Source organism: Cnephaeus nilssonii, assembly GCF_951640355.1.
Source record: "Cnephaeus nilssonii genome assembly, chromosome: 7".
NCBI classification, from domain to species: Eukaryota; Metazoa; Chordata; class Mammalia; order Chiroptera; family Vespertilionidae; genus Cnephaeus; species Cnephaeus nilssonii.
In genome coordinates, this window is record NC_137078.1 from 87,541,975 (window position 1) to 87,680,859 (window position 138,885).

The 138,885-nt window shown below is 49.4% G+C and overlaps 10 protein-coding genes and 1 pseudogene across 14 annotated transcripts in view; 4 read left to right on the top strand and 7 right to left on the bottom strand.

Moving 5' to 3' along the window:
- Positions 1-2,885: 2,885 nt before the first annotated feature.
- CATSPER4 (cation channel sperm associated 4) lies at positions 2,886-16,811 on the bottom strand (the record flags this gene model as incomplete). The annotated part of the gene is made up of 11 exons (XM_079777869.1): positions 2,886-3,057; positions 3,610-3,775; positions 4,073-4,284; positions 5,187-5,364; positions 6,729-6,862; positions 7,056-7,176; positions 7,346-7,443; positions 11,650-11,751; positions 15,965-16,108; positions 16,559-16,636; positions 16,761-16,811. 11 exons carry the CDS (start codon positions 16,809-16,811, stop codon positions 3,007-3,009), a joined length of 1,335 nt encoding a protein of 444 aa, XP_079633995.1. The 3' UTR covers positions 2,886-3,006.
- Positions 16,812-17,569: 758 nt separating this feature from the next.
- CNKSR1 (connector enhancer of kinase suppressor of Ras 1) lies at positions 17,570-27,795 on the bottom strand. Its single transcript, XM_079776883.1, has 21 exons — positions 27,664-27,795; positions 25,031-25,188; positions 24,747-24,928; positions 24,174-24,258; positions 23,723-23,764; positions 23,527-23,631; positions 22,676-22,735; positions 22,492-22,560; positions 22,043-22,144; positions 21,892-21,962; positions 21,719-21,792; positions 21,473-21,573; positions 21,368-21,398; positions 20,806-20,978; positions 19,875-19,948; positions 19,638-19,709; positions 19,104-19,177; positions 18,887-18,948; positions 18,705-18,804; positions 18,438-18,619; positions 17,570-18,199 (listed from the first exon to the last, which is right to left on the bottom strand). Exons 1-21 carry the CDS (start codon positions 27,713-27,715, stop codon positions 17,945-17,947), a joined length of 2,124 nt encoding a protein of 707 aa, XP_079633009.1. The 5' UTR covers positions 27,716-27,795; the 3' UTR covers positions 17,570-17,944.
- A 3,250-nt stretch (positions 27,796-31,045) lies between these two features.
- On the top strand, positions 31,046-31,652 carry ZNF593OS (ZNF593 opposite strand). The gene has a single exon (XM_079778402.1). It carries the CDS (start codon positions 31,326-31,328, stop codon positions 31,470-31,472), a length of 147 nt encoding a protein of 48 aa, XP_079634528.1. The 5' UTR covers positions 31,046-31,325; the 3' UTR covers positions 31,473-31,652.
- Positions 31,653-31,770: 118 nt separating this feature from the next.
- On the bottom strand, positions 31,771-32,796 carry ZNF593 (zinc finger protein 593). The gene is made up of 3 exons (XM_079778401.1): positions 32,430-32,796; positions 32,158-32,220; positions 31,771-32,066 (listed from the first exon to the last, which is right to left on the bottom strand). Exons 1-3 carry the CDS (start codon positions 32,627-32,629, stop codon positions 31,925-31,927), a joined length of 405 nt encoding a protein of 134 aa, XP_079634527.1. The 5' UTR covers positions 32,630-32,796; the 3' UTR covers positions 31,771-31,924.
- A 265-nt stretch (positions 32,797-33,061) lies between these two features.
- LOC307103859 (uncharacterized protein C1orf232) lies at positions 33,062-37,478 on the top strand (the record flags this gene model as incomplete). Its single annotated transcript, XM_079778400.1, has 4 exons — positions 33,062-34,206; positions 35,501-35,584; positions 35,672-35,769; positions 37,175-37,478. Exons 1-4 carry the CDS (start codon positions 34,123-34,125, stop codon positions 37,476-37,478), a joined length of 570 nt encoding a protein of 189 aa, XP_079634526.1. The 5' UTR covers positions 33,062-34,122.
- Positions 37,479-38,811: 1,333 nt separating this feature from the next.
- FAM110D (family with sequence similarity 110 member D) lies at positions 38,812-41,908 on the bottom strand. The gene is made up of 2 exons (XM_079778445.1): positions 41,810-41,908; positions 38,812-39,987 (listed from the first exon to the last, which is right to left on the bottom strand). Exon 2 carries the CDS (start codon positions 39,891-39,893, stop codon positions 39,075-39,077), a length of 819 nt encoding a protein of 272 aa, XP_079634571.1. The 5' UTR covers positions 39,894-39,987; positions 41,810-41,908; the 3' UTR covers positions 38,812-39,074.
- A 19,786-nt stretch (positions 41,909-61,694) lies between these two features.
- PDIK1L (PDLIM1 interacting kinase 1 like) lies at positions 61,695-73,563 on the bottom strand. Of its 3 annotated transcripts, none has more exons than XM_079777641.1 (3): positions 73,293-73,563; positions 70,335-70,636; positions 61,695-65,365 (listed from the first exon to the last, which is right to left on the bottom strand). In XM_079777641.1, exons 2-3 carry the CDS (start codon positions 70,617-70,619, stop codon positions 64,625-64,627), a joined length of 1,026 nt encoding a protein of 341 aa, XP_079633767.1. In that variant the 5' UTR covers positions 70,620-70,636; positions 73,293-73,563; the 3' UTR covers positions 61,695-64,624. The 3 variants fall into 3 exon arrangements, with proteins under 3 accessions (XP_079633767.1, XP_079633765.1, XP_079633766.1); XM_079777639.1 differs by lacking the exon at positions 73,293-73,563 and adding an exon at positions 72,836-73,276; XM_079777640.1 differs by lacking the exon at positions 73,293-73,563 and adding an exon at positions 72,096-73,276.
- A 15,554-nt stretch (positions 73,564-89,117) lies between these two features.
- Positions 89,118-89,830, bottom strand: LOC307103523 (cleavage and polyadenylation specificity factor subunit 5-like; annotated as a pseudogene). Its single transcript has one exon. The product of its transcript is annotated as a cleavage and polyadenylation specificity factor subunit 5-like (transcript).
- A 13,131-nt stretch (positions 89,831-102,961) lies between these two features.
- On the top strand, positions 102,962-117,318 carry TRIM63 (tripartite motif containing 63). Of its 2 annotated transcripts, XM_079776103.1 has the most exons (10): positions 103,497-103,581; positions 104,353-104,395; positions 104,485-104,657; positions 107,623-107,791; positions 108,591-108,686; positions 110,399-110,632; positions 111,383-111,405; positions 111,728-111,852; positions 114,553-114,621; positions 117,227-117,318. In XM_079776103.1, the coding sequence occupies exons 2-10, from the start codon at positions 104,387-104,389 to the stop codon at positions 117,235-117,237; spliced, it is 909 nt and encodes a 302-aa protein (XP_079632229.1). In that variant the 5' UTR covers positions 103,497-103,581; positions 104,353-104,386; the 3' UTR covers positions 117,238-117,318. The 2 variants fall into 2 exon arrangements, with proteins under 2 accessions (XP_079632228.1, XP_079632229.1); XM_079776102.1 differs by lacking the exon at positions 104,353-104,395 and having other exon boundaries at positions 102,962-103,581.
- A 4,609-nt stretch (positions 117,319-121,927) lies between these two features.
- SLC30A2 (solute carrier family 30 member 2) lies at positions 121,928-130,522 on the top strand. Its single transcript, XM_079777808.1, has 8 exons — positions 121,928-122,163; positions 122,821-123,041; positions 124,070-124,216; positions 124,742-124,895; positions 126,739-126,943; positions 127,815-127,920; positions 128,974-129,108; positions 129,566-130,522. Exons 1-8 carry the CDS (start codon positions 122,114-122,116, stop codon positions 129,709-129,711), a joined length of 1,164 nt encoding a protein of 387 aa, XP_079633934.1. The 5' UTR covers positions 121,928-122,113; the 3' UTR covers positions 129,712-130,522.
- Positions 130,523-133,679: 3,157 nt separating this feature from the next.
- EXTL1 (exostosin like glycosyltransferase 1) overlaps positions 133,680-138,885 on the bottom strand; it is a 12,792-nt gene continuing 7,586 nt past the window's right edge. Inside the window, exons 4-11 of the mRNA XM_079777807.1 lie at positions 138,685-138,804; positions 138,067-138,199; positions 137,766-137,872; positions 136,657-136,746; positions 135,927-136,013; positions 135,440-135,600; positions 134,113-134,284; positions 133,680-133,958 (exon numbers count right to left, since the gene is read on the bottom strand). Coding sequence (XP_079633933.1) covers positions 133,803-133,958; positions 134,113-134,284; positions 135,440-135,600; positions 135,927-136,013; positions 136,657-136,746; positions 137,766-137,872; positions 138,067-138,199; positions 138,685-138,804 — 1,026 coding nt within the window. The 3' untranslated portion in view covers positions 133,680-133,802. The remainder of the gene's footprint in view (positions 133,959-134,112; positions 134,285-135,439; positions 135,601-135,926; positions 136,014-136,656; positions 136,747-137,765; positions 137,873-138,066; positions 138,200-138,684; positions 138,805-138,885) is intronic.

Genomic DNA, 138,885 nt, shown 5'->3' on the forward strand with positions numbered 1-138,885 from the left:
TCCTTCCCCTGGCTGCCGGCACCGCCTTTGCTCCCGCTGGAGCCGCCTGTCCGCCTTCCCACCTTCCCACGCTGCCCAGAGGCCCAGACCGGCTGGGGTCCAGCTGAAGGCCTGCATCAATGCCATGGCAACCACTCAAGCCTCTCCCCCTGCCTATGCAAATTAGCCCGCCATCTTTGTTGGGTTAATTTGCATACTCACTCCTGATTGGTGGGCATCATGAAGGTATGGTCAATTGGCATCTTCCTCTTTTATTAGTGTAGGTTTTTTTTAATTGGTTTCAGAGAGAAGGGAGAGGGAGAGATAGAAACATCAATGATGGGAGAGAATCATTGATCGGCTGCCTCCTGTATGCCTCCTACTGGAGGTCAAGTCACTACTGGGCCTCCTGGGCCTACTGGTCCTGATCAGGAATTGAACCTTGACCTCCTGATTGATGAGCTGATGCTCAACCACCAAGCTACATTGGCCAGGCAACATTGTTCAATTTTTACCTTGTCTGATTAAGGTGCTGCTCCAATGAGCATTGGTTCATTGAATCTTCACAACTAATCTGAGTAAAGACTATTATTTCTATTAATCAAATGGAGAAACCAAGGCTTAGATAGGTGAAGACATCTATCCAAGGTCACACAGCCAGGAAGTGGTCCATCAGACCCCCGAGCCCAGTGTCTTCTCTACCATGCTGCACTATCTCACAAAAATGCAGCTTCATTCTCATATCTGAGCCAGCCACTCTGGAGAGAGAAGGGCCCAGCTCAACACAGAAGCCTTCCTCTTTTCCCTGGGCAATGGGCAGAAATAGGCCCATCACCTGATACCCTATCATTGCTATCTGCTTCCTGGATACTCCTGTTCCTGGAAAATGTCATGGGAGTGATGAGACATGCAATTTCCTGTCACCTCCCAATATCTTCCCCCATACTGACCTAGGAGCTCAGGATCCAGGGCTGCCCGCCATCCTCAGCCTCAGCAGAGCTCGTTGCTGGAGTAGGGCAAGAGAGGGCAGCAGGTGTCCGAGCTCCTCGGCCCTCTGTTCTAGGCCAGCGTGGGAGAAAACTAGCCTGCTGAAACCCCAAGCTATTGGTCCAGCCCAGATGGGAAGGACAGACAAAAAGGGGGAGATGGCTGAGATGACAAAATGGAGGAAGTAGATAGATGAAGCTAGCATCCTAGAAGATGGATGACCAAAGCCAGAAGCCCCTTGGAGGTCATCCCATCATGCTTCTGCCTCCAAACTCATTGGTGCCCAAGCCTCTTAGCCAATTAAAGGGTGGGGTGGAGGATGGCTGCGCTCACATTATAGGATCTTCCTGAGGATACTACCTGATCTTCTTCCCCGCCCTGGCCAGCCAGACAAGGAGATGTGAGAGTCCCCAGAGAAGGATAGATGGGAAGGGTGTATGTAGCTACTCACCAGGCAGATTGAGGGCTCAATCTCCAGTAAACAGCAGCAGCAGGAGCAGCAAAAGCCACTGGCTGCCCATAGCTCTGCTGGTTGATGATCCTGGAGGGCACTGGAAAGCAGTCCTGGCCCAAACATCAGCTCCAAGATAGTGAGGCACTGCTGTCACTGGGGCCACCTCTCACCTGCCTGCTGAGTATACCACCCTGTCCCGGGTGTCCAGACTTTTATTCCCTAGGAGATCCCAGAGGGCTTCTCTGGAGTGAAACCAATGCTGATGGGAGGGGGATGGAGGGTAGAGTTTCCCCATCAGCTGCAATCAGTGGGTCTCTGGGGATGTCCATTCAAGTTGATGAATATCCCCAAGGTCCCTAATTGTCAGTCTTTGCTAAATAGCTGGGCAGAACTCCGGGCCTTCCAGCCTTCCCCTCTACCCAACACCAGGGAACCTGAGTCTCAGTGATGTGGCTGATTTCATCGGCCTCCCCACTCCTGGGCTGAGAGCGGGCCATCTGCTCTTGGAGCTGGAAACCAATCTCATCCTCTCCCCATTGCACGGATGTGGAAAGCAGAAAACAAGGCCCAGTGACTTGCCTAAGGACCAGAATCCTGTCCTCCAACATATCTCTTCCTGTTGCCCATGACTGCCACCGCTTTCTTAGACTCTCTGCGTTGCCTAAGTCTGGAACCTGATATGGCTGTAAGTGGTGCTTGGTTTGGAAGTCCCAAGAGGCCTCGCAGGTCACGGGTTCCCCACCAGACTTCATTAACCTGACCCACAAACTCTTCCTGCTGTCTTCCAGTAAGCTTCAGTGCTCCACTCCTCTAGCAAGCCTGCCAGGACCCACAGTGGGCCCAGTCATTCTCCGTTGCCCCAAGATGGAGCTTCCTGTACCTGCATGACTTGGTCAACCATGACCCCATTAGACTAGAATTCCCCACTATGAGGACCAGTCTCTTCTGCCTTCAGACAGAGTGGGTAGGACTGTCTCCTGCATCAGGCAGGGGCTCCCAATCGCCAAATTTTAGGTCTCTAAGCACATGAATTACATCTTTACCATTCAGTCACAGCTATGTAGGGTGCAGATTCTCTCTCCCATTAGACTGGAAGCTCTGGAGGGCAGTCAGTGACTTTCCCATCAGACCTGGGGCAAGGTTGCTCCAAGGTGTTGGAGATCCACAAATAAGACACATTGATCCCAACATAAAACTTTATTGTCAATACACAGATGCCTGGCCTTACTGGCCTCAGCTTTCTCCTCTTAGTTCTTGGACCCATGGAGGCCCCATCTAGTTCTGGCCTAGAGCAGGGGGCCAGGGATGCCCCTACTTAGGCCAAATCCCTGGCTGCCTTGGCCAGCACCTTCTTGCTGTAGGGCTCCCACGCTCATCCAGCGTCCTTCTCCATCCTGGCTCCTCTGGATCTGGAGCTCACAGGCACAGGCCCTAGAGAGGCCACCACCTCCATAGCTCCAGGCATCACCCCAGGTGTAAGGGAGAGGATGGGCTCAGGCCAGGCTTAGCCAAGTCATGCTTGGGATGCAGGAAGATGCAGCAGCTGGGCGTGTGTGCACAGGCCCCTTGGCTCCCCTCCTGCCCTCTCAGCGGCTGCTCCTCTTCTTTTTCATTAAATTTGTGGTCGATTCCTGAACCTGCAAACCAAGAGGTCTTGTCAATACCCTACCCTGCCATGGCAGATGCTCCTTACCCCCCTTCTCCAGCTTCAAGGGTGCCCCATCGAGGCCTCCCAGGGAAGTCCTTCATGTGTCTAGCCTGCCTAGTATCCTCTCTGAGCTTGGGAGCCCAGGCTGTGGAGCTTTACAGTCACAGTCAGATGGTGTGGGGAGCAGAAACTAATGTGGGTGGGTGCCTTTTTCTCCCCAGAGGCTTTCTCCTAAACAGGACCCAGGGGTCCTTTGCCATCAGTGGGCATAAGTATCTGCCACTAAGCAGGAACTGAGCTGGCTCAAGCCTCTCTAAGAAAGGGTAGGTTTGAGGGCACTAGAATCAGAAGTGGGTCAATGAGAGGAATCTGACGGGATTCCCGGGCCTCTTAAAGAAGGAAAGGTGGAACCTAACCAGATTGGCCGACTGGGGGGCGGGCCTTGGAATAGACGAACTTGGACTAGTTCCTCAGAGACTGGGCTGGGCTGGGCTGGGCTGGGTAGGGTGGACACAGATCGGGTAGGAGAGGGAAACGGCACCTTTTCCCTGTGGACGAGCGCAGTGATCAAGTCTTGCTGGCTAGTCATCTCATGGAGGTCCATGGAGGACTTGCTCTCCATCGACTGGGTCTTTGACGAGTGTCTGTGCAATAGCTCCTCCTCCTGCTCCTGGTTGAAGCGGATGGAGCGTACTTCCTCCACTATCCTGGGGGCGGAGGGGTGAGCACGTTCAGGGTAGGGGGAAAAGGGGCAGTCCTCCCACCTGTCCCCTGGTGTCCGCCCCCTTCACCCTCCCTTTTCACGCTGATAGAGATCCAGGCCAAGCCGGGAAGTCTGGACTCCAGCTCCTCCAAGAGGCTGGAGAACGCTGGGCAAGTCACTTAATCTCTCCGGGCCTCAAGGACCACGTTATAAAATGGTGAGGACATAAAGCCAGAAGAATCTGAGGCTCTGCTCAGCCCTAACTCACGGGACTCGGGGGTACCCCCAGTACCCGCCCTACGTGTTGAGCTCATCTCGGATCTCTTTGTACTGCATCAAGTTCTCCTGTATTGCCTCGAGCACCAAACAAAAGTTGTCACAAGCGCTTTCCGAGAGGTTGGACAGGGGGCCCCCCACAAGCGGCTCTTGGGGAAGGCCAGACATCTCCAAACGGGCCACCTCGCAGTGCACCAGCGGCAGGTCCTTATTCGCGTACTCCTCCACATCTTCTCTCTGGGGAAGGGGAAATGGAGAGGGGACAGACAGCTCAGCCAGCACCCCCTCCTCCAGCCTCTTCCCGCTTGGCTTCAGAGAGGATGAGTCTCTTAGGACACCAGGATTCTAATGCCCCTCATTTCAGCTTCCACCAATCTTAGCCTTCTCGCTTCTGCTAAATCCTACCCAGCAAACTTCTAAAGCCCATCTACTCTCAAGTCACAGCCCAGTGACTTCAACACTGTGGGAAGTACTACACCATTCACCTCCCCAACCCTTTGGAGGTTCTAACCCTGACTAAATAATACTGTAGCTAACATTGAGTGAGTTCTTAGTATGTGTCAAGTACTGTTCATTTGTCCATGCCATTCTCATCATAGTACTTTGAGGTAAGTACTATCATTATTCCCATTTTACAGAAGAAGAAATCGAGGCTTAGATTGGTTAAATGCCCTAAGGCAGTGGTCGGCAAACTCATTAGTCAACAGAGCCAAATATCAACAGTACAACGATTGAAATTTCTTTTGAGAGCCAAATTTTTTAAACTTAAACTTCTTCTAACGCCACTTCTTCCAAATAGTCTCGCCCAGGCCGTGGTATTTTGTGGAAGAGCCACACACACTCAAGGGGCCAAAGAGCTGTATCTGGCTCGCAAGCTGCAGTTTGCCGACCACGGGACTAAGGTCACCCAGGCTACTCAGATTGAGTTGCCATAGAAATAAAACATCTAGGAAATCCACAGCCCTCAGAAGCCCCAGTTGGTGAATCGGCACTCAAGGTAGGAAATGCTGCCTCTGGGTCTCAGGCTTGGCTTTCTCCGGGCACTTGAATGTGTGAGCACACACACACATACCCCTATGCTCAAGTCAGCACTCATACATACACTCCCTCTCCTCCCTCTGCCCTCCCATCTCACTCACCTCACTGAAGTTTATTATTCTATCCCGTTTTCCCTGCTCTCCTGCCTTCATCATTAGCTCCAGGTTGGTGGTCACCACGACGACCAACAGGTTGATGCCAATAAGGGCACCAATAGTGATGAAGGTGATAAAGTAGAAGGCACCCGCAACCTCCATTGCGTAGTCCCTGGTCTTCGCCCTGGAGATGGCAGGTAGGGGCCTTGTCACTGCCCTGGCCCTTTAAGCTGTTTCCTCATCTATGAAATGGGGAAATTATCTCAAGGCCTACTAGGACTTCTGCTGCCTCACTACTATTGTTAGATCCAATGCCTACTTCTAATTGTCATAGCAGCTGCTCTTTACTGAGCACCTGCTGTACTGCCAGACAGCAGGGTCCTCAACTCACCCCTGCAAGGTGGGGATTTGTACATCAGCATTATCAAGTTTAACCTATTGGCTATACTCTTTCTTATTATAAAAGATAATTCAAGCTCATTATAGAAAGAGCAGAAGGAAAATATACAGGAAAAATCCCACCCACTGTTAATACCTATTGTAAATATCCCATAAAATATCTCCTCTCTCTCTCTCTTTCTCTCTCTCTCTCTCTTTCTCTCTCTCTCTCTCTCTCTCTCTCTCTCTCTCTCTCTCTCAACCCCCCTTGTGTATGTGTGTGTGTGTGTGTGTGTGTGTGTGTGTGTGTGTGTGTGTGTGTGTGTACTATGCCAGGTTCTATGTTAAGAGATTTATATTGATCCTCACAGCAATCCATGACATAGCTAATATTGTATTGTAATCCTCAATTGACAGATAAGAAAACTGAGGCTCAGAAAAGTAATTTGCCCAAGGTCATATGGCTAGTGTGGTAAAGACTCAAAAGCCCAGTCCACCTTTATTGCACACTCTGTGGTTTCTCTACCACCTAAATCATAATGGATAATGACAGTAGAATCCCTTTACCAATCCCTTCTACTCTCACATGAAGGGGATAAAAAGATATCATCAGTGGGCTCAAATCCCTGGAGTGGACTGGAAACAAATACGGTTTAGTCTTAATGGGAAAGGGGGAAAGGACAGAACCCAGGTAGCCACCTGTGGCCAAACGTGACCTTGGGCAGTGAGTCTAAGAATAAATGAAATGAGACCCTCAGTTCCCAGGAGTCCAGGCAGTTTGGTAGGCTCCCATGTGGGCTGGGAGGCTGCCCTAAAGCTCTAGTGCAACCACAGGCAGCTCCCGTGCCCAAGGCCTGCCAACCCGGCTGTTTAGCATGATGGGAGAAATATCCATGAATAGGCCTGTGGTGGGACTTTGATTGTGTGAAGTTTCAAGGAGACAAGGCTTCAAGTAGTCCACCAACCCAGAGGCCCCAAACTCAGGGATCTCTTTCCCTCCTTTAAAGCCCCGACACCCCTTTCCTGCTGGGCCATCCTCATCCCCAGCCCTGGGGCTCCACACCCACCTGGAGCCCTTTCCCCTCTCCAGCCAGTATTTGGTTTGATGAGAGCCCAGCCCCTGCCTTGCCTGGATGGGCTGAGGGATCGGAAGCCTCACAAGGGACTCACTGAAAGTCATTGTAGATATCCACCCAGCCATCTTGGGTGATGCAGATGAAGAGGGTGTACAGGGCCACCTGCATGTTCTGGAAATGCATGGGCACGAATGCACCAAAGAGAGTGACCCCAAACACGGAGAACACCTGCCAGAGAGACCGAAGACCCGTCTGACTTCACACAAGAGCCTTGGAGACAGCACATACAAATGAACGCTGCCAAGGGAATCACAGGGATTTGGGCCCATAAGCCTCTCCTCTTGTCCAGACACCCCTGTATCCCCAATGACCCATGACGTGTTCAGGGAAGGGGAGTGGCTGGGGTGGGGGAGGGACTGACCAGCATGAAGAAGAGGATGAGGGCCAAGATATTGGCCATGTCAGGCACCGACTGCAGGATGACACGAATGATCCGGGCCAGGGGCTCCACAGCCATGCACACATGCACGAGACGAAGGACCCTGTAGCAGAGCCTCTCAGGGATGCCCCTCAGCCCTTCCCAGACCCCTCCTCCTCACTGCCACCCTACCTGCCCAGACAGGCAGAACTATCCCCAGTTGGTAAAGCCCCCCATCTCTTTCCCAGGGTCCAGGGCAGGTCCCCCTCTTTTCTCCAGAGTTCCCAGCTCACCTGAGGGTGTAGGTGATAGAGATGACATTGAGTTCACTAATGAAGAACCCCAGGACCAAGATAAAGATGATGAGGAAGTTGAGGATGTTCCAGCCGTCCTGGGGGGTGGGGTGGGCCAGCCCCAGCGGGGTCTGTCAGGCCCAGCCCATGGAGACATCCTGGGTCTGCCTTCCCCACCCCCCAAGGATGAGGGGATCAATGTTCTTCTCACAGCAGGGCCAGTCATCTGCCATTCACTGTTGTTACTCATTCTGTTGCCCACAAAACATGCCACCCAATAGGCATGCACTTGCTGTCTCATACATGTGTCAACAGTCAAGAGCAGTCTCAGAGACACACAGTGTATAGTTGCACATACATACAAGCTCGTTCCTAAGCTGAGCACCCCCCTTGGTTAGTGCACTGCTGAAAATGGCCTTGCCCTACAGTTAAGTGACAAGAGAGTGTTTGGATGCTCCAGCCTTTGTGTGACACACACTCCAATTAATAATAAAAGAAAAATAAATACTAATAAAAACCTTAAAGACCACTGCTTCAGTAGCCAGTTCAGAGGTGAAGTAGCTCTCACTGTATAGGAGAGACAGGAAATTTTTACAAGCCCTTTGTCCAATAAGGCACAAACTCATCTAGGAGTGGGGATGGGGAAGGAAGCTCACAGAGATGAAAATTCAAGCACAGCTACTAAAGAGGGGAATTTGCTCTACCTAACAAACAATATGTGCATTGACCTTTTGACCAGTGATCCCGCTTCTAGACACCTGACCCACAGAAACTCTAGTTCAAGTACAAAATGACATTTGTATAAGGTTGAAAACAACCAAAGTGTCCAGCAATTGGGCCCTAGTTGAATAAACTATTACACATTAATTCATTGGAGTAGTACCGTTTAGCCATAAAAAAAAGAAAAAAAAGAAAAGTAAAGTAAAAGATCTTCATGTACTGACATAGAAAGTTTTACAGAATCCATTAAGTGACAAAAGCAACGTGCAGCTGATAGAGAAGGGTCCCTGGCTGGTTTGGCTCAGTGGATAGAGCATTGGCCTTCAGACTGAAGGGTCCCTGGCTGGATTCCAATCAAGGGCACATGCCTGGGTTGCGGGCTCAATCCCCATTAGAGGGCAGGCAGGAGGCAGCCGATCAATGATTCTCTCTCATCATTGATGTTTCTATCTCTCTCTCCCTCTCCCTTCCTCTCTGAAATCAATAAAAATATATTTAAAAAATAAAAAAAAGCAAAGTGCAGTACAGTGACAATAGTATGCTACTGTTAGGAAAGGGAGAACTAAAAACATATACTTGTTTGCTTATGATTGCAAAATAAACAGAGGAAGGATAAGCAAGAGACTATAAATATACAAAGATTACCTAGAGAGAGTGGGGGTGGAAAGAAAGGGATGAAAGGGAAGAAATAAAAGCAAGAATTCTGTGTACTTTTCAATAGAGTTTTGACCAATATGTATCTGCACTAAATATTTTTAAACTGTTTTTTAATGAAAAAAATGTTCTTACATTTCTTGGGTAGTCCAATAAACACAAGCTTGCCCAGTGTCCCAAGTTCAGAATGTCTGTGGCTACACATCCATAAGGAGACACAAGTCTGCCTGTCTACAGATTCATTCCTCTACCCATCCAGTATTAAACTCACACTATATGCTAGACCCTGAACCAGATTCTGAAGACACAGGATTTTTGCACTGCTGGGCTCACAGCTTATTTTGTTTTGAGGGAGTTGGGCAGGCAGTAAACATTAACTCTAAGTGAGAAAGATAAGCACATAATAGTAGAGAGACACAGAGCAACAACTAATCTAGCCTGGGAGAGACAGGAAGGCTTCCTGGAAGAGAGAACATTTGAGCGAATCTTAAGCTGTAAGTAGAAGTAAAGCAAGTGAATAAGTGGCATAGACAGGGGTCAGCATGGACAAGACATGGAGGTGAGAAGCAGCAGTGTGTGTGTGTGTGTGTGTGTGTGTGTGTGTGTGTGTGTGTTGGGGAATGCAACTACAAGCAGTTTGGTGCAGCTGGAACACCAGGGTGAGGCCAGGAGTGATGAGGCTGCAAAAATAAGCAAGGATACTTTGGCTTGTGCCTTAGGAAGATCACTTTGATGGCAGCTGGGGACACAGGAAGCCATAGCAACATCCTGGTGAGGGAAAACAAAGCAAGAGCTAAAACAGGGATAGCAGAAATTTGACGAGATCGGGGCGTTCAGGGTGGTATGGCCATAGACAGGGATAGCAGAAATTTGAGGAAGATTTAGGTGGTGAAATAGTGATTAATAGGCTGTGGAGGTAAGGGGAAGGAAGGAGTTACACACGGATGATAAAAAAAAAAGGGAGGGGAGAGCTGGGGACAAAATTGGGGATCCCTATGTGACTGGGTAATATTTGAGATGTTAATTTCCTCCCTTCCCTGTTATTTATCCCTTCCTGTCTTCTCGACACCCCTTCCACCACACCCTTGCAACAGGGATCAGATTTTGTGTATTAGGAACCAGGGGAAGGGGTGGGAGTGGGGAAGGAGGCAAAACCAGCTTCTAACAAGCCCTGGCTTTTGGCACTGGTAGCTTGGTCCCAGAGGAAAGGTTAGGTTTTGGAACATTATCTCAGCCAGGGGTGATTTTGCCCTCCAGGGGACATTTGGCAATGTCTGGGGACATTCTTGGTTATCACAACTAGGATGGTGCTAATGGTATCTAGTGGGTAGATGCCAGGAATGCTGCTAAACATCCTACAATGCATGGGACAGTCCCCACAACAAAAAAGTATCCAGGCCTAAACGTCATTATTGTAGTGCTGCGGTTGAGAAACCCTGGTTTATGGGACAAGCAGAATGGCTTGGAGGAACACAAGATCCTCATGCTTGCTTCAAGTCTCCCGTGCTAAGAAACTCTGGGACAAATTCCTAAGTGTTGCTGAAAGAAACCTCAGGAAGATGAAAGAGGAATGTTCCCTCCTAGTCAATAGATGTCTACCTACATCTAGAGCTAGTTCTGAAAAAGCAAGGCAGGGAAATGTTCACAAAACCAAGGTATTTGAGATATGTCAATATGAACCATCCTATTCTTTTTAAAAAAATTGATTTCAGAGAGGAAAGGAGAAGGAGAGAGAGATAGAAACATCAATGATGAGAGAGAATCATTAATTGGCTGCCTCCTCCATGCCCCACCATGGGGATGGAGCCCACAACCCGGGCATCTATGCCCTGACCAGTAATCAAATCATGACCTCCTGGTTCATAGGTAGATGTTCAACCACTGAGCCATGCTGGCCAGGCTCTTTTTTCTATTAATAAGCATCCTTGCAAGTGTTGTTTGCCCAAAGCAGTTTTTAAGACATTCAGACTTCACAATTTTTGTTCTAGATTCTACATTCTGTGTTCTATGAAGTAAAACCTCTAACCCATTGAAAACTTATAATTCGAATTGGTTGTTCTAGTAACTATATTTAAATGATACTTCCTTTTTATGAGAGGGTTCTTTTTTTGGTAGTTTTTTTTTTTTATAAGCCTCTTCTCGAACATGCCCAAAGGCAAATAAATCCCTTGGCTCCTGAAGTCCTATTCAAACAGAAAGTTTGATTTAATGTAGCTTTCAAACCTATTCTCACAGAGACAGCTTCTCAATATTCTCCAGAACAGGGGTCAGCCAACTCTAGGCCGGGGCAAATCTGGCCAGCAGCTCTTTTTTTGTAAAACCCTCAGGCTAAGAATGGTTGTTGTTGTTGTTTTTAATGGTGGTGGTGGGGAAATCAAAAGAATAATATGTGGTGACACACGCAAATTATATGAAGTTCAAATCTCAGTGTCCTTAAATGAGATTATTGGAGCACAGCCATGTTCATTCACCTATGTGCTGTCTACGGCTTCTCTGTGCTCCCACAACCGAGATGAATGTTTGCAACAGAGACGAGGGCCCACAAAGCTTAAAATCTTTATCTGGCTCTTGATAGAAAAAGTTTGTTGACTCCTACTCTTGAACCCTATAAATTAAGGTAAATGCTCTCAATCTCATTTCCTATATAAGGACATCAAGGTTTTCCCAGGATTATAGAATGGGGGAAGGCTGGAGCAGAGACTGGAACCCAGGGAAGCTGCCCTTCTAAGAATAAGTTACTATATTGTACATCTCAGAAGTAGTCTCTCTCTCTAACACACACACAGACACACACACACACACACACACACACACACACACACACACACACTTCTCAATCTTCAGGGCCAGGAGCACAGGGATGGGGACTGGATGGGGTACACTTCCTAAGGTGGGGTAGGGGTGATGGCAGGGAGGGCCCAGGATCTCACCTTCCAGAAAATCCAGAAGCCATTTAACCAGCCCAGGAGAACCTCACAGATAAGGATGGTCAGCACAATGTCATCTATGGTAGAGAACAACTCATAGTGTCTCTACATGGAAGACAGAGAAAAAGAGAGGGACAGAGAGGTCAGTGGCGTGCAGGACTGGGCAGGGCCAGGGAGAGAGGACGTCCTGGGGGGAGGGAAGGCCCATATTCCTGCCGCTCTTCATCCTCAGCATCTTTGTAGCTCCTTTATTTTATATTTTTAAAAATATATTTTTGTTTATTTCAGAGAGGAAGGGAGAGGGAGGGAGAGAGAGAAAGAAACATCAATGATGAGAGAGAATCATTGATCAGTTGCCTGCACGCCCCCCTATTGGGGATGGAGCCTGCAACCCAGGCATATGCCCTTGACAGGAATCGAACCCCAGGACGCTTCAGTCCATAGGCTGACGCTTTATCCACTGAGCCAAACTGGCTAGGGATGTAGCTCCTTTAGAGCACACTTTGCATGTACATGCCAGGCATCTTGCTAAGACTACACATGCATAATTTTGCTTTCCTGTCACCATCATCCTAAAAAGTAGGCTGTATTCTCATCTTACAGATGAGAAATGAGTGGTGCCCAAGGTCAGACAGCAGTAAAGATTGTTGTCTAGCCCTAGCAGGTGTGACTCGGTTGGATGTTGTCCAGCGCACCAAAAGGTTGCCAGTTCAATTCCCAGTCGGGGCACAATTCTGGGTTATAGGCTCAATCCCCGATAGGGAGCATGCAGGAGGCAGCCGATCAATAGTTCGCTCTCACATCAATGTTTCTCTCTCTCTCTCTCCCTCTCCCTTCCTCTCTCTCTAAAAATCATTTTTTTTTAAAAAAGATTGTTGTCTGACTACAAACCTTTGCTCCCCTAGAGTAAGGATACTTGGAAAAGGGAGACTGGGGGCGGCAGAACTGGTTCCAGAATTGGGAGGAAAAGGCCTACCCCTGAGATAGAAGACACCGAGTTCTATCCTTTCTTCTCTGATTGTCCCAACCACTCTCGCTGCCCCAGCTCCCAAATCCCCCAGGCCAGCCTGACCAAGCTCCTGAGTATCTACTCCGGGACATGTTCTCTGGGTGAATGGAACATGGCCGGATGACTTGATGACTGAATTCTGTTTAAACCCCAACTCATTTTCACCCAAACTAGATACTTCCCCCCTAGTTTCCACTAAGCTGTGACACCACTATAGTCTGTGACCCTATTAATAGCTTCCAGCCCCCTGACTCTACCCTGGCAGTTACCAAAGTCACCTGGACTCCTCCCTTTCTTCACTTCCATGGCCAATAGACTCTGCCCCCAGGCTCGCTGCCACACATGAAAGCCTCTTGCTACCACACCTTGCCACCACCCCCATCCACCAGCTGGGCAGAGCTTCTTAAACCCAGATGAGAGGTTAAGTTTATGGGTTCCAAATTCCCAAAAAGCATCTTGGGCCAGGGATGTCTGCCCATTACAAGGAAGAGCTTTCTGTCCCCTCATCTGTCACCTCAGTTCCACCCCACTGGCCACTGAAGGCAATAGGCTCCCCTATTTATAGAAAGAATTACCTAAATAGTCCTCCTGCCTTCTCCAAGTCATGGGCATCTATTGCCTTCTCTACCACTAGACTTCCATGGTTCCCCATGACCTGTAGGGTAAGGTTCAAACTAGTCTGGCATTCACAGGCCTCTAGGATTCGACCTCCATGACACATATCCTATACCAGTGCTTTTAACATTTTTTACTAGGACCCATAATAGGAAATCTATTTTACATCTTACATTTCTCTCTCTCTCTCTCTCTCTCTCTCTCTCTCTCTCTCTCTCTCTCTCTCTCTCCCTCTTACACACACACACAGACAATTTCTATTTAATTCTTTTTCATCTTACTATTTCATCCTATATCACAATGTTAGTATCTGCAATCTGGATTGATTTCATGATCCATCAATGTGTGTGATCTACCTCCCCATCTACTCATTCTCCAAATCTAGCAATAGGGTTTCTGTTAATACCATATCAAGGTCATGAAAGCTAAATCCAGGGGATACGTCAGAGTCCTTACTGCCTTGTCTCTTAGCCACATCTGCCATTGTGCCCGCTCCCCTGAGCGTACACTGTCCTGGGTTTCCTCCCACTCCTCTGGCACACCTTCTCCTCAGTCTCCCTTGCACCTCCTCTTCCACTTTCTACCCTTTAATTGCAGGTACTCCTCTAGAGCTCTGCATTGGCCTGTTCTCACTCAATTCTCTCTCCAGGCAACCTCATCAATTCCTTTAGCTTCGGCAACTATCCATCCAGATGCTGGCAACTCTCATGTCACCACCTCCATCCCAGTGCTCTCTGAGGCATTTCAGAGTTGACCTCTAACCCCTCACTATCTTTGTGTGGATATTGCATGGGCATCGCAGACACTACACAACTCGAACTGAACTCAGCATCCTCCCCAAACCTGCTCATCCTATGTCCTCATGTCCCAACAAAAAGCACCAGAAACATAACTTCTTGCTCTCCCTTTCTCTGTGTACGTGAGATGGTGACAGATGTTAAACGAGGTAGCACTTGTCAGTGCTCACTAAGTGTTTGCTATAAAGTAAATCAATCTAGAAGGCCCATGGATCTGACTCCTAGGGAACTTCAGATACATGTGATCTCTTTTTACCTACTGCCATTAGCCTGGTCCAAGCCCCATCAGCTTTTACCTGAACATCTCCCACACCATCTTGCCTGCTTCACTGTTTCCCATTCTTGATACTCTCCCTTCCGTAGCCCTCACTGTGGCAGGCAGGGTAAGTTTTATAACATGCCTGGTCATGTCACTTCCATGCTTTAAACTCTTCCCTGGCTTTCCAATGACATAGGATAAACGCCACCCTCCTTGACATAACTTAAAGGCCCTGCCCCAGACCACCTTTCTGAACCCATCAGTCACCACATTGGACACTTAAAAAAATGTTGATTTTTAAATAGCACAATCCATGTATGTTGTATATCCCTTGTAAGAAAAAAGCATGAGACCAGTGTCACACTGGCCTTCAAGTTGGACACATAGAACACACATGCTATTTCTCCTGCCCCCAAACACTCTTCCTCACGTCTCTCTGCCTGGCCAACTCATTCTACCCATTCTTTAGTCTCTGCTTAATGTCCCTTTCTCCAGGAAGCCTTCCTCAACCCATCGGGTTCGATGCCTTCTCCATGTGCTCTGACACGCAGGCATTTATAATGACACTAGCATTCCCGTTGCAGGAAAAATCCTGCAATAGGGTTTCCTGCTACACTCTACCCCACCCCGCCTGCTCTCCTCCCTTCTCCCCCGCCCCGGCCTTCTCCACCAGCCCGCCTGCTTTTCTCCCTTCTCCCCCGGCCCCGCCTGGGATCCTCCCTTCTCCCCCGCCCCGCCTTCTCTGCCAGCCCGCCTGCTCTCCTTCCTTCTCCCCTGGCCCCGCCTCCGCTCCTCCCTTCTCCTCCCCCTGGCTTGCTTGCTTCTCTGCAGCTTTGCTCCCTTCTGCAACTCTTGGCTTTTTTCTATGCTGTCTTGATATGCAAATTAGCTGCCATCTTGGTTGAGTTAATTTGCATACTCATCCTGATTGGCTGGTGGGCGTGGCCTGGGCATAGCAAAGGTGTGGTCAATTTGCATATTTGTCTATTATTAGGTAGGATTATTAGGTAGGATGTTTGTGTCTGAGACAGAACTGCATCTGTTGTGTTCATACCTGGAACCCTAGCACTGAGTACAGTGCATGGCACAGAGCGATTCTCTCTCAGTGACTAGTGATTACCTTTGCCCTAGCCATTGTGGCTAAGTTGGTTGGGCATCCTCCCATGCACTAGGGAGATTGCTAATTCCATTCCCAGTCAAGGATACATGTCCAGGTTGCAGGCTCCATCCCCAGTGCAGGAGGCAGCTGATCAATATTGCACTCTCACATCGATGTTTCGCTTGTTCTCTCCTTCTCCCTTCCCCTCTCTCTAAAAATCCATTTTTAAAAATCTTATAAATAAATAAATAAATAAATAAGAGATACCCTTCCCTACAAGGCATCTGTTTGCCTGCCTCTACTCACACCATTTTTCCCCTGCCCTTCCTATACAAATGCAATGTGTTCCTCAAAGCTGGGCCCCCTCCACCACAATGTCTTCCTTTATCTCTAGACCACTGGAAGGTCAGTGCTGGCAGGCCTTGAAGAGCAGCCAATCCAATCATCGCGGACAGGAAGGAGCCTGAGGCCCAGAGAGGGAAGTGCCTTACGCAGGCCCCATTAGGTCAGTGAGTGCAGAGGTCAGGCTAGAGTCCCACCTGGCCAAGGATGTAGTTGGTGCGGAGCGCGATGGTGATGGCGTTGACCACCAGCAGCGTGGCCAGCAGCAGCTGAAACGCCCAGTGTTGGAGCAGCTGCTTGACATACATTCGAGTGAAGAACTCCTGCATTTCCCAGGCATCCTGGGAGAGGGCGAAGGACCTTCCTTCAGGCAGGTATCACCGTAGGAGGCCTCTGCCTGCATGTTTGCTCTCAGTGAATGGGGTTCTCTGAGGAAGGCCACTCTGGGGGGAAGGGGCCTAAGCGGGAATCATGGTATGGGGTATCAGTGTAGAGGTCACTACCTAAATGGCCCACTGCTGGGGGATCTTTGTCGGAGTCATCACAAGGGAGACTCTTTTAGGATCTCTGTTGGTAGGAGACTGTCATTATAGAGGGGTTCCTATGGGGGGCACTGACAGGCAGTTCTAACATATCATGGGGGGGGGTGCCTGCAGGCATTACTGCTGGGGAGTGTCCTCTGGAAGGACATTTAGAAGGCAAAAGGGACAGAGTGATTATGAGGCTTGTTGCCACATGGGCACAGCTGCAAAAGGGTCACTGTGGGTGAGGTTGGACCACCTTGTCCTTACCTTTCTGTTAATGATGTCTCCGCGGTCGATGAGCACTTGCTCCTCTGGCCAGAAGTAGGGATCACGAGGGGACCTCTGCTAGGGTGAGGAGAGGGCCCATCAGCGCAGCCCCTACCCCTCTGGACCCAGCACAGTCCTCCTGTGCCCCACCCGATCCTGGGGTGCCCAGATTAAATGGTAGAGCCCGGCAGGGGTCATCTACCATGACACTCAAAGACTTGATAGTCCTTCGCTGCCATCTGCTATCCGTCATAGTGGCTCAGTCTCCTCCTACTCTTCAAAGAAACTTTATTCCATGCCGTCTTGCTCCCCCTCGTGGTGATATCATAGAGGCCTCTGTGACTCCGGCCATTTGCATTCCACCAAGGAATTCCAGTCTCGAGAGAAGTTCCTCCCACTGAATTCCCTTGATATCCCACCGAGAAAGCCAGGCACACTAAGGACCTTGGCTGGGGTCAGAGGTCAGAGGCTGACAGAGCAGGTCAGGTCTCCTCTACAACCTGGATGGAGAGGATTGTGTCCCTACTCCAAATCCAGGAGCTGGAGGTGACACTGGGCTAAGGAGAGGAAAAGAATGTTCACCTCAGGGCCTTCCTCCCAGCTGACGACAACCGGCACCTCTCCCCTCTGGCTATGCCATCTCACCACCCTGGTCTCCAGGAGCCCACCCTGCCCTTCATGCAAGGTATGTGCCCCATCTAGGGAAAGGCCGGTCTCTGTTTTTCACTTTGTCTCCCCTGAGATGGGACAGGAAAGCAAACCTTTGGTCTCTAAAGGACTGGGACAGATGAGCACGAGTAGAAGCCCTCGTGAGGCACGGATTAGCAATCCTCATCCTGGTGGACAGGAGCTTCACGCACAGCCCCGGCCAGTGGGCTAGTGACCAAGAGCGCTCACCCCTGTCTGACAGTTTTTCATCCCAGTCCCCCTGCGGAGCCCATTCCTGACGCTAATATGGAAGTCAAGCACGGATGTGGATTCATTTTAGAGAAATTGACTTTATTTGGTTGAAGTGTCTCTTGTGTAAAGGGAGCAAGGCCTGTACAGACCGGTTTGGGGAGGGAGAAATGCCAAAGGACTGAGGGAGGCCCCCACGGGTCAGAGGACGGACCGGAGAGAGTTTCCTTCAGCCTTGCCTCCCACTCTTTTGTTGCCAAGGCGGGAGAGGGTGGCACTGAGATCTCATTACATTACCCCACTCCAGGGGAGAAGGGAGCAGAAATAGTGGCCGCTCAGGCAGAAGGGGGTCAGCTGGGGTAAAGCCACGGACCACTTCTACTTCCAACCTTGCACAGAACACAAGGACGCTCTGTCCTAGACATGCCTGAGGCCAGAGGTGGAGGTGGTCCTCAGGGCCAGAGGTCAGGAACTAGGTGCTGGTCAGGGTCAGAGGTTGCTCTCTGGGGTCAGGTGGCAAAGATGGGAGTGTTCCTCAGGGTCAGAGGACAGGGGGCGGGCAGAATGTTCTCCGGAGCCAGAGGTCTGGACTTGGGAGCTGCTCTCAGCCTGCACCACGCCCCAGGCCCCCAGGCCCTCTGAGTAGAGCTCCTGGTTCTGCTCTTTCCACCGTCGGAACTTCTCTCCCGTCAGCTCAGGGTCGCCCAGCACTTCTTCCAGGGCCTGCAGCTCCTGCAGCTTTGCCTGTAAGGAGCGTCCCTTAGGGGCCATGATCGCCCAGGGAGGGCGGCAGAGCCTGAGCCCAGGGCTAATTTTGGAGTCTAGTGCCTAGAACATAGCATGGGCCCAGTCTAGCCCTGGTTCTCAAACCAGGAACCTAGAACTTGGCCAACTCCACAACTGAGCCCAGGGCTGTGGGCCAGCAACCAGAGCCCAAAGCGTAGAGCCCAGCCCCCTGCCATGCGCGGTGTCCCCAGCTGACCTTGAGTGTGCTCTGTAGCGCCCGCACACGGTGCACTCGCTCATTGAGCTGGGGGTCTCGGTTGCGCCGCATGAAAGAGCTCCGCCATTGCTCTTGAGTGAGGGGCTGTGGCTGGCCCAGGAGGGACACGCCGCCCTGCCTCAGCCCCCGCACCATTCCTTCCAGTGTCCCCTCACTGCTGTCTGTGGGGCGGGGGGGAAAGCAGGATGAGGATGTGCCTGTCCCAGGCCCAGCTCTCCACCTCAGCGCCCACCCCCAGCACAGCACCTGTTGGAAGGCCAAAGGAGGTCCGTGGGCTGCCCTGCATGGGGGTGGCTGCAGGGGATGTGTCTCCACGGGGGGGACTCCCAGCTTGGCCCAGGCTGGGCTGTGGGCAGCGTGGAAGGAGAGAAAGGTGTCAGTCTGCGCTCTGTGCCCTGCTGCTCACCCCCCACCAGTCCCCTACTCACCGAGGCTGAGCGGGACCCAGCCTCATCGTCAAGGTCTTCTACTTCTGTTTCACTGTAGCAGTCTGGGGTGAACAGGAGCAGTTGGGGAACACACTAAGCTTCACACGGTTTTGGGGGGCCAGGAAGGGGGTGAGGGCATTTGAGTTCCCAGCCTCCATCCCAGGAAAGGCAGAAGCTCAGGTGAGACACAGTGAGACCCACCCCTGTGAGCACCCACCTTCCTCTCGGGGTAGGGCGGCCTGGCCTGGAGACTGGTACTTGGAAATGCAGGTGATGAGATGGCGCACCCACCTGTGGAGGGGCAAATGGGTCTGAGGGAATTTCCAGGTACTGTATGCCAAGGGCCTTTCCCCTATATGATCGTCTAATCCCCTGTTCGGCAAACTGTGGCTCTCGAGCCACATGCGGCTCTTTGGCCCCTTGAGTGTGGCTCTTCCACAAAATACCACGGCCTGGGCGAGTCTATTTTGAAGAAGCGGCAGTTAGAAGAAGTTAAAGTTTAAAAAATTTGGCTCTCCAAAGAAACTTCAATCGTTGTACTGTTGATATTTGGCTCTGCTGACCACTGGTCTAATCTAATCTTCAGAGCAACTCTGAGAGGTAGGAACTCTTATTAGTCCATTTTATAGCTAATGAAACTGAGGCTTAGGAAAGTGAGTGCCTTGATCAACCACTATCAGAGAGCGGAGATTTGAACCCAGGCTCCCAAGCACTCACGTGGAAGCCTGGGAGTGGAGAGGGGCGCACTCACATGCTCAGATCCGTCAGGGTATCGGCAGCGAAGATGAAGGGTTTGTACACGTCATGGGTGAGCTGGAACACACTGCCAGGGAGCAGAGGGCCTTCCCTCAGCCTGGGTGTGCCCATCTAGAACCCGGAGAGGCCGCACCGCAATCCCAGCTCCCTGCCGCCTCCACCCCACCCCTACCGTCACCCCGTATCTCCTTTTCTCTTCCCACCACCCAGCCCGTCACACCCAGGACTTAACTATTTTTTCTTCTGATCATGCCCACTTTCCAGACTGTAGTTGGAGACATTGATGAGGCCCTCAGCCTTCTCATCCTGGGGGGATCACAGTGAGGTCAGCATGAAGCCCCCACACTCTCGAGGTCATCAGGTTCCTGAGGCCACATCCCACGGGGGCATCTGCTGGGCTCTCTAACCACAAACCTCTTGGTGTTAGGAGCTCAGGGCAGAAATTTAGGGGGGTGGTGTGGGTGTGACCAAGGAGGGCCTTTGAGCCAGGAAAGGGGAGCCAAGGAGATCCAGAGAAACAGCCTAGAAGAGGAGGCTGCGCCCACATTTGCTCCGTCAATAGGCACAGAGGAAGCCGCCTCGTACCACCGAGCCCTGCAGAGGCTGCTCTCCCTCTGGCCTGCTTGCTCCTTTCCGCCTGACTGGCCCTCAGGTGCTGATTTCCCAGGGAGCCTGCGCCGCGCCTCAGGCGGGACTGGCCACCTCTGTGGGCTCCCCACCCCGCCCCCCATCCCCTGGACTTTTCCTTTGTCACAGCGTGTGTTCCCAGCACTATCCTTGAGCGTGTATTCACCCTCCCCCACCCACCCCCCAGCCTGGAGTAGCAAGAACTCCCCAGTGTCCAAGTCTCCCCAGTGTCCTCGGTGCCCAGCCCAGAGCTGAGTAACAGCGGGCACCTGCATGTTTGCTGAGGAATAAACAATCGAATGAATGGCCTATCACTAGGATGGACAGAACAACAGATGAGGAAGGAAAGGTGCTTTTACACACATAGCAGCTCATTCCTCTTTGAAGAGTGTCCCCATTTTAGAGACAGGAACACTGGGGCTCAGGAGGGTTTGTGGCCCACCTGTGACCACAGTGGGAGTAGATGGTGGGGAGTAGGGACAAGAACTGTGGCCCTGAGGTGACTCATCTGCTTACGCAGGTGTGTCGGGTCTCACCTGGGGCTGGCGGTACCAGTAGAGCTTGTGTCTCTTGAGCACAAACCAGCAGCGGCGCCAGCGAGGGCTCATGAAGCCCCCGGGCACCTTGCGCAGCAGGAGCCAGCCGTCGCAGTCTGGCTGGCCCAGCTCCCGGCAGGACACCCGCCGGCGGCTCAGCCGCGTCGCCACGCCTGCAGCAGCACAGCACGGGCATCAGTGAGGGGCTGGCAAGGCACCATGGACCCCCAAATCTGCTCCCTTGTCTACCAGGAGAGCACCCCCTGATATTTCTGAACCCATACTCTGTGCTTGGAATGAATCACCTGTCAGCTCTGAGTAATGACTCTCCGCATTGTGGAGGTGAGGAAATTAAAGAACGGAGGACAGGCTGTTAGCTCAGACTCAGAGCGCACGAGAGGCCCAGGCTGGGAGCACGGGTCTGTCTGATCCAGGAGACAGAGCTCTTTCCCGAAGGGCTGAGTGTAAAGTGTGTGTGTGTGGGGGGTCCTGCCCAGCACTATAAAGACTTCTTAGAGCTGCTCGTGTCAGGGGACCCCCACATGTTGGGTGCATCTCCTACCTTTTGATTTCTTCCGATCGAGGACAGGACTCTGGAAGGACCACAGGGGGTTAGAGAAGGTCTGGATTTGAACCACACCCCTCCTTGCTGAGCCCCTCAGCTTACCTTGTCTTCTAGGGGTTCACGAGTCTCTGCTCCCCCTGTTGGGAGTGTGGCTGGGGGTGCAGGGGTAATGGGCAGGGGCTCAGGGTCAAGAGAGGCAGAGTCTGTCAGGGAAGGAGAAGAGAGGGGAGTCCATGAGCCCAGTCCAGGCCGGGCAGTAGGGTGGGGGCATCAGGGTCCAGGGGTCAGAGCCAGGCACCCCACATGTCTTTCCTAGGGCATCACCACATTGTGGGACTTTGAAACTACCTGTTGAGGCAGGGCTGGACCCAGGACTTGGGTGTGAAGTCAAGTTGAAGGGAAAGATGTCTTCAGATGTGGCCCTGGGGGGAGGAGAGCAAGGGGAGATGAGAGGAGAGCAAGGGGAGATGGGATGAGCCCATGGCTCCCCCACTAGACGCACCCAGGGCAGAGCCTGTTACCTGGGAGACAGTGGGCCCAGAGCCAGCGATGGGACCCTCGGCTGTGGGGAGCCCAGGGCCTGCGGAGGGGACTGGGGAACAACCAGAAGCAGGTGATTCAGCTGGCAACAGGAATCTGAAAGCGGCTGAGGGCAGGTCAGGGGACAGGTACCTGTGGAGGTGTCTCCGGCACCGGAACCTTCTTCAGCACTAAGCTGACCTTGGCTGGTTCCCGAAACAGCTCCCTCACCACGTTCTTATGGGGCCAGCCCACCTGGGGGACGGGACAGGGACACGGGGCTGGGTCAGCTGGGCAGGAGGCTCTAAAACAACCCAACAGCCCCCTCCCTTGGAGCACTCTCTCAGCCTCCTGGTTCTCCTCCTTCTCCTGATCCTCCTCCTCCTCCTTCTCCTTCTCCTCCCCCTCCTCCTCTAGGAAGCCTCCATGAGCCCCTTCAGCTTGGCTCTGCGGAGGCCGCTCTGGCTTGTGTGAGCTGACTCACCTGATGTAAGGCAATTCCCACAACCCTGGTCTCGGCAAGAGTCCCTGCCTGACCCACAGCCCTGGGTTCTACCCGGTCACCCCTTCGCTCCCACTACGTCGCTCTTGTTCTCACTCACCACCACCTGCTCGTTGACCTGGACAATCTCATCTCCAGGCAGGATCTGCAGCCGCAAGTTGGGAGGGACCTGGTGTGGGAGGTGAGGCTCAGAGGGTGCACCCTTCCGGGGCCTGAAGCTGGCGTGGCTGGCTGGTAAAAGGGTCTTAGGGGGCAGGCGGCTGAAAAGGCTGTGGGGTTCTCACCTGGGTGCCCACTTGGGACACGAAGTGCAGGCAGTTGCTGGTGGTGTGGATTTCCAGACCCTGTGAAAGCAGAGGCTGGAGTCACCGAGGGTGTGGGCGCAGCGGGGCCAGCGGGCGGGACCCCCGCTAGGCAACAAAATCCTTGGGTGGGCAGAACTGGGGAAAGAGCTGGCCCCAGCTGGCACTGCCCAACTTGCTGTGTGACTTCGGGCTTGTCACTCCTCTGTGGGTCTCTGCCTCTGCCTTTAATGAGGATCAGAGGGAAGTGGGGCGGCTGACTCCTCAGGTGTGACATTCTCAGCCGCTCTCCTAAGGGGTAAGCAGGGATGGGCAGGGCAGGGGCAGCGCTGGGGCTCTGGCTTTCCCAGCGGGAGAGGTTAAAGCAGCAAAGTTCATGTCCTCTCCCCAACCTTCCAGGTCTGCACCTCAGGGCTAGAATGTGGCACCTGAGGATTGGGAAGGTGCTGAACACTGTGGGACCCCAGGAAAGTCCTCTAGGCATTTTTCTTTTTTCTTTTTTTGGTCCTCTGGGCCTTGAACGTCTGCACAAAAAAGGCCTTCTAGCCATAACAGCACAGGAATCCGTGGGATCCTGGAACCATGTTTCAGGGCCCAGGCCAGGCTGCCAAGAGGTGAGAGGGGAGCCCTGGCCGGGAGCCCAGTTGGTTGGAGCGCTGTCCCGATATGCCAAGGTTGTGGGTTCAATCCCCGGTCAGGGCACACACAGAAAGCAAACAATAAATGCGTACATAAGTAGAACAACAAATCAGTGTGTCTCTCTCTCACTTAAAAAACACACCGATAAATGAAATTGAAAAAGAAAAGGCGAGAGGTCAGAGGTCAGAGGTCACCAGAGGATCATCCAGCTGCACGTGTTCCAGCACGGCCCTCTGCTCCAGAAGCTCCTGGGGGCTGCAGCTCAGAATGCTGTGGCAGATCCCGGTCACGTGGCTGCACTGGGATGGGGAGCACAATGCCCAGACTGAGCCCCACCCACCGCACCCTATCCCCATTACCCCGCACCCCCTCAAACACACACACACTTACGATCTGCAGGACTTGGCTCTCCCTGTCCGCTGCTGGGCAGTCCTGGAAGCAGTGGGAGCAGGAGCCTTCCCTGAGCAGGGGCACTGCCTTCTCCGAGGGCAGGGTGGGTTCCCAGCAGTCCCTCCCTGCCTCCACTCCCCGGCCCCCTTTCCAGAACTACACGGCCGCAGAGCTCCGTCCCCAAGGTCTCCCCCTGACACCAGGCCCCCAGAAGTCTCCACCTATGCCCTCTCCTCTCCCCCCTCCTGAGGGTCAAACTCCTGGGGGTGCCCTGGCCAGCTAGGAGACCCCCTGCCCCCATTGCCGCCTACCCAGTGGCTGGGCACCTCTCTTCCTGCTCTTGCCTCCTCCTGCCCTTACACCCGATCTTGTGCTGATTCACAGGTTATAAAAAGCTCTTGCCTGACCTGTCTCTACAGCCTGGGCCAAACCTGGCCCCTGGTTCTCCTACCTCCTGCAAGGCCAGGCCCAGCTTCCGGCACAACTCCCCGATCTCCTGGCAGGCCGAGAAGTCATTCAAGTGGGTGAAGAGGTACCTGGCAGGGGGAAGGATGGAACAGTGGTTAGCAAACTGTGCTTAACAGTCAAGTCACAGAACCACTCAGAGCCGACTGTTTAGGCACTGGGGAGTCAGAAGTTAAATACATAATTCCATCAATAATGATTTAACTGCAACTGCTGTGAAGTGCAGGGAGCTCTGAGAATATATACCAGGGAAGGCTTCCCTGAGGAGGTGACACTTATGCTGGGATCTGTGGGACAAGCAGTAACCAGTGGAGGGGAGGAGCTCTCTATGCAGAGTTGTTGATGACCGCTGTCATTACAAGCTGGCGGGGTGGGGTGGGTAGAAACCCAGGCGACCCAGTGCCCCCAAGCAGACCAACTAACCTCCTTGCCCTGCACCACCATATCTGGGCAAGAGCCAAGCTCTGTTTTTCTTTCCTGGGCCCTGAGGAGGCCAAGGATGAGAAGGGTCCCCCCATCAGTCACCCCAACCCCGTACGTTAGGAGGAGCCTGAGGTACCTGTTGAGCCAGAAGAGGAGGGTACGGGCCTCACGCACCAGCTCCACAGCCGCACTGAGGACATCAGCCGGGGGCTCGGCACAGCCCCCCAGGCGGCCTTGGACTAAGCTCTGGAAGACATGGGTCCCCTCCAGCAGCCTCTCTGTCAGGCTCTGCAGGTTCTCTGTCTGTAGCCCAGAACTCTGTGCCAGAGAGGGAGCTGGTCACCGCCCTGGCAGTGACCAGCCCATCAGACACCCCCAGGCGGGTGGAAGCTGCAGCCAGTGTGGCCACCATTCACTCACCAGGGCCCGGAGCTGTTCCACCCCTTCCAGGATGAGCTCCTGGTGGCCCAGGGGGCGCACGGTCAGAGCCTCAAGGCTACGGGGACAGAGCTGCAGCAGGTACTTGCCAGGCAGCTCCCAGTCCTCAAAGCAGTAATCCTGCAGGGAGTCATCGAGGCCTGGAGGGACAGCAGGGGTCAGCATGGGGGAGCCAGGGGGTGGCATGGCCTTTCTGGCCACTTCTTCACTCCCATAAAGCCCCTTTCCCTCCCATCTGTTCCTAATAACAACCCTGAGACCTAGGCTGTGTTCTGCCCATTTCACAGATGAGGCTACTGAGTTGAGAAGTAGGATAGTTTCCCCAGACCAGCAGCAGCCTCACTGGAGAGCTAGTTAGAAATGCAAATTTTTGGCTCTATCCTGCACCTGCTAAGTAACTCAGGGGTAGGGCCCCGCAGTTCTGGTTTTAACAAATCCTCCAGTTGTTCTGATGCTTGCTTGTCTACTAAATGGGGAGTAAGAACATGGATGGAGCTTTGGAATCAGGAAGGCCTGAATGTCAGCGCTTGAGCAAGTAACTTAATTGCTCTGTGCCTCAGTTCCCTCACCTGTAAATGGTGACAATAAAAGCATCTACCTTCTAATCATGTGTAAATGACATGATACATGTCAAACACTTGGCCCATTTCCTGGCTTGTGGGAGACCATCAGTAACAGCACTTACCGCCAGAGTTTTTACCACGGTCTACAAGGCCCGGGGTGATCGGCTGCCCCGTGCCTCTCCAGTCTCATCACTTGACACAGCCCCTCAAACCCAGCACTTCAGATGCAGACACTAACTCCCTGGACTGTGCTTCCGTCCCAGGGTCCTTGCAGGTGCTACTACTCCTGCCTGGACTGCACTTCCAGCTCCTTCCTCCCTTTTTCAGGTAACTCCCTGCAGGAAGTGCTCCACAACGCTCCAGGTTGGGGCGGGGCCTCTTCTGCTCCCACTGCTTCCTGTGCCTCCAGAAACACCTGCAACTGAGCATCAGCCTCTCCCACTTGATCGAGAGCTCTTCAAGCACGGGGCCTGAAATAACCGCGCATCTCTAATTCCAGCCCTTGCCTGGCACAAATAAGAAGACTATCTATTGAATGCTTACTATGAGCTGGGCAAAATCTTAAGGGCTGTAAACACATTCAGGACGTGAAGGCGATCTGGCTGCGACATCTGTCACCCCACTGATCCCCAGGGTTGGCTCAGCTGATCTGGCTGACTAGCAGGTGTCCCCTCCCTCCCAAAGCTGCATGCTCAGTTGAAGAGGACGACCTTCCCCAATAGAAGAGAGGCCCATTCTTCGATCAAGGGTTAAAATTAATTAATTAATTAATTGACGAATTAATTAATTAAAAATAAACATATTCAGAATTTGATCCTCACCGAATCTAGAATGCAGAGACTACTGTTATTCCCATTTTGCAGGTGGGAAAACGGATACAAACAGAGGTTAACAGTTTGCTCACCCTTTGAAGGAATTCCTCCCATTCAAGCAAGCCAGGTTCCTTCCCTGGAGAACCTGTGTGGTCAGCAGCTCTCCCTCGTTCCCTGTGTGACATTAAGAGCACTGGACAGGAGTTCATGGGAGCTCCTGGGAAGGAACCTGGCTTGCTTGAATGGGAGGAATTCCTTCAAAGAGTGAGCAAACTGTTACTCCATAGCTATGGGCCCTTGAGCAAATTCCCATGTACAATGAATGTGCTGTGCTGCCTCCCACACTGAGCTACATACACATCCCAGGCACTTGTCATGATAGTCTCATTCTGTGCGCTTCATGACACGTGAGTTGCCATTCTCATTTTTATGGAGAGGGAAACGGAGACCTATGGTCACAGAACTGGTGAGTGGAGGGGCTGGGCCTGAAACCCAGTCTGGGAGTCTGAATTCAACCCTGAATCCTGCTGTGATAGGGTTAGTCACCCTGAGCCTGACCCCAGGGTACTCATGGTGCCCCTCTCGGAGAAACTCACCTGCCCTGACTCACCTGCCCCTCCCACCTGCATGGCAGAGGTCTCCACTTCTCTGAGTCTGTGGGCCGTCTGGGACTTTCCCATCCATTTGGGCTCCCTGAGCCTGTGCGGTATCTCCCTTAGAGACCCCTGGGCACAAGCGGGGTGGGGGGGAGTGGGGGCTGTGCCAAACTTTCATCAGGTTGGGGCTCTGCTTCACACACTGGGAGCCTCAGGGTGGAGAGAAGGGAAACAGGGCCGGCTCTATTCCAAAGCCAGAGCAAATCACTTCCTGGCTCAGCGCGTCGGTTTCCGCTTCAGAAAAATGGGTTTAAAAACAGCCCTCTAGCCCTGGGGCCGAGGGAAGATTAAGGAGATACAGTGGGTGTGGGCCGCGCTGGGGCCACCCCCTCTGTTTTCATTACCCACCGCCTCTCCATCGCCACCCTGGCAGCCTCTTGGGATGACGGGGCAACGGGAGACCCCTTCTGGCTCCTCGGGCCTCCGGGGCTCATCTCTGCCTCGCACAGTTGCAGATACCAGGCAGACGCTAACCAACACTCTGACAGACGAACCACCTGCCAGCCTCAGCAGGCCCTTTTCCTTTATTTACCTCTCCCGGTCCCAGTGCCCCTCAAGCCCAACTCTGCCCCGGCCCCACCCACCTCTCAGCCAGGCTGCCACCTTCCCGGGGGTCCAGGTCTCTACTGGCTCCATGGTGGAGTCCAATCCGCCCGAAGGGATCAAGGGATCGCGCCCGTTCCGTCCTGCGGGCGCAGGAATTTCCGCTCCCAGAGCCCAGGGGTGGGGAGGGGCTGGGCTGGGCTGGGCCCGGGGCGGAGCCACCAGCATACCTGGGCCCACGTGGTTGGCCAGGTGAGGAGCTGAGACGGCCATTGGTCCACCGCCCGTCTGCCCCCTGCCCGCCCTTCAGGCCTGCGAGGGCGGCTGGGCGGCTTAATGGGGGCGGGGGGAGGGGGGAGGGGGAGGGGAGAGGGCGGCGGTGCCACTGGTGTGTAACCCCTGTGACCTCAGAGTCGGCCTGGGGTCCAGCCCCAAACTGGCTTCAGGAGGGACTGTGACCTTTAGGCTCCTCAAAAAGGGGCTGAAGCCGGGCCGATGTGGCTCAGTGGTGCCCAATCTATGGCAGCTATGTTGCAGGAGTCACTGAAACAGTGTGATTTAACGGCGGGTTAATAACTATCATGATTTAAAATATATTTTTTTATTGATTTTTTAGAAAGAGAGGGAGAAACATCGATGTGAGAATGAAACATTCCAGCCATGTGCCCTGACCAGGAATCAAATTGGCAACCTTTCAGTGTGCATGGAATGACGCCCAACCGAGCCACACCAGCAAAGGCAACTATCACGATTTTGAAATAGTTTTGAGCATAAATATTTTGAGATACTTGCAATAACTACAATTCATTATAAAAATATATATGATTTCTATTGGTGACAAAGCCACAGATACTGCTAACACTTTAATCCATATGGAAGGAAATGCCAAATTTTGATTAGATGTTAGTGAAAATAAATATTTTTTTCTCTCTCCAAGTTTCTGGGATCCCTGGATTCTGAAGCCCAGGTTAAGAGCCTTCCTCTTAGAACATCTGAAATGTACTAAATGTTTGCAGTTATTATCAGCACAGCCAGCCAGCAGACTCCCAGGACTTTGGAATCAGAACCAGTTGCACTTGCTGTGTGACTGAGCCCAAACTCTACCCATCTCTGAACTTATTTCTTCTTCTCTAAAAGGGGGACACCTAGACCTTAGTGCTGCGAGGGGTCCTTTAAGTATTTTGAAATCTGTAACATGAAGTAGAGCTTTAATTTTACGAGGAGGCCTTCCTAGATCCTACCCCTTTGATTGTGCCACCTAATTTGAAATCTCTACCAGTGCCCCACAACCCAGCCTTCAAAGCCCATTACTATTTTGCCTGTTAACAAGACCTAAAGTCTGAATTTGGTCCATGTCATCTGTGTGTGTTCGTTGCCATCATTTAATAATTTTTTTAAAAAATATTTTTATTGATTTCAGAGAAGAAGGAAGAGGGAGAGATAGAAACAGCAATGATGACCCCTACTGGGGATTGAGCCTGCAACCCAGGCATGTGCCCTTGACTGGAATCGAACCTGGGACCCTTCAGTCCAGAGGCTGACACTCTATCCACTGAGCCAAACCAGCTAGGGCCATTTAATAATTTCACATACAAATTGAGTTCTCTGGAACTTGGCCAGCTCTGCTGATCTCATCCCATCTTGACATGTGGCATCAAACACAAGTAAAGACCATCAGTTGCTTCCTTCAAAGGGGACTCCCTGGCTCAGTTTCCGCTTCTGAAAATGGGTTCAATAACAGCCCTCTACATCCATCTCATGAGGTCCCGGCAGGTCTAGCTCCCTCATTTGTGAACCAGTAGGCTTCCGATTTGCAACACGGCCCTCACCCCTCTGACTTTGTCCTTCAACTCACGTTCTCACACCCTGCACTATGTGTCCCCTCCAACCCTCCTCCAGGCTGAGTCCTACTTTAATGTTTTGGTTTTTCCCCTCTTCCTTCCTACAATAGTCTCCCTATGGCAGTCTGGGAAAGCCCAATAAACAGACCCATCTCCACCATCCTAATGTCATCAAACACCTCCCCTGAGATAGCGAAAGACATAGAAAGTGAGAAGCCAGCCAGCCTCTGCTCTCCCTGAACTCACAATCCTGTAGGGGAGAAACAGACAAGAACTCACCACTTGTATCCATGTATTCTCCTAGAAGGACTGGGGGCCTAATAACCACAATAGTGTCTATACTCTGTGCCCCTAGCACCTGGCATGAGTAGGCAGCAAGGGGCATAATAAAAGGCAGCTTCATATATATATATATATTTAATTGATTTCAGAGAGGAAGGGAGAGGGAGAGAGAGATAGAAACATCAATGATGAGAATCATTGATCAGCTGCCTCCTGGGGATCAAGCCCGAAACCTGGGCATGTGCCCTTGACCACAATCGAACCTGGGACCCTTCAGTCTGCAGGCCGACGCTCTATCCACTGAGCCAAACCGGCTAGAGCAGCAACTTCTATTTTGAAGTGAGTTTGAGTTTGACAAAAGTTCTTTGTACACATTTGCTGTAAAAATTTCAAAGGTCATTACATAACAAGAGTTCATTAAGTAAAAGGAGAACCTTTTCCCCAGCATATCCTTAGCCCATTAACACAGTGGGGGGCCACTGTTACATTTGCTGGGTGTTCTTCCATTATCTATATATGTAGGTAATCAATCTATACACTATTCTGTAAATAAGCCTTTTCATTTTATGAGATAATCAATGCCAAATAATATATGTAAGCTTAGAATACTGCTTTCTATAACGTGCTAAAAAATAATAGCTTTTTAAACCGGTATATACAAGTCTCTTATTGTTTTCAAGCTGAGGGTAGGGAAGTCCTTGCAGGAACTCCATCTTGGGGAAAGGGGTGATGTGTGCCCTCGCCCAAGGGGTGGTTGATCTAACCCAAACCAAGTGAAAGTGTCACTGTTGTGGTGGGGGGTAAGGCACCCTTCCCCACCTTTGCTGAGGGCTGATTGGCGACATCCAATCATCTGCGGTCGGGAAGGGCCAGGACCAGGGCTGCAGAGACCCTCCCAGGACCTGGTTTAGGCCTAAGAAGCCTGAGTGCTGTCAGGCAAGGCCTCTCCCGCCTACCCAGCCTGCATACCCGGTGGGTGGGGGAGGTGCTGCTCAGGCCTGATGCTGATCTCTCCTGACAGCTGCTCCTAAGGCTGGCAGGGCAGGCAGGCGGGGGAAGGGACCAGATTTAAAGGTCCAGCTGCCCCACCCCTTGACAGACCTGGGAGGGCAGACTCTGGTGAGCATCCTCTGAGGGCATGGCTAGGAGAGGTCAGGAACCTCTCCGCCCTCACATTTCCTCTTCTTCATACCGAGAGTACCCCTGGGCCTCATTTCTGCCCACACCCCACAGGCTGCCAGGGAGACCAGTGGCACCCACCATGCGACTGCGACGCCTGACTCCTGGCTACTTCCGGGTGCTACAGGTAAGTACCTCTAACTCAGGGTTTCTGGTACCGACCCCTTCCTCCCCATATAGTGACTGGGTTGTGGGCCCCAACAGCCAGGGAATGTTGTCACGTTCCCTGCCGCCTGAGCAGCCAGGACCCAGATGGGCACTGAAGCGAGAGGGAATGGGGTGGAATCTCCCTGGGGCAGCAATGGCGGCCGTATCTCCTTCACCCAGCTGTGCCTTCTCAGCCCCTTCCCTTCCTAGAAGTCTCAACTGACCCTTCAGGTGGACCCTCTGTACATCCCCAGATGCAGGTAGCCGGGGAGCTGAAGGCAGAGCCCCGGAGTCCACTGGTTGGGGTTGTGGCTACACTGCTGGCTGTCCTTGGACTGGGCGGCTCCTGCTATGCTGTCTGGAAGATGGTGGGACAACGGCCACCGCCACGGGCCCCGTGACGAAGTGGGCAGCCTGTCACCTGGGCCCTGGGGGTAGGTAACTCGGCAGGGACTGCAATCTTGGGGTCCCACTTCATTTCTGCCCTCATTGGAAGCAGAGCCGTATAAACCTGATTCTACTCCCCACCCTCCCCACCGTACCTGGCTCTGCCTGGTGGCTCCAGGCAAGGATGCAGGTTCCACAGCTGGACCAAGTAGGGAACAGACACCCTGGGTCCTGCACACAGAGTGGTAGAGAAATCCTTACAGGGCACGGGTTTGGGGGAGGCCTGGAGGCTAGGGAGTCAGAGGCAAGCACTCTTTATCCAGTTCCTTTATTTGAGGGCGAGGGCACCCAGAAGAGGCCATCCACTTGCAAATTCAGGGCCAAAAAAGGATGGCACAGTCTCTCCCAGCCTAGCCCTGCGTCACTGTCCATGGGCGGCGGCTCTGCCCTGCATCTTCAGGCCATGTCAGGTAGCCGTGTCCATCTCAGGGACCTCAGTGGATACTTCTGTGGGCACTGCCAGCCGCTGGGGGGGCACATAGGAGCCCATGCCTGCTGCCCTCTCAGCCTCTTCCTGAGTGTAGGGCTCCACGCTCAGCTGCTTTAGCCTGGGAGAGAAGAAAAGGAGATGGGCGCTGCCCAGATGTGAGCCCTGTAAACCAGACACCCATCCTCAATCCTCTCCTTGCTCCTTCATACCTTTTCTTGTGGTCTTTGGATCGGAAGTGGGTCTTCAGGTTGGCGGAATCGATGAAGTACCTCCTACAGGGAGGAGGGGTAACAGGAGAGGGAGCAGGTAATTGATGTCTCCCAGGGACGTCTATCTCCCTGACCACAGCTCGTTCTTGGACGCAAACTTTGAGTCTGAAGGGCTAGGAGGCCCGCAGACCCCCGCGCCCGGCGGACCGGACCCCACATCCCCGCCCAGACCACGGACCCTACTCCTCCCGGGGCGGCCCGGCGGGACTTACGAGCAGGCCAGGCAGCGATGCAGGCCGCCCCCTGGCAGGTCCGGGTCTGGCTGGGCACCCGCGTCCGGCCGGGGCCGTGAGAGCACCTGGGGCCGCAGCTCGCGGTGGATCTCATCCAGGTCCGGCCGCCGCCGCTTCGCCTTCATCTGGCGGGCCAGCGAGTGCGCCCGGTGCGCGCCCGTCCGGCGGGAGCGACCCATGGCCGCTGGCAGCGGAGCCCGAGGGCCGGCGCCGAGGAGGAAGCTCACGTGTGCGCCTTCCGGGCTCTAAGTGACGTCATGTGACGCCGGGGGCGGGCAGGCTCCACCGGGCTGCCGCTGATGACGTCACTTGCGCGGACCGCGCCTTGAGCGACCCCAGGCGGCCAAGTGTGTCAGTGACGGTGCCCGGGGCAGAGCCCAACGGAGTGTCCCAGCCTGAGGGCGCCGGGCGGCCTCGCGGAGCCGCTGGAGAGGGTGGGGCTGCATGTCCTTGGGGGATTCCCGGGCGCCCCGCTGCCCTGCCTACCCCGCCCTGCACCACCTTCAGCGTTATCCTCTGGCCCCATCTCTCCTCCCCGGGTCCCACGTCTTCGACTCCGCGGTGGAGGAGGGGCATGTTTTAAATATCTCCGGGAGGCACTGAGAAATATCAGTGAAGTGAATAAATTGATAAATGAACGAGAGTGAATAAGTTAGGGATTCCGGTCCCCATAAGGCTTCCCGAGATACCTCCATTCCCCGGCAAATCCTTGCCCCTTCTCACTGCTCCTCAGTTCTTCCCTCGGGTGTCCACTCCTTATCCACCCCCCAGACAAATCCGTGAGGGAGATGGGAAGGGGTGTTCCTCCCCAGAGATCACGGTGCTCAGGCAGTGTCAGACTGAAGGGGGACCAGCTCCTCCCACAAGAAGAGGTGCTCACAGGAGCGCCTCCCATCTTTGCCCCCTTTCTCTGAGCCGTGGGCTGGCAACAAAGGCAGAGAGAGATGCAGCCTCGGTGTTGTGTGCTCAAGAGCAGGGAGAGGGCCAGAGAAGCCTTTTCCCACTCCCCTGGGCCTGGTGCCTTCCAGGCTGACCAGAGGAGCTCAGCAATAATTCAGGGGCTCCAGCCCTTTGGAACCTGTTGCCAGGAAACAGGGAGACGGGCACGTGCATCCCTGGGGAGAGGAATCAGTTTCCAGCCCAGACAAAGCAGTGAAATGTAAGCCCAGGGCACTGACTGGGGGACTTGGGACCGTCCCACTCCAATTCACAGAGGCTAAGTGGGGACATAGGGCAGGGCCCTGCTGAGGGCACAGCAGGTATGGCTATAGTCACAGGGGCGCCAAGGTGGGTCCGGGGTACGAGGACTTTGGAAATGGACTTTGTGAAAGGAAGAGGACTTTTCTGGAGCCATTCCAAGAGATCAAATTCAAGGACTCCTGGGAAGGAGGCCTCTTGGGGAGATGTCGCTATTATTCGTGGCCAATATGGGTCACTGCAAGGGGCTGAGCTGGCAGAAGCCCGCTCTGTCCCACCCCCACCCTAGACTCCTTTGGATCCGTTCACTTGCTGGGCACTGTGCCAGCTGGGGAGGCTGGTGCATCTTTAATGAAGTCACCAGATCCCTGGGACAGGCTCTCGGTCTCACCAAGTTCCTAAGCCAGACCCACTGGATCCCCACTGAGCCACTGCCTTCCTGTACCTGGGTGCCAGGCCCGTTTCCCCTGCAGCTATGAACCAGGCCTTCTGGAAAACCTACAAATCCAAAGTGCTACAGACCCTGGGTGGGGAATCTGAGGAGGATCTGGCAGAGGAGGTGAGTACCATCCATGCTTGCTGGGTGGGGCAGGGGCAGAGGGGAAGCAGGAGTGAGAGGTACAAAGAAGGGCAAGGGGCAGGCTCAGAGAGAAAGAGAGGGTGGGATACATTTATGCAGAAGTAATCAGCCCACTCAAGGATGACAAATGGCACGGTATAGTGTCAGAAAGCCAGGACGTTCAAGAAGAAAAGACTTGGGGGACATTGGGGGAGCGGTCACTATATCCAGAGATCTCCAGGATTGCCAGAGGGAGAAGATCCTTCTAGGTCCAGTGGGCAGTGGCCACACAGGTACACTCAGCTTACTTACGACTGGGCAGAGCTGAACAGAAGTGGGATGGCTTGCCTTGAGGAGAAGTGGAGCCTCCTGGTACCGGAGGTAGGAACAGTTGACTCTTTTATTTTGAGGGTCACTGACAGCATCAGATCAGAGCCACACTTGGACCATGTTTATCCTGACGTTGAAAAAAACTGAAAAGGCTCTGAAACAGTCTTACATCTAGAGGCTGTGCTAAGTAGCAATTGCACAAATAGATGTGGCAGGGGCAGGAACACGTTCTGTGGGGTGTGTGTATGTCAATTAGTGTATGTCTAGACAGGGCTGGGCATGTGTAGAAGTATTTGTGGGTCAGCGTTAGGATTGGTGTCTGTGTGGTGTCCCCGGTGAAGGTGTATGTGCAGGTGTGAACTAGATATAGGTATTTTCAGGTGTGTGCATCTGGGCAGAAGTCTATGCCTGCATGGCTCTGTACAGGTTTGGCAGGCGTTCTGTTTGTTCGTTGTGTTTGTGTGTACATCTATATCTCGGTGTCTGTGGATGGGTGGGAAGGTTTGCGTGCTGTGGGAGGGCCTCTATGCAGCTGTCTGCAGTTGTATAGGTGCACAAATGTGCATGGTATGATTGTGTGTGTGTCCTGGTATGAGTGCCTCACAGTGCACATAGCCACATAGAGGTGAAGACTATAACCATGTGGAGGCATGCTCATGCACAGGTGTGTCTACATCAGTGTGCATGCCCATGTCCACATGTTTTTGGGTATATATGGACGGGTCTGTAGGTGGGCACATATGTGTTTCTGGAGGAATTTTTCTATACAGGTAATGTATGTGACTGGTAGCTTTGTTTAGAGGAATACTTTTATGCATCTGTGAAGGGCGTGAGAAGACTAGGTGTATGTCTAGTTCTGTGGAATTTGGGGTGCCTGGTCTATGTGTACCAGGCTAGCAGTGGGGGAGGGAGTTCCTATGCCTTTGGGACCTCTCTCATGCTGGTGGGGGGTCTTGTGTCCCAGAGGGAGAACCCAGCTTTAGTGGAGTCTGAGACAGCAGAACCGACCTCAGAGCCCTTCAATCCCATGTCACAGCTGGCCCGCCGGGTGAGTTCTCCCTTCTTCCAACCCAGCCCTGGAGTCCTGGGAGGGGGTGCTGTAGCCCCTCAATGACTCCCAGGCCCTCCCTCCCAGGTTCAGGGGGTCGGAGTGAAAGGTTGGCTGACAATGTCATCTCTATTTAACAAAGAAGATGAGGATAAGCTGCTGCCACCGGAGCCCTGTGCTGACCAGTATGTGTGTGTGTGAGGGGGAGGGGAAGGTTCTGGGGTGGGCCTGGGGTCATCTTCTCCATGGCCTTTCCATATGGTCAGTTTGTCTTTCTGACCACGGAGGGTTGGGAGGGGGCAGCCCCCCTCTCTCTGTTTCTCTTAGCAGGAAAGAGGCCAAATCAGCATCCCTGGGAGATCAGGTTAGCTTACAGGAGGAATTTACCAAACGTTGGGATTGAGGTGCTAGAAGGTATTATGGGCGCTCTCTCTCCATCCACGTGGGAGGGGTCATCTCCCTAGATTCAGGGAACTGAGCAGAGAACCTTTGGGTGTTTGGAACAGAGGGTGATCCAGATCAGTGATTCCCAAATACTGGTCTAAACTCATCCTCCTAGGGTACTTGTGACAAACACAAATTCCCAGACTCTTCGAAGATTCTGATTCAGCAGGTGTGGGCTGAGGCCTGGGATCTAGATTTCAGCAAGCTGAAAGGATCTGAGGCACACTAGTTTACCAACCCGTCTTGTAGGTCTTGGATGCTGGAGGGCTCGGGGGCAGGACCCAGGGCCTCAGTCTTCCTCCTAGCTCCATCTCTGGCTCACCCTGCATCTCTGCCCCTTCCTCCAGCCCAGTCACACTCCCCCCTCTCTTCGACACTCCCATATTCCTTTCTCCCCTACGTCCCCTGACCTCCCATCTCTTGTCCCCACACCTATCTCCTCTACTTCCCAGCTCTTGTAGGGGCTCCCCTCAGACCTGAGATCCCACCTCAAGCCGCATCCCCGCTCCTTGATTGCTCTCCCCCCACATTTCCCGGCTACCTCCAAAGTCCCCCCTCCCCTGAGCCTCTGATTTAGACCTTTCTCCTTCCCTTGGGGTCTCTCCACCCGTCCTTCTCCCCTGTTCCCTCATTTTTCTGGTCCCCCTTTACTCCCAGCCCAGAGCCTGACCCCAGTCCCCACCCCGCCCCGTTCCCCAGGGCCCACCTTGGCTTTCCTGACCACCGCTTCCTGAACCCGTTCCTTTCCGGGATCTCGCCCTTCCCGGTCCCCCAAGCCACTCGCTCGAATCGTTGGCCCTGCCCCTTTCTCAGGGCACCATCCCCATCTTCCCAGACCAGGCGCCTCTCTCTGGCTTTCCTACTCTGGCCTCGCCCCAAGTCACTTTCCTAATCCCTAGACCCTGTCCTACCCAGCCCCGCTTCGCGGTACGTCTGAGCCTCCCCTTGCCTCCAACATCCTGACCTGCCCCGTCTTCCGGGCCCCTCCAGTCCCCAGAACCGCCTCCCTCCCCCCCACCCCCCGGGCTCCCCGGGCTCCCCGGGCTCCCCGGGCTCCGTTACTGGCCCCTGACCCCGCCTCTTCTTCGTCCGCGGCCGGACCTCTAGCCCCGCCTCTGACCCTCTGATCCTGCCGGTCTCCTGCAGCCCGCTGGCGGCGCAGCCCTCCTCGCAGGCGGAGGCGGCGGCGGCGGAGGCGGAGCCGCGGGGGCTCGGGTTCTGGGACGCCTTCGCCAGCAGGTGGCAGCAGCAGCAGGCGGCGGCGGCGTCCATGCTGCGCGGCGCCGAGCCCACCCCGGAGCGGGACCCCGAAGCCGGGGAAGAGGCCACGGAGGAGGCCGCCGAGCAACCCGAACCGCGGGAGACCGACGCGGCGGCCGACTTCAAGTGGAGCTTCCTTACCCACAAACTGGCCGAGATGAGGGTGAAGGCTGCGCCCAAAGGTGACTAGCCGGACGGCTGAACTGGGCGCCCACCCCTCCTTTCCAACATAAAAACCCTGGTCCCACAGCCCGTTTGACCGCGTGCTTTTTTGTGTGGACAGCCGGGAAAGCTGCAGTTTGGTGGGCAACCTCAGGGTGGGGGTCCAGCTGGGGGAATCCTTCCTTAGCCCACAAACATTCAGGGAGAAAATGACCAGGGACAGCCAGGGTGTCAGGATGGATTGTGTAAGATTTAGGGCACAACTTTCCAAGAAGCTGGGGAACCCCTGAGGACAGACTCCATCGCTCTGCCCAGCCTCTTTATTGATTTCAGAGAGGAAGGGAGAGGGAGAGAGAGAAACATCAATGATAAGAATCACTGATTGGCTGCCTCCTGCACGCCCCCTACTGGGGATCGAGCCCGCAACACGGCATGTGCCCTTGGCCGGAATGCCCAGCCTCTTTTAATTTGGCAAACATTGTCCTGTGGCCCTACTATGTGCTTTGTCCCTGTACTAGGCGGCCACAGACTAACAAGAGAACTCAGACTATCAGCGGGCCCCACACAAGGTGACAAATGGAGGCTCAAAATATAGGGCTGTACTTGGGAGCTCAGAGATGCCGACTGGAGAATTCAGGAATTCCTGAGGGAGGACGAACATATGTAATCTTAGAAGGATCAGTGGAGAGAAAGGGAAGGGTAACCCAGGCACAGGGAGGACCGTGAACCAAGACGTAAAGATGCAAAAGTGTGAGGAAGACAGGTGACCTTGTGGTCTTTGAGGGAGAGGGCAGGATGTGAGGCTGCGGGTTGGCAGAATCCTTGTTTGGAGGGTCCTTGCCTTTATTATCCTCAGTTCTGGTCCAGCCCTTCATACCGTGCAACCAAAAGCAGACAGTAAAACTCTAGGAATGGGGACCTTTTAGTCACAGGTGGCCCCCAGATTTCTAGAGCAGGCCCTCCCCAGAACCCCCTGAACACTCTATTCCCTCTCCCTGGCTGTAGTGTGGACCGACCTGGGCGTCGGTGGAGGAAATGATGGTAATAGTGTGAGTGGGTACTAATTCGGCAGTGGTTACAGCAGCTTTCCTTCATCGAGCACTGCTATGTGCGGGGAACATTGCCATGAGCTTTCCCACTATTTCAAACATGTATGATCGCCGAGGAGGGCGTCGGCTGCCCGGAGAGGTCAAGTGCTCGCCCAGGGAGTCACACAGCCTTGAACCCTTACTCCAAAACACACGCAAACACACTCGCAAACCCGCCCCGCCCCCTTCCTCAACATCAGCCTCACGACTCGCTTCAACGTTTTGCCTTTATTCAGCAGGTTCTCTGAATTCTCAGCCCAGCCTTCACTCCCCAGACCCGGCCTCCACAGGGGCCACGAGGAGGCCTCCTCCGCCTCCGCTGTCCGCACCGGGAAGGGCCTTGGGAGCAATCTTGGCCCAGGCCCCCGCGGTTACTTGGGGAAGCCCAGATCCAGAGGGGGAGGAGGGGCTTGCCAAAAGGCCACCTGCGCGCCAGAGGCAGGGCGTCCCTGCGGGTGCCCGGGTCCAGCCCAGCGCTCACCCCGACCTTCCCCAGATACCAGACTCCTCGGGAGCCCGCTCCCGAGCGGCCGCGGTCACACCTCAGACTCGCGCGGCGGGCTGCGGGCGCGCTGGCAGCCGTACAGCCACTGGATGACGCGCGCGTTGCGCTCCACCACCGACACCGGGGGGCGCCCGTCCCGCGCCGATCCCGCTGCCTCCGAGCCGCCGCCGCCGCCGCCTGAGTGATCTGAGCGATCCGCGCCGCCTTCGCTGGACGTCCAGTCGCTGGTGTCCCCGGAGCCAGGCGGCGGCGACGTTCCAGGCGGGGGGCTGGCGTCCGCGCCCCAGCTCTGCGGAGAGAAGCGCTCGGCGCCCAGCACCTCCACCAGCGCGCGTTCCAGGCCGCAGTAGTTGAAGAAGCGCTCCTTTTCCGACAGGGGCAGCGAGCACGTGGGGCACAGCGCCCGCTTGCCCGCCGCTTCCGGGGCATCTTGGGGTGCGGCCCAACCTCCTGTAGCCGCAGGTCGCTCCGTTGGGCCCGGGCTGCTCGAGGAGGCGTCTCGGGGGGCGCCCAGGAAGAGGCGTCGCACCAGCCCCTGGCCCTTGGCGTTCTCTTTGTTCACCAAAGCCTTGCAGTCCCGCTTCTGGCGGTAGAAGATGAGGGAGTCCGGCCTTGGCAGCCGCCGGCCGCTACCCCGGCGGGCCGTCCTGGGCGTCCTGGGAGACGCAGAGCCCCCCAGCTCATTGCAGGGGTGCGGCATGAGCGGCCCAGGACCCCCACGCAGGGCTGGCTCCTGGCGTCGCGCTATCACCTGATGCGTCTTGACATACTTAGCTTTGTCGGCCTCCAGCCTCTCCACCGCGCTGGGGGTCCGTCCCCTGGATGGGGTGGAGGGAGAGGCTAGGAGCATCTTAGCAGAACTGGGCGGGACAGTGCCCCATAAGCCGCCGGAGTTAGGCAGCTAGTTGAGTTGCTGAGAGCAATTGGCTGGGGCTCCCTGGGTCCTGCGGGGAAAGAGGAATGGTCAGAGGGAGAGCAGGTATCCCTGCAGGCATTCCCGGGAATAGGATCAGCCAGCCACTCCTCCCCCATCCAAGGCCGTCCGTGCCCTGTCTAGGGGCAGAGGCTCTGGCTGTCCCTTACCTCCATTCCTCAAAGACATTGGGCAGGGGCTTCCTGTGCACATTGAGGGTTGCCCCAATCTGGCCACAGGACCATGCCAAGCAGGCATCGGCAAGCAGGACACTTGGGAGAGGAAATGGGGCTGGTCCCGGCCCAATTCCCGAAAGTGGCCTGGACCGGAAAAAATACCTCTTCCCAAACCAGCAACTTGGAGTCCAAGACAAGGACGCTTCCCAGCCACAGGCTGGCTCCAGCAGGGCCCACCCTTCCCACCGGGCACCGAGGGCAGGGATGTAACCACAGTGTAGGAGTCTCCAGTCACTGCGGCCAACTGCCCTGCCCAGGCCCAGGGGGGCCATTGAGAAGGAGAGGGCGGTGATCACCAGGTCATGTCAGCCAGCTGCCTGCTACCCACCCACTCTGTGCCCCTGCCAAGGGAACTCCAGAATGCCCGCCAGGAAACATCACCTTACCCACCTCTGCCTTTCCATGCCACAGAGTGTGCCCCTGGCCCAGAGAGGAGGGGGCTTGCTCAGGGCTTACTGAGAATTAGGGCCTGGGACTGGATCTAGGTATCTTGCCTTGCATCCCCAGAACTGGTTCAGATCGGATCTCTCACTTGCCTGTCAGAACATCCCTTTTTTTCTTTCTTGTATTCCCGCTGACATACAACCAAGCAATTTCCGTTAGAGAGGGGCCCCTTGCCTCATTTAAAATGTTCCTGCCATCGATTCTTCCCAAAACCTGCACTCCTAGAAATCTGCCCTCAGGGTCCCTGCCTCCTTCTCATCCTGAGACCCCATGACCCTTCTCCGCCACCTCCCTCTGCAGGGGAAAGGGGCCCGGAGGGGTTGTAAATCAAGAGTTGACAGTTTCCTTGGCAGTCACAGAATGGGCCACCCACACAGCTCAGCACACCCCACCCCACCCCTGCCCCCTTGCTGCCTCCATCCTCCATTCAGCTGAGAGGGACACATCAGTTCTGGGGCTTAGAGGACCTCAGGTCTGGAGGCAACAAAGCAATAGAACTTGTCAGGGATGGGGGGAGGGGAGCCCTGGTGATGAGCCGTGAGGCAGAGACCCTGCGAACCCCACTCACCCCAGTGCAACTTGTTCAGCTTTACACACACACACACACACACACACACTCTCTCTCTCTCTCTCTCTCTCTCTCTCTCTCTCTCTCACACACACACACTCATACACTCCGCTAGTGTCTAGTAAATCAGCCCCTAGGTGACTGGGAACCCAGGAAGCGAGGAGAGTCTGACAGTGCCTTCCTTCCTGGCCCCTAAGGACTATGCCAGGCAATGGGTCAGATTCCAAGGTCTCAGGAGGGCATTGTACTCATCTGACCTCATGGATACCCTCACATCTCCTCAGCCCCTCCTCCTCTTCCCAGCCCCAGTGCAGAGGCTATAAAAAGTCCCTAAACACAGGCACCAAAATAGCCTGCCGTCCTCTGCCTCGTCCCTGCCTTCGGGGCAGGCCTTGCCCAACCACAGACGTCCCACCCTAGATGCCTGGCAGACATCCCTGCGCCCACTTTCTCCCAGTCCCGGGGTCAGTGGTCCGACTGTGTCCAAGGCTTCTGCTCCAGATGAGGGCTGGGGAACTGTGCTCATTAGCTTGGAGCCAGGCTCCCCGCCTTTGGGTCCCTGGGTGCCCCCCCCCACCTCAGCACCGGGCTGGGGATGCACTCACCTCTGTGTGGGGAGGCTGAATGCAGGGGTCCGAGGGCAGGTCCAGACTGAGGGCAGGAGGGACAGCAGGGACTAGAAGTAACTTTGGTGGCAGCCAAACCTCACTCTCCACAGGAAAAGCTGAGAGAGCCTCCACCCCCCGCCCCCCCCCCGCCCCCCAGATTAACCCTTGCCTTCCTGACCCAGAGCCTGGCCTCCATTAACTCCTTCCTGATCACAGTCTGTGTTGGAGAGGGCTAGGGAGCCGGTCCAGCGCCTTTCTTTTACAGGTGGTCACACAGGCCCTGATAGGTTAGGTGATTTGCCTGGAGGCACAGTGAGCTTGGGGCACAGCCAGGACCCCAAACAAGTTCTCCTGATTCCTTCAGAGGCTTGGGGTGGGACGTGCTATTCACGTGGGGTCGGCCCCCTCTGGGCCTTGGCAAATCCTCTGGGTTGGAATAGGAAGACAGAGCAGGGTTCTAATAACTGTGCCTCTCCCGCTCTGTGCAGGCTTAGACCCGTCCTGGTCCGGGTGTGTGGGCATCCAGCCTGCTCTCCACGGGTGAGGCCAGCAACCTGCAGCCTAAGGGTGGGGACAGTGGTGCTGCCGATGTTCAGGGTGAGCCTGTCCCAGCAAGTCTTGGCGTGAAGGTCACCTGGGAGCCACTGGAGGTGCCTCTGCCCCAAGTCCTCTGATGGCAAAGGGGTTGACTGGGACGAGGAAGATGAAGGGATGATTTTGGTGTCAAGTCTAGGTCCTCTGACCTCCTTTCTTCCCGGTCCCAACTTGGGGGCTGCTAGAGCTGGCACGGTTCCTTGTCTGGCACCTCACGTCTCAAGAGGAGCCCTGTCCCCACGGTGCTGGTGCCAGGAGGGCTCCGCCCCTCTCCCCGCCGTAAACTCTGTTGTGCCCAGAATTCAAAGACCAATTTCCCTGCCAAGGGGCCTTGCCCTCCTCTGCCTGGCCTCTCTCCCTCCTTTCTAGCACTTCTTAACGTTTGCAAAGCACATTCACACCTGTGCTCTCCAATCTCCTTTGTCCCTCCCAAGGCCCCTAGACAGGGCGGCCAGCCCGTAAGGAAACTGGACCAGAGAGGGGAGAGACTTGCCCAAGCCCAACCCCAAATCACTCCTTCCACTGCACCCTCTGCCTGTCAAGTCAGGAATGGGTCTGAAAACCAGAAGGCCCGTCTCGTGGTAAGAGATTTTTATTACCTAGCGAGGATTATTATTATTTCGTCCATGACAGTTTCATAGGGTGTTGTTACTTTACAAAATGCTTTCATGCACTTTGTCACAATTCATCCCCAGGACAATCCTAGGCAGGTAGTTTTTATTATTCTTCCCCTTTGACAGCGGAAGAGACCGAGCCTCAGAGAGGGGAAATGACTGATCCAAGCTCACACAGTTAGGAATAATAGTTGACTTTTGTTGCGGGATCAATAAATACTAGGCACTGTTCTGAGTATTTCAGACAAACGATGAACCCATTTAATCCTCAAAACAACCAGAAGGAATGGGTACTTTCATTCTCCTAATTTTATAGATGAAGTAATCCTGAGATCTGGCCATGAAGGGGTTAAGCCTGGAGGCTGGGCAGGGCCCAGCTGGGATGCTGTCAATGGCAGGAAACCTGGCCTGTGAAGGAGGGGGAGGATGGGGCTGCTGTGTCTGACTCCCGATACAACCCCCATCCTTTTGGTCTTAAAGGAGCATCCGGGTTGGGTGGAAGGGCAGGGGCCCCTTTCTCTTCTCTCTTTTAGGGACCAAAGGCAGATGCTGGGCTACAGAAAGGGGAACCAGGTGCTGCCCTGGGGCAGCCCCGAGTCTGATGAGGTGACTAGAAGTGACCCGTCTCCCTTCTGTCAGGGGTCGGGGGGAGACACCGACTCCACCCCGAGGGAGAGCTGCTCCTGAGAGCAGGAGCCTGAGGAGGAGGCTGGTCAGGGAGTCTTTCAGGGGTTCTCTGTCTGAGGGCCACAGTCCTCTGTCTGGGATGCAGGGGGCAGACCCTCTATCATGGGTCCTGGTGGAAAGGTCAAATCGGATTGGCTTCCTGGGTGAGAGAGGCTTGAAAGAGTGAGCGGGAGAGGGGGGTAATGAGGTGGAGCTGCAGCGGCCTGCCCCCCCTGTCTCTTGGCCACACTTGCTGTGACCGGATCATCTATCTTTCTGGTCATGGGTCCCCAGGGAGATCCTTAAAGTGGCTCTTTCCGGCCCTAGAGCCAGGGCCTGGGAGGGGGGGGGAGGAGGGGGGAGGCCAAATCTGAGAGATGTTTCCTTCCTGTTTTGGAGCTCATTCCCGAATCACCCTGAGGATCGATGGGAATAGGCCTGAGTCAGAACTGGCTCCTTCTAGGAGAGGTTGGTGGGTCAGGGAGGCCCTTCAGATGCAGCCTCAGGTCCCAGACCCACATTGTCACAGAGGAGAAATGGGTTAACCCCCTCACCAGTCAGCACCCTCGCCATAGCCATCCACACCTCTGCCCACCTTTGCTTCTAATGCTAGTCTACCACTCACTGGCTGTGTGGCCTTGAGCAAGAACTTAACCGCTCTGAACTTCCTTTCGTGTAGAATGGCAGAGAAGAGAACGCACCTGGTGCTTCAGGGGCTCCCAAGGTTAGATGAGCCCGGCCAGCATGGCTCAGTGGTTAAGCGTCAACCTATGAACTAGGAAGTCACGGTTCAATTCCCCGTCAGGGCGAGTGCTCAGCTTGTGGGCTCAATCCCCAGTGTGGGGCGTGCAGGAGGCAGCTGATCAATGAATCTCTCTCATCATTGATGTTTCTGTCTCTCCCTCTCCCTTCCTCTCTGGAGTAAATTAAAAAAAATTTTTTTAAAAAATAAAATATAAATGCTAAAAACAGCCCTAACCGGTTTGGCTCAGTGGATAGAGTGTCGGCCTGCGGACTGAAGGGTCCCAGGTTCCATTCTGGTCAAGGGCATGTACCTTGGTTGCGGGCACATACCCAGTAGGGAGTGTGCAGGAGGCAGCTGATCGATGTTTCTCTCTCATCGATGTTTCTAACTCTCTATCCCGCTCCCTTACTCTCTTTAAAAAATCAATAAAATATATTTTTAAAGATGCTAAAAACAATGTTAGATGTATCTGACTCTTAGCTCTTGCCCTCCACCAGCACCTTCCTGACAACTCTGGCCTAAATCTTTTAAAACATTTATTTATTTTTTATTCCCACAGTGTCACTCTCAGCTGCTGTCAACAAATCATTTTGAACACTGCTCTGTGGCCTGGGGTCAGCAGATGGGTTTTGCTCCCAGGGAGCTCAGCCGGTTTGGGGGTGGAGGTGGGGGTGGGGCAGGGGTGTGAAGGACTGATCACAAGTTAAGTGAGAGCAGTGCTGCTGAGACAGAGATGAAGAAAGCAGGGGGCTGGGGAGGGGGTGTTTATTCTGTCGGGGTGAGGTGGGAAGCTTTCAAAGAGTAAGGGGAATTGTGGGAGGGATAGTGAGAGCAATAGGTCTAGAGGACAGCAGGAGCCAGGCTGTCCGTGAGGGCAAGAGGCTCAGGAAGGGGCTGCTGGGGTGGGGGCTCAGGAGGGCTCTGAGAGAAGATGGGGTACAGAGAAGGGAGGGGTTTTGTGAGATCCGTTCAGTGAGGTGATGGGGACCCTGAGAAAAGGCTCCGAATGAGAGAAGGGGGCTCAAGGCCGGCGGTGGTTCCGAGAGAGGGAGGGGCTCGCGCCTGGCTTCCTGCTGCCCCGGGGCCACAGGAGGAGCCCCTGGCTGGCCATGTGTGCGTCCCCAGAGAGATTAGAACAGCCATCCTCTCAGCCAGGGCTTTCCGTTTCGGAAAGAATTTCAGCTGCAACAATAGCCTGGCTCCACTCTCCCTCTGAGGGGCAACCTGGGGCACAGCCAGGTGCCCAGCACCCACTGCCCAGTAGCCACTGCCGGAGGGTGTGGGGGCGGGAGAGACAGGGGTGGCCAGAGAGAGAGGAGGGGGCGGTGGGGTGGTGAAGAGGCAGATGTCATTAACCATTTCCCCCCCTGAGCACCTAGTATGAATAAAATAGATAGGGTTGCCCAGCCGGTGTGGCTCAGTGGTTGAGCGTTGACCCATGAACCAAGAAGTCGCTGGTTCTATTCCCAGGTCAGGCCACATCCCCGGGTCGTGGGCTCAGTCCCCAGTGGTGGGCATGCAGGAGGCAGCCGATAGATGATGCTTCTCTCTGATGGATATTTCTATCTCTCTGTTCCTCTCCCTTCCTCTCTCTAAAAAATCATTGAAACATATTTAAAAAATAGGATTTCTAGTGTTTCAATAACAAAACCAACTACTTCTGTTGTTTACTATGTGCTAGGCACTTTGCTAAGTGCTTTCTGCTCAGTACCTCACTCACTTCTGACAAAATTCTATGTGAGGTGGGTGAGGAAACAGGCAGAGAAGGGTGAAGTGACTCACCGAGGGTCACACAGATTGTAGATAGGGAGCTGGGACGCCAGAGCTTGGCTCTTAGCCAATGAATCACCTGCCACCTCAACTGTACCCCAGATCTGGCTGGAGCAAGTCCCCTCTCACTGCCCGCTGGCCTTCCTGCCTTGCTTGCTCTGTTGGCTCCCCGTGCTGGATGGAAGCAAGGATTGGAACAAGAGTGACCTCAATGCAGTCCTTGCTCCAGTCCCTGTCACCTACACCTCCGTCACCACATCTCCATCATCTCCACTTTCCACCACTGTCTTCATCAACACGCCTTTAGATTGAGTACAAGGAACAAAAAACATCCAATCTAGTCTTAGTAAAACACCTGGAGAAGAAACTAGGCTTTGTCATGGAATGCAGGGGCAAGGAATCTGCCTCCTGTCTTGACAGAGACACTTTCATACTGAGGTGCTGAAAAATGTTTAGATGTTTTAGATTCTTTACACAGAGAAAGTCGTCAAAATACCAAAGATGACTCAATCTACTTATCATTAAGCACACATGGGTGTTTTATTAAAGGACCAGCAATGTTGAATGAGTAAGAAAATAAAGATGTGAATAATTCATAAATTATTACACCATTATCCCATCAAATCTATTTTTCTTCCTTGATTTCAGCAAAATTGCTAACTGTCAGGGGGAGAGGTGGAGCCAGGCTATTGTTGTGGCTGAAATTCTTTCCTATAATTAAGGTTTCACATAATGTGTATTCTACTGATAGAAATGCCTAATTAAATAACCTCTCTTCAGTCTGTGTTTTCTTTTCTTTTCAGTTATTTTATTTAATTAATTTATTTTTTAAAATATATTTTTATTGATTTCAGAGAGGATGGAAGAGGGAGAGAGAGATAGAAACATCCATGATGAGAGAGAATCATGGATTGGCTGCCTCCTGCAAGTCCCCCACTGGTGATCGAGCCTGCACCCTGGGCATGTGCCCTTGACCGGAATCGAACCTGGCTGACGCTCTATCCACTGAGCCAAACTGGCTAGGGCTTATTTTTAGTTTTTTAAAATTTCAATGTGGTGAAACTTTACTCTGCTGAGGTGGTAGCAACTAGAATTGAAAAGAAAATTCTTAAAGCAATATTTACATTAGAGATGAACTATGAATGTTACATAACATGTTCAAACATTTAAATGGGGTGTATATGATGTTATCATTAACAACAGAAAATACTACTATATATATATTTTAAAATATATTTTATTGATTTTTTTACAGAGAGAGGAAGGGGGAGGGATAGAGAGTTAGAAACATCGATGAGAGAGGAACATCGATCAGCTGCCTCCTGCACACCCCCTACTGGGGATGTGCCCGCAACCACGGTACATGCCCTTGACCGGAATCGAACCTGGGACCCTTGAGTCCGCAGGCCGACACTCTATCCACTGAGCCAAACTGGTTTTGGCTACAATATATTTTAATGGCATCATGTAAGTCCCTACTTCTTATCTCACCATTTTCACCATCTCCTAAAGCAATTGGCACCATGCTTCTTGCATATTGCACCTAAATTTACAAATTTAAAAATAAAATATATTGTTTAATAATGCAGCATGATCTCTCTCTCTCTCCCAATTTTTTTGGGGGGGAGGCAACCAAAATTTTTGGTGGCCTTGGAAAAAAAATAATGCAGCATGACCCTCAGCCATCATATGCTACTATTGCAAATACAATGCTGCACATTGGAACATGAAATGAAGCAAGAAAATGGACACTCGGCGCTTGCTGGGGAACAATAGTGCCTTGTGCAGGAATCTCCGGCATTCCTGCTCTCTGAGAAGAAGGACTGGACAAGTTAATTAATTTGCCGTTTCTCTTACCTAAGCGCTTTCACCACTGAGTCTTCCCCGCACTCCACACAGTGGCTGTCGGCAGCAGCGCAAACATTCATGACATCTGTATGCAGTCGTCTTACTTCGAGGATACAGGGCAAGAGATGGGGAGACGTGTTTGTTTGGCTGGGGCTGAACAGTGTTAGGTCTGAGAGCAGGTGTTGAGGGTACGGCTTATACAGTGCAGCTTTGAGCACTGGGGCCTGAGTCACAGGTGCCCAGGTGGTATTCAATAAATGACTCCTGGGGTGTTTTTTTTATATTAGGGGCCATTTAAAGGGCAGCAGTCCTTTTAGCAAGTTCTTAGGGTGGCACTGAGCGATGGCCATAGAGGTGTTGTATCACATTGACGCTACCTGACTGTGGGGACCTACACTTTTATATGTGAGGAGGGCAATTCCCACAGAAGGTGGAGGTTAAGGGCTGGGCAATGGTGGTTATTATAAGCACCATTCCTGACATCATCAGAGAATTATAACTAGCACTTTGATCCTACCCCTGGATTAGAACTGTCACCTTCTTCACAGTCATTGTCAGCTTCCCCATCGTTCCACACTGCACACCTGCAGGTCTGCCATTCAGCAATGACTCATCTTTCTTCTGGCATCTTACCCTGACCGTGGCCACCTTGTGCTCCCAGAGTGGGGTAAGTTGACTCAGAGTGGGGCGCTTGATCTAGGCCTGGGTCAAAAGCCTATCACAATTCTCTGGCCCCACGACTTCATTTGTTTTATTTATATTTTAAATATATATATTTTTAAATTATTGATTTCAGAGAGAAAGGAGAAGAAAGATAGAAACATTAATGATGAGAGAAAATCATTGATCAGCTGCCTCCTGCACACCCCACACTGAGGCTTGAGCCCACAACCTGGGCATATGTCCCGACCGGGAATTGAACCGTGACCTCCTGGTTCCTAGGTCAACGCTCAACTACTGAGCCACGCCAGCCGGGCCCCACTACTTCATTTAAAGATGAACGTGCAACCCAAATGATGGCCCCTGAGACTTGCTGGGACCTCTGAAAAAAAGCTTCTCTCTCGTCCTTGCTGTGCAAGAACCTGGGAAGAAAGAGCGTTGAGAGGACAGCCTGCCGCAGGACTGAGTCTACAGAGTGCAGAGAGTGAAAACCAGCCTTGATGAGTGGAGTCTCTGCGTCGAGTCATGCCTGAAGCAAAACTATACATGCTCCTCACAGATGGATAAATATAGTTCCTTTTGGCTTAACCCTGATGGGTTGATGTTTCAGTCACTTACACCAAAATACACCAGGAGGAAACACACCATTCTCTCCCAAACTAGGGTCACCTTCACCACAGTGCCTGCAGCACCAGGCACGTGCAGCCTAGATTTGCTCACCATTCAAACCCATCTCCACACTGATCTCTCAGGTATTCTGACCAGATACCTTTAGGTTTGTTGTCAAGCTGACCTGGAAGAGCAGTAGATGTTCCCATAAGGAGTCAGGAGACCAAGGTTCTGGTCCTGAACTTGCTAGGAGCTCATTCTTGGACTGGAGCAAGTCACTGATTAGACCGGTGGTTCCCAAATGCCATTCCAGGTAGCCTAGACATAAAATTTACCTGCGGGCTTTTTAACAAGACAGATGGCAGGACTCCACTTCGGAGAACCTTATTTAGCAAATCTTGGGTGGAATCAAGGAGGAAAGAAGATAACACTGGATCATACTGATTTCATTCATATAAGGGCCCTTACTAGAGATTCTAGAGTTAATGTGTCACCTCTTGCAGCCAAAGTAACTCTACTAGTTTGCTCCTTCGGTTGACTAAAACTAGTATTCAATGTGATCTGTATATTGTCAATGAGGTTGACATGCCAGCATTCCTTGGTTAGTCTGTCTAATGCCTAAGAATATGGGAATGTTGGAGAAGATTTATCACATGAAATTGCCTATACTCCCTAATCCCACCAAGTACATTCCCCAAGAGGGCTCAGAGGGTAGTTCTTCACCTGGGTGTTGAGATACACATTAGTGAAAGCAGCATCAGTATCTTTGAACGTTTTTCTGGTGGATGTCCTCCATAGCAGGGGGATAGTGGGAGAGGCATCTCTGAGATGGGCTATCTGTATCACTGGAGATGATGGAGTCTTTTAGAAACATCGATGAGAGAGAAACATTGATCAGCTGCCTCCTGCACACCCCCTAGTGGGGATGTGCCCGCAACCAACGTACATGCCCTTGACCGGAATCAAACCTGGGACCTTTCAGTCCGCAGGCCGACGCTCTATCCACTGAGCCAAACCGGTTTCAGCGATGATGGAGTCTTAGAGGAGTAGAGGCCAAGTGGCAAAGCTGAACTGCCAGAGTCAAGGCGGGGGAATGAAGTGACAATCAGAGTGTTTTGACTTCCAGGGATCTTTGATCAGAGTGTCTCTAAGAATGAAACAGATTAGCAACTATTTTATTGAGACATATCACCAGAAAACCTCCATGTCCTATGGTCAGACGCCTATCTTGAATTATGGTCACAGGGGAGCATCTCAGGCTTTTGGGCTAATTTCCAGATCTAAGCCAGTTCACAGACCTGAAGTCTGGATGGAACAGGAGGCCAGATCCCTTAGGGGAGAACCTTGCAGCACTGCCATAACCATATACAGTAAATCTTCCTCCAAGGAGGGGAGAAGGGAAAGTCCGGACATTTTAGGAATGACTAGACATTGAGTTGGAATTGAGGCTAATATCTGGGAACCAAAGATTCAACAAGTCCAAAACTAAACTAATGATCTATCTCCCGTCCCTCCAAAACTCCTGGACCATTGCTTTCCTCATTTCAGTTGATCCTTCATCTCAGCATCCTTCCAATTGCTCAGGTCAAAACCTTGGAGTAATCTTGGATGCATCTCCTTCTTTCACATTCCACATCTAATCCATTAGCAACATCTTTTGGCTCTAGCTTCAGAATACATAAGATTTAGATGACTTCTACTCACTCCACGCCTACCACCCTGGTCCCAACCATCATCATCTCTTGCCTGGATTGCATCCCCAGCCCCCGGGAACAATTCAGCCTCCCAGTAACTTTTCTTCTGAGATCCCATTCAGATATCCCAAGGTCTTCTGAAGTGGGGTAGGGGCATCTGAGCAGCTCCTTCAACACATCTCTTCCTACTTTATTTGAAATTTATTTATTTTTATTTCTTGAAAACTGTATTCCCTTGTTCTCATTATGTAGAGAGTATTATCAGCAATCATAATGATAATAATAATACTAGCTAATGTGTCACATGCTATGTTCAACATTTTACATAGACTCTCTGCTTTATTCCTATAGGGTAGGTACTATTCTTGCTCCTACTTTACAAGTGGGGAAGTTGAGGCCCGAAGAAGGTAAGCAACATGCCTGAGTTCTCACACGCTTGTAAATGGTGAAGCTGGGATTCAAACCCAGGCAACTGAACCCCTTGTGCTCTTCACCTCACGCCCTGAGCAGGGCTTTCAGGATTCTTCGCAATGCCCTGTTCATCAACATGCGGAATTCCCTCCACATGGATCTCTGTCCTTGCCAACCTCTAAACATTTCATGACTTGCTGTGTTTCTTTTTCTTTCCCCATACTGTTTCTTTTCCCTGGAGTTCTCTTCCTTCCTCCTCAATTTCCTGCGTGTTCCATGGGCTTTATTCATGTTTTCATATATCACTCTTATTGCTTTTTTACTCTATTTGAAACTTAGACACCCTTTTTTACTTCCCTCCATCAAAATTTATTCTACAAACAAGTACTAAGCACCCACTTAATACTTCGTAATCTTTAAGTGCCTTCAGGAGAGAAATGAGAATACATCTTTGTGCCATAGAGGGCCACGACCCCGAGTTGTCTGTTCCCCTTGGCCTCATGAGGTTCCAGCTTTAGTCAAAGGGGTCACCCTTGCTAGCCCTCCTGATCTCAAAGAGATTGGTCATCAGGAGATTCGAGCCTAGGACAAATCTTGTTTAGTGATACTGTGAGATCTGAGGTCAACCACGTACTCTTTAGAGACTGCCCTAACAAGACTGTGGGATTAGGTGAACTCGGCACTTGGAGGCACAGGCCACAGTGATAATTTTGTTCCCCAAATTACCTCACCCCCTCCCTATCATGACCACAGGGAGCAAGTCTGTGGAACTGAGGGGAGGTAGAGACTCCGTTTGGGAAGTGCCTTACCCAAGGGCCATGCCAGTCGGATTGTGTTTGGGCAAGGTGTTCCAGGTCCATCCACCAGAGGGCAGGCTTTATCCTTCCAGAAGCCTTCCTGATCGCTTTTCTCTGCGGGCTCTTTCCTCAGCGCTAGTAGCCCAGGGTCCACAACTTAGCTCTGTGGTTCCACCTGGTGACCACTCCGATGGTTCTTTACTTTGACCCTTGGTGCTTGGTAAGAGCAGTCCATCCTTTCATTTATTTGGCGGGGCTGACCAGCAGCCCCTGGGCGACGGATGAACAGATTGTTTTAACATACATTTTTGTGAAAGAGAGGGCTCAGGCATTACTTGGCTATTGTTGCCAAGTAGTTTTGTTTGTCTGCCTTCTTTGGCTTTTATTGTCATAACAGCTTGAACTAAAATTAACCTTTAGAAACAATCAGCAGGGTAAGCATTCTTGAGAAAGTATATGATTTTACAAAGTCGGGTCTAAAAGACGAAACATAGAGCTTCTAGCAAAACACCCTGGGGGGCTCGGACTTGATTGGAAAAGTCAAGGTAGGGGCTGCCGCCTTCGGCAAGGTCCCCTCGGAGGCCCCGGCCTTTCGGAGAATCCCCCTTACAGACATTCCAACCAAGTCCCGCGCTTCCCCACAAATTTATATATTTTTTCTTGTTAGTTTACAAAATATCTTCCCATACACTATTTCTCACTTGGTTTGCAAAGCAACTTGGAAAGATAATTATGGCCACTTTTTAGAAGAGGTAACTGAGGCTCACAGAGGTGAAGTGGCTCCACCAAAATCCCACGGTAAGTTCCGCTGCTGCTGCTATCACTGACATCTGTTAAGTCTTGCCATGGGCCAAGGGTGATGTTAAGGGTTAATTTATTTAATTTCACAGTAATTAAGACAGTGACATATTTATATAGGGAAAGACATCGGTGACTGGAACATATAGAGCATATTCATTGCAAGGTTCAAATCTCCCACGTCCTCACTGAAGTTTTGTTTGCTTATTTGATCTATCAGTTACTAGGAGAGGGGTGTTAAAATATCCCACGATGGCATGGCAGATTTGTCCATTTCTCTCTGGCATTTTGAGGCTGTGTTTTTAGATGCGTACCAATTTGACATGTTCTCTCTCTGGTGAATTGACCTTATCATTGTATAGTGACCCTCTTTATCTCTAATGATGTTTTTTGCTTTAACACAGCTATTTCATCCTCCACCCCTCGCAGTGGCTCTTTTTCCAAACTTTGTCCACCTGTGTTCTTATGTTTTAGATTGGTCTTTGTGAACAAAACAGCACTGGATTTTATTCAATCTGAGAACCTTTAGTTTTGAACTGGAGAACTTAGCTCATTCATTGAGATCAATACATTTTTATTTATTTCTGTCATCTTACAATGTGCTTTATGTTTGCTGTACTTTCCTGCCCCCGCCCCCCTTTAAAAACATTTAAAAATATTTTTTATTGATTTCAGAGAAGAAGGGGAGAGGGAGAGATAAAAACATCAATGAAGATCGATTGGTTGTCTCTTGCACGCCCCCTACTGGGGTCTGAGCCTGAAATCGAAATCCAGGCATGTGCCCTGACTGGGAATGGAGTTGTGGCCTCCTGGTTCACAGGTCAATACTCAACCACTGAACCACACAGGCCTGGCATTTTAAACATTTTAAAAATTTATTTCTCTCCTCAACCCCTTATTCATGTGGAAGTTATAAGCTCTGTCTTCTAATGGTTACCTCAGCAATTCTAACCTAATGATTAGTTTGTCTACTGAGTTTTCAATTTCAATTAGCATATCTTTTCATTTTCAGAAATTGTATTTGGTTCCTTTTTCAAACTTACTAGTTCCCACGTAGTATCACGCTTCTCTTCATTTCTTTAAACATATTAAACAAGGTTATTTTATATTGTACGTCTGGTAATTTCTGTATCTTTGGAGGTCTGCTCGATTCTTCTTGTTCTCCCTCACGGTGCCTTATTACGTTATCTGTTCGGGTATTTTTAACATGTTAAGCACCAAGCCTGTTTTGTCTTCCTTTTCGTTTAGCCCGCGATATCTGATGTCACCGATATGCTGGCTGCACCAGTGACTGACCGATCCGGACGGGAAGTATAGTGTCAGTCACTGGTGACTGACATGACGCTTAACGTGTTAAAAATATGTTTTTATTGATTTGAGAGAGAGAGAGAGAGAGAGTAAGAGAGAGAGAGAGAGAGAGAGAGAGAGAAACATCATTGATCAGCTGTCTCCTACATGCCTCCCACTGGGGACTGAGCCCAAAACCCAGGCATGGGCCATGACTGGGAATTGAACCATGACCTCCTGGTTCATAGGTTAACACTCAACCACTGAGCCATACTGGACAGGCAGAATCGTTGAATTTTAGAGGTGGAAGGATTCTTGGAAATTATACTTAGTGCTGACAGTAATTAATTATACGAAAATCAAAGACATCAGTCTATTGAACCCTCTTCTTCCTATGTCCTTGAAAGAAATCCTGAAGTCAGAAGTTTCTCCTCTAAGGACTGGGTCTAAGATAAAAGATAGGCGCACATAAACATGTAATTTAACCCCAGAGAATTGTTTTTCTCCGCAGCCCTTTGTAGCCCACAGGTACTGACATTCCTTTGGGAAGAACCAGAAGGGGCTCTGGTTTCGAGCCACAAGCGACCGACACCCCCACTTCTTCTAACGCCACTTCTTCAAAATAGACGCGCCCAGGCCGAAAACCGACTTCTGCGCATGGGCCACGAAGTTTCAATCGCACTGTACGTGCGCGCCCGCATGTGGTATTTTGTGGAAGAGCCACGCTCAAGGGGCCAAAGAGCCGCATGTGGCTCGCGAGCCGCGGTTTGCCGACCACTGGACTAGAAGAACCAAGTGTTTCCCCCATCCACCGGTACTAACGTGAATAGGGGGCTTGAGGGCCCACCAGATCTCGTACAGCTTTGGGAAGCCCTGTCTGCTAGACTGGAAGCCACAGGGCCGAGTCAAACCTCTGGAGCAGCCTGGTCAGTTCGTGAGCCAGCTGGAGAAGGCCCAGAGCCGCTGCAAACACACGTAGCTGTGTTCTGACATGTAGACCTAGACAAGAATGGGCACTTTCCAGTAGACAGCCAGTCAACTCCAGCTTTCCTTGGGCTAATCTGTGATTTAGCTTCTGAATCCCTTTGGTGTTCATTCTTTACTTTTCAACATCTGCTCCATTTATCCTGCACCCAAAGTTTTCATGCAATGGTTCCTTATCTATACTAGTAAAAGGGTAATATGCTAATTAGACCGGATAGATCAAACATCTTCTGGTCATCCAGTCCTCCTTCAGGACAAAGCCACGGTGGCGGGAGCCGAGGCAGAGGCGGTCAGGGACTGTCAGGCCGGCAGGGGAGGGCAGGTAGGGGACATCAGGCAGCCAGGCAGAGGGATTGGGGCGATCAGGCAGGCAGGCAGGTGAGCGGTTAGGAACCAGCAGTCCCGGATTGTGAGAGGGATGTCCAACTGCCGGTTTAGGCCCGATCCTGGGATTGGGCCTAAATCAGCAGTGGGACATCCCCCGAGGGGTCCCGGGTTGGAGAGGGTGCAGGCTGGCCTGAGGGACGCTGCCCCTGCACAATTTTGTGCACTGGGCCTCTAGTGCAACTATAATAGTGGGTCTTAAAATGGTGGAAATAGTGGTTCAAAGGTCTTTTGAACCTTTTCAAGACTCTGAGAAAAGCCCTAGCCGGTTTGGCTCAGTGGATAGAAGGTCTATCTGCATACTGAGGGTCCCAGGTTTGATTCCAACCAAGGGCATATGCCCGGGTTGCAGGCTCAAGCCCCAGTAGGGGGTGTGCAGGAGGCAGCCAATTAATGATTCTCTCTCATCATTGATGTTTCTCTCCCTCTCCTTCCCTCTCTGAAATCAATAAAAATATATTTAAAAAAAAAGAATCTGAGAAAAGTTGTGAACTGTCTCCATGGAAAAATGCATAGGCATGTAAAATGTTGCTTATAATAATTCTAGTCTGTCCACTAATAATCCTGAATTACTTTGTTGAATTCTGGCTTAAGGAGCCTTGCCCCGGAGTAAAATACCTGGTAGTGATATAACACATTGCCTCTTATTTCTGTTTCTCAGAGACACAGCTGAGTTCTAACATGAGGTAGGAGTCTGAGGGTGAAGATAGGTCTTTGAGTTTGGGGTGGGGTGCTGGTTGGTAGAAGGTAAGCAAATCTAAAAGACACTACACTATGACCTTTTCTACCTATTCCACAGTCTGACCAACGCTGTTTTGATTCCCGTTTTCACCTTAGAATCACTAATACTGAAAAATATTAATGTGAGGGCCCTACCTACTGAAATTCTCATTTAATTATTATGAGATGGGCCCAGGGCATCTTAAATTTAAATGCCTTTATTGAAGCATAATCAATGTAAAGTAAAATGCATAAATTTAAGTGTATAGTTTGGTGAATTCTGACATAGTATGAAACCCACAAACATACTTATCATCCCCCAAAGTTTCCTCATGCTCCACATTAGTCCATCCTCCTACCTCCTACCCCCCTCCATTCCTAGGCAACCACTGATTTGGTTACTGTCATATTAATTACAGAATTTTATGTTAATGTAACCAAACAGTATGTACTTTTGGGGGAGGGGGGCTGGTTTCTTTTACAGTATTATTAAAGGTGCATTTATTAATAGTTTGCACCTTTTTATTGCCAAATAGTTATAAGGGAGTTTATGCAAACGTCACAGACTGGGGAACACTCCCCATAAGACTGACCTTATTCTAGACATCAGAGGCCACTTCCTAGATTCCCAGGGTCTCCCTCTCTTGGGAGGAGCTAGCTACCCATTCAGGAGTTCCCATGACATGACCACTCTCAGGTTCAATAATTTGCTTCAACAACACATTGAACACAGGGAAGTGCTACAACGAAGGTCCTTGAATGTCATTTCATTATAACATTGATGGGCGGGGCGGGGGCGGGAGCCACAATACATGACTGGGGACCACTGTCTGCATGGAGTTTGCATAATCTCCCCACGTCTGAGTTTTTCCTGGGGATTCCAAAGCTTTGCCTGTGAGGTGCGTGGGCGTGTCTACATCGTCCCTGTCTGAGTGAGTGTGTGTGAGTGCACGCTGTGATGGAAGGACATCCAGTCCAGGGTGGGTCCCACCTTGTGCCCTGAGCTGCCTGGAGAGGCTCTGGTCACCTGTGACCTTAAACTGGAATAAGTGGGTTGGAAAAGAATGACCTTACTTGTTTTATCCATCTTTCATATATATATATATATATATATATATAAAATTTATTTCAATGTTTAATATTTGAAGTGTTTTGGGTCATTAACCAGAAATGTGCCACAGGAACTTAACTCTTGTTTATACCAATTAGCCTGCGATAAAATTGGTTTTGTTACACATAGTTTCCCTTATAGTCACAATATCCAAGAACCTTCAACAATACTGTTTTTACGATTACAGTTTTATTATAGCAAAAGAATACAAATGAGAACCAGATCTTCTAGAATTGTAAGCAGAGGGAGAGACACATAGGACATAGTCTGGGAGAGTTCCAACTGAAAAGCTTCTGTCATCCTCAAAGACCAATGAACCCTTCTGAGTTGAGGTGTGAACCAGGGACATCTTGGTCCATGGGATGATGCTCAACCACTGAGCCACACCAGCTGGGTTCATCTTCTTCTTCTTTTCTTTCCTTTTAAACAACAATTTTCTGTTCTACTCATTTATGCATTCACCGGTTGCCTATTATATGTGCCCTGACCAGGGATCGAACCCACAACCTTGGCACATTGGGACAACATTCCAACCAACTGAGCTACTCGGCCAGGGTTCATCTTCATTTTTTTTCTGGGTGTAAAATTCTAGATTAATTATTTTTTCTCTAAGTATTTAAAAGATGTTGTTCCTGGCAAGAGAACTAAGATGGCAGTATAAGTAAACACCTGTACTCACTGCCTCCCACAACCACATCAAAATTACAACTAAAATACAGAACAAACATCATTCAGAACCACTTGAAATCTGGCTGAATGGAAGACATTCTGAATTATTATCAATCATGTTTTCAGAAAATAGGAAAAGAAAAGAAAACTGGGCTAAAAAGATGGTTAGTTAAGACCTATAACTGTGTAGGGCTACAGGGCAGAGAGCCAGGCAGGACATTATAATAATAGAGGCCCGGTGCACGACACTCGTGCATTGGGGAGTGGGGTCCCTCAGCCCTGCCTGTGCCCTTTCACAGTCCCAGAGCCAGCCCTCAGGGGATGTCGCGGGGAGCGGGCCTAAGCTGCAGCAGTCGGACATCCTTAGCACTGCCACGGAGGCAGGCCGCTGGGCTCGCTATCCGTCAGCCCAGCTTGTGGCTGAGCGGTGCTCCTTCTGTGGGAGCACACTGACCACCAGGGGGCAGCTCCTGCGTTGAGCCTCTGCCCCATGGTGGTCAATGTGCGTCACAGCGACCTGCTGTTCGGTCGATTTGCATATTACCCTTTTATTATATAGGAAAGATATTTTTCAAATAATTGTGGAAAAATAGAAGCTAATTTAACTGAAAAACAAGCAGACCTACTACCTAGCAGGAGTGTAAATTACCAGTAAAGGCAGCTCAGAGTCATTCCCTGAGTCTTCCAAAGAGAATGAGAAGCAATCATTAAAGTGCATTGTCTTATTTCATCTTCACAGTGCTGAGTCAGATATTATCGCTCTTTTAAAATATATTTTCTATTGATTTCAGAGAGGAAGGGAGAGGGAAAGAGATAAAAACATCAATGATGAGAGAGAATCAGTGACTGGCTGCCTCCTGCATACCCCTACCGGGGATCAAGCCTGCAACCTGTGCACGTGCCCTGGCTGGAATCAAATCCAGGACCTCTTGGTCCATAGAACAACACTCAATCCACTGAACCACCACAACCAGGCCTTATTTCTCTTTTATACATGTGGGAACTATGAATTTGAGAGGTTAGGAAACTCATGAAAGTCACACAGCTAATAGCAGAAAGGTAGTATCTGATTTCAAAGTCTGTGTCCTTTCCCTCTGCCTCTGAAACAACTGTCTAGGTAGTCTTCAGCTCCAATGTACATACATGTGTGTTTTTTTAAATAAAATTTTACTGAAGTATACATACCTACAGGAAAATATATAAATTGTAAGTGCAGCTTGATGAATTTTTACAATATAATTATACCTGTCTAACCAGCCCCCAGATCAAGAAACAAAACAAGCCTGGCAGGTGTGGCTCAGTGGTAGAGTGTTGACCTATGAACCACAAGGTCATGGTTCAATTCCCAGTCAGGTCACATGCCTGGTTTGCGGGCTGGATCCCCAGTGTGGGGCGTGCAGGAGGCAGCCGGTCAATAATTCCCTCTTTCATCATTAATGTTTCTCTCTCTCTCTCTCTCTCTCTCTCTCTCTCTCTCTCTCTCTCTCTCTCTCTCTCTCTCTCTCCTTCTCCCTTCCTCTCTGAAATCAATCAATATATATACATATACTAAAAAAAGAAGCTGCAAAACATACTCTCTGGTGTATTTAAGATCTTGCTCCTCAGCATATGTCCAGTTTGGCTCAAATAAACTCATAAAAATTTTCTACAGGTTTGACATTTCTCACATTGACATATATATTATCTCTGACTCTTACAAAAGCCCTAAAATGTAAATATCTCCACACAGATAGGGGAACTAAGGCTCAGAATCAAGTGACTTGTCCAATACCACACATGAATTATGTAGGTGTCTGCAAAAGCTAGTATTCAATATGAGATTTGCTACACCAAAACATGTGCTTTTGCTACTAAGCATGATGCCTTTGGCAATAGCAAGTTGCCTAACTTCTGTTCAGGACAAGCAAAGCTTGAAATACTAGGGCTGAACAGGAAATGAAATTGTGAAGTCAAACAAAAGCCCAGGCATCTTTTAAAACCCCCCCACACGCGAGAAAAAAAACAACACACACCCTTCTAACCAATGAAAAATCATTGCAAAAGGGAAAGTACTACCTTTAAAAGACGCACTTTGCCCTCGAGGTGTGGCCAGTAGGCTTCCTTGAGTAGGAGCTATTATCTAACCACAAACCAACTGTCTATCATTACACTGCACTTTAGCAGACACCTATGATTGGCCAACGGAGAGCAGCATTTGAATTTAAAGAAAAGATCCAAGTAACTACAGGTTATTACTCCAGTGAGAAAGATAAAGCTTTGTTGTTAGAGGAAACTCCAACTGGGGTCAGAGATTAGGCACTCAAGCCCTGTAGTAGGGTAAAAAAAAAACCTATTACCTCGCTAACTGGTGTTATTACTAAAAAATTCTTCATCAAACCAGCCCTTATTTTAAGTAAAACCTATTGAAGAGATATGTAAAACCTTATGAATTCATTTTGTAAACTGCAAAGGATTACAAAAAGGTTAGTAATACAAATATTTATAGTTTAAGAGTCAATTTAACACATTAATCTTTAAATAGAAAGTAAAATTTGCTTGTCTATACCAGGAAAGAGTGGCAGTCAGCAGCAGCCACAATTCCTGATGCCTTCTTTCCTAGTCATCACTAATCACATGTAAAGTTAATGTTCCTGTCTCCCATTTCCCTCTGCTGTTCCACTGGACCACCAAGTGCACTGTGTATCCTAAATACTTTGCTTATTCTGGAGAAGATATACATAACAAAACCTATAAAGGAAAGAAAAAAGTGGACCAGATGACTTTATGGAAAAGAAACCATGGTCTCAAGTTATAGACAGAAAAACTGCATTTTCTTTCCTTCATTCTGAGTCTGGAATGCATCATCAGCTTAATAAAATAGAAAGATAAATGAAAATTTTTTCAGCCCCACCAAGTGGATCAGCTGGTATCTGAGCATCAGGTTTCATCCCCAGTCAGGAAGTATACAGAAGGCAACCGATTGATCTCTCTTTCTCCCTTTCTCTCTCTAAGCATGTCCTTGGGTGAAGATTAAAAAATATATAGCCCTAGCTGGTTTGGCTCAGTGATAGAGCGTCGGCCTGAGGACTGAAGGGTCCTGGGTTCAATTCCGGTCAAGGGCACATGCCCGGGTTGCAGGCTTGATCTTCAGTAGGGGGCATGCAGGAGGCAACCAATCAATGATTCTCTCTCATCATTGATGTTTCTATCTCTTTCTCCCTTTCCCTTTTTCTCTGAAATCAATAAAAATATTAAAAAATATATATATACATATATATATACAAGTTCCTCTGACAAATTCCGCAAAATAGGAAGCACTAAAATTTTAGATAAGTTAAAATGCTGAAAAGAACTTTATAATTCAATCATATTTCCCTCAGCAATAGCTTCTATTATAGAAAGTTTAATCAATAGATAAGGCTGAAAATGACATCATTTTAAATTTTATACCCTGTATTACATTCATTAAATAAAGTACTATGGAACTACTCAGAGAGCCACTAAACCAGTAATGTAGAATATTCAGGGTTGTTTTTTGTTGAAACTCACTTTATTAAAAAAAAAAGTCATGAACAATAAATTACAATCATTTCCCCCCCTTTTATAAATTCTTCATAAAATATATTTGACAATTTTAAAAGAAAATTTCAAAAGTTGCTTTCATTTTTGAAGTGCTGATGACTTATTTTTTGACCATTTTGTCATGCTGGTGAATTATTTTGTAGCTGCTACAATAGTTTGATAAACATTTTACAGTTAAAAACAACAACAAAGAGGAAAAAACAGACCAGCAGAAAAACTATTCAGTGTGCTATTTATCTGACACTTAACACTTACTTCATCATAATGACAAAGTATCCCTTAGCACCAAAAAATCTACAGGAACCCCATCTTTCTAAGTGACGACTAGTGCAAAATAACATTCTAGGAACTAACTGTACAACTCCATATTTTAACTGGTCACAGCTGCCTACAAGCTTATTTTAAATATTTGGTCTTTTTTAATTAAGACAAATTTCATAAAACACTATAAAATCATGGCAAGAGACTCTATGAAGAATAATTGTTTATTGAGTACCTATTATGGGCAAGGCACTGTGCACAAATTCTTTCTTTCATTTTTCCTATAGCAAATATCCAAGAATTTTCAAGTATTGCTAATCTCTTGTATTTCTTACTCCAGGCTGGAAAAGACCTATGGCTATACACCATTTTAAAATTGTCATTTTATCAACTGATCTTTAGTGCTGAGCACACAGTAGGTACTTAATAAATACCTCCTGATTGAAAGAACAAATAATGACAAAGAATTTACTGTCATTTTCCTTGGTATCTAAGGCTATTTTAGGATACAAAGACTTGAGAAAATTCCAGAAGAGACTTCCTGACCACCTCACACCCTTACCACCAGTGAAAGAAAAGAATTTTACCTCACAGGTTAAATCTTTCAAAATAAATTATAATCATTAACTTTTAAATGAAGCAGGACCAAAAACTGTGTACTTAGGAAAGAATGGCTCCAAGCACATAGATATTTGAAGAGCTTACCATCACCTGAATCATCATGAATCTGTTATGTTATTGACAGACATTACAATGATGCTCTTTACTTCCAGTAACTCAATCCCCTTGGCCAGATCTGTGTTATACTAATTTGGTGATCTAGAGGGTCAGTTATCATGAGGTGCCAATATATTGTTCCACCTCTTACTATCTTGAAAGTAATGTTAAAATGACTTTTTTGTCTTCATTTTAAAATACTTTATTTCAATAAAACCTTTTAGTCCAAGTTTTAAACTTCCGGATAAAGTAACACATAGTTCAGAAAGTTTATATACTCTAATTTTTTGTGCTTTTTTACCTTTTATAGTCCCCTGAACAAATTTTAAGTAAGAAAAATGTTTTGATAGCAATATTCCAAAAGTTGTGGAAGTTCAAAAGGAACATCTGAAGAGACTACGCAAACTATCAATTATTTCAATATTCTAACTTTTAAAAATACTTTTGACCAAAGGTTCTAGTGCTTTATAAAGATCAACCTAGATACGGTCTTAAGGTCTCTAACCTTAAAGGCTAATGTTCTGTTTTAGGAAAACGTTCTTTCCTAAGATATTAACTATCTGCTTTTACAGAAAAACTGGAGACAACCATGTACAGTTAAAATCAAATTGACTTCAAGAGGAATAATGATCTACTGGTTTTTGACATAGACCATACCAATGATTGTATAAAATCTATAACTTTTCTACTTGAAAGATATAGTTGATGTCACAATATATTATCCATTTGCCAAACTATATAGGTATCATCTCCGTTAGAAAAAGGTGATCAACATTTAATACAACTATATCACTATCATTACTGTGTCAAATTAGAAAAGAAAACAGTATTAGTACAAAAATGAAAGGAATTCCAGTGATGAAACAAGAGACGATTCAGGTTAGGTAATGTGAGGATAGAGCTCATTTGGGTTCTTCAATTTTATGCTGAGGCTTAGACAAATTCTTGAAATAAAAAAGTAATGTATCAAGTACTATAGTACATATATATAGCAATGATTTCAGAAATAGAAGAATCCTGTGTTCAGATTGCAGATGCTCAAGTGCAAACATGTCCCAACGCAGTGGTTTAATTGATGAATTTAATGCTTGGTTACCTAAAGAAGGTATGACTGAATCATCAATATCCTTGCCAACCTGCTACCACACAACTGCATTGGCTAGTTCTACTCCTGCAGCTATAGGGCACTGGAGAGCTCAAACATATTCGGCAGCTTTGATCATTTAGTTTCATTTATGTTTAATCAGATTATTGTAGGCCCTCCAAAGTGATGCCTTTAAAAAAACTGTATAATTATAAAAATAAAGAACTTAGTATGATTTCATTAGAGGGAGGGATAGGGTAGGAAGATGAAGGAAGATTATTTTATTTTTCATCACTGATTTCACCAGCAAATCTCAAAAACCCAAACCTACATCAAATAATTTAAACAGAAGTGGCATTTTCTTCATATGGAATGCAAAATGCACACATTCACATACTTACATATACATAAATATATACATATATGCTTCCTTTACAAAGCTTCAAAGGTTGCATTACCAGCACGCAAACCTCTTCTTCCATGGAAATTGCTAATACTGACAAGGAATGTCTAAAATACTTAGAGACATATTTCCAGAAAACTGGATTCTCTTTTCTTCTTGGCTCTTAAGAGAATTTTCCTGCCAAACTTCTACCAATGATCTTTAAAAAAAAAAATTTACACCTACATTGGTAATACATTTAAAACATACTAACAAAGTGGCCAGCTCAGACTTAAGAAAAATGAGGAAAAGAAATCCCACAATTAATTTTAAACCCTTAGAAGGTGAGGTTCAGCTTTTTATATTCTTTTTCAGCCACATTATGTTGCATTACTGTGAAAACAGAAGCAGCATATCATCCAAGATATTTGTAAATAATGTATGTGTCACGTTTCCCAGCTGCTATCTTTAAATGCAATTTGTACTAATCTGAGTTCTAGTTCAAAAGCATCTGGACGATCCTGAGGGTTTGCAGCCAGCATTTCCTTAATCAGTTGTTTCATTCGCCCATTCATAGACTTTTTCTTCACAGGAATAAGAAGTTCCATTTTGGGATTTTCCAGAAGCGCCTCCCCAACAGGCACAATCTCAGTTCCTTGTTTCACGTAACTCCCCAAGAGTTCCTTCTTTGTCTCTGTGTCTATGAATGTGATCCTTTCCAGCATCGCCCAGATGATAATCCCCAGAGCAAAGATGTCAGCTTTTGCTGTGTAATGTCCCTCCCATACTTCAGGAGCCATGTAGAAATCTGTTCCACAGGCTGTGGAAAGGAAACACTTGTTTACACTGACAGGTTCTTCTGGGTTCTGCCCAGAGGCTGAACACACTTTACTTAGACCAAAATCAGCCACTTTCAGTGTGGGTTCCAAGTCACTGGTATCCAACCTGCTTTGAGAAATCAAGATGTTATCAGGTTTAAGATCTCGATGGATGATCTGGTTTTTATGTAAGAAAGCCAGGGCACTGCTCAGCTGAAGCATGAAGCTGGTGTTAGTTTTACGATTGGGTTTCCTGGACAACAGATACTCATTCATATCTCCTCCATCACAAAAATCCATTACAAACCACAAGTAATAGGCGCTTCTGGGATCAAAGGCAATTTCTCCTTTTAATGAAGTCTCTACGAGCTATAAGAAGGAAAAGAAAACAGTTTATAATCATCTGCATAGTTTATATAATTCAGCTATAAAAAAAAAAAGTAGCCGCTTAAGTTAGTCTCCAATTATATGTGGATATTCTGTAAATATTTTATTTGGTCAGTGTTTTCATATGTGCATGTTATTTTAAACTTCAGTACTTGAAACTGTCACTTTGTCCCTAATGAGTACACACCAAATCTCCAAGTCAAGAGCTAAAAACTTATTTAAAAATAGCTTTATTTTGAAAAGTGTCCAACTGCATGTGTCAATGGAGTTGAACTCTACCTACTTAGCTAATAGCTTCATGAAAAGATTGATGTTTAGCAGTTAGATCCTGGGAGATTGCCAGCTGGCATATAAACATCAATTAGGAAATTATATTAAATGAAACTGCCTGAAATATTCTTCTTCCTCATTGCACACAGGCTATCAACATCATCTAAAAAATCAAGAAAAAAAAGGATCAAGGAACAACTAGTTATTACAGAAATAAAGTGCTCCTGTAGTCACTGATGAAAAAAGACACATTACTCTATACACTTCTACAACCAGAATGCAAATATGTTGGCTCTCTGTATCACTGATGGCTTCTAAAAATCCAATTTATAAAAGTTATATTTGCATTTTGATATAAAAATTCAAATCAGAGTTTGTATATTTCTTTGATACAGCTGAAAATCTGGAATAAATTAGTTTTATTTGTTATTACCTAATTATAAATCTCCTATTATCTGAAATTCAAGAGTATTAATTACTTTACTGAACATGAACTACCATTCTAAAATACAGGTATATAGCCCTGGCTGGCATGGCTCAGTGGTTGAGCATCGACCTATGAACCATGAGTTCCTGGGTTCGATTCCCGGTCAGGGCACATGGCCCGGGTTGTGGGCTGGATCCCCAGTGTCGGGTGTGCAGAAGGCAGCCAATCCATGATACTCTCCTCTCTCATTATTGATGTTTCTATCTCCTTCTCCCTCTCCCTTCCTCTCTGAAATTAATAAAAAAATATTTAAAAAATAAATAAAATATAGGCATATAGTGCTTTGAAAACATATGTCCTATAGTGTCCTCTTTAGAACCATGGGTTTAAAAGAAGCTCAGTAGGGAAGCCAAAGCGTTGCTGAAGAGTGAGTGAACTGCTAACTTTACTTTCAAATCTATGGGTACTTCCTCTTGTCACTTTGGCGGGCAGAAGCAAAGAACAATTCTCTGTGCCATTTCCCCCTAGGGCAAACAACAGTAATTGCAAAGATCTGCGAATGTCCTTTTTGCCTGCATTTTCTTTGTTGCAAGTGTTTGCCAATGAAGACAGAAAATGAAAGACTATATCATAGTTATTTACCAGGTGCATTGTTACTAAATATGCTGAGAGTAAAGACTAGTACCATCACTCTTACTTCACTCTCTTTTTCTGCCTTTACTCTCAAAAGCAAACGTCCTAAATAGTTTAAGCAATGCGAAGTCCCAGCATTCAAAGAATGGTTTAGAGTAAGGCTAGAGAGTAAATACATATTTTAGGCTTACAAGCCACATAAGCTCTCTCTGTTCCATGTTCTTTATCCTTTCATTTTTTTAAAATTCTTAAAAAATGTAAAAACTATTTTTAGCATTTAGGCCATACAAAAACTGGTCTAGGCCAGTGGTCGGCAAACTCATTAGTCAACAGAGCCAAATATCAACAGTACAACGATTGAAATTTCTTTTGAGAGCCAAGTTTTTTAAACTTAAACTTCTTCTAACGCCACTTCTTCAAAATAGACTCTCCCAGGCCGTGGTATTTTGTGGAAGAGCCACACTCAAGGGGCCAAAGAGCCGCATGTGGCTCGCGAGCCGCAGTTTGCTGACCACGGGTCTAGGCTAAAGTTTGAGGTCCTCTGATTGAGAGCTACAGCAATACAGAGCCCAATTTGCTTATTTTCATGTGTAGAAGATGTTAGTCACTGGCTCTCTTGCCTAAAATCCTTCAATAGCTTTCCTGTTCTCTTAGGATATAGTCTAGGCTCTTTAACAAGGGCTAAGGGCTCCTGTGTGCTCTGACCTCTGCTGTGCTTTCTAGCCTCATCTAAAATAACTCATCCTAGCCCAGTCGGGTGTGACTCAGTGGTTGAGCGTTGACCCAGGAACCAAGATTCCTGGTCAGGCTGGGTTGTGGGCTAGATTCCCAATGTAGGGCTTGCAGGAGGCAGCCGATCAATGATTCTCTCTCATCATTGATGTCTCTATCTCTCTCTTTCTCTCCCTTCCTCTCTGAAATCAACAGAAATATATTATAAAAAACTCATTCTATACACTGAAGTCTTACTATCTTCTTTCAATTCTTAGAACATGTCATACTTTTTGCTTCAATAGATTTGTATGCATAGTTCTTTCTGCCTCGGAAGTTTTCTTATTCACCTGGCTAATTCCACTTCACCCTACAAGTTTAGTTAAAGCAGTTAGCAATTACTGAACCCCAGGATGTCAGTTTCCCTATTATATGTTCCTATGCCATCCTGTACTTCTCACTCATGACACTTATCACAAGTATCAGAGTGGCCACTAAGTTCCTATGCATGAGATTGTGTCCTCTGTTAATTACTTGTTTTACTTTTTCTTCTAGGTGAGGTGTTTAGATATCAGGAACTGATTTCTTTCTTCTTTTTTTTTTTAATCCTCACCTGAAGTTATTTCTTTCATTGATCTTTAGAGAAAGAGTGGTAGGGGGAGGGAGGGAGAGAAAGAGAGAGGAACATCGATGGGAGAGACACCCACACTCGCTCCAACCAACCAGGGCTGGGTATCAAACCTGCAACTGAGGTATGTGACCTTGACTGGGAATCAAACCTGCAACCCTTCAGTCCTCTGGTGGATGCTCTAACCACTGAGCAACTGGCCAGGGCAGGAACTGATTTAATGATTCCAACAGACAACAAAGAAGCTATCTGGAAAAACATGGAGAAAATAAGATTTGTATAGAGAATTGAGAAGACTATGCATAGGAACTTTGTGGCCACTTTCTAGATTTAATTGTCTTTACCAGATATAAATATTGGTTGTCTTTACTAGATATAAATTTAGATAAACTAAATGTGTTGATGAATATCTGGTTAAGTAAACAAATCTATAGAAAAGACAATTTTAATAGGTCTACCTAGCACTGAGCACTCCTATATGTTAAATATTGTATCTGCATCACTTCTAATTTTGACAACTTCCATGGAAGGTAGAAATTACTATTCCTATTTTACATACAAGAGGTAGATGCTGGGAAAAGTTAGATTATTTATTCAAGGTCATACACCTAGCAAAAAGGGCCACAAGTAAAACACAAGTCTATCAAGCTTTAAAAGAGCAAAGAGATTACTAAACAAAAAGGTGTTTTAGATTAAAAAAAAAAATCATCACTGCCCTGGCCAGTGTGGCTCAGTTGGTTGGAGCATTGTCCCGTACACCAAAAGGTAGTGAGTTCGATTCCCGGTCAGGGCACATACTCAGGTTTTGAGTTCGATCCCTATCACCATGTTTCTCTCTCACATTGATGTCTCTTTCTCCCTCCTTTCCTCTCTCTAAGATCAATTTTTAAAAAAAATCACTGAATCAAGTTTGGAAGTACTTATATCTTAAAACCTTGAAAGACCAGCTAATACCTAGTTACTATAAAGCTTGCTTGATCTGGACTTAAGGATACCATCAGCACTGTCTTGTGTTTAAATGTCTTGGTCTCCAAAATTCAATGGAAGGTTATATACACTTTTAAGAGCAAATTCGGTGGTAAGAATGTTTCTGATATTTTCTATGAGTGTAACTTACAAAATAAGCACCTTTAGAAAAGTAAACAATAAATCAAATAGAGGCAAAATAGTTGTGTTTTATGTTCAGTCTAGAAAACTTCAGGGCATAGCATGGTAAACTGCATATTAGATTCTCAAGATTGACATTTGTTCACCATACAGTAGAACTAATTACACATACATGTATTGTTTTCCAATCTGTAAGCCTTTGTTGTTTTAAAAACAGACTTTAGCCTAATGGTAAATTCTGAATTCAGACAAACTCATGGAAAATTGTTTCCTTTTCCAAGAATGACGGGACTTAAGAATTTTTGTTCTGGCCTTTAACTAGCTATGTCTTAAGAATCTTTTCTCTTTAGTGAGTATAGAGTTACTAGAGATTTTGGTCAATGGCAGAAGCCAACCTAAAAAAAATTAACCTTTTCTGTTTTCCTGTTAATGCTTTTCCCAAGTCTACAAAAGAGTAACATGGAGGCAAAAGAATAATTTGGAGGTTAAGAGAGCACAATTTTTAGGTTCCAATTCTGCTAATTGCTAGCTATGTGACTTTGCATGTAATCTAAACCTCAGTTTCTTCATTTGTATGTAGATAATAATAGTACTTTTCTCATAGTATTGTTCTGAACAACTGCCTTTAAAGCACTTAGCACACAGCATGGAACTAAGTAGGAACCCAAATCAGTTAGCTTTAGCACTGTTAATAACATTCAGGTGCTAAGTCACATACTTCATGAAAATTAAGTGGAATTGAGTAGTTAAAAAACTACATAATCGTCTAAAACAGCAAAGGCTTATGTTCAAAGCAGTGTCCTATGGTGCTGCTGTTGATTGTGGAGATTTTCTTTTTCTTTTGACTTCAGTTTAAAAAAATTGATTTCAAATAAGTAAACTTTCTAGGGTCTAGTCTTGATCACTTCTCTAGCTCCTATGTTGCCCCATTCCTATGCAGACTGGCAAATATCATGGCATAACAGGTGGCTTATATTATTTTTAGGTATTTGCATCACGGTCTAAATAACACCATATTTTAAAGCAAACATCTATTCCATCTTTGGCAGACCCCTATCCACGCCTAACTATATGAACACCTGCATTTAAAAGCAGTTCGTCTGATTCTTTCATCCTCTTTTTGCTTACCCATGCTACATTCAAATCGTTTCCACTTCCCGTCTGACCACACATACCTGTAAATAAAGGGAAGAATTAGAGCCGTGGGACATCTTCTGCACCATCCCATCTTTTTGTAGAATGCATTCCTCCAAGTGAATCACATTTGGATGTTGGCTCTTGATACTGCTTAGGGCCCAGAACTCACGCAGGGCTAGTTCAACATTCTCAGGAGCATGGCATCGGATTTTCTTCACTGCCACGCGTGCAGAGGTCTTTCTGATGACTGCTTCATACACAACACCGTAACTACCTCGGCCTACCTCCCGTATTAGATCGTACTTTGGCTGGCTACTCACCATCTTCAAGGTCAAGGCTTCTGGAAAAATCAACAAAATGCTTTATTGAAATTAAGCATGCCTACTGGCTTGTACTGCTTCTTATGTACGATTTAGCTATCATTTCTCTCACTGTTTGCAATGCTTGAAAGATATTTGCTATACCTTGGGCAAATCTAAACATTTTAATAATAACAGTAAAACAGCTAACATTAATGTAGTACTTACCATCTATCAGGAACTGTTTCAAGCAATTTTTAATACAGGTTGGGGCAAAAGTAGGTTTACAGTTGTGACTACGCAAAAGTTTATTCTTTTTTTAAAAAATATATAATTTTATTGATTTCAGAGAGGAAGGGAGAGGAAGAGATAGAAACATCAATGATGAGAATCATTGATCGGCTGCCTCCTGCAAGTCCCCTACTGGGGATCTAGCCCACAACCAGGACGGAACCCAGGACCCTTCAGTCCAAAAGCTGACGCTCTATCCACTGAGCCAAACAGGCCAGGGCAAAAGTTTATCCTTGTACTATTATTTATTAATTATTGTATTATTTTCCAAATGAACAACTGTAAGCCTACTTTTGCCCCACTCTGTATTCTGGATATCAACCCTTTGAAAGATATTTGTATTAATCCACTTAACCTTTTGCACACGCTTGCTTTTTTCTCGATTCCTTTATTCTAATGCTAACTGTGTCGAGTCACACTCGACATCCGAGTGCAAAAGGTTAATCCTCATAATAATGCTATGAAGTAGATACTACTATTGTCATTTTAAGGTGAGAAAACTAAAGCATGGAGAGTTTAAGCAACATGCCCAAAGTTGGCTAGTGACTGGTGGACCTAAAATTTGAAACCAGGCCACCTGGCTCTGACATCCGTAATTTTAACCACTACACTATAGTGCCTCTTACAAAACTGCTTCAATAGTCACTTAAAAAATAACCCAAAAAATTCAGCATTCTTACTTACTGATCACGAAAAAACAAATTCTAGCTTTTCTTTAAAGCTGACACACACACACACACAAAAGGTCATAAAACAGCAGAAACCCCTCATAGTTAGAAATACAAACACCTGGCTTATGCGTAGGGACTGAAAGTGAACCGGATCACATTTAGAAATGAAAATGTGTCGTTAAGTCAAAATGTATATGTTCCTATTTTAATTTTATGTTACTTCCTTATTTCTTGCCAACTAAATGAAAATAAAGTCTGTGGAGGAAAAAACGTTCCTTGAGAAATAAAGGAAGCTACTTAGAATATGATTACCTTTCTGTCGTTGAACAACAGTTGTTTAGATCTAGGTCATTTTTTGCCAACAAAAACTGTCCTACATATCAAGGGGCTCCCTTTGTTTGTGGGAACAAAAAGCTACTGATCCTTGAGCCTGGAAGATTGGGAACGGCTACTGTAAGTCCATTGGGATGATTTAATAAAGAAAACGAAAGCTTCCGAGATTGCTTCTCAGCCCCACGCCCTCTGATTGGACACCCACCCTGCAAATTCCTGGTGCATGTCCCAGCGTCCGAGTCCCTGGCCCGAGCCCGCTGCCCGAACCACGCAGGAGACTTTCTTCCCTGCTCTCCACGGGCCGGGCCGCCAGGTATCGCCCCTCTCCAAGTGCTGGATCTCAGAAACCGTCCCGCACACCCAGACGAAGGGCACCTCCGGGGCGGGGAGGGCGGGTGTCTATGAAATCCGTGCGACCCGATCAAAACACCGCAAGGCGATGCAGCCGGTGCCCACCTCCGTGCCTGAGGCGGGCATCCCGGGCCCGGCCGCCCGCGGTGCTAACTCCGCGCCCGGACGCGGGCCGGCCGGGCCGTACACCTGCTGGTGCCCGGGAAGGGCCGGTCCCGGGCAGAGGGGCCGCCAGACGCGGCCGCGGCGGGCCCAGCTCATTGGCCAAGGAGCAGGCCCACCCCCTCCTCAGCCGCGTCCAGACCCAACCCGGAGGGAATGCTCCCGCGGCCCTGCACCCGCGGGGGCCAGTCCGGCGGCTGCCCCAAGCCCTGGGGGCTGGCGGCGGAGGCCGGGGGGCCCGGGGAAGAGGCCGCGGGCAGAAGAGGAGGCCGGTGGCCTGAGGGGCGCGGACCGGAGGCCTGAGGGGCGCGAGGCCCTCCCCAGGAGGACTCCGCTGACAGGGCCGTGACAGGCCCCCTGGAGAGGCGGGCACCTGCGGGGCCCTCGGCTCTGTGGCAGGGCCTCTCCGCCGGGCTGACGAGCCGGATTTACCTCAGGGTAGCCGCCGCCGCTTCTCCCTCTCACGGGCTCTGCAGGCCGCCATTATCGGGCAGCTCGCGCCTCCGCCGCCGCGGCCTCCCGTCAGAGGCCGGCGCGCGCCCCCGTGCTGCGCGGACTCACACCCCGACGCCTCGGGCCCCGCCCCCTCCGGCTTTCCGTAGCGCGAGCCGGACGCCGCGCTGTCCCCATTGGGCGCGCGCTCCCCGCTCCCCCGGCTTCCAGGAGTCGGGAGTCGGGAAGGTGTGCGCGCCCCGGCACGCACCACTGCTGTCCCTCCACGCAGGGGAGGTCGGGCCCGGGAGCGAGGAGGCCACCCCACGCTTGGGACTCGGCCGCAGCGGGCGAGCACGGCCCGGGCCCCGGGCTGGTCCTCAGCAGCAGGTCTGGGCGCGGGGTGCACGCGCTCGGCGCGGCCACCCCTCTCCCTTTCGCCCCCCGGCCGACCTACCCGGCTGCGGGCAGGCGTGCGAGAGTCGTCGGGGCAGGACGCCTGGTGCATCTTCCTGGGCGCGGGCCTGGGGTGCGTGCGGGAAGCGGAGCGCCTTGGCGGGCCCGCGGGGAGGCGCGGCCCGAGCTGGGAGGCCTGGCGTCGGCCCCGCCGGGAGGGAGGCTGCCCCTTTTGTCAGAGTCTCCGAGCCATGTTCGCGGGCGGTGCCGTTGCCGAGGCGGCCGCGGCGCCGGGCTGGGTGCGATCATCGGGGAAGACGCCGTCCCCTGCCCCGCCGGCGCGGTGGTATCTCCCTTAAAGAAGCCAGCGCCTCATTGTTCGTGGGCCGCGGCCGCCGGGAGTCGGGGGCGCCCAGCCCGGCGCGTGGAGGAAGGGACAGTGGCGCCCGCGCCTGGCCGCTGTCGCCCGCGCACGTCCTGCTTGACGGCCGCACCCGCGGGCGCGCGGCGAGAGGCGGCGGTCGGAGCCGGTGGGGCCGGGGTTGGCAGAGAACACGGCGGCGCTCTCGGCCGACGGGCAGCCCGGTCGTTGGGCCAGCCGACCGCCGGCAGCCTGCTCTCGGCGCGCATTCGCCCGGCCAGCCCGGGGCTGTCAGTTACTCCGGGACCAGAACCCATCCGTCACTCAGTTAGTGACACAGATGAGTGAGCATCCGCCAGAAACGTCCATGCCTTCCTCACCTATTATGCACCTCCTGTTTGTCCATCAGGCGGTTGTTCCTCCTCCCATTGCTGTATGAGGCTCGATGTGCAAAGAATCCGTCGCCGCCTTCAAGGATCAGTCAATTACCCATTTTATTTTCTGTCCTCCATCTATTGACCTCTCTGGAACTGACTTTAGAGAAGGTCTAAATTATCTCACCTAATCCTAACCAAACCCCACAGGCTTTATTATTAACCCTGTTTTTACAAAAACGAAACAGACCTCTGACTTATTTGATTTGAAGGTGTCTGTTTCTTGGGGGGGAGGGTGCCTGCTTTGAATACTCACACCCCTAGTGTAACTCCCCCAATCCGACCCCCCCAAAAACTGATCTGTAATCTGTACCAGGCTTTTGTCCTGAGCGCCATGTACCAGTCTTCACCTTTCTACTGGGACTACTGGGGTCAGCCAGTAGTAGAGGGAAAATACGGAAGGCTCTGTATGGATAATTGATCAGAATCAGGGGATGGGTATCTCTAGGCCAGAGGAGGCTCTTTTGTTTGTCTCGGTCATTAAATATAGGAGCCCCTTCTTTCAATTTGGCTGCAGAACAGACGTGAAGTCCACCCCCCTCAATCCCCAAAGCACGGCTGAGTCTCGTCTGTGAGGTGGATTCAGGACTTGTGGAGCTTGAAACTTAAACAATTTAGGGTGTCCTCTTTAGGAAAAAGACTACAAATTGGCCCTGTAAACACATTGCTGGGGCCTTGGAAAGGGGTTCGTTTTTTATAAATATATATTTTTTATTGATTTCAGAGAGAGAGAGAGAGAAACATCAATGATGAGAGAGAATCATTGATCAGCTGCCCCCTGCACACCTCCTACCTGGGCATGTGCCCTGATGGGGAATCAAACTGTGACCTGGTTTATTTATAGGTCGATGTTCAGCCACTGAGCTACATCAGCTGGGCAAGAAAAGTTATTTTTATTCCAACTAATAAACACAGAAGAGATTAGAGCATTAGAAAAGTATGATTCTGCAAACCCTAATGAAATACTGCATCTAGGCGAAGATCATGTAATGATGCTAAAACATTTGGGTGAAAAGTTGTTGGGTAACTTTGAAATGGAGAGCTTACGCTGACACAGCCTGAACCCACTAACCTGTCTTAAAATCACTAAGTACTATTCATGAAATAGTCTTGCAGGGGGAAAAAAAAAAAAGAATCTAAGCCTAATTAAGTCAAGATCCAATTACTTGGCTAGGTTACCAAAAATATGAGGGACAGGATATCACCACAATCAGCCAAACTCAAAATGTGGGACATTCAACAGGACAAGTGACCTGGTTTCTGCAACAAATTCATGGCAGTAAAATAAAAAGGGAAGGTAGAATATTAAAGCATAAAAGTCAACCCTTTCCAAAGGCAAAAACATTTGGATCCTGATTCAAGTGAGCCAATTGCTAAAATGCATCTTTATACAATCCGTGCATTTTTTATATGAACTGGTAAATTAAGGACTTTCAATTTTTCTTCGTTAGGTGTGATAATAACGCCGTGCTTATAGAAATGAAACCCCTTTTTTTTAAAAAAAAAATAGAACTGCACACAGATGTATAATGGATAAAATAAAAATGTGATCTGGGATATGCTTTAAAAATACCCCACAGGGAACATAGCAAACCAAAAGAGGAGGAAGATTGGTAGAATGTCAGTAGTTGTTGGAACCTGGTGCTGGTAACATGGGGTTATACTATTAAACTTTTGTGTACCTTTGAGTTTTTTCACAAAAAGTTAGAAAACCGTCCTCAAAAAATGAACGTGTTGACTAGGAACTTGGATGTAGCATTCCAGCCCCCTGCTGGCAGGTTCTATTAGCACAGCTACTGCCCCAGTGGCTCTGGATTCCCAGACCTGTCTAGAAGAGAAACATTACCAGTATTTATAAATCTTACAAGAACCCTACAAAATGGGTAGTATTAGCATACCATTTTACAGCTGAGGGAACAGACTCAGAGGGATTCAGTAATTTATTGCATTTATTTTAAGAAATAGGTTTTTATTGATTTCAGAGAGGAAGGAAGAGGGAGAGAGAGAGAGAGAAGCATCAATAATGAGAGAATCATTGATCGACTACCTCCTGCACACTTCCTCCTGGGGATTGAGCCCGAAACCCTGGCATGTGCCCTGACCAGGAATTGAACCTTGACCTCCTGGTTCATAGGTCGATGCTCAATCACTGAGCCACACCAGCAGGATGGCTGGGCAGGACTCAATAATTTCAGTTCCTAATAAGTCAGTGGAGCCAAGATTCCATGTTCTAAATTCCAAGATTGGTGCTTCTGGATCTTTCTTTTTCTACCTGAGGAAAGGGTCACATGGGAAAAGGCAAGTGGAGATGCCCCTAATAAGAATGGATCTACAAGAAGCATGTCACCTATGAACAATAGATAAATAAAGGTAAATAGGTAATATGAATAAGTCAGGCACAGTGCAAAGTGCCTGTCTGTGCATGATTGCATTTACCCTGCAGTTATCCTGGGAGGTACACACTTTTATTTCTCCCCTTTTACAACTGGGGAAAAAGAGGTCCTAAGAGATGAGAGGACTTGTCCAAAGTTACATAGCTAGGAAATGTCTGAATTAGAACTTGAACCCAGGTCTGACTATAATTCCTGTGTTCTTTAAATAATTTTTTGAGATATAATTTACATAATTTTTTGAGATATAATTTACATACTGTGACCTGGTTTATTTGTAGGTCGATGTTCAGCCACTGAGCTATATCAGCCGGGCAAGAAAAGTTATTTTTATTCCAACTAATAAACACAGAAGAGATTAGAGCATTAGTGCTCACGTAATGCTTCAGTTTTAATCTATAGAACTATTATATACTGCTTGTCTTACTTTAGCATGAATACAAATATTAATTTTTCATGGATATTTTACTACTTTTTTTTCTAAATAAGAATGGAATCATGAAAGAGAAGAAACTGGTCAAGAAAGGGAAGGTGGACAGGTAAGGTCAAAGTTCACAGTTCTGCCCAGTGCTGACCATCCCTCTAATTTCTTTCCTTTCCTTTCCTTTCCTTTCCTTTCCTTTCCTTTCCTTTCCTTTCCTTTCCTTTCCTTTCCTTTCCTTTCTTTCTTTCTTTCTTTCTTTCTTTCTTTCTTTCTTTCTTTCTTTCTTTCTTTCTTTCTTTCTTTCTAGAATAGCTCCTTATATTCTTATCTCTTTTATTCTTTCAGTGGAATCTACATCATACCCTCTTAGCTACTTAAACATACAGTTAAGTCAGTGGTTCTCAAATAGGGCAATTTGCTTCTCAAGGGACATCTGTCAATGTCTGGAGATATTTTTGGTTATCACAACTAGGAGATGCTACAAGCATCCATTAGGTAGAGACCAAGGATACTGCTAAACATCCTACAGTACAGAGGCCAGTGAACAAAACATGTAGAGGGCCTGCTCTCAGGGAGCTTACCTTCTCATGGAAAGAGACACTTTATATACAGTTGTGGAAAGTGTTAGGAAGAAGTAGCTCTAGGTACCACAAGACTAGTAGGCAGGGAGTAGAGGTATGATGGGTCTTTTGGGTCACCGAAGGCCTATCTGAGCATGAGACATTTATACTAAGAAATGACTGATGAGTAGTAAATAGCCAAGCAAGCTGTGGAGGGAAGAGCATCCTAGGTGGAGGGAATTTACATACCTAGCTGCTCTACCAAAGCCTGAGCTGGAAGTTAAATCAGGATTTGGGGGAAGGCAATGGATGGAGGCAGGTATTAGGAAGCTCTGTTGTGGCTATAGGCGCAAGCCTTGTCTCCAGCCCAGTGTTATCCTATATAATAAAAGGGTAATAGCAAATCAACCGAACAGCAGAATAACCGGTTGCTATGACACGTACTGACCACCAGGGGGGCAGATGCTCAATGCAGGAGCTGTTTTCTGGTGGTCATGTGCTCCCACAGGGGGAGTGCTGCTCAGCCAGAAGCCAGGCTCATGGCTGGCTAGCACAGCAGTAGTAGTGGGAGCCTCTCCCGCCTCCGTGGCAGCGCTAAGGATGTCCGACTGATGGCTTAGGCCTGCTCCCCATAGGGGAGCCATCAGTCGGACATCCCCTGAGAGCTCCCGGACTGCGAGAGGGTGCAATCCTGGCTGAGGGACGCCCCCCCCCCCCCCCCGCCCCAGTGTACAAATTTCGTACACCGGGCCTCTAGTCAATAATAAAACCCATATCTTTCTCTTACCATCTATCTTCCATTTCTATTTCTTAATAGGTCCAGATCCCAACTGATTGGGGGAAAGGTATGATGATCAGCTCAAAACCCCAACATAAGGCAAGGGCCAGATCTGATAAAGTCATGTTGACCATGTTAATGGGTCTTGGTTCATTTTTTAAAATTGTGGCAAAATATACATAAAATTTACTGGTTTAATCATTTTAAGTACACAGAGTTCAGTTGTGCAAGCATCGCCACTATCCATCTCCAAAACTTTCATCTTTCTGAAATGAAACTCTATATACCCATTAGCCCTAACCTGTTTGGTTCAGTGGATAGAGCGTTGGCCTATGGACTGAAAGGTCCCAGGTTCGATTCCGATCAAGGGCATGTACCTTGGTTGCGGGCACATCCCCAGTAGGGGTTGTGCAAGAGGCGGCTGATCGATGTTTCTCTCTCATCGATGTTTCTAACTCTCTATCCCTCTTCCTTCCTCTCTGTAAAAAAATCAATAAAATATATTTTTAAAAAATAAACAGTAACACCCCATTCCCTCTTCCCCTCACCCACTGGCAACATCTACTGTCTGTCTCTATATATTTGACTATTCTAGATAATACATATAAGCAGGACCACACAATATTTGTCCTTATATATCTGGCTACTTTCACTTAGCACAATGTCTTTAAGGTTCATTCATGTTGCAGCAAGTATCAGAATTTCTTTATTTTTAAGGCTGAATAATCTTCCATTGTGTATATACAGGTTGGGGCAAAAGTACGTTTACAGTTGTGAGTACATGAAACAGAGTTTATTCTTATATTATTAATTATTTTATTATTGTATGATTACTTATCAATTATTACATTATGATCCTACTTTGCCCCACTCTGTATAGCATATTTTGTATATCCATTTATCCATTGATTTTTGTTTATCCATTCCATCACCACACCCTTCCATCCCTGAAGGGTTTTTAAGTAGAGATTTAAAACATTATCAGATTCCCAGTTTAAAAGATCACTTTTAGCTGCCAGGTGGAGATTGGACCAAGTGTGGGCAAGAGGAATGTGGGGAGGTCAGTTGCGAAGGTCTAGGTGAGAGATGATGGTGATCTGGACTAGGCTGTGATCAGGCAGATGGGGGGAAACTAGAAAAGTGAAGCGCAGGTGGGAGAATGCACAGGATCTGGGGTTTGGAAGTTTAGGATGGAAAGAACGAATCATCAAAGAATGCTGGACTGAACTCCATTTTCCTTATGGACTCAGAGCTGAGGGAGTCCATTGAGCTGAATATGAGTGCCCTCTCTCCACATCTCAGTGCTTCTTTCCCACCAGCTGTACACAGTTCTAACATTATAAAACTGAGTCCCACACTCAGGACCAAGAGAGGTCCGGTCATGAGTCTTCATGCCAGTCACACTTCTCATGGAGACATGCTGCTGCACCACAGCATCATATGCCGAGGATTCCAGCTAAAACAGCCTCAGACTGAGCTGGAGTCCAGTTATGCTGTGTGCCCATAGCTTGTTCCTCCCACTGTTGGTGGAGTAATCTGTTGTTGTTTACCAATCATCACTCTCACTTATGAGAGTCTAGCCTAAGGAGATAATTAGGAATGTGGCATTCACTGTAGTACCATTGATAACAATGAGAAACTAAAAGCAAAATATGTGTCCAACAATATATCCATAGGACAGAATATTCTGCAGCAATGAGAAAACAGGCATTCTCAAAAGAGCAGATCCTGTTCTTAAACAGGTGAAAGTAATCTATGTTGACAGAAGCCAGATTAGCTTGGGGGTAGAAAGGTGGCTATTGATGCAGAAGGTGAAGGAATTTTCTGGGGTGATGGGAATGTTCTGTATCTTGATCTGGGTGGCAGTTACATGGTTGAAGGTATATGTAAAAATCCACTAAACTCCACGCTTCACATTTGTACTCTCTACTGTATTTAAATGAGACCTGGGCATAAAAGAATGCGTTCTCGTAGGAAACATCCTATATAATAAAAGGCTAATATGCAAATCAACCGAACGGCAGAACGACCAGTCGCTATGACATGCACTGACCACCAGGGGGCAGACGCTCAATGCAGGAGCTGCCCCCTGGTGGTCAGTGTGCTCCCATAGGGGGAGCACTGCTCAGCCAGAAGCCCTGAGCCAGACGGCTGGCGAGCACAGAGGTGGTGGCAGGAGCCTCTCCTGCCTCCCATCAGTCGGACATCCCTCGAGGGCTCCCAGATGTGAGAGGGCTCAGGCAGGGCTGAGGGACCCCCTGAGTGCACCAATTTTGTGCACCGGGCCTCTAGTAGTAAATAATATTTGTAATAACTATGTATAGTGCCAGGTAGGTAATTGAAACACTTGTGTGTGATTTGTCTAAACACTATGCTGTACACCTGAACTAATACAAAATAATATTGAATGTAAATTCAATACTGAATGTAATTGAGAAAGAAAAAAGAAGAAGAATGAGTTCTGCAAGTAGTATAGCCATGCCCAGTAGAATGTGAGCTCCTGGAGAGGGGTTTGTTCTGCCAGCTGTTGTCTACCCAGAGCCTAGAACAATGCATGGCGCGTAGTAGACCCTGAATAAACACCTTTTGAATGATTATAAAAAATGCTTAGGATAAAATGTTAAATGAAAAAAGTCTCAAAAGTTGCACAGCACTTAAGTATACCATGATTACAATGTTGTAAAAATGATGAACAAGAGAAAAATCAGAATGAAATGGAGTAAAATGGTGTCAGTGGTCATGTTGAATGGTGGATGATAGGAGGTGATTTTTTAAAAAAAATACATTGTATTGATTTTTTAAAGAGAGGAAGGGAGAGGGATAGAGAGTTAGAAACATCAATGAGAGAGAAACATCGATCAGCTGCCTCCTGCACACCCCCTACTGGGGATGTGCCCACAACCAAGGTACATGCCCTTGATTGGAATCAAACCTGGGACCCTTCAGTCCACAGGCCAACGCTCTATCCACTGAGCCAAACCGGTTAGGGCTAGGAGGTGATTTTTAAAGTTTCTTTGATGAATGTCTTCTTTCCATTCTGTCTGTGATGGGGAAACTGAGGCACAGAGAGGTTAAGTAACCTCCTCAAAGCTACACAGCCCTACGTGACCTGGGAGGGAGGCCTAGCCAGAGCCTGGCTCCAGAGGCTGCAGGTTTAACCAGGAGGGAACACTGCCCCTCAAAAGCTAATGTCAAAAGCCTAAATTCAAGGCCTTTGTGACCACAGCCTCTGGACAAATAGGCCTCCTCTCCCTGTGAGTGACCCTGTCTCCTGGGATGCCCCAAGAGTCAAGCACCTCAAAGGAATGAAGAGGTGAGTGAGGGTGGAGGACCAGAATGAGAAGAGAAGAGGTGAGCAGGGAGGTCAAGACCTGCTCCAAGCAGAACCATGTGTTCCCTGGGTAGGAGCAGATGTTCCTCTCACCTGATTCTCCACTCCAGAAGCCTGGGGAGGGCCCTGTTTTTGCCCCCTGGGGCTGTCCTGCTGCCTGGGCCCACAGGTGGGGTCCTGCTGTCCACGGGAAAGATGGATTCCTGGAAGTTCCTCCCCCTCCCCTGCCCCATCCCAGACAACTCTGTTCCTGGAAGTTAAAGGAACTGGGCTGCAGTGTTTACTGTGGCCTGAGCAGGATGCCTGTCATTGGCTCTTACCCCCCAACGACGGGAGGGTTTAGTGCTGCTGGCAGATAGGATTTCAGTTCCTGCCCAGGCGTTCACCTGCTGTGTGATCTGGGGCAAGTTACTTGACTTTTCACGAGCCTCAGTTTCCTTATATATAAAACAGATGCTAGAAGTCTCTGAAGGGACTGAATGCAACAATGTGAGTGACACATTGGGCATCCTGACCTGGCACCCTACAGCACTCAAAACAAGGTAGTTATGATTATTGTTTTCCTGACACCCTCATCCTCTTCAAGGCCATGAAAGGCTTGGAGTGATAGGCTGAAAAGGCATTCAAATGTCTTGGCTGCCAGGAGAGAATGCCTTTCTAATTAGCCCTGTCGAAAGAACTCAAAGAGTCAGGAGGCTTTGGCTAGAAATAAATAATAAAGATTTATTCCAAGGCCTTAGGGTTTGCCAACTGGAGGCACAACTAGGTAATATCCAGAATGTTCCGAAGGGAAAAGAAAAGCTAAGCGTTCTTATAGTGAAAAGTACATTGTTGGGAAGATCAGTCCTGTGTTCTTAGTCTCTGGGTTGGACCAAGATGGTGATCCTCTAGATGACAGTCTAGACAAGCATGTCAAACTCATTTATTTGGCCTGTGTTAGCCTTTGAGTTTGACATGCTTAGTCTAGATGATGGATGTCAGGTGGTCTGGATACCTCAGTCCTTCAGGGGGTAATCAGATGGTTATCTGGAGGTTTAACCTATATCCAGGCATTGCTACAGGACCGAACAGTTTAAAAAAATTCAGTTCCCAGGCTAGTTAAAACAAGAATAGATGCCCAGCCGGCGTGGCTCCGTAGCTGAGCATTGACCTATGAACCAGGAGGTCACGGTTCGATTCCTGGTCAGGGCACATGCCCAGATTATAGGCTCGATCACCGGTTGAGGGTGTGCAGGAGGCAGCCGATTGATGATTCTCTGTCATCATTGATGTTTCTATGTCTCCTTCCCTCTCCCTTTCACTCTAAAGTCAATAAAAATATATTTTTTAAAAAAACAAGAATAGAATCATTTCCTCATACCTCAACCTACTTGATTTTATAATTTAGCAGCTTGACTATAGTGACTCCATTTTATCTCTTCACTCTGTTCCCCAGCACAAACATCAGAATCTGGTTATTAACACCCCACTGGTCCCACCAGCTATACCAGCTATTGGATTTAGCATTTCCAAAAAGAGGTGGAGAGGGTGAAGCTGGGAACAGGTGGCTGAGGGCTGGAGGAGGAGCCCTCCCTCTCCGTGGGAACAACCCTTCCCAGCCTTGAAGGCTGCTTCTCTGCCAGACACTCTCCACCTGCAGGCTAGGGTCTGGGAAGGTGTGAAATTCCTGCATGGAGTCAAGCTCCAGGCAGTCCAATTCTCAGTCCCCTGAGGGCACAACACTGTCCTTCCAGGGATCCAATGCCCAAGTAAGCTGGACCCCCCCAACTGGGTCCCCAGAAGAGACAAAACAATTCATGGAATTGTGGAATGTTGAAGGTAGAAGGGGGCTGAGAGAGGCCCTAACCTGCCCTAGTGGTTTAGAGCTCACCTTTGGGCTCAGAAAGACAGGTAACTGGGAAAATCTATATTCCTCAGACTCAGTTTTCCCAGTTAATAATAATAATAATAATAATAATAATAATAATAATAATTTTGCCCTGGCTGGTGTTGCTCAGCTGGTTGGGTGTCATCCTGTGCACCAGGAGGTTGTTAGTTCAATTCTTGTCAAGGGCACATGCCAGGGGTTTTGGGGTTTCGGGCTCAATCCCCAAACAGGCATGCAGGAGTTAGCTGATCAATGTTGCACTCTCTCCCTCTCCCCTCCTCTCTCAAAAAATCAATAAAGTATTCTTTTTAAAAATATATAATTTAAAAAAGGACTTTCAACTCTTCGTGTAATATAAACATTTTCATTTGGCTGTTGAAAGAAGAAATGAAATGATTCGCGTAAAGCACAGGGCTTAGCACACATTGCCTGTCCAGCAGGGAGTAGCCCAACCTCTTCATTTCACACAGGACTTCTTTCTCGTTTTCCCGGGTGAGTGGTGGCAGACCTCAAGGAACAAAGATCTTTCAGGAATTTCCCATTCCCTACCAGAGCTAACAATCATACCAGACAATACTTCTTTGTTTTCTTATGTTGATTTTTTTCAAAATAAATAACCTTTATTTTTAAGAGCATTTTAGGTTCACAGCAAAATTGGGCAGAAAGTACAGAGAGTCCCCATATCACACCCCCCTCCATTTTTTCTCCCCCTCCCCCGCCCCCATGCTTCCCCCACCATCAACATCTGCACCAGAGTTGTACATTTGTTACAATCAACAATCCAGCATTCACAGGTCATTATCACCCAAAGTCCATAATTTACATTAGGGTTCACTCTGTGTGTGTATGGGTTTTGACAAGTGTATAATGACATGCAGCTACCAGTAAAGTTTCATACAGAATGTTTTCACTGCCCTAAAAATTCCCTGTGCTTCACCTGCTAAGCTCTCCCTTTCCCCAAAACCTCTGGCAAACCACTGAACCTTTTACCGTTTCCATATTTTTGCCTTTTTCAGGATGTCATATGGTTAAAATCATACATTATGTAGCCTTTTCAGATTGATTATTTTTCTTCTTACTGATTTTAGAGAGAAAGAAAGAGAGAAACACAGACTTGTTGTTCTACTTATTTATGCATTCATTAGTTGATTCTTATATGTGCCCTGACTGGGGATTGAACCCACAACCTTGGTGTATCGGGATGATGCTTTAACCAACTGAGCTATTTGACCAGGGCCAGAATGATTATTTTTCACTTACTAATATATCTTTAAATTTTCTCCTTGTCTTTATGTGGCTTGAGTAGGCTGTGGGGTTATTTTAGTGCTGGATAATGTTCTGTACCATAGTTTACTTATCCATTTACCTAGTGAAGGACATTTTGGTTGCTTCCAAGTTTTGGCAATTATGAATGAAGCTGCTATAAACAGTGTGTGCAGGTTTTTGCGTGGACATAAGTTTTCACTTCATTTGAGTAAACACCAAAGAACATGATTGCTGTTTTGTATGCTAAGAGTATGTTTAGTTTTATAAGAAATTGACAAACTGCCTTCCTAACGGTGACCTCCTGGTTCATGGGTCGATGCTCAACCATTGAGCCACACTGGCCAGGCTCTTGTTGAGTTTTAAGAGTTCTCTGTATATGTTGGATACCAGTACTCTATCAAATATGTCTTTTGCAAATATTTTCTCCCAGTCTGTGACTTGTCATCTTATTCTCTCACATTTTGTGTTCTCATCAGCAATGAATGAGAGTGCCTTGTTGCTCTACATCCTTGCCAGCATTTGGTTGTCAGTGCTTAGAATTTGGGTCATTCTTTTTTTTATTTTTAATATATTTTTATTGATTTCAGAGAGGAAGGAAGAGGGAGAGAGAGATAGAAACATCAATGATGAGAGAGAATCACCAATTGGCTGCCTCCTGCACACCCCCTACTGAGGATCGAGCCCACAACCTGGGCATGTTTCCTTGATCAGAATTGAGCCTGGGACCCTTCAGTCCACAGGTTGATGCTCTATCCCAGGGGTCCTCAAACTTTTTAAACAGGGGGCCAGTTCATTGTTCCTCAGACCATTGGAGGGCCGGACTATAGTTTAAAAAAAACTATGAACAAATTCCTATGCACACTGCATATATCTTATTTTGAAGTAAAAAAACAAAACGGCAAAAACACCCGCATGTGGCCCGCGGGCCGTAGTTTGAGGATGCCTGCTCTATCCACTGAGTCAAACTGGCTAGGGCAGAATTTGGGTCATTCTAATGGGTGTATAGTGGTATCTGATTGTTTTAATTTGCAATTCCCTTAGACATTTGGTGTTGAGCATCTTTTCATATGCTTATTTGCCATTTGTATATCTTCTCTGGTGAGCTGTCCAGATCTTTTGCCCATGTTTTAATTGGGTTGTTAATTTTCTTGTTGAGGTTTTTTTTTATTTTTATGTTTTTATTGATTTCAGGAAGGGAAAGGGAGAGAGCAATAGGAACATCAATGCTGAGAGAGTCCTTGATCTGCTGCCTCCTGCATGTCTTTTACTGGGGATCAAGCCAGCAACCTGTGCATGCGCCCTGACCAGGAATCAAACGGTGACCTCCTGGTTCATGGGTCGATGCTCAACCACTGAACCACACTGGCCAGGCTCTTGTTGAGTTTTAAGAGTTCTCTGTATATGTTGAATACTAGTACTCTATCAAATATGTCTTTTGCAAATATTTTCTCCCAGTCTGTGACTTGTCATCTTATTCTCCTTATTTATTTTTATTAATGACTCAATGTTTCTTTTTGTGCTATTTTTAAAAAATAATGTTTTTTCTTATTTTTTACTTTTAAAAAAGTACAGAAACAATAATGTGATAACAGCAGATTTTTAAAAAGGAAAATATTTAAAAACCACCCACAATTACTACACTTCAATAAAATAACCAGCACTTTTCTGAGAATTTTGTCTATCTAGCAAAGGTTGGGACAAGGTGTGCGCAGGCACTAGAATAGTTATCCTAGTGTATCGTGTCCTTTTTTATTTTACTTTTTTCCAAGTTTTAGCCTTCAAAATGATATTTTAGAATGGCTGCATAATATTCTATCTGTTTCTTAAACATGCCAAGCTTATTTTTATTTTTTTTTATTTTTTATTGATTTCAGAGAGGAAGGAAGAGGGAGAGAGAGAAACATCCATGATGAGAGAGAGTCATGGATCGGCTGTCTCCTGCAAGTCCCCCATTTGGGATCGAGCCCACAACCCAGGCATGTGCCCTTGACCGGAATCGAACCCAGGACCCTTCAGTCCGCAGGCCGATGCTCTATCCACTGAGCCAAACCGGTTAGGGCTAAACATGCCAAGCTTATTGCCTGGCCTTCCCACTAGCTGCCACAGGACTGACTGGCTTCTCCACATCATTCAGGTCACCTCCCGGGGGCAAGGGGGTGGGGGTTCCTTGAATGTCATATCTAAAGCATCCCCTGATTGCAAGTTTCTCTCCAACCCATTATCCTGCTTCTTATCTTTTAAATATATTTTTTATTGATTTCAGAGAGGAAGGGAGAGGGAGAGAGAGATAGAAACATCAATGATGAGAGAGAATCATTGATCAGCTGCTTCTTGCACACCCCCTACTGGGGATCGAGCCCGAAACCTGGGCATGTATCCTAACTGGGAATTGAACCATGACCTCCTGGTTCATAGGTCGATGCTCAACCACTGAGACACACTGGCTGGGCCTGCTTTTTTTTCTTGATAACATTTATTACTATCAGAAATTATCTTTATTTATGTCTGTGTCTGTCTTCTCCCACAAGAACATAAGCTCTCTTGCTCTGTATCTCCAGTATCTATAATAGTGCCTGGCACATAGTAGGTACTCAATGAATACTTCTATATATATAAAAGCCTAAGTGACCGAACAACTGGTTGACCGGTCGATATGATGTGCATTGACCACAAGGAGGCAGATGCTCAACGCAGGAGCTTCCCCCTGGTGGTCAGTGCGCTCCCACAGCCAACTTCCTGTGGCCCCAATTGGGGCCAGGCCAAGGGACCCCACCTGTGCACGAATTTGTGCACCAGGCTTTTTTTTTTTTAAACTTGAAGAGATTGATAGGTGAGATTCTTTTTATTTTTTAAATATATTTTATTGGTTTTTTACAGAGAGGAAAGGAGAGGGATAGAGAGTTAGAAACATTGATGAGAAAGAAACCTCGATCAGCTGCCTCCTGCACACCTCCTACTGGGGATGTACCCGCAACCAAGGTACATGCCCTTGACTGGAATCGAACCTGGGACCCTTCAGTCTGCAGGCCGATGCTCTATCCACTGAGCCAAACCAGTCAGGGCGATAACCAATTTTTTACTTTATTAGTTGATGCTGCGATAGACCTCTTGAGGAATCAGTATATCAAAGGACTTGGGAGGAGAGTTTTGGCAAAAGACTTGGGTTCCTCTCTCACCTCTATCATTTACTAATTTTGGTGTTGGCCAGTATATTTAACTTTCCTGAATCTAGGTTTCTTTATTTGAAATTAAGGTAATATTAGTGCCTACCTCATAGGGTACTGTGAGGAGTGAATAAAAATAATACATGCAAAATGCTTAGCACAAAGGCCACAAAACAAGAGCAAGTAACATCAGCCATCCATTACCAGCACTCTGAGTACAGTCAAGCCTTGATGACAGAGTGGTTTAGAAGGTGTCTTTGAAGAGGTAACATCTCAGTTGAGAAGGGGAAGACTATTCTAGGCAGAGCACACAGCATGTGCAAAGGTCCTGAGGTGGGTACTACAAAGAGGGCTTTCAAAACCTGGCAGAAAAGGGTCTCCAGGGGTTGTAAGTTTAGACAGCCACTTCAGACTGTCTTGAGCAGTGGACTCTTCTCTCCATCTCAGGCTGATTTTTCTTGTAAGTTCAGCTACACTTTTCCACCTGTCTGCTGGTGGATGCCACAGAGTGGTCACCTCAAAGTCATGTGTCTTCCCCAACCAGCTTCCTAGTTCCAATTGTCCTTCTATTTCTCTACACTGTCCCAGGCTGTTGCCAAGCTCCTTAATTCTTCCTTCTTCATTCTCTCACTTCTGTCTCGTCTTTGGTCACCTTCCTAGACCAGGAAAGCAGCCAGATTCTGTGGTCCAGTGGGCCATACATAGCAAGCACTTTGGAAACACACAGATCTGGGTTCAAATCCCAGCTTTGCCATTTAGTTAACTTCATTGGGTCTTGGTTTACTGATCTCCAAAAGGGAGTTATACCTTGCTGGTAGCTAGGGAGTCAAATGAGATGATGATGTTAGTGACAGTAGCTAGAACATAGTAGGTATCTGATAAATGACAGTGTTTTACCTTTGCCCTAACAATCTTGGGAACTCTTGTTTTCATACCTTGGCTCTTCATATTTGGGAAACAGAGAGTTGGTAAAGTTCTGGAGTAAACACTGGCTCCCTAAATATCTTTCTGGAGGGAACCAAATTCTCAAGTATCCCCTTTCAAAATTATTTTAAAAAAATAATTTTACAAGTTTAATGTGAAATTAAAAAAAACACAAATAGAAAGAAGTCCACTTTATTTAATGTACAAAACCGTACAAGTGGAAACAAAAGCAAGTTAAACATTATCATATTTGTTTACACCACTATCTAGTTCTTCATATCAACATTACTATTCAAACAATAGCAAGCAGGTGGCAATTTAGGCGTTGGGAGAGAGATAAAACAAAACTTTTCTACCATGTTTATTCTATACGGTGTAGAGCTGTGCTCACAGAGACGGCTTCTTTGACTTCTCCATGAACCTGCTCAAAAGCTGAAGCAGACTAGAAATGATGGATCTGTGTCCTGGTGTATTGTCATACAATTCTAACAATGGTGCGGCTACCAGCTTGTAATTTTTAGGGATTGCAAACAAGGCTTTCTGTTGAAGTTGAACTGAAAACAACTTCCTATGTTCCTTTGGTTTTGTAGTATGTGCAGGAATATATGGATACTGAGGAGGTTCAAAATTTGGTTTCCACCAGTTACTAATGTAGTCATCAATGACCCAGTCCTGTAGGACTCCGCCATGATGACCAAGTGTCTCTGTCACTAAGCATTTCAGTCCTTCGACTTCATCTTCGGGGTTAAATTCACCATCAGGTAGTGTGAAGAAAGTTGTTCCCAGCTGTAGCAGTAACACACGGGGTAGCCAGCGCTCATGTACAATCAGAACCCCTTCCATAGTCCTTCTTATTCCAACTTTATCAAATTCCTCCCTCATGCATTGACACCTGGCTGCAACAGAGCTGTACTTCTCAGAGAAGGGCTCTTTTGTACCCAAAGTATAATGGGTAAGAGGGTACAGGGGGGTGGTTCGCTCCAAGGGGAGGGGCTCGGTTTGTGGGATGTACTTGTTGCCAAACTGGTTGATACCCCTCTGTCCTCCCCCACCCCATTCCCCCTGGGCCAGCTGGTCTGTGAGTGATTGGGTGGCACCATGACAAGTTGGCAAGTACTGGCAGCTAGCAGAAAGGGGTGAGTCAGGGAGACTTCCCCTGTGCGGGCAGCGGTTATCTGCAGCCTCCACCTGTCATTAACATGAGAACCTTATAGTATTTTAAACAGACTGATTTGTAATCGTAATGCCGTTCGTTACCCGAGGGTCTACTGCGTGCTGGTTACTGTGGAAGTGCCTTATATGCACTCTCCTTATGCCGATCTTGTGAAGGTGTTTCCATTGTTACCCCGTTTTATAGTTCAGGAAATGGAGATTCAGAAAAGTGAAGTGATTGGCTTAAAGTCACACAGCTAGATAAGGAATGAAATTGAGACTTGAGCCTACGTTTTTCTGGTACCAGAAACCTGTGTGTGTGCCCAACCGGCAGGCCATCCTGCCTCGCAGCCCGTTAGCAACATGGTTCATTTTCCGAATGACAGGAAGCCCAGAGAGGGGAGAGATTTTCTCAGAATCCGATAATGGGCTGGACCCTAAGCCAGGCTGTGGTGGGCCTGCCACAGACCCCAAACTTGCCCCAGAAGAGCAAACTAGGAGGCCTGAGGCCTCCTACTGGCCCAGACCTTCCTCCCCAGAGCAACAGAGTCATAAACACTGAGCCTGAGTGAGTCATGGAGTATTTATAGATGAGCCTCCTCTCTGCTCCTCAGCTTTGCCAGGATTTATCAGGTTTATTCGGGGCTTGGAGGGTGACAACTTGTTTATCATCCAAGGTGCCCAAAAGGCTGTTGGGACATCCTCTGAGAAGGAGGTCTGGAAGACTGCCCATGTTTAGACCTGACCTGACCCCCGCCCCCCCTGCCCCCAGGCTGAGACAACTCTCCCTACCCCAGTTGTCCCATCTTCTCCCAAATATGACCCCCCCATATACCAGCCCCCACCACAACCACACACACACCCAGTGAACTCACGGTCTCAGGCTAAAATGGGACAGAAATGCTGCTTCTCTCAGGAATACCTCTTGGGTTGATCTGAGAAGTTTAAAAACTTTCTGTATCCCCACTATCTTTTTATATATATTTTTATTGATTTCAGAGAAGAAGGGAGAGAGAGATAGAAACATCAATGATGTGAGAGAATCATCGATTGGCTACCTCCTGCAAGCCCCCCAACTGAGCCAAACTGGCCAGGGCAACATTACCTTTTAAATCCTCACAATTTTATAAATTGGATGTTAATTTAACATGATTTTTATAAATAAGGAAACTGAGGCTCAGAGAGGTAAAGTAACTTGCCCAAGACCACACAGCTCATACAGGTCTAGGTTAAAAATCAAGCCTTCCTTGGTTCCAGAGTCCAAACTGTGGGCGACCTTGAGCAAGTTACTTCCCCTTCTGATCTTCAGTTCCTTTATCTGTAAAGCGAAGACACTAATACCCACCTTTCACCGTTGTGAGGACTGATTAAAACCGGTACACAGTGGGCTCCCAGCCACTGCTGCCCCTGACCCCCAACAATCAGCGTCTTATTCTAAGCTGCTTAGGACAGTCAGCCAAGTCACAAGTCTCAGCTGGCTCAAACTTCAGGGACTTGAATCCAGGACCCAGGCTATTCCAACCTTTGTTTTTTTCCAATGGCCAGGCTGCATGTCCCCAGTGACTCGGAACCCAAGGGCTGGCGGGGGAGGGAGGCAGCTGCGAAAGTGAGGGGTGGAGGGGGCGTTGGAGGATTAGGCTTGGTGGATGTGCCCAGCGGCACAGTGGACTGACCAGGCGCTCACTCCTGGGATCTATTTTGGATGGTGCCCGCCTCTAGGCTGCCAGCAGCTGGAACCCGAGGTGTCGGTGCTGAGTTAACAGAGCGGCCCCAGGAGCCAGATTTAGTGGTTGAGCCCTGACCCCAGAAGGGTGGCCTGGCTGCAGGCACAGGGTAGAGCCTGCTTTTGTGATTCCTGGTAGGTGGGGGCGCCTGAGGCTCTGAGCCCTGTGGACTGGGTCTCTGAGTCTTTACTTAGGGCAGCCTGTTGTTCTCTGCAATCGCCATCCTCTCCCTCCCCAGCCCAGTGCAGAGCCGATAACTGGAGGTTCAGACAGATATAGATTCAAGGTCTGGCTGTTCCATTTACTACCTGTGTGATCTTGGGCAACATACTCAACCTTGGCATCCTGATCTAGAAATGGAGACAATCATAATAACCTTATAGGGCTGTGATAAATAAGTGGGGTTCCTGGGTAGGGGTGTGTTCCCTTTTCTGCCCCTCCACCACCACCACTGGGGCCCATGAAGGCAGGGCTGTCCTCCCCCTGCTCTGCAGGGGCCTTTAAATGCACTCCCCCAGGTGTTGACCTGGCTATTCAGGGGTCCTGAGGCTGCTCACCTCTCACAGTGTTTCCAGAAACCCTGGTCCTAAGTCCCCTCTGGCCTACTGGCCAGGGCTAGGCTCTGACACAGGTGAAGGCCCAGCTCACGCAGCTGTAGCTTAAATTTCCTCTTGGGTTTCAGTAGAGGGCCCCAGTAAGGAACCCCAGCTCTTTGAGTTCTAATCCATAAAAACAGTGACTTTTAAAAACTCGCCCGGCTGGCATGGCTTAGTAATTGAGCCTTGACCTATGAACCAGGAGGTCATGAGTTCAATTCCTGGTCAGGGCACATGCCCGGGTTGTGGGCTCGATCTCCAGTGTGGGGCGTGCAGGAGGCAGCCAACAACGACTCTCTCATCATTGATGTTCCCCTCTCTCTCCCTCTCCCTTCCTCTCTGAAATCAATAAAACTATATATATATATATTTAAATATACATTTTTTATTGATTTCAAAGAGGAAGGGAGAGGGAAAGAGAGAGAGAAACATCAATGATGAGAGAGAATCATGGGTCAGCTGCCTGCATGCCCCACACTGGATCTGGGCATGTGCCCTGACTGGGAATCAAACCGTAACCTTCTGGTTCATAGATCGACGCTCAACCACTGAGCCATGCCAGTCAGGCAAAAAAAACACCAGTGATTTTTAACCTGGGGACTTTCCCCAGCCATTTTCTATGCCAGTATAAAATTTTTAGTATATAAATTTATTTACATACACACATATATAATTTTTTCAATAGAAAATAATCAGATTGCATATAAATGACATGAACTTTTCTTTTTGTGCCTAACAATATATTGCTGACATCTTTTAATATTAAATTCAATAGAAAGTGCAATGTCTGTTTTTAATTGGAGAAATATTTATGTATGTATGTATGTATTTATTTATATTTATTTAATTGGAGAAATATATATGTATATATTTATGTATATATATATTTATATATATATATTTATTTAGACATTTGGAATGCTTATTGGGGTACATTTTTGCTTTATTTTTTAGTAAACTTTTTCTTTAAATGTAATATGCATTCAGAACAGTGCATGATTCATAAGTGCACAGTTCAAGGCATTTTCACAAAGTGATATGTCTGCAAAACCCGAACCCTAGTGAAGAACAGATCATTGCTGCCCGGCTGGTGTGGCTCAGTGGTTGAGCGTCAACTTATGAGCCAGGAGGTCATGCACGGTTCAATTCCTGGTCAACACACATGCCCGAGTTGCAGCAGACTCAATCCCCAGTTGGGGGTGTGCGGGAGGCAGCCAGTCAACGATTCTCTCTCATCATTGATGTTTCTATCTCTCTCTTCCTCTCCCTTCCTTTCTGAAATCAATTTAAAAAAAAGTATATATTTTAAAAAGAACAGATCATTACCAGCAAGCTCAGAACCCCGCTTTTTCCCCCTTCCAGCTCCCTACTGAATTAACAGGATCCTGACTTCTACCAGCTTAGGTTAGTGTGAGCTTTTTGTGAACTTTATAATGACAGAATTATATAATACCTACACTTTTGTTCAACATTCTTTATGAGATTCATCTATGTTGTTGCATGTGGCAATATTTACTCATTCTCATTGCTGTGTAGTATTCACTATGTGACCGCAGGATGACTTATTTGTTCCACTGATGGATGTCGGGGTTGTTTCCAGGGTTTGCTACTATAAACAATATTGCAAAAAAATGTTTGTATGTGAATAGATCTACTATGTTGTACACCTGAAACTAATGTAATATGGTATGTCAACTGTAATTGAAAAATTTTTTAAATTATAAAAATAATCTATATATCTGAATATCTATTTCTAGCTAGCTGACTATATCTTTTTGTCATCTTTCTAGTTTTTTTTTTTTAAAAATATATATACTTAAATACATTTTTATTGATTTTTAGAAAGAGAGAGGAAAGGAGAGGGAAAGAGAAACATTGATCAGCTGCCTCCTGCATACCTCCTACTCTGGATCAAGCCTGCAACCCAGGCATATGCCCTGACCGGGCAGGATCAAACCAGCAACCTTTTGGTGCAAGGGATGATGCCCAACCATGTACCAAACCACACCTGCCACGCCTCTAGTTTTTTTAATAAGATGAATTTCTCAGAATACAACTACTAAGGCACATGTATGAATATTTTACATTTTGATTTTGTCAAATTGAACTCCTCAAGGTCAAGTGTAGTAGCAGTGTCCGTTGCCTTACACCTTCACCAACCTTGGCTATTATTACTGTTTCCTATTTTTGTCAATCTGATAGAAGAAAAATCAGATCTTATTGTGATTTTAATGAGATTTTTAATATCAGTGAGGACAAGCACCTTTGTTTTGTTAGTTTTTGTTTTGGGGGAGAGGAGGCACTAGCATTTATTCTTTTTTTGTGAATTGCCTTTTCTGTATCCTTCGCTTGTTTTTAAAACTTTAGTGCATTGTGGGGATTGACACTTGGTCTTCACCAGTGTTCCTACTGTTTTCTCCCAAGGGTCACTTACATGTCTTTTAGCTTTGTTTATGAAGCAACTGCCAGTTTAAATATAGTTTGTTTTCCTCCTGCTTACTGCTTATGATCTGGATCGTCCAGTGTGTGTGTGTGTGTGTGTGTGTGTGTGTGTGTGTGTGTGTGTGGTGGCAAACCCGAGGTTCAAGCTGGTGGGGGTGGGGAATAGCAGGCCAGGTGGGATGGGCAGCTGGCCCCCAAGACTGTCTCTCTAGGATACAAGCACCTGAACCTTCGGGTCAGTACTGAGCCCGGGGCTTTGAGTTTGCCATGAGGCTTCCTCCAGTTTCTTTTTTGTTTTTGAAATATATTTTTATTGATTTCAGGGAGGAAGGGAGAGAGAGATAGAAACATCAATGATGAGAGAGAATCATTGATCAGCTGCCTCCAGCACGCCCCACAGTGGGGATCAAGCCCACAACCCAGGCATGTGCCATGACCGGAAATCAAACCGTGACCTCCTGGTTCATTAGGTGGACGCTCAATCACTGAGCCTCGCCTGCTGGGCATCCAGTTTCTTTTCCAAGTTTCCCAGTGCTGACTGGCCCCATGTTAATAAGAATCTCTCCCCAGAGCCCAGGGGCCAGACAGCTGAGTCAGGACCACTGTTCATAGGGCCATAGAGTGAAGGAAAGTTTAAGAGAGAGAGCTAAGATGCCCAACTCTCTGAGTTTAAGGCCTGTCTTAGTCTGCTCAGGCTGTCATAACAAAATACTACAGGCTTGAAGCTTAAACAACAGGAACTTTATTTCTCACAGTTCTGGAGGCTGGAAGTCCAAGATCAAGGTGCTGGCAGGTTTCATTCTTAGCCTTTTTCTCTTGGCTTGCACATGGTTGTCACCTCCTGTATGCTCACATGGCCTTTCCTCAGCAAATGTGCACGAAGAGAGAGAGAGAGTAGGCTCTCTTGTGTCTCTAGGACACTAGTCCCATCAGATGAGGGCCCTACGTCATGACCTTATCACTGAGTTACCCCCAAAGGCCCCCATCTCCAAATAATATCTCATTAGGGTTTAGAGCAACATTTTGGGGAGACACAATTCAGTTCATAACAATGCCCATTTCCTAGAAATGTAACCTTAACCAATTTACCTAATATCTTTGTGACTCAATCTGTAAAATAAGGATGATAGAAATAGCGCCCAGCCAGTATAGCTCAGTGGTTGAGCATGGACCCAGGAACCAAGAGATCACGGGTTTGATTCCTGGTCAGGGCACATGCCCTGGTTGTGGGCTTGGTCCCCAGTGGGGGGCGTGCAGGAGGCAGCTGTTTGAATATGTTTCTCTCTCATTGATGTTTCTATCCCTCTATCTCGCTCCCTTCCTATCTTTCTAAAAATCAATAAAAAACATTTAAGAAAGAAAGAAATATTGACCTCATGAATTAACAAATAAATCAATAGCTATAAAACACTTAGAGCAGACTGTGATAACTGGCCTCCAAGATGGACCTCAATAATTCTTGTCTCCTGTTATTCATGCTCCTGCGTGCTCCCCTCCACACTTCATCAGGGTTGTTCTATGCATCCAATAGAATACAATGGGAGTGATAGTGTGTGATTTCTGAGGCTAGGTCATAAAAGACATTGCCACTTCTGTCTTGCTTTTTTGGGTCACTCTCCAGCCACCATGCTATGAGGATGCTCAGGCAGCTCTATGGAGAGGTATGTGTGTTGAACTGATGCCTCCCACCAACTGCCCACCATGTGAGTAAGCCACCTTGGAAGTGAAGCCTTGACTGCAGCCCCAGGCAACATCTTCACTACAACCTCCTTGGAGATACTGAACTGAACCACCCACAGAAATGGGGTGAGATAATAAATGTTTATTATTGTTTTAAACTGCTAAGTTTTGGGGGAATCTATTATGCAGCAATAGCTAATACACAGGTCATGGAGTTATCCATAGTAACTTTTTAGTAAATGCCAGCCCGTAGTATTCCCCTGAGTGTGAAAATATTTTTAAAATATATTTTATTTATTTCAAAGAGGAAGGGAGAGGGAGAGAGAGATAGATAGAAGCATCAATGATGAGAGATAATCATCGATCGGCTGACTCCTACATGCTCCACTAGAGATCGAGCGAGAAACCCAGGCCTATGTCCTGACCGGAAATCGAACCTCAACCTCCTGGTTCAACTGAGCCATGCCGGCTGGGTTGACTGTGAAAATATTAACAACAATGTTTGCTGAGTGTCTATCATGTGCCAGAGATGTGCCATGTGCCTGGGCAAGTGGACTCCCACCTCTACCATCAATTTTCTGCAAGGGATAGTGTGTTGGGGGCAGTCACTCAAAACCCAAGACTCTCAGGGATAGAAAGGTCCAGAGATATCATTACTCTAGCCAACTCTCATTTATAGATGAGGAAACTGAGACACAGTTAGGTAACCTTCCCAAGGTAACAGAGCTGATATGTAGAGGAGCCTAGATTTGAACTTGGATTCATTAGTGCCTGGGCAGCTTCTTTGTTGTTGCTTTGCACTCTCGGGGCCTTATAGTAATGGTTTATTATATCTCAGTCTATAGAGCACTTTCAATACTCTGTTTCAGGATCATCCTTGTAGAGCCCCCTCCAGACCTTGTTGACACCCCATGTTCCCTGGACAGTTCCTTTCTCTAAGGCCACCCATTCCCCAGAGGCCTGGTAGCTGTCCACAACAAGTGTCTGGACTAGGGGACAGAGGAAGGAGGCTGAGGGGCTTCCAGTCCTGAGTGCTGAGTCCCAGGACTCTATGTTCCCCTTCCGTGGCACATGGGCCAGGCCCAGGGGACTTTGCCCTGGCATCTGGGGCACAACATCATGTCCCAGACCCCATGGACCTACCTCTGCCAAGTGTGGCTTTAGCCTCTGGATCAAATGACCTATTGGTTGATCCCTTGATTAAGGGTGATTCTTTTATGAGGATGACTTTGATCTCAAACTATAAGGAAATAAGATCTCCCCCCACCTTTCTGAGGCACCACAGAGGCTCGAGGGGAAATCCAGAGGAAGAGGCACGGTGGGCCCCACCCTCCGAGGGAGGTCATGGGGGCTGGAGGGAGAACAGCACACACGTGGAAAGGAACACCGTGATGTACCAAGGAAACATGTAAGCAAGCCCAAGCTATGCGGAAATGAAAGGGGAGACGGAGGGTGGTTCCTCTCCTGCAGCACATCCCTCAGGCCTGTTGGCATCACAGGGAAGAGCTCCTCCGAGAATCCTGCTACTGGGGACGGGGAAGGACACTCAGGGATCATCTCTCTCAGTTGCTCCATTTGGCAGATGAAGAAACTGAAGGTGGGTGTGGCTTGCTGGGCATCACATTGCTGGTCTCTGGCAGAGCTAAAGATGGAGCCCAGGTGTCCAGGCCCCAGGCCATGGTTCTTTCCCCCAACCAAGAGGCCTCAAGATCTCAGGTTTCTAAAAAGTCCCCTCTCTAGTGACAATCAAAAGAACATAGACTTTGGGGATAGACTGTGGGGTTAAATCGGCTTATTCCAGCTCTGCCTACACTAGCCGTGAGACTTGGGGCAACTCCAATCTGTGCCTCAGTTTCCTTAGCTCTAAAGTGGAGATAAGTATGACTTACTCATGTTTGTTGTGACAACTGACTGAAATAGTGCCAGGATGCTCAGCCACCTGTAAGCATTAAATCAAAAAATAATGCTGTACTGTAATTGCTGTTATCTTCCACCTCTCTCTTTTCCTTGTCAAGCCAGACCATTTTCCCTGCTGCTTTTCCTGCCCTCTTAATCAGCTGAGACCTGTCTCAGACAGTAAAGCTCCTCCCATTAGTAACACAGACTTTTTGGGACAGTACCAAATAAGAAGTCTGTCTCTTAGCTGTGTGATATTCCACAAGTCACTTAGCCTTTCTGAACTTCAGTTCCTGATATGTCAAAATGGGAATCACAATGCCCAGAATCATTCTCTGACAAATCAATGGCATAGAAGGATGGGAGGGAAGGCGATTGTTATAGATTAAAAGAGACTGATGAGACAAAATCAACAATATACCCTGTCTCAGACCTTATTTGGATCAGATTTGGCAAACTAACTGTAAAAGATATGTGAGACAATCAACAACCTCTAGAAATGGTTTGGGATTTAGGTAATATTAAGAAATTATTGCCCAGCCGGTGTGGCTCATTGGTTGAGTGTTGACCTATGAACCAGGACGTCACAGTTCAATTCCCAGTCAGGGCATATGCCCAAGTTATGGGCTTAATCTCCAGTGTGGGGCATGCAGGAGGCAGTGGATCCATGATTCTCTCTCATCATTGATTTTTTAAAAAAATATATTTTTATTGCTTTTTTACAGAGAGGAAGGGAGAGGGAGAGAGAGTTAGAAACATCGATGAGAGAGAAACATCGATCAGCTGCCTCTCGCACACTTCCCACCGGGGATGTGCCCGCAACCCAGGCACATGCCCTTGACCGGAATCGAACCTGGGACTTTTGAGTCCACAGGCCGACGCTCTATCCACTGGGCCAAACCGGTCAGGGCTCATCATTGATGTTTTTATCTCTCTCTCCCTTCCTCTCTGAAATCAATAAAAATATTAAAAAAAAATTATTGTGCCCTGGCCAGATAGCTCAGTTGGTTAGAACGTTGTCCTGATATGCCAAAGTTGAGGGTTTGATCCCTGGTCAGGGCATATACAAGAATAAACCAAGGAATACACAAATAAGTGGAACAACAAATCACTGTTTCTCTCTCTCTCTCTCTCTCTCTCTCTCTCTCTCTCTCTCTCTTCCCTTTCTCTCTCGAAAAATCAATAAAATACAAATTAAAAAAGAAACTACAAAACTGTTATTCTCCAGAGCATTTGAGATCTTGCTCCCTGGCATATAGTGTCAGTTTGGCTCAAATAAACTCTTGGGGGAGGGAGGAAATAATTGTTATTTTTACTAGGTATGATAATGGCATGGTGATTATGAAAGTCAATGATTATCAGTTAGAAATGCTTACTGAAGTATTTATGAGTGAAATGACTTAATGACTATGACTGGCTTTAAAATATTCCAGAAAAAAAGAAGTATGTGTGGGGAATTATAGATAAAGTAAGATTGAGGAAACATTAAGGATGAAAGCTGGGTTTGGTTACATGAGTTCATTATACTATTCTCTCTACTTTTGTATGTTTGAAAGTTTCACTAATAAACAGTACAGTGAATAAATAAGACTTGCAGAAAGGGAAGCAGTAAGATGTAGTAGTTAAAAGCTTTGGGCTCAGACATACCACTGAGATTCTGAATTTGTCTCTTCATCTGTCAGTCTATAATTTGATAGAATGTTCTAATAATTGGTAATGATACTGATTTATAAGTTCCTACTTCTGGTGCTGGCTCTGTCACTCACTGGCTGGGGGACTTTGGCCAAGTGACTTAACCTCTCTGAGCTTCTGTAGCTCAGCTATAAAACAGGGAAAAACATGACCATTCCTGACTCACTGAGCTATTTTGAGGATTGAACAAGAGGATGAATGGAAAGAGCTTTGCACAGTGCCTGGAATGCAATAAGCACGCAATAAATGCTCCAGTGTAAGGAGTTCAGGTTTAGGAGTCAGGCTCCCTTGGATGTGAACCCCAGCTCAGCTCTGCCAATTGTCACTTTGGCCAAGCCATTAATTCTCCGAATCTCGTTTCCTCCTGGGAAAAACGAAGATCGTAATACCTCCCTTGCAGGACTGTTGTGAGGATTAAATGACAGGACATGTTTTGATGCCCAGCATGACCCATGTGGGAATTTCCCTTTCCCACCCCTTGACTTTCAGCAGTGCCAGCCTTGCCAGCTCCCAGGCTGGAGTTGATCCCACTGTCCATTTGCTTGGCTTTTGCACCTGGGCTGCCAAGTGTGGCTGGAGAAAGTCAACAGAATCATGTGAATGGCTCCTCACAACTGGCAAATGTGTGTTCGGAAACATCACCGAGGCTCTTCTGCTTCCAGACAGTCCTCCCCCCCCACCCCCAGGGCACTTCCTCCTGTGTTTCACACTGTCTGGTCCAAACTTTTTCCACCACCCACTCATGCTACCCTTCTCCCTGCCTCTGCCTCAAAAGTTGACCTCAACTCTCTGGACTGAAGTTGTCAACATGAGCACCTTTCTCTCAACTTTCCAACACCTCTGATTCTCACCTCCATCTTTTCCTCTCTCTTATCCTCCCATCTCAACAGTCAGATCGTCCTTCTTCTTCCAAAAGCTTCAGAATTTACTCCATCACCTTCTCCCCAATCTTCCAGTACTTTCTTCCCACTGGCTGCACCATCTCAGATAACACATAGACACACACACACACACACACACACACACACACACACACTTGGTCAAGTACCTTGATCTCCCCCAAGTCTGACAGTGACCCTGCTGCTCCCTTGTTTAATTCACACGTTCACTTGTTCACCCATTTAAGAAACATTTGTTAAGTGTCTATTATGTGCCAGGCACTGGAGGTAAAGAGATGAATAGACGCAGTTTTTGCCCTTAAAGTCTTCAAAGTCCAAGGGAGAGTCAGACTCACAGATGGGAGGATGCACAAGTGAGATGTAAAGATGGACCCATGCTTGATGCTGAGATTGACTGAGTGTGCAATGGGAGAGAGGGGGAGCTCAAGGAAGGCTCACAGACATCTGGTCTATGCAAATGGGTGTATGGATCCTGAGACGTGAAACAAGAAAAAGGGAGGTTGTGTTCTGCTTGGGATATGCTGAGTTTGAGGTGCTATTGGGACAACCCAGTAGAGATCTCCAAAAAATCTTCAGTTTACGTGAGAGAGCAGTATGAACTGGAATCTGAGATTTGAGGATCATTAACATATAATAGTTGGAATCATGAATGTATATAGAGTGCTCTCTGCTGCAAGTAACAGAATAATTATACTATGAGGACATTTGTTAAGTTACATCTTAAATAACCAAGAAGTGGGCAGTTCTAGGGGTGGGTAACCTGGCCACACAATGACACCATTGCTTTCTCTAGTCCTTCTTTGTCCTTCTTAGGGAACTGATTTCTTCCTGAGACTTGTCCTGTCTTGGTTGAAAGACTGGACAAAACTGAGGTCATGTGAGCAACGAAGAAGCTGGCACCGTTGGGCTCCTGAGTCAAGCATATCTGGGTTCATGTCCTAGAGCCACTTCTTGCAAGCTGTGTGACCTCATACAAGTTATTTCACTTTTCTGTGGAATGAGGATTTGTGATGTTGTGATTTAAGTAAGAAATATGTGTTTGATCTTTGCCCTGTTTCTGGCTCATAGCTCCCTAAACCCTTGGAATTTCCCAAGTGCTGAGAGTGATGGAGGTGTGTTTTGTTATGTGAATGAGGTGACTTTACTTGGAAGCACCAAAGCAAGGGGGGCTGGTTGCCAGGAGAACCCACCATGTGATTAGTGGGTTGGAACTTTCAGTCCCCTCTACCTCCCACTCTGGGCAGAGGAAGGGAGCTGGAGGTTGACCCAGTCACCAATTGTTAATGATTTCATCAATGTGCTTACATAATAAGGCTTCCATAAAAACCCAAGAGGATAGGGTTTGGAGAGCTTCCAGACTTATAAACAGGTGGAGATCCTGGAAGTGTACGCGGACAACCAAGGGGTCCGTGCTGCCTGTCACTACTCCAGCCAATTAAGCAGAGACAGGGTTGAATCATATATGAGCGTTTATTCTAATACTGCCGGCAATATGGGAGAGCAGCAGATCGTCCACAAACGTCTACTCTGCAGCCCACTATAAGCCAGCTGCTTGCACAGGTAGAAGTACAAAGGAAAGTAGGCAAACGGGCAAATGGCCAGTTTACAGATATGCAAAGGGGCTTAGTGATATGCAAGGGCTGGGGTTACATGGGGAAATAGCCAAAGGGTAGGCCAAATGGTCAGTTAACAGGTAAGCAGCCTGGCGACTTGCAAAGGCCTACAGGTATGCAAAAAGGTCTGGGGATCTTAGTGATTCTGATGGTTAATCTTTCCATGATAATGGGCAGCTCCAAATGGGGAGGGTGGGCTGCATTTCCCGGTGAAGCTCCCAGGTCCTGAGTGCAGCTTCTAGCCAAGTGAGAATATGCCTTCTCTAATCAGAATAAAACAATCACGGTTAACAGAGCGTTGTTAATATTTCTTACAATACTAGGTGGTTCCCCAGCATTCTATTCCTGCCCCCTTTCAGGAGAATGGTGCCCCTGGAGAGGGCATGGAAGTTCCATGCCCCTCCCCACATACCGCAGATCTGACGCAGAGGGATGGGCTCAGAGAGAGGGGCTGCCCTGCCCCTATCGTGGGAGCTGCCCAGGACTCCAGAGGAGGGATGGACCTGATTATGGTCGGTGAGGGGGTACTGGCTATTAACCCTGACAATCCCAGTGGCCCATTCTCGGGGTCCCATCCCTGGCTCACCAGCCTGATGTGGGAGGAGACTAATTTCTGGAGGAAACTCTGGGTCCCCAGTCCTCCCCCAAGTCTGCCCACGAACAAGCTGTTCTTGTTTACGACCCCCATCTCAGGGGAACAGTGATTGCTCATCCCTACATGTGATTTGAGAGGCCGCTCTTGCAGGCCTGGAGGAAACTCAAGCCCCGCCAGCCGTGCTGGCACCGGAATGCTCAGCTGGTCCCCTCCTGGGGCTCATGTGACCAGGGTCCAGCTATAAATATCAGAGGGGCCTCAGACCAAGACAGAATTTGGGCGCCAGGAGAAGAAGGTCAAGAGGCTCCGGGCGGGTGTTTTGTGACAAAGGCAAGACCCCAGGTCTGCTTAGAGCGAGGCAGGTAAAGGAGGCAGCCAGGTGGGCCCCACACCGCTGGACAGTATGGATTATAAATCAAGCCTGATCCAGGATGGGAACCCCCTGGAGAACCTGGAGAAGCAGCTGATCTGTCCCATCTGCCTGGAGATGTTTACCAAGCCGGTGGTCATCTTGCCATGTCAGCACAACCTCTGCCGGAAGTGTGCCAATGACATCTTCCAGGTCAGTGCTGGGCATGGCCTAGTCCTGGGGGCTCAGGGGGCTCCTCAGCTTTCCTGTGATGAAAGCTCTTTTCTCTTAGCCCAGGATCCTCCTACACCACGGCCGGGCAGGTTCTTTCCCCTGCAAAGGCCTCTGGACTGGGCTGAGGGGGCTGGGGCGGTGGCTCTGGCTGCCCAATTCCATTTCCATGACGCACGTTTCCCCTCCCCACCCTGCCGGCAGCTCTGCCACCCGCCACCTCTGTCCTGAGCACCGCAGTTGACTCTTCAATCAGGAGTCAAATGCCACGAGTGATAAGTGGGGGAAGCAGGGGAGAGGAGAAAGAAACCAGACCCCGGGGGCTGGAGCCAGCTCCCTGGTGGAAGGGGGCCCAGAGCTGTAGGAGGAGGGAGGGTGGGAGGCACTGAGCAGTAGAGGCATTTTCCCTTTCGAGGCTGTTCCCTCAGATATAGGGCAGGAGGGGCTTCCTCTCCTAAGGAAGGAGTGAGAATGGATGTCCTGGCTGGGAGGCAGGACTCCAGGTTTCCCAGAAGCACTTGATCAATGTTCTCTCACCATTTTATCTTTAAAGTAGCGGCCCTAATCACTAGCTCTAATTAAAATGCCCATTCGATGAACGGGCAAACTGAGGCTTGGAGGGATAAGGTTGCTTGCCCAAAGTCACTCAGACAATAACCGTGACTTGAACCCAGGCCTGCTGACTCTCAAACCTGCTGATGGCTTAGTGCTTACCAGGTGCTCCCTGTGTGAGTGAGCTGTCTCTCATCTCAGGACAGGGGGCTGCGGTTCCTGATTTGACCAGAGAATGGTTGGGGTAAGCAGTGGGGAGGATAACCTGGAGATTAGAAAGGGCAGGGGCTGAGGAGGGAGCCCAGGCCTCACCTCTGTCCTTGCCACCCACAGGCCGCAAACCCCTACTGGTCCAGCCGGGGTGGCTCGATGTCCATGACTGGAGGCCGTTTCCGCTGCCCATCCTGCCGCCACGAGGTGATCATGGACCGCCACGGAGTGTACGGCCTCCAGAGGAATCTGCTGGTGGAGAACATCATTGACATCTACAAGCTGGAGTGCTCAAGGTCAGTCCGCCCGCTGCTGGGAGGCCGGCCTCCTGCCCTAGCTGCTCTGTGCCCAGCTCTCCCAGGCTCCTTCCTCCTTCATCGGCTCCAGATCCAGTCCCCTGGGTGGACGAGCTCACTAGCCAGTCCAGAGAGCGTGTCCCTCACCCTCAGGCAGGAACAGAGGCTTACCCTCTCCCCCAACCCTGGTGCTCCGTGTCACTCAGCGAAGGGAAGGGGCCCAGGCTGTCCTCCTGAAAGATATGGTAGGAACCAGAGGCCAGACAAGCTGTGAGAGGGACAGAGAGGCACTAGGGACAGCTAAGTGGCCCCGATAAGCAGAGAAAATGCCCAGTGAGAACATAGTTTCTCTGTAGCAGCGACTTTCAGCTGGTGTGCCACGGCACACGGATGTGTCACAAGAATTTTTAAGACGTGCAATACCTGACTACTTAGTCAGGGGCACTGACCTCTTTTCCCTTAGATTGTCAAATAAAAGATAATAGCCAACACAATAGCCATCTGGTGTTAATGAATCAAAATTATACCTTTTTTTTGGTCAAATTATCAAAAATATATATATTTTTGATGTGCCACAGAATTTTAATAATTAATTTATATGTGCCATGAGATGAAAAAGGTTGAAATCACCCAGCCAGTGTGGCTCAGTGGTTGAATATCTACCCATGAACCAAGAGGTTCCCCGTTTGATTCCCGGTTGGGGCCCGATCCCCAATGGGGGGTGGGCAGGAGGCAGTTTCTATCTCTCTATCCCTCTCCCTTTCTCTCTCTCTAAAACACACACACACACACACACACACACACACACACACACACACGTATGTATATGAAAAAGGTTGAAATCACCGCTCTATAATGATAGCAACAGCTAAGGTCCCATGTGCTGGGAGGCATAGCACCAGGCGGCACTGGGAATGCTTTTTCCTGCTGCTTCACACCACCCCTATGGGTCAGGCATGACTATTTCACAGATGAAGAAGCTGAGGTTCAAAGAGGTGAAGTCAGTTGTCCAAGGTTGCCCAGCTGGGAAGTGTAAGAGCTGGGAGTGGGAACATTGATGGAATTCTGTCTCCCTAATTTTAGAATAGCAGTTCTTTCTCAGGCAGAATTTGTGAGTGGTGGAGGTTGTGTGGTGTTGGGCCTCAGATTGGAGAGAGACGCAGCTACAAGGGAGATCTTTACCAATCAGGATATCCTGACAGCTTCCCGGCTGCTGACCTCACAGCCCTGATGGTCCTACAGGCAGTGTCCTGCCCAAGGAAAGGGGACAGAGCAGTCCTAGTGAGAAAAGGCCCGGCCTGGGTACTGTGTTTGCTAGTCTGACTGTTACTAATGCGTTGTAGGATCCTGGGTAAGTCTTTGGGCCTCATTTCCCTTGCTTGCAGAGGGAGCAGTAAGATTTGTTTTGTGACTGTATAGGATTTTGATGGGAAATGTTACAAATATCAAATATTTACCGAGCACCCACTGTGTGTAGGCTCTGTACTAAGTATGTCCCATGCATTATCACTATTTAATTCTTACAATAATCTTGTAAGACATTCTTACCCTTATTTTACAATAAGGGGGCTCAGAGAGGTTCAGAGATTTGTTCAAAGCCACTCAGCTTGCAAGTGGTGAAGCTGAGAGGGAGTGTCCCATGATGAATATTTCTAACTGCTATTGTCTCTCATGTTACTAGGGCTCAACACTACAAAAATGCAAATATATTTTTGATCATTATAATCATAACAAAATCAACATTGCACCAAAATATTAGCCCACCCAATGTCGACCTATGAAGTGCATGTTCTGTTTGAACCCTTTGAAGCCTTTCTACATAGTTGGATGACAATGCTAGCTGCCCTTGGGGGGGCCTGCCCTGTGCCAGGCACTACACATTCATTCCAGACAACTCCTGCCATGATCCCAGTAGCTCTGGGAGGAAACCAAAGCTCAGAGAAGTGAAAGCAGTTGTCCAAGGTCACAGAATGAATACATTCAGGACAATATGGATTCAAACCAGGATGCGGAAGCTGGGCTTGGGAGGTGCCTGCTATGATAGGGGCTGGGAAGTCAGAGGTAGTACAGACACGGTGTTGACTCTAAATGAGTGCGGGGTATAGGGGAGGTAAAACTTAGACTCTCCCCAAATGAATCTCGGGTAGGAGGTAACCAATGTCCTGAGCGAGGCACAAATAACATGCCAGAGACCCTGAATGGAGAGAGAGAAAAAGGGAGAAAGACATTTTAAGAATGAATGTTTGGGAAGGAAGAGACTAGACCCTGGAAACAATGTCTGGACTAGAAGTCAGGCTTGTGCTGGGCTGTTGGACAGCCCTGAGCTGCCCATGTAATGGCTGTGTGACTTGGGACACACACGCTGCTTTCTTCTCTGAGCCTCGGGACACACTCCTGGGATGCTTGCTTATCTACTCCCTCCTCTGCGCAAGGCACTGAACACTGCAGATTCAGGAGTGAAGAGAATAGGCAAGTTCCCCTGCTTTAATGGAGGTTACAGTCTGGTGGGTTAAATATAGAATTCAATGAGGCCATGAGAGTAAATTGCTTCACTTAGAGCCCAGCCTGCAGAAACCGAGAGCTATGGTGACTATAATTAGAGCAAATGAACTTTAGCCTCCCCTACCCTGACTTGCTGAGTGACCTTGGGCAAGTCAATTCACCTTTCTGGGGCCCAGTTTCCTCTTCTTGAAAATGTCTCTAGATCTGATGACTTTGAGATTCTACCACCCTTCCCATGTCCAGGCCAACTCCATCACCGGGGTTTGAGCCCTAGTCTACGGAGACAGCCTTGGTGTCATTGGCTTCCCTGGTCCTGGGTCCCCGGAGGATTAAACAAAAAGGATTAAGGACATCTAACCACTGAGAACTTGGGTCATAGATCTGAGGAGGAGCTGTGACTGGCGCTGAGGGAGGAGGCAGAGACTCAGACCCCGCCTTATGACTTGTGTCTCTTCCACTTCAGTAGGCCCCTGCAGAAGGGCAGCCACCCTATGTGCAAGGAGCATGAAGATGAGAAAATCAACATCTACTGCCTCACGTGTGAGATGCCCACATGCTCCATGTGCAAGGTGTTTGGAGCCCACCAGGCCTGTGAGGTGGCCCCGCTGCAGAGTGTCTTCCAGGGACAAAAGGTACTGGCCCGAGCCACTTCCACCCCCAGCCTGGGCCTGTTGGGCATGACCCCATGATTCAGGCTGTGGATTTGATCCCTGCAGATCTGCTGAGCCGGCCTTTCAATAATGGTCCCTCTGAAGGGACTTCCCAGGCTGCAGGGACAGCAGTTCTTGCCTTCCTGGGGGAGGTGGCTGAGCTCATGGGTTATACTTAGAGCCACTTGAGAGCACCTGGGTGTGGCCACAGGGGAGAGACCAGACCCCAGGGCCAGGCCACCAGGGAACGTCTCAGGCCATGAATTCTGCATCCCAGTGTGCTCTGGTCCCCGGTTCTCTCCTCTGGAGGGAAGGCCATCCTCTTGGACCGAGCTTCGGGAGGGACGCATATGGATCGGTGAGGGAGGAGGGGGACACCCGTCTAGCCAGCCAGATCAGCCGAATCAACCCTGGCGATCAATGGGGTGACAGATGTCGCAGCCAGAGAGCCCTCACACCTGATCTCTCTATTTTAGAACTCCCAACTGTATTTTTTTTCTTCATCCCTCCCTTCTTAGAAACAAGCCCCTCCTCGACCAGTACCTTGCTGTGTATTTTAAGCAGCTCACTTCCCCTCTCTGTGCTTCATCTGTAAAATAAAGGAAACAGTATCTGATATTCTCTGCTCTGGACCTCAGAAAGAGGGGCCAGACAGCTACTGCAGGCTCTTTCTAGCAGAGAGGGGAGTGAGGGTGCCATTGTGCTGCCAAATCCCAAGAGGGCAGGCCCTGAGACTATTTCTGTCTCTCCTCTCCTGACCCCCACCCCTCCTCCCATCTAGACTGAACTGAGTAACTGTATCTCCATGCTGGTGGCGGGGAACGACCGCGTGCAGACCATCATCACTCAGCTGGAGGACTCCAGTCGAGTGACCAAGGTGAGGGGACAGAGCAGCTCTGCCTGGGAGTTTGAAGCCTCCAGTGCAGCCTGGTCTTCGGGGCAAAGGCTCACCCATGGCTTGTGACTCAAGGTTGGGTCCTGGAGTAGGGTGTTCCAGCAGGAATGGTGAGGAGAGGCGGACTAATCCACTAATTCACTAATCCATTGATTCATTATACATTGATCCATTAATCCACTCATTCAGCAAATGCTTCTTGAGCACACCTGTGTCAGCCCCTGCCAAAGGATCTGGGGATTGGGTGGTGAACAAGACAGACCCCCATCCCACCAATAATTCCCAGTATTCTTTTGTTAGCATTGGTAGTTTTAATTTTTTAAAATTGATTTTTAGAGAGAGAGGAAGGGAGAGGGAGGGAGGGAAGAGGGGAGGGAGGGAGGGGAGAGAGAGAGAGAGAGAGAGAGAGAGAGAGAGAGAGAGAGAGAGAGAGAAACATCAATGTGAGAGAGAAACACGGATCAGCTGCCTCCTACATGCCCCCTTCCGGGGATCAAGCCCACAACCGGGCATGTGCCCTGACCAGGAATGGAACCAGCAACTGTACTAAGCATGGGATGATCCCCAAGCAATTGATCCACACCGGCTAGGGCCAGCATTGGTAGTGTTTAGGCCATTGTTTTCTGTGTGCTATAGACCAAGGTTTTAAACCTTAAAGTACATACAAATCACCCTAGGGTCTTGTTAAAATTTAAGTTTTGATTCAGTAGGTCTGGAATGAGGCATGCGATTCTGCTTTTCTAACAAACTCTCAGGGTTTGCCCAAGTTGCTGGTCCATGGACCACACTTTGAGTAGCAAGACTGTAGAGGCAGAAGGAAACTTCTGTTTCTACAAAAGCATCTATGATTTTTTTTCACTTGGGATGAGGCCCTGGAAATCAGACGGGGGGAGGGATCATTGTATTGTTGATAGACAAAGAGTGTGTGTTAGGTAGGTTCGAAGGAAGGAAGGGGACATTATTACCACCCGTGATGGGACTCCCAGACTGATAAGTAACGCTAGAACCCGAGTCTGATGAGATGCTATTATTATACCCATTTTATAGATAAGAAACTGAGGTGTAACATCTGTGTTGATGAGAAGAGGGCCTCAATGAGGAGGTCATTAGGGGAGGAGCTGCTTCTCCCCCTCTTCTAGGACCAAATGATGCAGAGCTTCTTGAATCCAGTCTTGGTCCTAAAATGGGAGGAAGAGCGAGATTTGGAGACACACAGGAGGGCCAGAATATATATCATTTCAATTGACCCTAGAGTCTCTATTTTTTGAGGAAGAGGGTTGCTTTCTCCATGACACTAGACTCCAAACATGTACCGAGTAGTTATGAAAACTTAGTAAGTGCTTTCTTCTTACTAAGCCTTCATTTTATCTGTGTAAAACGAGGGTGTAGTAAGGCCTTTTCCAGCTTTTAAAAAATATTTTTAAATTAATTTTTAGAGAGAGACAAATATCGATCTGCTGCCTCCTGCACGCCTTCCACTGGGGATGGAGTCCACAACCTGAGCATGTGCCCTGACCAGGAATTGAACCGTGACCTCCTGGTTCACGGGCCTGTGCTCAACCACCGAGCCACACCAGCCAGGGCAGACCTCTTCTGGCTTTAGAGCCTTTGTTCCTAGTACATCCATCCTAGAAAGGAAGTGTTGGGGATAGGGAGGACCCCACAGGATGTGACTCCCAGATGTGTCCCCCCAGGAAAACAGCCACCAGGTGAAGGAAGAGCTGAGCCAGAAGTTTGACGTGCTGTATGCCATCCTGGATGAGAAGAAGAGTGAGTTGCTACAGCGGATCACGCAGGAGCAGGAGGAGAAGCTCAGCTTCATTGAGGCCCTCATCCAGCAGTACCGGGAGCAACTGGACAAGTCCACCAAGCTGGTGGAGACAGCCATCCAGTCTCTGGACGAGCCTGGTGGAGCCATCTTCCTCTTGGTGAGCAGGACTAGGAGGGTGTGCGCAGAATCACGTCAACTCAACCGCTCTGTCTAAAGTTCAAGTCATGCTCCTCCACTGACCATCCATATGCCCTTGGGCAAGTCACTGAAACCTCCCAGAGGCCCATTTTCCTCATCTGTAAAATGAGCCTGAGACAATCCCGATTTAAGCCTATTAATTGAGCACCTACTATAGGTCAGCCACTGAGGTAGAGACACAGAGATGTATGAGACGCAGCCCTGCCCTAGAAGAGCTTATTGGGGGAGACAGAAAAGGATCAGCTATAAGATCCTACATTCAGTTCTTTTATAAAAATTTCCTAAACACCTACCATAGGCCAGGCTTTGTGCTAGGCATCGGCTATAAAAAAAGTGATTAGGATAAGATTCTCATCTTGGAGAGTCCAGGGATTAAGGTGTTTAGACTGATATCCCTAAAATCCAAGCTTCCTGCCAGGACAATGGGAGGGGCCTAGAGCAGCGGTCGCCAACCGGTGGTCTGCGGACCACTGGTGGTCCATGAGGTCCGAAAGGTTGGCGACCACTGGCCTGGAGTGATCACCAAGACCTGTGCAGCCCACGGACAGAGGAAAGATCCACGTTCTGTTCCGCTCAGGGTGGGGAGCAGGTCACGGCTAGGCAAGGGAATGGCACCAAGGCCCATCTGCAGCAGCCAATCTCTGGTTTTGCTGATTTCCTGGAACTACCCCTAATGCAATGCTAACCCTTTGCTCTCTCTCCCCCACAGAGTGCCAAGAAACTCATCAAAAGGTCAGTCTCTCCCCAGGGCTGTGATCCAAGGCCCTCGCTCCCACCAGGGCCTCCCGCTTTGCATTAGGGCTGCTGGGAGGGTTTCAGCCCAGGCTGGCTTTCCTGGCCTTGGTGTGATTCCCTGCTTTCTTGGACCTGTACTTGCTTGTGACTGGAGAGGAAATACTCCACCACTCCAGGGGGAGCCTCTAGGTGCAAGGCCTGGGTGTGGGCATAGCATGTGCACTGGTGTGCTTGGAGCTAAAACACCCCATCCCTGCACTAAACCCCCTCATCTCTCTCTCTTTCTCCCTCCATCCTCTCCACCCCACATCCCCTACAGCATTGTGGAAGCTTCCAAGGGTTGCCAGCTGGGGAAGACAGAGCAGGGCTTTGAAAACATGGACTACTTCACTTTGGATTTAGAGCACATAGCAGACACCCTGAGGACCATCGACTTTGGGACAGGTGAGCGGGGGAGGTGACTTCTCTGTTTCCCCGCTCGACCCCTGGAAATCAGCTTCCCTTCCACTGCATCCCATGTGGAAACAGATACACTAGCAAAGATGCCCAGATGTCAACCAACTTCTGGATGCGCTGAGAGCTGCGCACAGTGCCTGGTACAAATTGTTGCTCAATAAGTGATCCTTGCAGGGAGGTGTCTTGGGCTGTAGAAAGAGCATGGCGTCTGGAGACAGGCAGACCCAAGTTTGAATCTGGAGCTGCCGTTTGTTATCTGTGTAACCTTTGGCGAACCCCTCCACCTCTCTGAGCTTCATTTTTTTCTAACTTTAAAAATTAGGTTAGCCCTAGCCAGTTTGGCTCAGTGGATAGAGCGTCAGCCTGCGGACCAAAGGGTCCCAGGTTCAATTCTGGTCAAGGGCACATCCCTTGGTTGCAGGCTCCTCACTGGCCCAAGCCTTGGTTGGGGCTTGTGCAGGAAGCAACCAATCGATGTATTTCTCTCATATCGATGTTTCTCTCTGTCTTTCCCTCTCTTTTCCACTCTCTCTAAAAACCAATGGAAAAATGTCCTCAGGTGAGGATTAAAAAAAAAAGTAGGTTAGAAGTGGGCCTGCTAATAATGACTACCTCTTGGTGCTGTTGCAACAAATTGTAAGATATTGATAGAAAAGAGTTTGTAGAGTACTAAACATGTACTCGTTAGTGCCTAAAGCCAGCCTTAGCTTCAGCTTTTTCATGCTATCATCTATGAATACTCAGGTACCTTAATTTATCTGTACCATGTCCTCATTTCTGTTTATAATTACTCTTCCAAAGAGTACCTATAAGAATTGTAACAATGTAACCATAACAGTAATAAGGGGAAACTGAGGCAACCGATGAAGAACAAAGATGTTAATAATTTGCTCAAGATCACAGTTGAAAGGTAGCTATTTAGTGATAGAGAAAGAGAGAATGGGATCCAATTCTGCCGAATGTTGCATTGCTCTGATAGGTGATGCTTCAATGACCAGGGCAGAGAGAGGTGTCGGGAATAGGGAAGAATCGTACATGGGCTGGCATGAGAAAGCTCGGCTCTCCCACAAGCCTGCGGAATCTGGTGTTGCATCTATTCTCAGAGCACCAGATGCACCTCGTCTGTGGGTGAGGACAAAAATGCATCCCAAAGCTGAGATGCTGGCAGACGTGGGTACAGCCATTGCTGTAGATCACCTGTTCCGCTTTACCCTCCCGAAGCTAAGATATTCAAGAGGGATCATGCTGTGCGAACCGCATGGCCTTGTGAAGACCTGCACTGCCTTCTGTCATCTCCCCAAGCCTGTTTCCTGAGAGGAAAACGGGGAGAGAACCACACCAACAGCTACCTTTTATTAAGCACTTTCTATGTCCCGGGCACTAGGCCCTTGACATGAATTCTATCATTTAGTACAGCTTCATGAGGTAGTTTCTGTGGTCATCTCCATTGTGAAAGCCAAGGCAGGGTAAGTCTCCTGGAGGCCACACAGCCAGTAAGTAGCCCACGAGGATGCCACCAGGGGCCATCTGGCTCACAAGGCCCTCGTGAGGATTATATGGGACAATGCGCGTCCAGCGCTTAGCACAACTTTTGGCACATAGAAAGTCCTCAGCAGCGCTGCTGTCAGTAGTTGTGCATAGGTCCCAGGTAGGTGGCTGAAATTTTGAGCTGTCATTTTGGAGGCATTTACTCCTTCAAGCCTCTTCCCAGACACTCTGGACAAATATTCTGACTCTGTGGTGACCCCCTCACAGCCCCAAAGGATTAAGGACTGGCTTTGGAGAGGGGGTGGGGAGGAGGCATGTTCCCTGCTGGCAGAGCTTGAAGGTGATATCCCAGGAGGGGAAAATGAGGGCACAGGTTGCAGCTCAGTCAGTCTGTCTGGGGCTCAGCTTCAGAGAGCCCAGGAGCACGAGGCCCCAGAAGTGTTCCCCACCCTCAGCCACTCCCAGCAGGCTGAGGAATGAGGAAAGGGGGACAAGGAGTGCTAGGCTAGCAGATTCCAAAGGCTGGCAAATTCCTTCAAGACAAGGACTCTGCTTGCTGAGAATTAAGGTGCTCTTGTCCCGTCTCCACAGGTGATGTTTACCTGTCTCACTGAGAGGTGGGCAGAAGTCCAGGGTGCCCACCAAAGTCCCCTTTGGTCACAGGCAGATCAGGTGACAGCAGCTGCTGCAGCTGTTGGAACAAAGGAGCCTCTTGAGCCTCCCTCCATGGAGGTGCAGGAGGGAAGAGGTGGGAAGAGACAGGAGGAAACCCACCTCTGTGCAGCTTGGGTTTGGCAAGCCCATCACCTCCTGGGCTACTGATGTCATGGCATGGCCAGTTGACCCTGAGTGGGCATCAGAAAGGGTTGGGATGGCCCTAGCTGGTTTGGCTCAGTGGATAGAGCATCGGCCTGTAGACTGAAGAGTCTTGGGTTCAGTTCTGATCAAGGGCACATGCCCAGGTTGCAGGATTAACCCCCAGTGGGGGGCATGCAGGAGGCAGCCAATCAATGATTCTCTCTCATCATTGATGTTTCTATCTCTCTCCCTCTCCCTTCCTCTCTGAAATAAATGAAAACATTTTTTTTTCTTTTTTTAAAGAAAGGATTGGGATCAGTGTTGTCTCCAGCCAGTCCCCCTCTGAGCAGCTCCTCTGAGAAACCAACCTATCCTAACACTGTTGTTCTTTGTCACACACAGATGAGGAAGAGGAAGAGTTCATTGAAGAAGATCAGGAAGAGGAAGAGTCCACAGAGGGCAAGGAAGAAGGTAAGAAATCCATCTTCATTCATCCATTCATTCAACATGAGATGCTGACTGTGTGCAAAGTGCTGTGCTGGACATTGGGGATGATGCCAATATATGATGATGTTCTCAATATGTGTAAACCTTTTAAAGTCCTGCTCCCTATACCCTTAGAGAAAAAAACTCCAAACTATTCATAATAAAAAGCTCCCAGTTTTATATCTAAATGACCTATATCTAGCCTGGCCAGTTGGCTCAGTAGTTGAATGTTGACCTCTGAACCAGTAGGTCACAGTTCGATTCCTGGTCAGGGCACATGCCCAGGTTTTGGGCTTGATCCCCAGTGTGGGGCATGCAGGAGGCAGCCAATCAATGATTCTCTCTCATCATTGATGTTTCTCCCTCTCCCTCTCTCTTCCTCTCTGAAATCAATAAAAACATATTATAAAATAAATAAATAAATGACCTATATCTATATGCAAAGCAGTGCAGCATAACAGACATAAATGACAGAGCACTCATGAGCCAAGCTTGGTCCACTGAGGTATTTTGTTTGGCCAGCACAATGTTTAAATTTTTTTAAATCAGTTACCCACATTTAAAAAATTAGGAGATTGTTTTAAAGGATTATTTTATTTTATTGTTTATTATTTATTTATTTATTTTCATGAATCCTCACCTGAGGATATTTTTTCCATTGATTTTTAGAGAGAGTGGAAGGGAGGGGGAGATATATAGAGAGAGAAACATCGATTGGTTACCTTCCACATGCACCCTAACCTGGGATTGAACCCACAACCTTGGTATGTTCCCTGACTGGGAATTGAACCCACCACCTTTAAACCAAAAAATTTTTTATTGTTGAAAGTATTCCATATGTCCCCTTCCCCGCCCCACATTGTCCTCTTCCAGCCTGCCCCTGGCCCCCCACACCCACCACCTTTTGATGTACGAGAGGACTCTTCAACCAACTGAAGAGTCATACCAGCCAGAGCTTAAAGGATTTATTTAAAAGGAGACTTCAAGACAGGGGAGGGTTGGTGAGTGGGATGAGGTCAACCAATAGATTTGTATGCATACATGCATAACCCATGGACACAGACAGTAGGGTGGTAAGGCCTGGGCTGGGGGTTGGGGTGGGCTAGAAGAGATCAATAGAGGAAAAATGGGGACAAATGTAATGCTTTCAACAATATAGTTTGTTGTTTTTTTAAAAAAATAAATTTCAGCTGAGAATCAGGATTTCCACCTTCTTGTAAAGTTTTGGAAAGAGCTAACAATGTTGGGCGTGCCCTTCTCTCTCAGTCCAAGAGTTGGCGCTGGGCAGTGGCTGCCCCCTTTGCATGGGGCATGCACTTGCCAGTTTTCCCAGACCACCCCTGTCAGCCCTCCTGCTCTCATTCATGTCATCTGCTGGCCCTGTTGGCACCCGAGTTTGCCAACCTGGAAGACTACAGTTAAGAGTTCTGAATTGTAGCTTCCTCACGGACTGGTGGTGTGATCTTGGGTAGATCACCACTTTTCTGGGCTACTCACCTTGGCACGTGGGCATAATAATACTGACCTCAAAAGATTATAATGGAGAGTACATTAGAGAATCTTTTATTTTATTTTATTTTTTTAAATATATTTTATTGATTTTTTTACAGAGAGGAAGGGAAAGGGATAGAGAGTTAGAAACACCGATGGGAGAGAAACATCGATCAGCTGCCTCCTGCACACCTCCTATTGGGGACGTGCCAGCAACCAAGGTACATGCCCTTGACCGGAATCGAACCTGGAGCCCTTCAGTCTGCAGGCCGACGCTCTATCCACTGAGCCAAACCAGTCAGGGCTAGAGAATCTTTTAACACAGTGTCTGTACATAGGAAGGACATGTTTGCTAATTAACATATGTTTCCTAATGTTACTATTATTATTTTTAAACATCTTTTTATTGATTTTTTTTTTTTTTTTTTTAGAGAGAGAGAGAGGAAGGGAAAGGAGATAGAAACATCAGTGAGAGAGGACATGACATTGATTGGCTGCTTCCCACATGCCCCTCACCAGATATCAGATATCAAGCTGTAACCCAGGCATGTGCCCTGACTGGGAAATTGAACTGGTGCCTTCTTGATGCCTGGGTGGATGTTCAACTACTAAGCCACACTGGCTGGGCTAATGTAATTATTTTAAAAGCCAGGTTATTATTGGAACTAAATTCCAATCCAGTTGAAACATACAGACTAGTCTTTTGGAATTTTGTATTGAATGTGCAATTCAGTTTTGTTTTGGCAACTAAATTGTATTTTTCTTTAAAAAGAAAGAGGTGCCCTGGCCAGTTTGGCTCAGTGGATAGAGCGTCAGCCTGTGGATTGAAGGGTCTCAGGTTTGATTCCAGTCAAGGGCACGTGCCCTGGTTTCGGGCTTGATCCCCAGTAGGGGGTGTGTAGGAGGCAGCCAATCGATTGATGATTCTCTCTCATCATTGATGTTTCTATATATCCTTCTCCCTTCCTCTCTGAAATCAATAAAAAAAAAATATTACAAAAAAAAAGGAAGAGGCCAGGCAGGAATTGGAGTTTGATCATTTTGTCACTACAGCTTACCCCCGAGTCCCCGTCTCACTTGGTGTTTCTTTTTCTTTCAGGACACCAGTAAGGAGTTGGATGAGGAAGAGACCTCTAGATGCAGAGAGACTGGGAAGGGTGGGATGGGCCCAGCTGCTTTGGTGACAGGCCCAGGGTGGGAGGGGTCGGGGCCCCTGGAGGGACAATGGGGAGGTGTGTCTTCTCTCTGCTCCTGAGGGCAGGGACTAGGAGTAGGACCCCCACCGCTGTGTCCAGCAGCCACTGAAGCAGAGTTGGAAATGTGCTTGAAACAACCACACAGGACACTTTTCTACATTGGTGCAAAATGGAATATTTTGTACATTTTTAAAATGTGATTTTTGTATATACTTGTATATGTATGCCAATTTGGTGCTTTTTGTAAAGGAACTTTTGTATGATAATGCCCGGTCATTGTGACTGGTGATTGTTAGATAGAGGGTAATGTACTGTATTTCAGTGTCTATTCCTGACAGAGGGGATGGTAACTGAGTTTGTTATATGTTGTCTCAATAAATGCACAGTGCTCTCTTCCTGTTATTGCCAAAGGAGTTGGGATTTCGTTCAGCCTTTTTTTCTGGAGACTTCAGATGGACAGAGGCCTGATAGGAAGTGTGTGGCAGGAGGGAGCCAGTAACGGCAAGGCTGGGCTTCTGTCCCACCCAAGAAGAGCTCTTTACATCAGCCTTTCCCAGTGAGAGCTCCATGGAAAGCTGGCCCTGAGATGATCCCAAGACACAGGGGTAATGCCGGTTCTCTGCTCTCTGGAAAACAGAACCTGGGGCAAAACTTGAATGTTTTAGTCTAGATACAATCCCAGGGCAGTCCGATGAGGGAAAGTGGAAGCAAGGCAGGATAGGAGAGAAGCAAAGTGTCGCAAAGACCGGCTTTTTGCTCAGTCACATGAGATATTTCTAGCCGGTCATAAAGAGCACAGCCAACCCAAAGAGTTCCTCAGAGGGAAGAAGGGAGATTTTTTATCTGCTGGCTCCTTTCATCTCTTGTCTCAGAATTGAAGTTTGTCTCCCCGAGTGTTAACTCCACTTCCAGGTTGCATCACTTGGCCCCTTTGGGCAGTGGCTGGGGAAGCTAAACTAGATGGCACACCATCAATGGACTGTGTGGGTAGTGGGAGGAGTAGAACCTCCGTGGTCAGTGGGTTGGGCATGGGTGCTGGAGTTGCACAATGGATGCTCTGCTGGTTCCCACATTTACTCCAGGAAGGTCACGATGGCCACCAGTTCCAGCGGATGAGGCGATGGCCAAGGCCAAAGTAGCACCAACGCTTTCCATGAACAAGGAACCAAGGGGTTGGGAGAGAGATGAAACTGATTGAATCAAAGATGGTGCATTCATTGGGTCTGAGACACCTTGGACTTACACATTTGAGGAACACTGCAGAGTCTGTCCCACCTTTTTGACATTCAGAACACAGTAGAACGTTAAGGGCTCTGAGTAGTCCTGCCATAAACAAAGCGATGTGACTTTAGACAATGACTGGTCCATCAAGTTTATGGTGTTTGGAATACTGCCTGATCTTTAAGGCTCTTCGTAATTTCTTGTTGTTTTAAAGAATATATTTTTATTTATTTCAGAGAGGAAGGGAGAGGGAGAGAAAGATAGAAACATCAATGATGAGAGTCATTGATTGGCTGCCTCCTGCACGCCCCCCCCCCCCCCCACTGGGGATCGAGCCCGCAATCCCAGGATGTGCCCTTCGCCGGAATCGAACCCAGGACTCTTCAGTCCACAGGCTGACACTCTATCCACTGAGCCAAACCAGCTCAGGCAGGCTCCTAATAGTTTTTGGTGGATTGAATATTTAACCAGCTAGGGCTGTTCTGAATAATTTTTTAAAAAATTTATCCATTTCCCAATTTATCCATTTATGTGACATCCTCCAGAACTAATGTTCTATAGAACTCATTTTATGAAAGTGCTTGAAACTGTTAACGTAAAAAAACCATTGAAACCTGTAAAGAATTTTTGTGAGTTTATTTGAGCCAAACTGTGGACATACACAGGGAAGCAGAACCTTAACAAATTGAGATTATGCTCCGGAGAATGGCGGGTTACATTTGTATTTATACATTGCAATCAAAGGAGGGACATAGGTGGGTTACATGAAATTCATTGGTGATAGATTAAGGAGGTGGGATAAAGCAAAGTAGGAGAAACCCCTGGGATTGGATAAAAAGTAAAATGATGGACACATACTTAGGTGGGTGCAGGAACAATTAACATAACAATGAAGGAATTTGTGGTATCTGTCCTGGCACCCACCACATTTGCTTGTGCCCCAGGGGCCCCAGAAAAAGGGAAGTTACAAGTTACCCAGACATTTCAAGGGTCTGTTATCATAGATGCAAAAAGACAGACAGGCTCAGTTAAGGTAAAGGTTGACCTTGTCAGTGAAGATACCGGCCTAGGATGTAACTGCCCACCATAACTGCGTTTAGGTAAAGTTTAATTTCAGACCATCCTTTGTGGTTACTTTAGGTCTCTGAGTTTGCAAGACCGCCATGCAGGCCTCCCCTGAGCTTGTCAGGTCAGCACGTGGCCCCTTTCATCCACAAAACCCTCATACCTTGGCCCACTTTCACTCTGGTTTTCTCAAGGCTAACTCAGTCCCTAACTTTGAATTTCAGTGAATCAGATTTTTGTTCTCATTTCTAGTTCTTTCTCAAGTTCTGAAGCATTTTTTTCTTGTTAATCCTCACCCAAGGATATTTTTCCATTGATTTTTACTTACTTTTTAAAATATATTTTTATTGCTTTCAGAGAGGAAACAAGAGGGAGAGAAACATCAATGATGAGAGAATCATTGATTGCCTGCCTCCTGCATGCCCCGTACTGGGGAGTCTGCAGCCCAGGCATGTGCCCTGACCAGGAATCGAACCCTGGTTCATAGATTGATGCTCAACCACTGAGTCATGCCGGCCAGGCCCACTGAAGGGAGGGAGACAGAGAGAAACATCAATGTGAGACACATTGATTGGTTGCCTCCTGCACTCACCTGACCAGGGCTGAAGATCCAGCCTGCAACCAAAGTACGTGTGCCCTTCAGTCCCAGGGCTGACGCTCTATCCACTGAGCAAACCAGCTAGGGTTGTTCTGAATCATTTTTTAAAAGTTTCTTTTAAAATATACAAAACCAGTTATAGAGTTTAATAAACTATTGTAAAATGAAATCTTGTGTTGTTACTATGCAGGTCAAGAAGTAGCCACTATCCTGTCTTTTTTGATAATCATACACTTATATTTCTTTTTAGTTTTACTTTCTTTTTTAAAATATATTTTTATTGATTTCAGAGAGGGAAGGAGAGGGAGAGAAACATCAACGATGAGAGAGAATCATTGATAGGCTGCCTCCTGCACACCCCCTACTGGGGATTGAGTTGGGGGATTGAACCTGCAACCCAGGCATGTGTCCTTGATGGGAATTGAACCCAGGACCCTTCAGTCCGCTCTGTTCACTGAACCAAACCAGCTAGGGCTATAGGTTTACTCTCTAAAGTATCCTCACACAGTTCTGTCCAGTGTGGCTCAGTTGGTTAGGAGTCAACCTGTGCACCAAAAGGTTGCTAGTTGGATCCCCCCTCAGGGCACATGCCCAGATTTGGGGGCTCGATTCCCTGGTAGGGGTGTGCTGGCGGCAGCCCATCGACTCTCTCTCTCCCCCCCCTCCTTTCCTCTCTCTCTGAAATTCAATAAAAAAATTTAAAAATAAAAAAGTAGCCCTAGCCGGGTTGGCTCAGTGGATAGAGCATCGGCCTGTGGACTGAAGGGTCCTGGGTTCAATTCCTTTTTAAGGGCACTTACCTCGGTTGCAGGATCCTCCCGGGCGGACCCTGGTCAGGGCGTGTGCAGGAGGCAATCAATATTTCTCTGTCTTTTCCTTTCTCTTCCATTCTCTCCAAGAAATCAATGGAAAAATATCCTGGGGTGAGGATTTTAAAAAAAGGACAGTATCCTTCGATAGAAGACTGCAGGAATTTGAGGACAGAAAGCGAGAGGCGGAACACCATGCGTGGTACCTTGCGGGGGAAAAGAGATGGTGGTGGTGGTGCCAGCTCTGCCCAAATGGAGACTGACGCCCCATGCGACGCTGCCCTGTGAAGGGAAGGAGATAAAGCCGGTCACTCCAGACTGTAATCGGAGCGCGCAGGCGAGGAACCGGAGCTGCTCCCGGCTAGGGCGGGTGGGGCAGTCCCAATCAGCCCTAAAGAGGGCCGGTGCCGACCCGGAGGGAGGCAGATCCGGCCTCCAGAACCCTCCCTAGCCTAGCGGAGAGCAGCCCACCAGGTGGCTGCCGCCTGGGGGCAGAAACAAACCAGTTTCTAAGGCGGAGGCGGCTCCCGCCGGAGGCGAAGACACCACCCTTAGCCTCAGGAGCCACATTCCCTCTCTCCCCGGATCCAAAGCTCATTCCTCCAAACCACGAACTTCTCGGCCGCCCACGCCCCGCGGGGAAGAGCGCACGCAGCCGTCGCGCAGTCCCAACTCGGCAGAGGCTTTTAATCGCAAGCGACGTGGGCTCCCGGGGTCCCAGGGACACGGGGATGGGTGCCGGGCGGGGAGGGCGGGGAGGGGGCGGCAGCTCCTGGGCATCCTTTGCACCCGGCCACCCCATCCCCCTTCCCCGAGGGCTTTTGCACACGACGCTCGGCGGGCCGCTTCACACGGGGTGGCGAGGGCCGAATAAAGGGCTCGGCGCGCGGGGCTGGGCTGAAGCGGAGCGGCAGCGGCAGCGGCAGCGGGACGGTCCCACGCGGCGGAGCGGGCGCGAGAGGGGCGCACGGGGAGGCGGCGCGAGCGTCCGGCTGGGCTCTCCGCGCAGGTGAGCGCGCCCCGCGCAGCGTCGGGCGCAACTTCCAGGTCCCACTCCGGGGAGTCGGCGTGCGGCTCCCGACCCGGCGCGGGGCCGCATGAAGACCATGGACAAGCAGCACCTGTTGGACGCCAGGTCCGGAGCGCGGTAAGGCGAGCGCCTGGGGAGGAGTGGGAATTGGAGCCGCTGCAGCCGCACCTCCTGGTTTGCTGGCTGGGATGGTTGGAGCGGCAGCTGGGACTGGGCGCTCACGGGAGGGGTGGGGCGAGGGGAAGGAGAGGGGAAACCCAGCGGGCCGCTGGGATCAGCCCACCTTGGCGGCCGAGCGCGGAGCCTAACCACTGCCCCCAGGTTCGGAGTGCCTGGCCTAGAGCCCCGCCCGCGGCCGGGAACTTTGCCCCGGGGCAGCCTGGCCCAGGGAGGGCCCGTGTCCCCAGGTGCCCAGATGGGGGTTTGCCCATCTGCCAGGGCCTGAGCTCTGTTACTTCTCCGTGCTCCACTGGACTGGTTCCGCCCCTTGGCCAGTTCCCAAGGTCTTGGCCTCCTCCAGGCCCTGGGAGGGATGAGGGAGAAGTGAACATCCGGGCCACGGCCCTTGGACTCCTGGAGACTGGTCATTCCCCCAGCACCCACCTGCGGACATGGGCCTCTGGTCCCTCCTTGGGACTGTGGAGCTTGGAGTGCCCTTAGCTAGTCCCCTAACTGTACACCTGGGAACGCCCAGGTCCCACGGAGAGAGAGGATTGGGGTCCGCCCTCCTTGTCCCCATCTCAGCGCTGAGTCTGCTCTTTCCTCTCTGGCTAGGTCTTACATGGGGCCTCTGTGGCAGAATGGGCCTGGCTGGATTTCCGTGTCACGACCCGAGCTGGACTTGCCATCCATTGAGCTGAGCGTGGACAACAATCACTACTGCCACTCCCAGAAGGGTCCTGGCAGCCACTGTGACCCCAAGAAGGAGCAGGCCCGGCGCCAGCTCTACGTGGCCTCTGCCATCTGCCTGGTGTTCATGATTGGGGAAGTCGTTGGTAAGGACTTGTGTGCTGATTAAATGAAATTGGCACGTGGATAGTCTGGATGATCCAAAAGGCTTTTCTCCTGAACGTGCCAGCAATATTAATACAGTTGACACTTGAACAGTGGGGTGGGGCTGGGGGGTTTGGGGCAACGACCCGCACAGTTGAAAATCCAGGTGTAACTTCTGACTCCCTGAAAACTTAGCAACAGTTGGCTCCTTCTCATCCATGGATTCAACCAACCGCAGATGGAAAACCGTGTTTGGGAAACTGTGTTTGGGGATGTGAAAGTACTGTTTTCCATGGGGATGGTTGAATTAACAGGTGGGAAATCCGTGGATATGAAGGGCTAATTGTATTTATTGAAAAAATTTCACATAGGAGTAAATCCCTGCAGTTCAAACCTGTGTTCAAGGGTCATAGTTGAATACTGAAGACTCTCTATGTTCTTTGTAATTTTTTTTAATTTAAGAACTTTATTTTTTCACTTACTATAGACATACAATATTATATTAGTTTCAGGTGTACAACCTAGTCATTAGACATTTATATATCTTACAAAGTGATCACTCCGATAAGTCTAGAAGCTATCTGACACCATGCATAGTTATTACAATATTATGGACTACATTTCCTATACTTTAAGTCTTTTAAATACACATATCTCATGCAACCCTCAAAACAACCATTTGCCGTCACATGGGTGTTGTTAGTCTCCTGATTTTATAGACTTTGAAACAGGTACATTTAGGTTATGTAATTTGCCCAAGATTACACAAAACTAGTAAGTAAGGGAAGGTCTGAATGCCTAGAAGGAAGGAGCACTTACTGAATGTCTACTGTACTTTCCCGGCCCTATTTGAACTTGATTTTCACATTCACCCTGTAAGTAGATGTTGTTAGTCCCGTTTCACAGATGGTAGAAATTAAGGCTCAGAGCAAGTACTTGCAGTGATTATACAGTGAATGGGTGAAGAGGTCACCCCGTGTCTCCTGGGGGAGCTGATGAGGACCCTCCATTCTTATCACTGCCCCTGCAGGTGGGTACCTCGCACATAGCTTGGCAATCATGACTGATGCAGCCCATCTGCTCACTGACGTTGCCAGCATGCTCATCAGCCTCTTCTCTCTCTGGATGTCCTCCCGGCCAGCCACCAAGACCATGAACTTCGGCTGGCAGCGAGCTGGTGAGGGCCCTGGTTTGAATGGGGCTGGGGTTGGAAGAGTGACAGGTCAAGGTATGGTTTCTTAGGTGGATCCCCTGAGTGAAGCCGGGAGAGCAACTTTCATGGAGGACGATAATGTCCAACTTGGCTTCTGTCCTCTGGGAACTCCCAGTATGGGGGGGAAGGATAGTTCACCTTCCAATGAAATGAAGTGGGCAAACTTCAAGAACAAATCCGGGGGGGGGGGGGTGTTGGGGGAGGGATGCAGGAAAGGCCAGCAAAGCTTTCTGGAAGATACAGGCTTTAAACGGGTATAAAGTCTTTTTCATTTTTAGAAAGTAATTTTCGTTACATGTAAAACACAAAGTCTTGAGCCAAATGACTCAAACTCCTAGCTCTGATATTGTCAGACGTGTGAGTGGTGGGATAAGGTGCCGCCATGCTTGCAGCAGAGCCCAAGCAGACCCAGGCCCTGACTTGGGACAGAGGTCTCCTCAGCCGTAGGGCTCCGTACTAAGATTGGTGTTGGGGTTGGTTTTTCCTCAGAGATCCTGGGAGCCCTGCTCTCTGTGCTGTCCATCTGGGTAGTGACTGGGGTGCTGGTGTACCTGGCCATAGAGCGGCTAATCTCTGGGAACTATGAGATCCACGGGAAGACTATGCTGATAACAGCAGGCTGCGCCGTGGCTGTGAACATCATGTGAGTCCTCCCTCCGCCCATTTCTCACGCGCATACCTGTGTGCCTTCTGGTGGGAGCAGGGCAGCCTGAACTCCAGTACAGGAGTTCAAACTCAAAGGCTAACACGGGCCACATAAACAAGGTTTAAGTTCATGTGGGCCGCAAAAAATCAAAAGCTTCAATTTTCATAGAAACGTAGGTTCATTTTGATAGAGACATGCTGGATACAAACAGTGAAATAAATGAGTAATTGTTAACAAAATAATAGAACATTTTAATAAAAATTAATATTTTTCTTGAACATTAACTTACCAGACACTGAATAACTGCACAAATTAATAAGCGTAATGCAAATAAACCTATTTTTCTTATTCTCCGAAAGCAAAATATTTCCTGTTGCGCACACCAAACGAGTCAGTACAAGACTAATTAATGTCGTGGCAATCAGCTGCTAAAATATTCGCTGCTGGTATTAGCGGAGAGAAATGGTGCGCCTTCGAATAAGGCACATAAAGGAAATGAATGCAACACGATTATAGTAATCAGTCATTAGCAAATGTAGTTTGTTCATTATTAATAACTAGAGGCCTGGTGCATGAAAATTCATGCACTGGAGGAGGGGTCCCTCAGCCCGGCCTGCCCCCTCTCACAGTCCAGGAGACCTCAGGGGCGGGAGGCAATCCGGTGATCAGGGAAAGGCGATGCCCCCATCACACCTCTGCTGCTGCCACTGCCGGCAGCACAAGCCTCGGCCGCCCCGGTTACCTGAGCCTCGGGCGGGCGGTTGGGGGGCGGGGGGTGGCTTAGTGGCTGGGCAGCCGCCATCCAAGGCTTGCCTGCGCCTTGGGCCGGCCCTGGGCAGCTGGGGGGCTGAGGGGACTGGGGGACTCCGGAGGCAGGTGCCCTGGCGGGGCTGAGGGGACTGGGTGCCTCCATCTTGTGGCTGTGGGTGCCTCCATCTTTGAGGGCATGGCAACAATTAGCATATTCCCTCCTTATTGGCTGTGGGCCCCGCCATCTTTTTGACAGTGTGAGGATCAATTAGCATATTCCCTCTTCATTAGATAGTATTATGTATAACAAGATATTGTAAAAATTAAGTTAAAAATTTTATTAAAATGTTTCTTACCGTTATATTGGCTGGGCCACAAAAATATTCATTGTGGGCCACAAGTTTGACCTGCTTGGGCTACAGGAATAGAATTTTCCTAACGGTCTGAGCTCTAGCAGCTGGAACACCTGGGTTCTGCCTTAGGCCTGGGCCAAGTCCATCAGGAACTGTAAATCTGGGGCAGCATCAACTCCACCCCACTCCCACCCCACCACACATGTTGGTGAATAACCTGGGAGGCTTCATACCTGAAGTGGGAGGGATTAGTCTCGTTCTTGCAGGAGCAGATGTCCCTCGGAGAAGATTCCAAGTTCTTTTTCAAGCGGATGTGGTTGAAGTTGGTCTCAGTGAGAGGCAGGGTGTGGAGAGCGTCTGTCTTATTTGGGTTCTCTCTCCCTTGTTCAGTGGCCTAGAGCAAGCCGCTCCTCTACAACTCAGCTTCCCTGTCTGTGGCCTGGTGGGGGGAACTGATGACTCCATGGTGTTCTGCTCTGAGACGTGGCACTGGGGCATCTTGGTGCCCAGATCCAGCCTGGCATTGGAGTTGAGCCCTTTCTCCTGTGGCACTCTGAGCCAAGGCCTTGTGGGTCTGGGTCAGGCTCCTCGAATAGCCAAAGGGATCATGCAGTCTGGGGGTTTGGGATTTTAGCCCCACAGGGAGGCCAGCCCTAATGAGTAGCCTTTACCTGGCCGATCTGAAGCCACTGCCATCTATCTCAGTGAGCCCTTTGGCTTTGTCTCCACTTCCATAGAATGGGATTGACTCTTCACCAGTCTGGCCACGGACACAGCCACGGCCAAGGCCATGGACATAGCCACTCCCAAGGCCAAGGGCACAGCCAAGACACCATCCAGCAGCAGGAGAACCCCAGTGTCCGAGCTGCCTTTATCCATGTGATCGGAGACTTGCTGCAGAGTGTGGGCGTCCTGGTGGCAGCCTATATTTTATACTTCAAGGTCAGAGCTGGGGACAGAGGGAAGTGGGCTGGGGAGTGGGGTGGGAAGGGCAGGGGGTAGGTCATCTTGGGGCTCCTCTCTGCACAGGACCCTTTCCAGATACTAGCCCCCTTCCTAGCTCCTGGCAAAAGGGTGGGGAGAGGGAAGGAACGTCTATCTAACTTCTGGTGCTTTCTGCAGCTCAGAAAGGTTCAGTGACTTGCACAGCGTCACATAGCTGGTAAGTTGTGGAGCCAGATTCAAAGCCAGCACTGTGTGCTGCCGGAGCCTGGGCATTGCCCGTCACATACATAGAGGCAGTGCAGTGCCTTGGAAAGAGCCGGGCATTGAGTTTGAAGCCTGGCTCCACCCCTGGCCAGCTGTGTGATGAAGAGTGAGTGCCTTGCTCTAACTGAGCCTCAGTTTCCCTAGCTATAAACTAGGGGTGATGGACTAGATCAGGCGTCCTCAAACTACGGCACGCGGGCCACATGCGGGTGTTTTGTTTTTTTACTTCAAAATAAGATATGTGCAGTGTGCATAAGAATTTGTTCATAGTTTTTTTTAAACTATAGTCCGGCCCTCCAACGGTCTGAGGGACAGTGAACTGCCCCCCCCCCCTGTTTAAAAAGTTTGAGGACCCCTGGACTAGAGGGTGCCTAAGATTCCACTTAGATCTGTCCATGTTAGCCCCTTGGCAAGGAGGTGGGAAGGGACTGTGCCTTATCTGAACTGTGGTCTGGCGTGCGCGTCCTTCTGGGTACGGAATAAACTGGGAGGCAGGGCCAGGGTAAGGCTCATGCCACCTGCAGAGAGAGCCCCTCTTCCCTACGCACTGTGAGGCTGAGGTGTGGATGTTGGACCCTAGCTCTGCCTTTCCTCTTTCCTGCAGCCGGAGTACAAGTACGTAGACCCCATCTGCACCTTCATCTTCTCCATCCTGGTCCTGGGGACAACCTTGACCATCCTGAGAGACGTGATCCTGGTGCTAATGGAAGGTAACCGGGCTCGGGGCTCCCTTTTTGCTCCTTGGCTCTCCAGCTCTCGTGGAAGTTCCAAGGTGGGGGTTGGATCCCAGCACATTGGTGGGGAGCCAGGGTCTGAGCCCGGCATAGCCTGGGGCCCTAGCCGGTCTTGGCATGGAGCCGGGCCCTCCGGGTGGCCGTTCCTGGAAATGTCGCTTGGACGGTGCCTTCCCTTCCCCCTGGGCACAAGGGTGCCTCCTCCCTGCTGAGATGCGTCCTTCTTGCCTAACCAGGTGGTTTCTGGGTTAGCCCCTGGCACGCCAGCCCCTCCCCATACACTTCCTCCGTCTCAATTTGCCTTCCCTCAGGCAGAGCGAGGGTGGAGGATCATGATTCCCATTGCACAGGGGGATAGACTGAGGCTCAGAAAAAGACGGTCAGTGTTGAACAGGGCTGCTGAGAATGTGAAGCCGTTCAGGCCGTCTTTTCCGAGGCCCCTGCATCAGCAGGATGTGGCTGGACTTGGAGGGGTGCTAGGGAGAGGCAAATGGTCTTCTCCCTAGCACCCCTGAGTTGCCACACTCTTCATCCGGCTTTCTTGTGCTCCAGGTCTCGGGGTCATGGGTCTCTGTGTGGGAGGGTCATCTGGATCCTGGTTTGTGGTCAGCAAGAATGTCCAGCTGCAGGTCAGCGCTTTTCCTCCAAGAAAGTGACTGACCCAGATCAAAGTGACAAGGATGCTGCCCCACGCAGGTGCAGCTTTCCACGAAAGAAGGAAAACCTACTATGGGCTAGGCACTGTTCTAGACACTGGGGAGGGGAGGGTGGTAAAGAAAACAGACCATGCTGCTTTCATGGAGTTTCCATTTTAGAGGGGGAGACAGACGAGAAACCAACAAACAAGATAATTTCAGTGTTAAGCGTTAAGCGGAAAATACAACAGCTGATATGATGGAGGTCACGTGGGAGGTGGGGGTAACAGCCGATCTGCCGGCCAAGGCGCTCTTCTGAGAGGACACTGGAGGAGCAGGAACAGCATGGGGGGAAGGGAGCAGTTTCCCTCAGCCCCATCCCCGCTGTCCCCAGGCACCCCCAAGGGCGTGGACTTCACAGCCGTTCGGGACCTGCTGCTGTCCGTGGAGGGGGTGGAAGCCTTGCACAGCCTGCACATCTGGGCCCTGACTGTGACCCAGCCTGTGCTGTCTGTCCACATCGCCGTTGGTGAGTGGTGGGGACACTTGGGGTTGGGGGAGGGAGGGAGGCAGCCAGAGACGCCTGGGCATCCCTGTCGGGTCCAGGCAATCCCAGATGCTTCCAGTGCCCAGCTTTGAACCTGGCCCCAGGCGGAGTGCTTTGTGCGCATTATTCCCTTTGATCATCACAGTCCCGTTTATAGATGAAGAAACTGAGGCTGGGGGAGTGGGGGTGGGGCACTGGGGGTGGTAGAGGAAAGCCTAAAGCCAGTGCCCTTCGTGTTCTTTCGGGGTGTGGCAGGTATGGGACCTGGGGGTGGGGGTGGGGCGGGTATCTGGTGCAGGGGTGGACTCTGGGCTTTCCTAGTGTTCATGGTCATGCATCCTGTTCTGCTGTGGGCAGGGCACGAGAGTTGGGCTCCTGGTTGTTTCTAAGGGGCCACGAGTGAGTCAACGTTTTGCTGGTGCGTCCTCTTGTCTCCCAGCTCAGAACACAGATGCCCAGGCTGTGCTGAAGGCAGCCAGCGCCCGCCTACAGGGCAAGTTCAACTTCCACACCATGACCATCCAGATCGAGGACTACTCTGAGGACATGAAGGACTGTCAGGCGTGCCAGGGCCCCTTGGACTGATGGCCTGGCCAGGCGCCAACTGGAGCAGGGACAGGACCTGCAGAGGGTGGGGCCCCGTGCCCCCCAGGCCCAGCCAGGACTCTGTTGACCTTGGCTGTGTCATCAACCAGATCCCTCTTCTGACTTGAGCTCCCTGTTCAGCGCGGAGGAGTCTTGCCCACTCCGGGAAGGGGGCTCTTCCCCTGCCTCCCATCTGACTCTAGCAGCCCCGGGATGGGGACTCGGCAGGTATAACCCCACTCCTCCTGCTCCTGGGTCAGTTCCTGGTGGGGCTGGGTTTGGGCCCACTCCTCCGCCAATGCTGTCTTACCACCAGCCTCAGGGGAAGGCAGTGGGGGATGCTGGAGGGGGGCCTGGCCGCAGCACCCCCTGCCTACCTGCCTCATTTCCCGTCTTCTTGGCCTTAGAAACCTGTAAAGAAATCTTGGGACTGAGCCCCCTCCCTCTGCCTCTAACACGATCTGGTTTAAGGAGGCCATGGGGGTTAGGGAGTTGTGAGACAGACTGGTAAGTCAGGACAAGTGGAATAGGGAAACGGAGACAGATACATAGATGGCCAAGCAGGTTCCAGCCAGCCATCGAGTAAATCACAAAATCCCACCTCCCCCAGCCAAGGACACTTAAGAGTAAGTGGTTTGCACTTCTCTGCAACCAGAGGATAAATAGCTAAACTCTCAGGAAGACAGATCACAAAACCAATGAGTGCCATTTATACCAACCACACCCAAGGACAGATGAAGTTAGGGGAATCAATCTCATTTTGGTGTGTCAGCATAAAGCTGATTAATAGTCTACTGAGAGCCTCCCCTAAACTCCCAGCCTTCAAAACCCTTGAGATGAAGGACTTGGGAGCCTTTTCTCCCTTCCCCTCGCCCCCCCCCCCCCCCCCCCCATGCATCACCTCTGCCTTTCTCCTAAGCTCCAAGGGCCCTTATGTAAGTTTCTAAATAAACTTTCTCTGAAAATTTGCGTTCTTGGCTCTGAAATCCTTCTCTGCTAAACTCGAGAACTGGGGTGGTTTCCCTGCCAACACCACCATTGACGTAAGGCCCCAGCCCTCTCCTCTGTGTCCCCCTGAGATGGGGAGCCCGGGGGCACCCGAGGCCCATCCGTGTGGGAGTCACTTCAGCTGTGAGCCAAACGTTGCCCTTTCCGAAGGGAGGGGGCTTCGGACTAGGTAAGGGCCTGGCTGGGTTCCTCTTTGCTTATCCCCCAGCCCCGGAAGCTGTGCCAACACAGAGGCACCCTGGCCACAGTTTGGGGAGGAGCAGGAATGTTACCTGGGACCTGCCCGAACCTCCTCACAGCTCCTGGGCCGCTTCGCAGCCTGATCGTGTCCTGAAATCAGACCTGCTTGGGCCAGCTGTTTCCTCTCTGACATGACGTACTCTGAACTCGGGGATGGAGGACAGAGCGGCTGTACAATTGGGACAGGACTGGAGTGTGTGAAGGTTCCTGAATTAGGGGGTGGCTTGTGTTTGTAAGATGAAGGGGGAGACCTGTCCCCAGGCTCACAGAAAAGGCAGCGTGCCCTGGTCTGGTGGTCTGTCTGCCATAGCAAGCAAGTGCCCTTCGGCAAGTCAGCCTGGCTGTGCCTCAGATTCCCTGAGAGTGTTAACACCTCCTTCCCAGCCTCCACAGGGGCAGCACTGAGTTTGTCTTGACTCTGTCCTGGCCATGGCAGGAGGGTGTGTGTGAGGGGGATGGGGTGGGGAGGGGGGGCCACTTCCCTCCCCTCTGAGCCTCTTCTCATCTGTGAAATGGCATCTTTGTGCCTGTCCAGCGCTGGCATCCAGGGCTGCCTGTGACCTAGGTCAGTGGGATCTTCTGCCCCCAAAATCAGGGGGAGTCACTGTGTTGGTTTGGAATCGGGGGTGGGAGGACTACTGATGGCCGTGCTCCACTCCACCCTGACCTCTGGGGCATCAAGACTCCCTTTCCTCTCAGCCATGGGGCCCAGAACCTGGACCCCTCTCAAGACAGTCATTGCGATGCTCCATTTTTTATTTTATTTATTTTTAAAATGTTTTTATTGATTTCAGAGAGGGAGAGATAGAAACATCAATGATGAGAGAAAATCATTGATCGGCTGCCTCCTGCACACCCCACACAGGGGATCAGGCCCACAACCTGGGCATGTGTTCTGACTGGGAATCGAACCGAGACCTCCTGGTTCATTGGTCGACACTCAGCCACTGAGCCACGCCGTCTGGGCAGAATTCTTCATTTTTACAGAGGAGAAAACTCAGAGAGGTTGAGTCACTTGCCTGAAGTCACACAGCCAGTGTGAGGCAGGTCTGGGGTTTCTGTCTCATTCCCCCCAGGCCTCCCCCTACAGCAGGGGCTGGGGACCTGCTCTGAGCTGTATGTTGTTACAGTGTGAGTCCTTGGGCCTTGCATGCCCTCCCCACAGGCAAGGCTATGCCCAGGCAGTTCAGGGTTTTGGTTGCCGCAGCTGTGACTGGGGAGGAGAAAGGTGACTCTTTCCCTGGCTGGGCCTGGCGCGCAGAGCCCTCTACCCTGGGAAGGCTGCCTGGGCTGCAGCTGTGTGCTCCCTCACCCACTCTCAGCTGTTCCTGATCCTGGGCCAGGCTGCCTCACGCCCAGTTCCCCCTCCACCTCAAGAATCTAGCAGCCCCATGCCTTCCAAGGGAGAGCCTTCTCAGCACCCCCAGCTGTGACTGGCCCCAGGGAGCAGAGGTCAAGCTGGAGGAGGGGGATGGGAAGCCTTGGAGAGGCCCTGGGGGACAGCGTGTTCTGGCCTGCGAGCTAGTCACGGGAGTTTCCAAAGCGGCGAGGCCATCAAAGCAGAAAAACACCTGACACCCTGGACCTGGGCTGGACCCATTGCCCCCACCCCTCTGGAGCCGTCCCCCTCCCAGGCTCCTCCCTCGTGCAGCTGCTGTAGGGGTATTTATAGCCTCAGCTCGAGGGGGCACGGACTGGCGCTGTATTTCGGAAGCGATAATTCCTGTTCTAGGTGGATGAACCCAGGAGAATTCAGCGTCCCCTCCCCCGCTGCACTTTCACCTACAGGCACTCCAGTTTCTGCTCCCACCTAGCCCACCTGGAGACGGCCCTGCTTAGTCCGAAGTGTGTGGGCCAAAGCGTAGGCCTCCTCTTTCAGCTGGTCCCCTCTCCCTGAGTTTGCAGACTTCAGGCTGCGCACCACCAAGCCTCCTAGAGCCCAGGCCAGACGGGTGTTGAGAACTGCATTCCCTTTCCCGGAGGAGGGAGCGCGGAGCGGCGCTGACCTCTAGTGGTCCTGACTGGTAATGCAGGGCGACGACCGAGCTCGAGCCGAGGGTCCCGGGCCCGGCCGGGGCGGATCGCCTGCGTTCTCCTCCCTTTCTTCCCCTCCCCATTCGCTCCGCCCGGTCGGGAAAGAAGCCCAGACACTGGCTTCCCGGCGCCTCTTTGCTCCATCGCTGGGACGCGAGGATTGCGCCTGGCAACCCCGGCGTCTGCGGAGAGCTGCCTCCCCGCCGGACTAGGAACCACAGGGATGGGGACGGAGTTTTGTCTTCTCACTCGGCACATCCTGTCCACACTCCCGTCACCGTCCTCACAGGGCAGGCACGCAATTGATGTCTCTTCCAATGATCTTTTCGTCAAATATTCGTAGCGCTACCTGCAAGGCCAGAGAGAGGAGGACACGACCGGGGCGTCCAGGCCGTCCAGGGGCTGGCGGTGTACGCGGCAAGGTAGCTCGAGCAGTGCCGGGACTGCGGGAACACGGGGCTGTGAAAGCGCAGAGGAGACCAGCCGATCCGGAGAGCGGATGGGGGTCGGGCAAACCCCGGGGGAGGCGAGGATTTGAAAGACAAGACGTCTGCTCAGCCGAGGAGTCTGCGGGGGCAAAGGCACGAAAACAGGATAACGCCTCGCACCTGGAAACAGAAGCCGGCTGCCGGGCTGGAGGTGGGGCGAGGCCCCGCCCCCGGCTCTATGATAGGCCAATCGGGGTCTGACGTATTGGCCACTGGGCGCCCTGATTGGGTCCCTGGATGTCTCAGGGGCGGGGACACCTGAGCCGAGCCTCCCGCTCCGAGCAGACTCCGCGCGCCGGGCAGGACGGGGCCCCGGGGTCCTCAGGGCTTCTCCAGGCTCCGGTACTTCTTGCGCAGCACGGACACCGGGTCCTTAAAGAGCACTGGGTCCAGACGGAGGCGAGAGGACACCAGGGGCATGTGGCCGAACCCCGCCGCCATCTGGTTGATGCAGTCCGGGGCCGTGGGCTGCGGCGCCTAAGATGGGGAGGAGAAATGCGTCGGAGTTTTCTGTCCTTCCGGAACCAGCCTCCCCCCGCACCCCGCAATAGGAAGAATTCGTGTTGGCCGGTGAGAGGGAACCCTCCCTCCCGTCTCCTCCCAGTGCCGACCAGCCCCCCTCCATCCTCACCTGCGGCGGTCCGGCTTCCCCGTGCCACTTCCCGTAGGGCACCTTGATGGGGGGCAGCTTGGTGGCCGCTGCCACCAGGAAGTTCATCAGGACGTCCGCGCAGGCGGGTGCGGCATCTGCCAGGCTCCTCAGCGCCTCGGGCAGGGAGTGGGTGAAGAGGGTGTGGTAATACCTGGGCGAGGGGGGAAGACAGGGGGGGCTGTAGCTGCGTCCACCGCCCCAATTCTGTTTCCCCAGTCCTGACCTCACTCCCCCTTTAACCCCCATCTCCAAGCCTCTGGCTAAAACCCTGCTCCCAGGGATGAACTCAGCCAAATTGGGGACAGGAGGGCGGTGGGGAGAGATCAGCGAATTCCAAGGCCATCAAACAAGGCAGCCCAGAGCCAGCTTCTGGAAGGATGTGGATTGGCTGAGGCGGCTCCAGATGAGCCCTCCCGCGGCCCTACAGACGTGAGGAGTCTTCTTCACTTACTGAGAACCCCCTGCAAGACGTTCCATATCTGGTTTAAGCATGTGTGAGGAACTCCTGTAAAGAAGCTCTTCAGGATTCAGTCCCTGCCCCAAGACGGGGTGCTAGTGCAGTTCCCCAGCTCATCACACACACTTTTTAAAACATTTATTAAAATTTATTTTATCATTTGATTATCAGAGCAGCCCTGTGAGTTGAACACATTATAGAGATGAGGAAGCTGAACCTCAAGAGAAGTGAGGAGACCCTGGCCGGTTTGGCTCAGTGGATAGAGCATTGGCATGGGGACTGAAGGGTCCTGGGTTTGATTCCAGTCAAGGGCACATGCCTGGGTTACGAACTCCATCCCCAGTGGGGGGCATGCAGGAGGCAGGCGATCAGTGATGCTCTCTCATCATTGATGTTTCTATCTCTCTCCCTCTCCCTTCCTCTCTGAAATCAATAAAAATGTATTTTTAAAAAAGAGAGAGCCCTGACCGATTTGGCTCAATGGATAGAACGTCGGCCTGTGGATTGAAGGGTCCTGGGTTCAATTCTGGTCAAGGGCATGTACCTTGGTTGTGGGCACATCCTCAGTGTGGGATGTGCAGGAGGCAGCTGATCTATGTTTCTCTCTCATAGATGTTTCTGACTCTCTATCCCTCTCCCTTCCTCTCTGTAAAAAATTACTAAATTTTTTTTTTTTTTTTAAAGAGAGAGAGATGTGAGGAGACTTGCCCATCTCGCAGCTGGGATATGGCAGATCTGGGCCTTGAACCTGGATCTCTGGGCTCTAGGCTGACTGCTGTGTTCACTCCATGCCCCCCTGCTCCTGGTTTAAAGAGCCCCCAATTCCGGTGCCAGGGCTACCCCCTGTACCTGTGGTAGAAGGCTGCCGAGGTGAGGACCACGGAGAAGTTGTTGACCCTCTCAGCAGTATAGCACCAGCCCCCGTGGGCCTCATCCCAGAAGTGGCTCCGTGTCAGAAAGCCCACCATCCGCTCCGGGAAGCTCTGCCACACCACGAAAGCAAAGTCCACCTGGGAGATATGTAAGTGAGGTGTGAGGAGGAACATCCAGAGACATGGAGGCAAAGCCAGCCTGGCTGATGGAGGCCAGGGGTTGGGGGAGGGCGTAGGGGAACTTTTTCAGCTGGTAGGAGCTGAAAACAATGTTTTTGAAAGAGTCATTAGAAAGCTATTCGATTCCAAAGGTGGAGGCCGAGTGAGTGGCTTGCTGGGGTGGTTGCAAAGGCAAAAGGTGGACCTCGACATCCGGCCCTCCCTGCTCAGGGACTCCGAGGAGCCACCAGGGCCCTCTGGCTCAGTCCCCACCCACACGGGCTCCTCTAGGGCCCAGTCCTCACCTCACTGGTGGAAAGACTGCTGTGGGCATCAAGGCTGAGGATGGCATCGGTGCTGATGGCACTGTACGGGAAGAAGCGGTCACTGGCCTGCAGGGGAGGGGCGGGTGTGGTGTGAAGGACGGGCAGTGAAAACAGCAAGCCGGCGCAGCACTCGGACCCGAGACTCCTTTCACCTCTCTGGAGTTCAGTTTCCTCGTTGGGGACAGTTGGTGTCTAGGGGCCCTTATAGTTTGGACACCTCAGGATTCCTCCCTTGTCTCATTGGATGCTGATCTCAGCTCTAGAGGGGGTTGTCAGGCATCCTTCATTTGAAAGAAACAGGTCCAGAGATGAAGGGACTTGCACAGAACCACACGGCAAGCAGGTGACTCATACCAGCCCAGGTTAGCAGAAGACCACCCCCCACACACACCCCCACCCACACCCCCCGGCCCATGTGCTGCCATCCGGCTGTTTCCTCGGGATCCCAGGAAGGCCTCTATCCCTCCATCTGAGACATCCAACACACCCCCAACTCATAAAACCCCAGTTCTCTGGAAGCACAATTCACAAGGGCCAGCCAGGGAAGGGAGAGAATCGTGCCTGCTAGGTCTGCAGCCAAAACCTCCTGTCTGATTTCTTCAGGCCCAACCTGAGGTCCAGCTGTGGCTCAGGCCCAAGGAAATGCCTTCCCCAGTTCCCAGCCTTCCAGAGTGAGCCCACCTCTTCCAGGCCCCTCCCCATCCTTTACCTTCCTGTGCCCCTCGATGACTATCAAGGGCACTGCTGTCTCAGGCCAACTGGGTGGGGGTGGCTTGTCACTGCTCCAGAGGACCAAGATCTAGGAGGAAAGGGGGGTGTTACTGAAGTCTGGGGCAGTAAGGTCCCAGGAGCCATCTTCCTCAGGATGGAGGAAATCTGGGTGAGCAGCTGTGTAGGTGAGTTGGGGAAGAGCTTAGTTGGAGCCAAGGTCTTTTCATTACTGCCCTGTTCTTGCCTCTGGGCTTCTATGGGGGCAGGAATTCCAGTGACATGAAGGTAGCCATTAGAACTCAGGCGGTGGTAGCCCCTAGCCGGGGTCCTGACCCATGCCCCACGCCCATCTTCTCTCGAAGATTTTCATTCTCCTGCTCCATTATCATCCCAGCCCAGGTGTTGCGTCTTTGCTGCCACTCCATCTGTGCCCTGGCTGAGCTCACTGCTTCCCTGCTCTGCAAGGACTCTAGGGAGTTTATCTGCTTCTCTGGAAGGGACATTTGACAGTCTGTACTAGGAAACGCTAAGCAAATCAACCTCGGGGCAGAACCCTTTCCTGCTTTTTCTCTGTATCCTCAGCACCAAGCCCAGGGCCTGGTGCTCCGAAAGGGACTGCTGGGTGAATAACCGAGTGGACACAGGTCCATGCCTCAAGAGGCACCTCTTTCCAGATAAAGTCATCAGTTTCCATGGGAAGGTAGAAAAGAGGGTGGGGGGGAAAGTGTAAGAGGCCTGGGACTTGCCTGCGGTGTGGCTCAGTGGTTGAGCATCGACCCATGAACCAAAAAGTCACAAGTTCAATTCCCTGTCAGGGTGCATGCCTGGGCTGTGAGCTCGATCCCCAGTAAGGAGGGGGAGGGTGCAGGAGGCAGCCCATTGATCGATGAGTCTCTCTCATCATTGATGTTTCTGTCTCTCCCTCCCTTCCTCTCTCTCTAAAAATCAATAAAAATTTTTTTAAAAATTGGGACTTACAGAAAAAGGCAGCAAGGGCACTTGAAAGTCCTCCCCGTGCCTCCTCTCCCCAAAATGGTGGTTATCTTTGGGGTCCTGCCCTTTTCCCCCACCCTGGATCCCAGGACCCCAGCTGGCAAGGGGGCAGACCTGGGCACAGTGCTGGGAGCCTGCCACTGCCTGGATGAGCTTCAGGGGGGGCTGGCCTGTGGCCCCCACCCAGATGAGGGCGCTGAACCTGCCTGCAGGGCGAGAGCCTGGGGGAAGGATACAGGCTATTAGGGTGGGAGGGGACAGAATGCCCTGGAGAGTGACCTGGGTTGGGGACCCTGGGAGCCAGGAGATGCTGGGGACTTGGGGAGGGCCTTGGTGGGGCTCTGTGGTTGAGACTGGGAGGAACTTGGGGGGAGCTGATGAGGGGACTTCAGGTTGTCCCACCCCCAGGACATACCCTGCTGAAGGTAATAGAAGGGGAAGTCCGAGGGACTCGTGGAAAACGTGGGCAGGGCCAGGAGCACCCCTGGGGGGCTGTTCCACATCAGCGATGGGTGAGCGGATGCTCCAAGGATCCGGTCCTGAATAATCTGCAAAATGAACGCAGGCTCTCCAGAGGGAGTGGGCGGGGTCTGAGGAAGTGAGGACCTGGCCTTCCCTCTCCTCCCCCTTAAGGCTGAGGGTGGGCGGCGGCAGTTGCATCACCTGATCCCTGGGGACAGAAGGGTTCAGAGGCGGAAGTCCGGAGTAGGGGGCACTCAGGGATGGTGTCCACAGTTGGCAGATGTTGGCGAGCTTGCCCCCCTCTCCTTCCTCACTCATGACATTCTTTCCAGCCCCAGAACCCCTCCCAACACAGCACCCGGCCTCCAGGGCCTATCAGCTGGAGTGGGTACATGCACAGCTGTCCCTGTACAGATGGGAAAACTGAGGCCAACACTGGGGAAGGAACGTATCCAAGAGCTCCAGTCTCAGCTTCATCCCAGGAGCGTCTTTAAGGCGGAAGCCCAGACAAGGCAGAGAAGGTACTGGGGGAGGGGCGAGGCAGGACCCCCACCAGGGGAGTCCCCCTTACCTCGAGGGTGGTGCGGATGACCTTCTCCACGGAGGAGAAGTAGGTGTCCCACAGGAACTGGGTCTGCTGGCGCAGGGCGAGGACCCGCGTGGGGGGCATCTCCCGGAGGGCAGCCAGGACCTGGGCCGCAGAGGGAGCAGAGGAGCAGGCATGCGGCCTTGTCAGCCCTGACTGACCCTCGGGTGGGGACAACCTGGGGTG

Coding starts and splice junctions, on each gene's coding strand:
- FAM110D (XM_079778445.1), bottom strand. CDS start 39,893: ATGCTCCTAGCCTCTCCCTCCACCCCATCCAGGGGACGGACCCCCAGC.
- SLC30A2 (XM_079777808.1), top strand. CDS start 122,114: ATGAAGACCATGGACAAGCAGCACCTGTTGGACGCCAGGTCCGGAGCG. Junction 127,921..128,973: donor GATCCTGGTGCTAATGGAAG/GTAACCGGGCTC, acceptor CGCTGTCCCCAG/GCACCCCCAAGGGCGTGGAC. Junction 129,109..129,565: donor GTCTGTCCACATCGCCGTTG/GTGAGTGGTGGG, acceptor CTTGTCTCCCAG/CTCAGAACACAGATGCCCAG.
- PDIK1L (XM_079777641.1), bottom strand. CDS start 70,619: ATGGTGAGTAGCCAGCCAAAGTACGATCTAATACGGGAGGTAGGCCGA. Junction 65,366..70,334: donor ATTCTTCCCTTTATTTACAG/GTATGTGTGGTC, acceptor TCCTTCTTATAG/CTCGTAGAGACTTCATTAAA.
- ZNF593OS (XM_079778402.1), top strand. CDS start 31,326: ATGCAGGTAGCCGGGGAGCTGAAGGCAGAGCCCCGGAGTCCACTGGTT.
- ZNF593 (XM_079778401.1), bottom strand. CDS start 32,629: ATGGGTCGCTCCCGCCGGACGGGCGCGCACCGGGCGCACTCGCTGGCC. Junction 32,221..32,429: donor CATCGCTGCCTGGCCTGCTC/GTAAGTCCCGCC, acceptor TCCTCCCTGTAG/GAGGTACTTCATCGATTCCG. Junction 32,067..32,157: donor TCCAAAGACCACAAGAAAAG/GTATGAAGGAGC, acceptor CTTCTCTCCCAG/GCTAAAGCAGCTGAGCGTGG.
- TRIM63 (XM_079776102.1), top strand. CDS start 103,423: ATGGATTATAAATCAAGCCTGATCCAGGATGGGAACCCCCTGGAGAAC. Junction 107,792..108,590: donor GTGTCTTCCAGGGACAAAAG/GTACTGGCCCGA, acceptor CCTCCCATCTAG/ACTGAACTGAGTAACTGTAT. Junction 110,633..111,382: donor GTGGAGCCATCTTCCTCTTG/GTGAGCAGGACT, acceptor TCTCCCCCACAG/AGTGCCAAGAAACTCATCAA.
- CNKSR1 (XM_079776883.1), bottom strand. CDS start 27,715: ATGGAGCCAGTAGAGACCTGGACCCCCGGGAAGGTGGCAGCCTGGCTG. Junction 25,189..27,663: donor GGTGGCAGCCTGGCTGAGAG/GTGGGTGGGGCC, acceptor CTGTCCCTCCAG/GCCTCGATGACTCCCTGCAG. Junction 18,200..18,437: donor CGCTACAGAGCACACTCAAG/GTCAGCTGGGGA, acceptor CGCTCCTTACAG/GCAAAGCTGCAGGAGCTGCA.